At 39.6% G+C, this 144,179-nt stretch overlaps 1 protein-coding gene across 2 annotated transcripts; it reads left to right on the top strand.

Annotated features, from left to right (window-relative positions):
• Positions 1-38,425: 38,425 nt before the first annotated feature.
• On the top strand, positions 38,426-94,261 carry cdh11 (cadherin 11, type 2, OB-cadherin (osteoblast)). 2 transcript variants are annotated; one of them, XM_077229278.1, is made up of 12 exons: positions 38,426-39,136; positions 75,388-75,867; positions 76,587-76,881; positions 77,570-77,689; positions 78,920-79,087; positions 80,639-80,826; positions 82,986-83,239; positions 83,566-83,702; positions 84,321-84,442; positions 86,406-86,523; positions 89,150-89,401; positions 90,751-91,289. In XM_077229278.1, the coding sequence occupies exons 2-12, from the start codon at positions 75,616-75,618 to the stop codon at positions 90,825-90,827; spliced, it is 1,983 nt and encodes a 660-aa protein (XP_077085393.1). In that variant the 5' UTR covers positions 38,426-39,136; positions 75,388-75,615; the 3' UTR covers positions 90,828-91,289. The 2 variants fall into 2 exon arrangements, with proteins under 2 accessions (XP_077085393.1, XP_077085392.1); XM_077229277.1 differs by lacking the exon at positions 90,751-91,289 and adding an exon at positions 92,965-94,261 and having other exon boundaries at positions 38,428-39,136.
• Positions 94,262-144,179: the final 49,918 nt, after the last annotated feature.

Below are 144,179 nucleotides of genomic sequence, written 5' to 3'. Positions count from 1 at the left end.
CTACACTATACAGTAACCAACCGGATGTGCTACCATGCATTATGGTGCATGTGGAATCACTTGTGCTGAGAAACAAAAAAGTGAGGTCTCTCTCGAAAACACATAAAGGCTGTCAGAGCTAATTGTGCTGAGTCTTTGATCTGCTGCTGCTATCGAATCTCAACATTTCAAGCAGCGTGTGAAAGCTTGATATTCCTCCGAATGGATCACTTTTGCTCCAGGCTGTAGGCTTACACTGCATGCAAATGCCCCAACAGTCAATAATTCCATGTGGTACATCTCACGTGGCACAAGCAATATCCTAAATTACTCCCCACGGACCTCTTGACTTCTCAATGCGATGACAACCCCAGTCATGAGATCAAATGAAAATAGAGGGATTTATTCATAAAAAGCATGACTAGGACGATACAGGAAAGTGTGACAAATAAACACCCTTACAAATGGGTGAACAATGTTACTATTTTTTTCTCATACATTGACTTTTTGTTTTTGATGTTTTGTTATTTATTAATTTATTATTTTGTTATTGTTATTTATTTGTTCATTTATCATTCTTTTTATAGTTATTGATTTATTTATTTAAATTTTTTGGGGTGTGTTGAACAAGTCAACAAGCACAATATTCTAAATATTGTATGACAAGGCAATATTAATTTGGGGTTTAAAAAAAACGTGGCACCACTTCTTATAAAAATGAATTAATTAATGGATGAATGAATGAATGAATGAATGAATGAATGAATGAATGAATGAATGACAATTTCCCAAAACAATTATAATTTTTTAAAATATTATTTAAAAAAACATTATGAGACCAAATACAGTAGTCAACATTTGAAGTGGATCAAAACAATTTATCAAAGTTGTCCTAAGACAAGAATGGGTATTGTTCAAAATTAATTTATACTTTTGATGAAAGGTTTTGATCCAGTTCAAATGTTGACTACTGTAAATATAATTTCTAAGCACTTGGAACATGTGTCTCAATCTAGATTATTTTTTTTTATTTATCTTGTTTTTTCATCATGGAAAATCTTAAAATATGTAATTGACTCAAGTGCACACTACTTGGACTAATAAACACACCAAAGGATGTAGTATGTGTGGTAAGCACTTCATGCAAATTTCAGAACCCATCTTCCTACAGTGAGTGAGGGACAGTGAGGGTTTCATATACTCTTTTCCTCTGAAAGCTGTCTTTTATACTCTGATTTATTGATAGCTCTAATGTCCCAAGCTGGTTCTGTGTTTTATTTCAGGAGGCACCGCTTTCCTTGCTCTCCCCTTCTCTTTAATTTTTCATTTCAAGCTGAGAGGATGTTTCAAGTCCGTAATGTACATGTCTTATTAATGTGAAGTTTTCATAACAGGGGTTTAATCGTGAGAAATGCCCCTCTTCGCCCCATCCCTTGACTGTCCTCCCTCCATCCCGGGTCTGTCTGAGGGGCCAGTGCAGAACACCAGTTGGGCTTTCAGGTCCTTTGACCTCACTTTATATTAAATCAGAGTTTGCCCTGTATTTCCAAATGTGACTTGTAACATTGTTCATTCAATCCATCCATCCATCCATCCATCCATCCATCCAGGAAATGCACTTAAAGGAACATTTAAGAGAAAAAAATTTAATTGCGTAATCGTTTTATCACCCTCATGTTAGATTTTTGAAAGTTTCATAAATGATACCATAAAGTAGTTCATATATAACTTGGGTAGCATATTCCAAGCTGTACGATAGCTTTGTGTGAGAAACAGACCAAAGTTTCAGTCGTTATTCACTGAAAGCGCTTAAATGAGAAAAGTAGTGATGTCTGATTTGTGAACACATTTTTATTTTAGAAATCTGGTTCGCAAATCTGCTCTGAATCATATCATTGATTAGAACCAAGTTCACGAGCTTGTCTGAGAATCATCCATTCATAGCTGTTAAGTGCTCACTTCAAAGGAAGATTATATCATATGAATTCATCATATCATGAACATCATTTCTGTTTTTTAAAAAGTCCCTTTTTAATGTCAATCAACAGCATTGGTGAGGGGGTAAATTATGACAGACTGTTTGGGGTGTTTAATTTTCATCTCTATCCTTATTAAGGGCAAAGGTTCTCTCTATCTTGGTCCATTTTGGATGTACAGATTTAGAATGAAATGTACAGTACCTCAAAAGAGTTCTTTGCTATTTTGTCTGTGTTTTTTTTCTACACCTAGTCAGACCCGTCGCTATGGGCGGGCCATAGGGGGCCGGGCCCGCCCCAAAAAATGCTTGTGCACCCCCCCACTTGAGGCACAGATAATTTAATTTTAATTTAATTTTAATATTATCATAGTTGCTAATTATGTGTTGCATTAATGTTGCATTCTTTATCATTAAAATATTTAAAAAATAAAGAAACAATGGTGTGATTTAGTTTGATTGATGGGAATCTACACTGCAACAGCCTATCACGGCCTTACAAAAGTAACGTACGTGACATACAACTAAGCCGCTCAACAGTTACCGCGCATTTTTGAAAGCTGTTTCAAAACGATTTTTCGCCAGCTTACTCGCTTCAGTTCCTTCCGAGTGGAATGATACTTTGATGAGGAGGTTCTGCTCAGAGAAACGCTTCCTCCTGCTGTACTAGGACTGGAGAGAGGACAGCGCTGCGTGTATTTGCGTGCGCGTGTGTGTGTGTGTGTGTGTGTGTGTGTGTGTGTGTGTGTGTGTGTGTGTGTGTGTCATGGCAATGCATATCCCTCTGTTGACTGCTTTAAAATGCAATGTTTGAGAGATGCTTATAGTGTTACATCTAATATGTTGTGTAGTCCAGTGTTTTTTGCTTCTGTGTAATGTGGTGTAGGCTAGGCTACCTGGTCATATTGCTGTTGGTTATTTGTTTAACGGGATGATTACGTGCTGCGCGACTAGAGTTATATATTATATACTAATATATATTATTACAAATATACATACTGTAGGCTAATAATAATTGTGCCCCCCCCATACTTTTCATATGCCCCCTTTAAGACTGAGGTCTGGCGACGGGTCTGCACTTAGTGCTGCAGGGGCGATTGTGTAATTAATGATTTTTTGCATCTGACTGAACCTGGCATTTGTGGGATGCCACCCATCTCCTTTGAGACTCTGTCAGCCTCGCATTAAAGTCCCAATTTAGATCCCCCAGTTTCCTTGATGACTTGGTAACAGCACACTATATCGGTCTTCAAAACACACAAACAAATCTGATTTTTCCATTTCTGTAGGTTCTAATTTAGGCTGCTCGATAAGCCCACCATACATGTTTATATAGATTGTTATGCAGAACAGTATACGAATGGCACTTTCATCCCAACTATAATTTAATCTTATTACAAACACACTAGAATAAGAGGAAGCAGCCATAAAGTCGGGATGGTCAATGACAGGAGTGTCTGTAGCTGCTCACAGGCAGTATCAGTCAGGCCTAATGTCACACTGATCTTTGTGATAAATGTTGCGGGTTTCACCTACTCCAAATGATGATGTGGCAGAGAAATCATTTCTCAGAGAGCGGACAGCTGTTTCTTCGGCCGTGATCTGAGAAGTGCAAGTGTTAATCCTCACTTGTCACAAAGCATGTGCATTGACACGCTTGTGTACTTGTCTAGTGTGTAAAACACAGATAATAGTAAGATAAAAGACACATTGGAGTTAATTGACTAAAAACTTATGGTTATATTAGTAATCAAATTTTGGTTTGGTGGACTATACATTTCTTCTCAAACATTCCTGGAAATCGGAAAATAAAAATAAAAAGTTTTTAGATGTCTTATTGGTGCCAACATGGATTTGTTTTGTTTTATGTAAGTAGAATATAGTAACACTATAAAAACATTGTTTAGTTAGTTTAAATTACAGAATTGGTGTTTTTTGGCATCAGTGTCTAAAAAAAAACATGTTCAGAAGGAGCTTAGTGTGAAAAAAATGCCTTTGTGTTTAGATTATGTCAAGATCACGTCGACTGAGTTTCTAAAATTAGCTTCTCTAAAATGTATTTGTGAAGCTGGCACATGATTCAGACACAGAAGCTAATGATTCACTGGGCCATGCCAATCGAGTAGCTTCTCAAATTGCCATCAAGCCTTGCCCAGACGACTGCTATCAGTGATTAGTACACACTTCTTGCTCATCACCCTAATGAACTGTTGGAACACACTTAGTCATCGTTCAGATTGAAATTTCACTGATGCTAAGTTGATGAATGTGGGGGAAAAAGGAAGCACTTCAAAATGTTATACACACTTTACTATGTATTGCATAATATGGTTTACTTTATGTTTCTGCCACACTTACACAGATGTCCACATACAGAAATAGAATCTGTATATAAGTTCAGACCTCCTATAGTGTCTGCCACAGAGGAACTAACAATCTAGCAGAGGTGCATCTCATTTTAAATGATATCACCTGCACATCATATACTTGTACACAGGTCAGAATTTGTGTTTGCAGGGGGAATTCAGGTAAATTAAGGTCACATTTGTACATCCGGGTATTTAGAGAAACAATACTCTGTTTTTGTGTAAATGAGAGGCCAAACCGCAGGGAAATATCTGCGTCTTCCCTTCGTGTAGGCCTAAACGGGGCATGAAACACTTTTTGCCATTGAGATGACTGGGAGAAAAATGTCCCCATTATCCTGAATTAGCCCTTTTCTTTAATTTTTGGATTTCATGCTGATTGAAGCAATCATTAGTGTTGTTAACATTTCAGGTAAATACTTGAAATCGGACTAGTCCAGTTTTTGTGAAGACAGCCTAACTGACATGGATAATGAGATTGTAGCTTATCTTCATCCAGCATGTAAGCACATTATTTAGACTACAATTAGCCTCGGTGTTGTGTGCCTGCGCCTACGAACGACTGAGATGACACAATTCATGGTTGAAACTTTGGATTAGTAGCTACAACCAATTAATCATCACTGATGAATAATCATTATCTATCACACAAGAGCCACAGTGTGAGCTTAATATTGTGTAAGAAGTAATTAATTATGCCAATTTGAATTCACTCCCACATCATCACCATAATTAAAATAATTCTAAACTAAATATCAAAATAATTAATTGACTTTGTCATAATTATAATCACATATATTTTACATTTGTATATTACTTCAAGCTATTATTTTTGCTAGAAAAAATAATAAAATATAACATTACACGTTTGAATATGTATCCTATCATTGCTCCACCTTGGTGAATTATTTATGTGACTGTGATTTATACCTTACAAACAACAAAACATTTCATCCATGACGCCTTCATGCCCGTGTCTCCATATATCTCTCTCTATGATTCCTAATTTAAAGGCTTAGAGTGTTGGTGCCTTTTCATATCATCTTCATCTATTTAATTTATCCTCTTCCATGACTTTCCTTTAAGTCTTTGCTGCTGCTGCTGCTGCTGCTATGTATTTTGATTCATTTCTATATCTCTCTATCTCTGCCTTCGAAGCACATCTTTCTCCCAGCTCTGTCTTAAAGGTAATCACATAATTCAATATTGATTATATTTCTTTTGACAAATGAGGTGCTCTATTTTTCTGAAGGTACTTCGATTGAATGCAGGCAGACTCTATTGCTTGAAGGTGGGAAAAACACTAAAAACATGCAAGTAATGAAAAAACATGAAAAAACAAAAACAAAGCAACAAATAAAAAGAAAAAAAAAATCTATAGTATATTGACCTAAATGCCAATGCACATCCACAACTGGGTAGATGTACAGTTTCTCAAAAAGTGGTCATCAAATGAATGATTAATTCACAGCTGTATGTATGACACATGCTTTGGATCAGATTTCTCCATGCATTTTTTATATTTATGAATAGTACTGCTGGGCAACCACTCGACAGAGCCGGACACATGGGAGCCTGTGTTCCATTAAATGTCTCTTTCTTTATGAGTGATTTCTTTACCTTTGAAATGGAACAGACGGAACAAATAATAAATAAGTAAAGAAATAAACCGAAACCAGTCTTTGTTTGTTTACTTCTCTGGAAGTGCTCAGAGACTTAAGAGCGCAGAGGAATAGGAAAGAAATCGTCAGGAAAATGTGTTCTCAGTAGAGACCTGCATATCAAATAGCTCTTGTTTTCTGATCTCTTAGAGTTTGGCAAAAACATCTGTCTCTGTCAAGCAGATCATGTCCGGTGGCAAACGTGCTATTAGCACATAAGATCTAACTCTTCGTGACCTAATATGTCTACTTCTGTACTATACTATGAGAAAAGCAGTACATCAAGTAGTTTAGTATTTGGCTATGTCTGAATGCTCTGTATTCATAACAGTAGGTGAAAAATACCTGAATGACCTACTTCCACTGAGATTCGGAAGTATATGTCAGATGGATTCCTTACTGATGAGGAAAAGACTGGTAAGAGGACGAACAGTGACAAGAATGTCATCATACAGTAGGTCAATACCAACATGGTGGATGGAGTATAGCTGCGTGATGTGTGCATTTATAAATACATACTTTATATAACATATCTCTTTATATGTATTACCTACTGTGACAGAATGCAAGTTCAGACACAGATATTGTAAACAGTGTACTGCCATTTTACATTTTGAAGTAAAGCTCTACATTTCATTATGGATTATACCATGAAGGAAATTCATTATGGATTATACTGGATTATTCATGAATATACATTGCTGTTTGAGGTTAGTAAGTGTTTTATTTGTTTAGTTATTTTATGTTTTTCAAAGTCTCTTATGCTCAGCAAGGCTATATTTAATAGGTCAGAAATACAGTAAAAACAGTAATAATGTTGTGTTATTACAATGTTATTACAAAACAGTTATTTGAGGAATAGATATTTCACAAGAACAGCATTTATTTGTTATAGAAATATTTTGTAACAATGCAAAGATCTTTATTGTAAATTTTGATCAATTTAATTGGTTCTCACTGAAGAGAAGTATTCAAAGAAAAAAAAAACTTAAAACTTCAGACCCAAACGTTTTAATATGCTTTGTTTTCATGCAATACATTTGGCAGATATTTTCACACTCACCAGCCAGTTTCCTGCTTCCCATAATGCAATGGTTCCAAAGTAAATATGAATAAATATGAGGAAAACAGCAGGTTGTAATAGGTCAAGTGACAATTATTTAGTATTCAACAGTTTGACAATTTGTTGCAAAATGTCCATTGGTTAGTAAAAGAGGAGAAGAGAAACTCAAGTAACTTCCTACTATCCAAAGTATAAATACAAATGTAATGCTGGCTCACATCCCCCCTTTTGTAGATTTGACTACAAAAACCAGAAGTGTAAATTCTGAAGGAACCACACAGACAAATAGAGTTGTCTTACCTGCTCTCATCCAATCAGGTGCCATAGATCAAATAGCATTTGATCTATGCACGATCGCTTCCGCGTTTTGTCTCAGCCCGCCCAGTTACATCCGGTGCTGCGTCAGAAGCCGGTTTTGCATTAGGTGGAGATAATGGCAAATTACACTGGCTGTTTACAAAAACTTCCTGCGGTTAACGTGAATGATGTTAACAACCCTGTGAGGCAGTTAGCTGTCACACATAAGAGAAAGAAAGAGAAGGGCTTTAAATTATATATTTCGACCTACATCGACAACTTTGAGGGTGAGTATTCTCTCATATCGTGCGAAATCCGACTAGCGAATCAGTTTCTAAAATCGTTGTCTCCGTTTCTGAGAAAATTAATTTTATTAAGGTTTTGCCGCTATACACTTCGCTATAGAACGCGCTATGCGGAAGTAAAGACGCTGGCTGAGATCCTACCGGAAATACGTCAGCAGCGTCCGTGCATAGAGGCTATTGTTACCAAGGAGAGATTGTATTTCGGGGCCTGATCAATGGTACTCAGCACATCTTCTGTAGATGTCTGATGCTGTTCATTTGCACAGATCTTGAGCACTTATGGTACAAAATCAATGATTCTGGCTGGAATATCTTCACAGAACATATCTGCAGAAGCCAACCAGTCGGCTTAGGACTATATGGCTTCACATCACACAGCTTGGTCGCTGCTAAACAAGAGCACTCTGAATCACAGGCCATCAAACTCTCCCTTTCCTCAGCTTCTATTTTTGCTCCTGGCATCAGATTATGTATATTCCATCCCGGTTAGAATTAAAGCAAAACGGTTATAATAACGGTGGCTAAAGCAGCGATATGTTCAAGGATCACATCTGTGTTGCTCTTGGGTGGAAAATGAGCTCCTATGTTTGGACTGACTTATTCAGCAGATTTTGCTTCGCATGGGATGAATGAATTTCCTTTTACTTCTTTCACGTCTTGATCACTCCCTACTTTAGAGCACATTTAGCTCTTCTCTACTTCATCTGTCTCATCTGTTTATTTGTTACAGCTGTATTCTAAGCATGGGAATAGGATATAACATTGCAATGCAACCGTGTATATCTACACAATTGTGCTTCACAGTGTTGTTTAGTGATTGTACTTGTTTATGTTTGGGTTTGTTTTAGCCATTATAATGTAATATTATTTAGTTTATTGAGTTACGTTGCATTTTTGCCCAGTTGCTGGGGGTTTGAGCATATTTCCAGCATATATTCAGTCAAGTCATACACACTGCATCACTAATGGAGAGTAGGGTAAGATGTGTCAGTGATTAAGCTATAACAAACTGTACAATGACCAGGTTTGTATTACATGTTAAAAAAAAATCTCTCATTAAAATGTCTTGCTGTAAAATTAATTTGTGTAAGGATGAGCCAAGCCAGATATAAACAATCAAAGAGTCGTTTATTGAAAAGGATGTATGGCAGAGTTCAGGTGAGTAAATGGCACATATTAAAAGAGAATGGTGGTGGATAACTTGGATTGCTTTTCGTTGCAGGTAGTGAATGGCGATGGTGGTAGAGGATCTTGATGAAGCACACACCTCTTGATGAACATGGAGAGTATACAGGTAATCTTTAATCCACAGGTCTCAGGCGCAAAGACAAAGTAGCTCATTAGAGAGGTGAAGGAAACGCAGGGGATTCGACACAGGCGATAAACATGGCTAACTAGCTGAACCACCAAGGTAAGCAGAGCAGGTAAGGAGTCTGTTTCCACATTCAAGATCTGGTATGCACTGACTCGAGCATATGAATTGCCCTATGCTATTGTGTATCTAGACCGAAGCAGACTGTGTGCGCACTGCGGCTGTTCGCGTGACACTAACGTAAAACCAGACTTTATTTGTCCCAATGGAAAGCATATTTACAGTTTGAATTGTTCCCCATCCCCTATTTAGTACACTATGTGCCATTCACCATGTAGAAAATAGTAAAGTGACCAATTTTACTCGCAGCTTCAGCGTCTATTTATAATGTAGGGGCGGGATGCTTTAGATTAGAGAGCATTTGATTGGACAGAAAATCTGATGAGAACGCGAAATGCAGAGTGATGTCATCAAAACCACTGACCTACGCCGAAGTGAGAGACTATAGGTTGTGAATGCTTATATCTTATATCTCTAACATATACATACTAAAAGCCAAAAAACTTAAACTTTGATTTCATGGGGACTTTTAAGTAAAAAGTGCCTCAGCTTACATCTCTCTCACCTTTATCGAATTGTTAATGAGTTAGCAGGAATATATGGTCTGTAGGAATCTGTAGAGCTTAGATATTGATCAGCATTGTGGCTCTGCATGGGCACTTCTTGTTTGTTGACCGTTAACCCTTTGCTTATCAGTCTCAGCAATTGTGAGGTGTCAACTGTAGCCTTTCTATCCACAAGTTTTATGTTTTTTTGCAAGCATCATCTTCTTAGACGCAACCATTTGTCATTCAACCTACCTAAAAAGACACAGATAACGGGCAGCAGTGCAGTTTATGTGCACCTTGTCCCTGCTTGCTCTTGAAAGAGCAGCACCTCGAGGAAGATTAATTCTCCTTGCTGCCCAGCTTTCAATGCAAGGATACTAAACAACGTGATAAATACCATGAGTTATCATACTCTGAGGAATAGAAACATCACATCTGATCCTGTAGTGGTGATTCACTGGTGGACGTGGATTCCTCTCAGTGGACAGTAATTGTGTGAGAGAGAATGTTCCTGCCCAACCTGCCCGTCAGGAAAGAGGTGCTTTGATTAATGCAGGAAAAGTGAAAAATCAATATATAAAGCAAACATTTAAAGGGAATGTCTAATGCTATTTCATGCATTCTTGCTTACACGGTTAAAGAGTTGTATTCTCATGCTAAACATGGACAAAGTTTCAAAAAACAAATTGGACTTATGACGGAGTACACTATTTCTGTGCCAAATACACTCCTTCATGATTCGTTTAAGTTTCAGAAAGTTTTTTTTCTTTATTTTTTTTTTCTCGAGTATGGTCCTGTATGACGTCATAAAGGACGGAAATCCTTCTATGGGCACTTCTCCTGGAAGTGCTCCTGCACACATCATCCAGAGCGAGAGCAAGAGCAATGCCCATCAACATGCTTCGTTCGGGTGATCGGCGCGTAAGTGGATATAATGTTAACAACACAAATGTATAGTGAATCAAAGATTATCCAGGGATAATGCGATGATGTATTGTGCGTGACTCTTTAGCTCCGTCCATGGCATACCCCCAGCAGCTCGGCTGTTTTCGGAAAGAATTAGTACAGCTGTTTCTGTATTTTATAAATCTGATAAAACTAAAGACTCTTGCCTTACGAAACAAAACTATATGGGAATATGAATGCGAAATATAATGGTATATATTACATAATAATTTCCATATTATGGTAAACTAGTGATTATATTTTTCAATGGACTGCAATATATGCATCAACCATGTATGGCTATATATTAATACATTTAAAATATTTATTAAGACAAAAAAATGCATTACATGTACTATTCACAAAGTTTTATAATTTATTGTGTATATATATATTGCACATACATGTTCCCATGTACATGTGAATTTATGTTCACACATATATATGCACACACATTCACGGAATGAGTTACAACATATTTCAAGTTCCCAGCATGCTTTGCTTCTGACTGTTAAAGGAGAGCAAATGTTAAAATGAAGTGTCATTTAGTGTGTTTTGCTCAATATTAATAAAGGGTGGAGATCTGTTAGTGTTTAATGTTCTATTATTGTGTAATTTAAAAAGTGTTCTAGTATGTGTGAGTTTTTGGGGTTACCATTGTTCTGAAGATTAGGGCCTGTGGTTTGACAATTGGCCAAATTACATTAAAGTCGACATAGTATGCCTCTTTTCATAAGATATAATATAAATCTATGGGGTCCTCACAATATGTGAAATGTATTATAGTTGCACCTTTTTGGGTGTGAGCAAAAAAAATGTGTGTGTCTCTTATCTGTGTGTCAAAGGCAAATGAGCTGCTGCTCCGCCTCCATTCAGAAGGCAGACGATCCTTTACACGAGCTTCGGAATCAATAACAAAACACGTGAATAATCACACTCATCCAAAAACTCAGAAATAACCAGTAGCGAGGTGCAGCCCTACAGAGACACTCAGGAAGAGGTTGCAACTGTAATTATTACCGAGGTTGCAACGGTAATAATAATATTACCGCCCCTTAAATAATTAAGGGGCGGTACTATTATAATAAGATCCCCTTCCTATTTCAGAAGGGGAGTGAAATCTGATAGGCTTATTTTTTTACATGCTCGCAGAGAAAGCTTTTTTGGGTTGGTAGATGGACCGGGGCTCATGATTATACTTATACATGGAAAATGTCAGATTTTCATGATATTTCTCCTTTAAGAATATAATTAGGCTACTACATTTTAAAAGGGCTGTGGACTCCTCAGCACAGTGGTAGTCTCTTGGTTAAATACTTTAGTACATGCAGGTGTGATTGTGCTACCTTAAACTTCTCAATTGGCAACTTGCATTGGTCTGATTCAGTGTTCAGTCTAAGCATGGTTTTCAGTCAGCTAGGCTGCTCGAGAGGTATTTGAAAGTGCAGAAAACTGAGCTTTGACAAACCCTTGACTAGAATTACCTTGAGAGCTTGAATAATCAGTTCTGGATAAGAAATATAAAGACAAGGCTGTTTTCATTTACTAGCTGGGATTGTATGTGGGCGAAAATGATGACATCTCCTGTGAGATGTGAAAGAGCAATTTACTGTAAAATGTTTCAAATAATCAAAAACAATTGGAACTTTCTAGAATGTTGATATGGCAGAAGCAAATATAAAAGGTCCTCTTTTATATAACAACATTAGAGTAGTGGAGACCAGGAGCTTAATCCCATGTTTAATCCCATGCTTAAACTATGTGAATTAGTGATCATTTTAAATGTGCCCCATGATCTCACAATCAATAATGAATAATATTATAGCACTGCATAAATATGTAACCTCAAACTCCTGCACAAACCTTAATACCATCAAATTGTTTCCTTTCCATTCACACTCAGTTAACCCTTTCACACGTAAGTTTCAAATATCCTAACTGACCCCCCAGAGTGAGTTTTTCAAGGCGACCGTTATTTAGAACTTGTCACTTTAATGTTTCCATGGTGATGCGTCATTGCTTGTCATGTGACACTGCGCAACCACAACACAGCGCTGAATGAATGATTATCTGCTTTAAGTCATTTTTCCTTTTTCATTAAAAATATTCACAAATTGATTAGCTATATTATGAAACACTGATATTCCGATTGTCAAATATGTGCAAGTGGATGTGTTTTGTTGTTTAAACACCTTTATAACGATCGCGTTAGTTGAGCTGTATGCTCGATGGGCGGCGCCATGTTAGTTTGTTTCACAGTTCAGAGGATCGGATCTGTTGGATTTACAACACGTCAATTCCTCCACTTCTCACAAAATACATGAAAGTAAGTGGATGGTGAACTGGGAGAAGAATAGGGTAAAATGTAAAGCTACTTACACAATATATATCTGATATGAATAAAACGTGTCGTCTTATTATAATGGAAAGGATTATTATTGCCGCTTGCATAGAGATCAGTGTGTATTTTACAAACTCAAAATCATTGTTTTGCTAGTACTTATGTGTTTTTATACATAAATAATCATTATGTGGTTGAAAACACTCAATAGTTGTGATGTATGACAGCACTGAGTGCGTCCGTCTCTGGCTCAGAGCCAGCCAACGCGCGAAAGCAAGTTTGAATTTAGCAGTTGATCACGTGATGCACTGACCGTTCTAATCACACCGGTGTGATCGTACGTGCTAAAGGGTTAAGGACTGAGGATCTCCTTCACTTTACCCCACTGTTTGCCTGGAACAGTGCCCTCTCACTAAACGGTTGGGCAAGAGTTGTGTGTCAAGCAGAATAATCATGTGGTCTACTGGGATTCCTGCTCTTGGATGTTTTGTGTGTTCCAAAACCTCTTTCAATGTAAGCGAGCAATTCCTCATTGTCTTATATGATGGAGGAGATCCACCTTTATCTGCCAATCACACAGGGGACCAAGGGCTTCATCTTGACAGAATCAGACATGGCTTTTTCAAGTCACTTTCTGGATATGCCAGACTGTCACTGTTTATTTTGCTCAAGCTGATGACGAGCTGGAACAGTTTTTCCACAAGTATGCTCAGCCTCTCAGTTGCATGACAAATAGTCACATGTGAGTGGCAAGAGTCTTGTTGTTGGATTGCCAGGCATCTGTAGGAGAGGCCCTCTACTCTTTTCCTTAATTTACTGGCAGTGAGATCCTTGCTGGTTCCTTCTCGAAATACTCTTGAGACAAGTTTATATAATTATTATTTTCTTCTATTCTTTTCTTGAAGTTTAATTATGTTATTGGCATGGGTAGCTGTGTCGAATGAAGCTTACGACGACAGGGATATGATAACAACAGTCTTTTAATATAACACTTTGGGAAACTCAGGAGAATCAGAATACACAGCCACTTGTAAACGAGAACAGACAAAGGAACAGACAGAAACTCAGGGTATAAATGCATGAGGCAAACAAAGGGAAGGAATCAGGACACAGCTGAACAGAATAACTAATCAATCAGTAACAAATGGAACTAATGAGAACTCAAAGGCAGACAAATGGGGAAATAACCAACAGAAACAAAACATGAATGAACGTAAGATCAACTGAGGAAGGAGGGAGGGAGGAGGACGAGTAGCTGGTGAAAAGCTGGCCAATTAGATACAGGCAGAAACAGTCACGGTGGCACAGGTGGCGAGGGGAGCCATGGAGGAACTAGGAGCAGACGCAGGCTGACGTGAACCGAGAGCTCAGCCTGGATGAAATCCCATGGTGGAGTCGGAGGAGGATTGAGCCATGGAGCTGAACTCGACGGCTTGGGGATGATGGACGACGACAGAGCCAATGGTGGAAGCCCAATGCACAGACGAAGAGCAGATGGTCCAGATCGAGATCGCAGGCTTTGGAGGCCGCTACGGAGCAGCAGAGACGATCCCCTGAGGTAAAGCCAGAGTACCAGAGACCCTGAGGGCCGAGGCACAACCGGTGGGAGGGTCGAGCCACATGGGTGGAGAGACAGAGCATAGCAGATGGCTTGTAAGTCCATGGCATAGAAGCAGTGTCGTCTGACCTGGATGGAGCCAGAAGATCGAGGGAGCTTGGTGGAGCCAAAAGTTCCATGCTCCCTGGTGGAGCCGAGTGGATTACATTCAATTGTCTGCTGTTTCCTACATTGTCATTACGCTTATGCCATTATGATTATGTCATATTGATCAAAATATTATATTATACTAATTTTCTGTTGAATAGTCATACTCCCAAAGCATCTAGGCATTAGTTCATTGCATATGTCATTAAATGCAAAATGGTTGAACCAGTTGTCAAAATCTGTCAAGCATATTTACACTTTTTTGCAAATGTGTCCTGAATTGATAAATTGTTCTCAGGTGAATCTTGACTTTCATTAATGAAGGGGGAAAGACTGCACCGTAATTTCCGAAACAGTGCTGCACGTAAGCATAAATTTAAATCCTATCCAATCCCTTGTGGTCAATTTCACACGTACGGTAAAGTGTGAAAGTGATAATCTTTTTCATTGTTTGCTTAAGGGTAAAAATAAGTTTGAAATACTTTTTACATTACTTTTACTTTTTTAAAATACCTTTTACAGCTGGGAGTGGCGTTTAGATGAATATTTAAATATGTTCTATAAACTTTCCTCGCAATAACAAAAATGATAGTAGTAAGAAAACAACAGTCAAGAAATCATCTGATCATGTTTGCACCAGCTATGCAATTCGGCACTCCAGGACAGGTCAAATCACATTTATATTGCTCTTTATACAATAGATTGCATTGAAGCAAATAGCTTTACAGTATTAAACATGAAAAAAAAAAAAAAAAAAAAAAAAAAACGTGTCAGTGTTGCTTTTAATTAGAACTTTTTTGCCTGATTTTGATCGAAATGACCTCATACTAGTTCATTCTCTGATTTCGCTTGACGTATATTGGGTACTTGATTTGTACTGTTGAAATTAATATGTGCCATACAGAAAAAAGTTTTTTAATTTTTTTAAAAACAATTGACTTTTCAATCATTGTCATCACAACTGTAGCCTTTGTTTACATCAGGAAATACTAAGCAAGTTCAGTATTATATGAACAACATTTTGTCGATCTTGTTTTTGAACAGACAATTCAGCTTCCTGTTGTGAGCAATTTGATTTAAATTCACAGTCATGAATTTAAAGGGAGGCACTTCTTAATTTATGAATTTCCAATTTTCTCCTTTAGAAAGTCTAGTTCTGCTTCAGAGTATAGAGAGAGCTGAATTGATGGCACTGATATTTTCATTAACATAAACTTTTACTTTTGATCAGGAGGTTTCCTCCGAGGAGGCAATGCCACATAAAAAAAATAATGAGAAAATAATGGAGATTTTTTTTTTGGAAAATGTAACAATAAAAAGTGTATAAATCACCAATGAGCAATCTATTGAGTGAATAATGTTCCAAAAATAAGTTGACTATTAAAAAGAACAGCTGAAAATCAGTTCGCAAATAAAATATATAGTTTAAATTGTTACTACCTTCAGTTATTATTTTGGAATAAGTGTACAAATGCTTTAAAACCCCAACTTGAGATTTATCCTCAGTTTTAATAAATGTAATTAATAGAGTATCAGTTTAATTGTATTAATTTGATTCATTTAATTGTAATTAATAGAATATTAATTGCATAGTTAATGTCAAATTTCAAAATATATTATGTATTTTGTGATGTAATGCAAATTAATGTTTATTTAACCAGGAAAATGTGACAACATTAAGTGTAACTGCATGGACATGAATTTACATTTGATTTATGAAAACAAAGTGAGGATGGATGGATGGATGGATGGATGGATGGACCGCCGGCAGGACAGACTGACAATTTATTTAATTAAATTCAATCAAATTTCAATTCAGCTTCCTGTTGTGGCTAATTTGATTTAGATTCACATTCATGAATTTAAAAAAAATTTGAAAGCCAGTAATTATACTGCAAAATAGAGACAGCTGATCCCATAGCCTCTGTGTGTCAAGATGAAAAGCAAAAGAGATTAAAAGAAAAAAAAATGAATGGGACAGAATGAAGCTGTGAAAGAACTCCCAGTGGATGGGACACACTGGTGCCTGGTAGTGGGAGAAATTTTTCTTTTAACAACAAATAAAAAAATATAAAACAAGGAAACTGTGAGATATACGGTGACAGGTCGCAAAAAGCTTCCTGTTTTGCTTGACGAAGGGGACCGGGAGCTCTACATCCAAACGGCGAGCCTGCAGTCTCAGATGAGAGGGTACCACTCTTGGGCCCTTTACACTCTGTTGCCTGCAAAAACTGAGAAAATGTTCTGGGTGGAGCTGCGAAATTCAGTGCCCGTCACCACATCCTTCTACCACAGGCTTCAGGCTGCTCTGAGTCACTGACAATACTAAGCAGGGACACAAAGGTGAGGTCATGTGAACCAAAGTGACCTTCAGTCATGATTCCACACAGGCGTTTCAAATGCTTGATATGTTTTTATGAAATTTGCTTCTTAAACAAAAATGAGTTATTCTTTTTCATTTGTCTTTTTAGTCCCATGTTTACACAAATGCCCCATTAATGCCAACTGTTGCTCTGAGCCTTGTTACGCACTTACTGTACGAGCTTCGCTAATGCCATAGGAGGATTCAGCCGAACGATTGGAGAACAGAAGAAGTCTTGCAACAAATTTGACTAACATAGACCCATCCTCTTAAATTTATCATGTCTGAATTAACACATATTCCCTTCTTACATTGATAATAGGACATGGGATGAAATGTTTCACTTTTTCCCTGGCTGCACTCATATAGCCTGCATGGAAGAAATATCCATGAATTATGAATGCACTCATACATACATAAGTATGCGCAAAAGTTTGTGTCTCTTCCTCTGAATTCCATGTTGTTTGAAATGGCTTTGAATTCACAATATAAATTTAAAGTTTGGCTTTGTGCTAATACTGTCTAAAAAGTGATTTGCAAATCTGTAATCCAAGAAGTGTTTATTTTAATCAGTTCAGAAAGGGAGATACTGTGAAGAGTGTTGTGAATGGCACTGGAGGGTCACAGGGTGAAATCTAACACTTTAAAGTATATACTTTAGATTCATTGTGGAAGGAAGGAAGGAAGGAAGGAAGGAAGAGTTGAATGCAAGCACATTTGTTTGAAATATTTGAACAAATGAACAGATGGATATTTGAACGAATGCACATTTGAACAAACTGACATTTGAACAAACAAACAAATGCACATTTGAGCAAACACATTTAGGATGACACATTTGAACAACTTAGACATTTGAACAAACAAATCAAATGCTTATTTGAACAAACACATGCATATTTGAACAAGCGCACATTTGAAATAACACATTTAAAATAGCACATTTGAAGGAATCAAAGACACTAATTGACATTTTAATGAACAAACAAACACATTTGAACAATCTCACATTTAAACAGACTAAAAAAAAGCATATTTGAAAAATCATACATTTGAATGAACGCACATTTGAACAAAAACTTTTGAAATAACAAAAATTTGAACAAAAAACAAACAAACAAAGATTTAAATGAACAAATTAACATTTAAATGAACGAACACACGCATACCTGTTTTTGACCCTTTAAAATCACTGAGCTATACGTACTTTGGCTTTCCATTGCCTCGACTCACCCAGCCCGGCTGAACGTGAAGGATGGGCCATTCAGTTTTTTTCTCCACTGCTCTAATCTTGGTGGCGTGGAGAGCAGAGAGCAGGCAGTAAGTGTGAACGAGGGGCTGGACCGCGTAAGCTCTCCCCTACAGCTGCACGCCCAGCGTGCTGCACCCTCTTTGGCTTCAGATGCAATTGAATAATTTAAGGCAATTAACGCTGGCAGAGGTTAGGGCCTGCGGCGTCCATCTTTTTCTGAATCTGCTGCTGTGTAGGTCACAGGGGAATCTTTGTTGCCTCTGCTCTTGCAGCTGGCAGTGAGTGAGAGAACACTCTTACTATATCGCATCACACTGGCAGGAAGCCCACAGTCCACAGTGTCAGCCCCGCTGCCTGCAGGTCTCCAGTTTTAAGCCATTGATTTTAACTATTTTCTATTTTATCCCTCAGCCATGGCAACTGTTTAAAAAACCGAAGAGGGCAAATTAGGGTCAACAGTGCTTTCATGGAAATTATACTTAAAGCATCTTGATCATCATTATCTTTTTTTTTTTTTTTTCATCATAGCGTAAGTATCTTTTGAGCCAGAATTTAGTGCTGAGTTATATCTGTTGACACATCATCTGTTTTCAATCCAAAGGTGGCTGTAACTTGGTGCTTTTGACAGTGTCATTTCTCTTAATGTCTCATGTTGTCTTCAAACGAGGATGAGTTTCAACTCAGGGAGTAAAGAAAACAAAAGAGTGTGAAGTGAATTGACGTTTGAGGCGCACACAGACTGACGGGTTTTTAACAACCTCCATTTTACATCTGGTCCCCCTCTCAAGTTGACTTGGGTTTAGAATGATGGCAGTCCTGAAAGGTCAAACCTTACCAGATTGTAGAACAACACTAATCATCCTGGCCAGCCCATTTCCCACACTGACATCCCCTAATTTGTTACCAGCCGTCCAGCTGATTCAAAGCACTGCCAGCCACAAGCAGTGTTTGGCTGCTCTTTTCTGCTAAATAAGAATTAGGGAGGGTAGTGAAGAGGGTTAAAAGTGTTTCATCAACACTGTTGTCTCTGCTGCTTAAGAGAAGGGCACACTTTATGCAAAATTTAAATGTGTCTCTTGTAAATGTCCTTTGGATGTGACATGTAAGCTCGCCGCTTGATACCAATCTGTAAGACTAGTGTCCTGCTGTCTAAAACAGGCCTCTCTTGTCTGTTTTTGAGTACGGACGAGACGTGCCCGCTTCTTACCCCTCACTTCCTCTCAGAAATGGCAGACCTAGCCCATGTTTTGGGGAATTTCATCTTCCTTGATAGACAGCTGGCTTTGACTATGTTATGCTGTGAATAATTGCATTATGACAGTGATAAATAGGAACAGGATATTAAACTTGCTACATGAGGCCTGGACACAGAACAGGAAAACAGACAAGGTGTGTTTACCAAGCATTGATACTAGAAGGGCTGCTTTCCCAGACACAGATTAAACCTAATAGAGAGCTAAATGGGACATTTGATGGAGAATCCACATTGACAATATAATTTTCTCCAGGACAAAGTTTAATCTGTCCCCATTAAAAGCAGAACAAAGATCTATTGACCATGACAGAGGTAGCTAAATCAAGCTAAACAGCAGAGTACAGTAAGGGAATAATACTATACTAAATAATGTCATAGAGCTTTTTTCATTATATAAATATTCCTTTTTACTACCAATTGCAAATCAATTTAATTTTCTCAATAGTATCTGCGGTGACCCATACTCCAATTCAATTTCCTTAAATAGTAAGCTGCCTTCTGTCCGGACCTTGCTAACAAGATCCTTATGACGTCAATCTCAAAGCAGAGATAAAACACTCTTGAAAAGACAGTTGAGATTATTATAGAAAATCTGTCATTTAACAAAGCTTGCAGGAAAAATAGGAAAGAAATTAAAGATAATTGGACTTTGAAACCAAACAGAGGCAGGGATATAGATAATGGAGCTCCATGAATGAGCTCTCTTTGAGTGTCCTCACTGAAACATCTCCAAGAAGTTGGAATCACATTTAGATTATCTTCTTTTGGCGAGACCTTGAGGCAATGTCCTGCTTTCCTATTTAAACAAATCAGAAATGCTTTTCCTCCGACCCAATTTGTTGGAATCATCAATGTGTATGGATGATATCTGCAGACTTTCAACAGAACAAGGCCATGATTCATTCATATTCTTGTGTGTTGACAGGAAGTTACATCAGCACATTTGGATAACAGTCAGATGTTTCAGATGTACACTCTATTAGAATAGTATCAGCACATGTACATGTGGAAAGCATTAGTTGTCAGGGTTCTGCCCTGACAGCCTTGTCTGTGTTGTCTTTGTTTCATGTATCTATGCTTGAATATATGTTTGAATATAAATGTCCCATGTCTCTACGTTTGTTTTGTGTGTCAGCACATGGCTTTGTCTTTGTTTATATTTGCCATGTCCTGCTCTTGTTCCGCCTCCTTGTTTGCCGTTGCCACGCCCCCTTGTTTAGGCCTTGTCTAGTCCTCATTTGCTTGATTGTTTTAACCTGATCCTCATGTGCTGTTCCCTTTTTATGCTGCCTCTTTCCCTCATGTCTTTGTTTGTGTGTGCGCTCAGCTTGTCAGTCAGTGTTTCTGTCAGTTCTAGCTTTGTATTTATTTTGGGTTATTTTTTTCATTCTTTTCTTTGTTCCTGATTTTTAGTCAAATCCTAGTCTTTATTTTGCTCTAGTTCCTCCAAGCTTTATTTTTTTTTTTTTTTTTTGCTTCTGTTAACTAATCTTTTATTTATTTTTCTCTTTAGCTTGTCTTTAAGGTTGCAGTCTTGTTGTATTTATTTGTTTACTAGTTAAAGTTTATTTTAGTTTCTTAATGTTTTCTGGTGTTCTAGTTTTTGCCAGTTTTTATTTTGGTATTGTTTTAGTTTTTTCTCTTGTCTTGAGTTTTGTATTTTTTTCTGTTGTCTTGTGTTGGTTCCTGTCTGCTCCCTGAAGCCCCTTTCTCACAGCGCGTTGATCCCGGGAAATTGGCAGAACACCTTCTGTGTGAACGCAAACACGAACCGGGATTGATGCCGGGATCGATGCCGGGTTGGGGACTAAGTAACATTGCTGTGTTCAGTCCCGGAACGCGCGCTGTGCGAACAAAAGCCACAATCAATACCGTGTCGCAATGGTGGTGCTGAATCCGGGATCGTTCGCCAGCGTGAAACGGTACGTCATGCGCTAGTTTATGATCGAATCAGAAAAAAAATGCACAAGCGTGGTTGCAAACTATAGACGCTGCTGAGACATTACATGTCACATCACGTGTCTTTACGGGATTTTTTGGGGTTGTGTGTGAACGCACTCTCTGATTCCGGAAAATCCCTGGCAGTGTGAATGAACCAAAGTCAAACGAATCCGGGTCAAATCCCAGGTCACTTTATCTGTGTATTTTCCGGAATCTCTGTGTGAAAGGGGCTTATGATTCCCTGTCTGCTGGTTTCTTCTGCCTGGCAGTTAGACTGGTTTAGGGTCTGTGTGCAGCAAGTATCAGATCTCTGCTTCATGGTTCCTTGCCCTGTCTTCACCACAACCATCTTCCTGGCCTGGACACGTCCTCTGCAGTTCTTCAACCTGTTGTTGGTTCTAGCAGTCACCCACAGCTGGCCTGTTGATTCTTTTTGACCCTTATGTTTGGACTGTTCCTGCATCACCCTATCTTGTACGGTCTTCTGTTAATAAATATCACTCCCCTGCTCATTCTGCGTCTGGGTCTCCCTTATCTGAATCCTGACATTAGTAAATCTGATGTGCACACTCTTCAGTTTGAATTGTTCGCATGAGACTGTTAAATTTTATTTATAGTTTTCTTAAAATATTTGGTAACACTTTATTTTGATGGTCCCTTTTGAACATTCTGTTAACTATAAGTAACTTTGCAACTACATGTCAACTAACTCTCATTAGAGTATTAGTGGACTATCTGCTTCATAACTGCAAACTATTTATTGTGATGGTCCTCCAACAGACACTCAACTGACTATAAGTAACTTTGCAACTACATGTCAACTTATTCTAACCCTACCAGTCTACTAATAATCTAATGAGTGTTAGTAGACATGAAGGTGCAATGTTACTTATAGACAACAGAATGTGTTAAATGGACCATCAAAATAAAGTGAAACCAAATATTTAAATTCATATTTATCCCAATAACAAACTTATTTAATAAAGCCTGGTGGTGGTCATTAAACCATACGAAACTTTGTAGAAAGTGTCCTTTTGTCCTTAAAATGCTCTTGTGTGTAGGACTAATTTCGGTTTCACTTTTTTTTTGATTGTTTATATTAGTAGACTGGTAGGGTTAGGGATAGAATAAGTTGACATGTACTTACAAAGTAACTTATAGTCAGTATAATGTCTGGTGGGGGACCATTACGATATAGTTATGACAGACATGAGAGTTAGTTTACATGTAGTTGGTCACTTACAGTCAAGAGAATGTTTAAAAGGGACCATCAAACCATCAAAGGGAACACCGTTGCTAATTCCAAAACATAGTTTTAGAGCTAGTAGTGGAGGCTTGAGCCATTGACTAATGAGACCAATGATTGTGTGTGACCAGTTGGTGTGTGTGAATTGCACGTCTCTCAACCGTGTTCGGCAGCAGCATTTCTACTAATAGCGAAACTAAGTTTATCCGCTTCAATAACAGAGCTGTATTTACCCTGCTAGTAATAAATGACACATATTAGGGTGCTAAACTATTTTACTGATAAAATTGTCAGAGCAGCCAACACGTTTATGTGAGTGTGTGTCAGTACTGTATGTGTGCGCGTTTGATTGGGAGAGAGAGTAGTAAAAACAAGGTATGTGCCTTCCGTACATAATAAAACCTAATTTTGTGGCAATAAACATGTAAATAATTTGTAATTGTTACCCTATTGTTTACCATATTGATTTGATTGGTCATTGTGTTGGTTCTTTTGCTGAGGCTGAAAAGACCTTTGAAGTGATTTAGCTGTGCGTTTCAACTTAGAATGTTTATCAACCAATCAGATTTAAGCATTCAACATATATTCAACAATATTATTCTTAATGTAGTTAGTTATCCTGTAAATGTTGCCAGAAGGGTGTTTTTTCAAGATAGATGTCCTGACTTTCATGTGTTTTGGACTGCTATGTTTGTAGTGGAATATTATTAAACATAGACTGATGTAATAATATTGCTTTATTTTTAAATGTATTTTCTAAAGTGAGCTAGTGAAAGATTCACAGGGCTTTATTAAAGAAACTCATTGTGGTAAGGGGGGCGTGGTTCAGCGAAGTCTGTGACGGGAGAGAGGATCGGGAGACAGGTGCGGCGTAAGTGGGTTAAGTGTGAATGACAAACACCTGTGTCTTGTTTCAGTAATTGGCGTGGGGATATGGATAAAAGCCATGAGGAAACAAGAGACTTGGAGAGAGAGACCGGTAACGACTCGTGGGTGAACTGGACTGAGATGGAGAGAGGGAGAAAGGAGAACGCTGAGAGCGAGTGGCGTTGAAACTTGAGTAGCGTCTGTTTTGTCCAGCGCGTGGTGCGCATCTTTTGTTTTTGTTTGAGAATTTTGTTTTGAATAAAACACCCACAGTCACCTGAAGCCGACCCTGTCCTCTTCCTTCCCTTTATCTGAACATTTAATCCACTACACTGGTGCCGAAACCCGGGAAGGAAGACGGAAGCCGCCGCCAGCATGCAGTCACCGCCACCATTGCCACTTGCGGACGTGGTTGCTTCCCTCGCGGTCCTCCACCAAGACCAACATCGGGCCCTCTTGGAGATGAGGACCGATCTGGAAGGGCGGTTCCAGTTCCTGATCCAAGGCCAACAAGAGGATCGCGAGAGGTTCCGAAGCTGGATGGACCTGGAGGTTCGGCCGGGTTCAACGCCACCACCGGTCGAGTGCCCCCACCTGCCCCTGAATAAAATGGGTCCGCAGGACGACCCTGAGGCATTCCTGGACCTCTTCGAGAGATCAGCGGAGGCAGGTGGGTGGCCAAGAGAGCAATGGCCGGTGCGCCTCATCCCTTTGCTGACCGGAGAGGCGCAAGCGGCGGCCCAACAGCTACCCGTCCAGAATCTCCTGGTTTTCGACGACCTGAAAAGAGCCATCTTACAGCGGGTCGGCCGGAGCCCAGAGCAACATCGCCAGCGGTTCCGTTCCCTGGATCTGGGCGAGAGCGGCCGACCCTTCGTGTTGGCTCAACAGCTCCGGGACTCCTGCCGCAAGTGGCTGTTGGCTGAGGGAAGCGACGTCCGGGAGATCATCGACCGTGTGGTGCTGGAACAATTCATCAGCCGTTTGAGCGGCGTCGCTGGACTTGGCCATTCAGTTGGCGGAGGACCAGCTGGTGGCGTGCTCCAGGGTCGGCGAAAGCCTTCCAACTGTCTCTCTCTCATCCTCTTTTTCTTCTCCTTCCCCCTCTCATACCTCTTCCCCTCGACCTGTTCCCCTTCCCAGGTCCCGTCCTCCCGGACCGTTCCGTGGCCCTCCCCGGGGACGGGGGGGGACTTCGCTGGATCCGACAGGAGGCCTGAGACCCCAGCCCAGGGGCACGGGGTTCACTGCCGCTGGGGCGGACCCGGTTTCCTTTCCTCCCCTCTCCCCACGCCAGTCACTTACCCCACTTCTTGCCACTGGAGCGGTGGGGAGGCCTGGGCCGGCCTGCTGGCATTGCGGGGACCCGGACCATTTCATAGACAGGTGTCCGGTGATGCAAGTGGGGACAATGATCCGGGTCCTGGAAGCCCCGCAGGCTGCCCACGATCAGGCTGGCCGGTACCAAATACCTGTGAGTATAAAGGGGGGTACCTATCAGGCTCTGGTGGCTTCAGGATGTAACCAAACCTCGATCCACCAAAGCCTGATTCAATCTGAGGCATTGGATATGAGCCGCATGGTTCGGGTAAGGTGTGTGCACGGGGATGTGGTGAAGTATCCGCTGATGTCTGCTCTGATCAAATTTAGAGGGCAAAACCATAGTGTGGAGGTGGCAGTTAACCCGCACCTCAGGCATCCGCTGATTTTGGGAACTAATTGGCCGGCTTTTACGGAATTATTGGGGTTGTTGTGTGTGGATGTCTCTTGTGGAAAAGGGAAGCAGGAGAGGGGAGCGGTCGTGCGGTTGGAATAGGCTGAACTGGGACCTCCGGGACTGGGTCCAGGGGATCCGAGCGTAATTGGGAGACAGATTCTCCCAGAGCGTGATGATTTTCCCCTGGAACAGTCTCAGGATGAGTCGTTAAAACATGCTTTTGAACAGGTCCGTACTATCGACGGTCAGCCTCTCCAGCCCGCCCGACCGCTCACTTATCCATATTTTGCAATTCTGAAAGACCGGTTGTATAGAGTGATACAAGACACTCAAACAAAAGAAACTACAACCCAGTTGTTGGTACCAAAGAGCCGTCGGGAAATGCTTTTCAAGGCGGCTCATTCAAATCCCATGGCTGGACACTTAGGACAAATAACAACACTTAACCGTCTCATGGCCCGATTCTTTTGGCTGGGCATTCACGAGAACGTGCGTAGGTGGTGCGTGGCTTGTCGTGAATGTCAGCTGGTAAATCCGCCGGCCGCCCCAAAAGCGCCATTGCGCCCCCTTCCGTTGATCGAGGTCCCCTTCCAACGAATTGCGATGGACCTCATTGGGCCATTAGAACGGTCAGCACGGGGACATCGCTTTGCATTAGTCATAGTGGACTATGCAACGCGATATCCTGAGGCAGTGGCACTCCGCAAAATCTCCGCTAAAAGTGTAGCGGATGCCCTGTTTCGTCTAATCTCCCGAGTGGGGATCGCGAAAGAGATCCTCACTGATCAGGGCATGGTGTTTATGTCACGTACGTTGCACGAACTTTACGAGTTATTGGGAACTAAATCGATTCGCACCAGCGTCTTTCACCCACAAACGGACGGCTTGGTGGAACGATTTAATCGCACATTAAAGACAATGATTCGTAAATTCGTTCACGAAGACGCCAAAAATTGAGATAAATGGTTAGAACCCCTATCGTTCGCTGTGCGCAAGGTCCCACAAGCCTCCACGGGGTTTTCCCCCTTCGAGCTCCTTTATGGTCGTCAGCCCCGCGGGGTGCTAGCCGTGCTGAAGGAGACTTGGGAGGAGGGACCCTCGGAGAGTCGAAATGAAATTCAGTATGTCCTGGACCTGAGAACAAAACTCCACACTTTGGGACGGCTCTCAATGGAGAATTTGTTACAGGCTCAGGACAGACAGACCCAGTTATACAATAGGGGAACGAAACTAAGAGAATTTTCACCGGGAGATAAAGTCCTTCTATTGCTTCCCACGTCGAGTTCCAAATTACTCGCGAAGTGGCAAGGACCCTTTGAGGTCACACAGCGAGTCGGGGATCTCAATTATGAGGTGCTTCGAACGGATAGGAACGGGGCACGTCAAATTGACCACCTCAACCTCCTAAAAAAATGGAGTGCTGGCGACGGTGATTAGTGAAGAGGATCTCGGACCAGAAGCGAATATCAAATCTCCATCTCTCGCACTGGCTCCAGGTTGAGATCATCTTTCGCCGTCCCAGCTTACTGACGTTGCCAGGTTGCATGCAGAATTTACCGACGTGTTCTCGTCCACCTTCCAGCGTCTCATGGACAGGATACTCCGGCCACATGCTGCATATGCCGCTGCCTATCTGGATGATATCATCATTCATAGTAATGACTGGCAGCGCCATGTGGAGCATGTGCGCGCGGTTCTGGGAGCGCTGAGACTGGCTGGACTGACGGCCAACCCAAATAAGTGTGCGGTTGGGCGGGTAGAGGTCAGATATCTGGGATTCCACTTGGGTCACGGGCAAGTGCATCCCCAAATTGATAAGACAGCAGCCGTTGCAACATGCCCGAGACCCAAGACCAAAAAGGAGGTGAGACAGTTCCTGGGGCTGGCGGGATATTATAGAAGGTTGTGCCTAATTATTCGGACCTTGCCAGCCTGCTGACTGATCTCACTAAAAAGGAGTCACCAGATCCGGTTCAGTGGACGGAGCAGAGCCAGCAGGCTTTCACCCAGGTAAAGGCTGCTCTATGTGGTGGGCCGCTACTACAAGCTTCTGACCGGCTCCCCGGCCTGAGTCGGGCGGTGGGGGTATGTGGCAAGGGGGGCGTGGTTCAGCGAAGTCTGTGACGGGAGGCTGCAGGCCGGACGGCTCCCCGGCCTGAGTCGGGCGGTGGGGGTATGTGGCAAGGGGGGCGTGGTTCAGGGAAGTCTGTGACGGGATAGAGGATCGGGAGACAGGTGCGGCGTAAGTGGGTTAAGTGTGAATGACAAACACCTGTGTCTTGTTTCAGTAATTGGCGTGGGGAGATGGATAAAAGCCATGAGGAAACAAGAGACTTGGAGAGAGAGACCGGTAACGACTCGTGGGTGAACTGGACTGAGACGGAGAGAGGGAGAAAGGAGAACGCTGAGAGCGAGTGACGTTGAAACTTGAGTAGCGTCTGTTTTGTGCAGCGCGTGGTGCGCATCTTTTGTTTTTGTTTGAGAATTTTGTTTTGAATAAAACACCCACAGTCACCTGAAGCCGACCCTGTCCTCTTCCTTCCCTTTATCTGAACATTTCATCCACTACACTCATCCTTTCCTAACCTTTCATTTTTATTAGAATAAGATACGTGTTGCAAAGTTTTTTTTTTTTTTTTAAAGCTATGAGTTCATCTTTTTCTGAAACTCCAAATGTCAGTCGCGTCCCATGTGTCTATCAAGCTTCAATGAAGTGAATGATTTCACATATTCACTGATGAACCAAAATGATTATTTGTTGTAATAGGGGTGAAGATCAATTGCTAAGTTAGCACAGCCATGTGTATTCCAAGTCACCTGGTGTTTTATCCAGACCAAATTAAACACAGAGGCCACAAACAAGGTCTTGAGACCTTGATAGATTGAACTCATTTGAGTGTCCCTGCAAGTAATTAAATGATCCAATTATTTTGTTTTGGTGCCTTAGAGAATGTGGGAGAATGTGAAAGAGAATGTGAAAAAAAGATTATGTTGGGTTGGCCAAAGCATTTGTGTCACATATGTGTCCATTTCAGTTACGATCAATCTCAGCATAACACAATGTGTACTTTTTTATTATTTTTTTAATTAAAAGAAGCTGTTAACTTGTTACTTAAAATGACCAGTTTCCATCTTTCACATGTAGTTAAAAAAGATGGACCTGTTCTGGAGGTGTTCCGGGATTAAAGGGGCGAAACATCAGTGAAGGGTGGCTCCCGGCTGACGACCCTGCAGCCGGACCGAAAGGCACTGGCGGAAGTGCGTCAGGCAGAAAGGCCTTGCAGGTGGTCTCACCTGTGCTTACAACTAACTAACAGTGTTGCTAGTGACTTTTCTTGTAACTTTAAATCCACATACTTTTCTGTGGTTGACTCCATCCCATTAATAATGATGCTGTAGTTAAGCAATAATGACGGTGTAGTTATGTCTGATTGGATAGTACATACTGATAGTCTTGCTTAATCTGTCAGATGTTAAACCTTATCATAAAAAAAAAAAACATGTGTATGTTTATCACAAAGACAAAGATTTCTGGAAGAAAGTAACATTTAATAGACTTAAGCACAGACATATGGCTACGTACACACACACCCACACCCACACACACACACACACACACACACACACACACACACAAAACATGCATGTACTTGCATACAATTACATAGTCTCTAACTTTGATCCACTGTTACAAATCCAAATCACTATGGTGAATTTCAAATATGATTTGAGCCATCTTGCTGTGCTCCTGTGAGGCATTTATTTAAAAATCTTGTTTAGGTTCAGCCTTATAAGCTTTCCTCTCAGACACTCAATGTATGTTCATTTGGTAGTTTCACTCTGCTGTGGAAACTGAGCACATGAAGCAGATGTTGACAAATGTTGCAATATGCTAAGGGGGCATTAATCACCATTGAGAGAAAGAGAACAAAGCTGAAACACTTAAAAACTTGTTTTTGCCCATTTCATTAAGGGAATGCATTTACATTTAAATCTTGACATCTATAAGCTTTCTAGACAGAAACTTACACGTAATGTAGCATGTGCTTATATGCATAGACAAATACATACACTGAAGGATATGCTTCACACTAACAGCAGAATCTTTTTTTTTTTCATAGAAAAGGTTACAACAGTGAGCAATCAGCTAACAGAGCCTATAAAGAGTTTTCACCTTTTCATCATCCGCCTGTTGAAATAACAATAGGATGAGAGGAATTATGAACAGCAGATTAACACCAGTATAGTTTGCATAGCAGCCCTGTGCTCCTATTATGAGAAGTACCGAGATGAAAGGACATAGCCACCTGAATGAATCTGAGCTAAAGTGACAAGGATCAGCCAAGGCTTTCCCTTTGTCCTTCCTCTTTGTTTTCTTTTTTTTTTTTTTATTCTGTTTTGACAAGTTAAAGCATAAAAGCCATGCAAATGTTATGTGTGTGTTTGGGGGGGACAAAAGAGGTTAAGAGAGGACATGCTAAAAAGTCATAGTTCGTACATTGCACTTACACTTAAAAGGATAGTTCGTCACAAGTAAAAGTCTGTCATCATTTACGTGTGTGTGTGTGTGTGTGTGTGTGAGTGTGTGTGTGTGTGTGCGTGCGTCCGTGCGTCTGTGTTTTCCATGGAAAAAAGAAAGTCATATAGATTTGTAACAATATGAGACTGAGTAAATGATTTTTTTTTTGGTGAACTATCCCTTTAAGGGATAGTTCACCCAAAAATGAAAATTCTTTCAGTATTTACTCACCCTCATGTTGTTCCAACCCCGTAAGACCTTCGTTCATCTTTGGAACACGGATTAAGATATTTTTGATGAAATCTGAGAGCTGGATCACTCCTCCATACTCCTCCATAGGCTTCAAAAGGATTGAAACTTGCCGGCCTCGAAAAGTTATTAAATACATCGTTAAAATAGTCCAAGTGACTACAGTGGCTCAATCTTAAGTTTATCAAGCGACGAGAATACTTTTTGTGCGCAAAAACAAACAAAAATACCGACTTTATTTCAACTATTCATTTCCATCTCTGTTGGCCTCTAGTCAGTTAACTTAGTGTAATAGGGTAGTATGTCACACGTAGGCTCACTATTGGCCGACCCTGGTCATGTGTGTGATGCGTGTGACGTACAACAACAGAAGCTCTACGCTTTTACACTAGTGAACTGACTCGAGGCCCACAGAGAAGGAAATGAATAGTTGAAATGAAATCGTTATTTTTGTTTTTTGCGCACAAAAAGTATTCTCGTCGTTTGGAAAAACTTAAGATTGAGCCACTGTAGTCACTTGGACTATTTTAACGATGTCTGTAATAACTTTTCGGGGCCTGCAAGTTCAATCCCTCAAGAAGCCTATGGAGTAGTATGGAGGAGTGATCCAGCTCTCAGATTTCATCAAAAATATCTTAATTCGTGTTCCGAAGATGAACGAAGGACTTACAGGGTTGAACAACATGAGGGTGAGTAAATACTGACAGAATTTTCATTTTTGGGTGAACTATCCCTTTATGTGAAATGAGGGAAATGTGTATCCATGTCACATACTGTATATTACACACAAACCTCATCCAACCATATATTTGCTCGACAAATTTTTAAATGAAATTAGAAGGAAGCACAAGTGAGGATGATTCGCAGCTCTCCAATCTGGGGTGTTGGGTTCTTCCTTCCCTGCAAATAACGCTCCAAATTTTATCCAAGCTGTCTAGTGATTAGCCACGGTGGTCCAGTCTTGTCACTAAGGAAATGCCCCATGCCACTTCTTGGCATTGCAGATGAGCGTTAGAGCACGCCAGCTGGCCCTGGATGGCTCGATCCCCTTCAGTATGAAACAGGGATTTCGGAATACTGAAACCTTGGCTTGTTGCATCTCTCTGGTTGTTATGGGATGGAAGAACAAAAAAAAAAACTGAATAATTCAGAAGCTCTTTGCATTGAAATCTGTACACTGAAAAAATGCAAGCTAAAACTGATAACATCTATATTAATTGGTTTTATTCATTCAAAAATAATATTGATACTAAATCAACCTGTACATTAATTTACCAGCAAAACTATTTTATGGAATGCATCGGGTAAAAAATAGTTTAAGGTAACAATTATGGGTAACCACTTTCTACAGTGTATCAAAAGTTAACAGTCCTTAAGATATTTCCTGAAGTTTGCTCATTTTAGTCTCAGTTAATAAATATGTACATGCTTATAGTCATAAGGCTCGGATTTGAGGACATTTAGCAATAGCAAAGGAAATCTAATTTTAGCAACACTAACTGGCAGATGAACTTCGGAAGAGATCTTATACGTCTTTGGCTCTGTGGTGCGTAGTGTCTCTGATCAGATTGATGGATGAGTTAGACTGAAGGGGCAATAGGTTGTGACAGCGTGGCTCGATTGTGTGTCACCCACTGGGCGAGGGGAAACTTTAGTGAAAAAAACAGGGCAACTGAGTGACAGGTATGGCCCAGACACTGTCTGAGGTGACTCTGGGATGGTGCTCGAAAGAAAGTGCAAATCTCATCCACGTTGTTTAAGACAGTGACAGCTGTTCCGTGCTCCGCTCAGCTCCCACAGCAAAGCAGGACATTGTTCAGTAAGCTGGATATATGATAGAGCAAAAACTTGATTTAACTTGATTCGTTTACTATGCATTGCAGATAGATAGATAGATAGATAGATAGATAGATAGATAGATAGATAGATAGATAGATAGATAGATAGATAGATAGATAGATAGATAGATAGATAGATAGATAGATAGATAGATAGATAGATAGATAGATAGATAGCTAGATAGATAGATAGATAGATAGATAGATAGATGTGAGATAGTGAGAAAGACAGAAAGATGCACTCGTGTTTCTTTTTAGTTTTGACTGTATCTGCCTGTAAAATAAAATCTCCTCATACATTTGCAAAAAAGAGAGACATCCCTAGTATTTCTCATTGCATTTTCCATTCTTTGTGTCTGGTTTCACTGACACAGAGGACATTTTTAAACACCAATGTTAGACAGTGAGAAAAGTATGTTTGATGGACCTACAAACAAATTTTAGATAGATGGGAACCTTCTCTAGAAATGTACTTCTTACAAGATTATGAATGACTGAATGAATGAATGAATGAATGAATTAATGAATTAATTAATGAATTAATTAATTAATTACTGAATGAATGAATGAATGAATGAATGAATGAATGAACAAACGAACAAATGAACAAATGAGCGAACGAAGTTGAAAAAGAGAGCCTTCATTTTGTGATGGATAGTGTTGGATAAACTAATTTTTACTAAATGCTTGCCTTAGGCCAAGACCTAGTTTTCATCAAAGTATAATCAACATCATAGAGCTTACAGGAACTAGTTTATTCATTATGTCATTTCAGGGCTATACTCACATGACTGAAGTATAACAACCAAATTGCTTGAAACTATAAAAGAAGACTACCCGGGGCTATAAGTCAGAGTATGTGTGCTGGTCTCTGATAAACTGTCTAAATAATAAATTCAATGCAATGCCATTTTGTTGATTAAAAAGAAGAAGAAGAAGATAATAACTGTGCTATGTCTTTTTATTTATATAACCCTAAAGCTCAAATCTGGAGAATGTCATAAAGCTGAGAATATGCTGAATTATGCAGTCACTAATTTAAGAAAAAGTTTTGCAAAATATTGAAATAAGTGCTAATGATGTTCTGCTAACACCATATTTATATTGCCTGGGTGATCCATTTGTTGCATGATATCATTCTCCTTGTATGCCCCCAGAAGTGGTCTCGGGGTATCATGCTTCTTGTGATCAGATTAGTGGGTGACACATGGCCGAGGGACTGGGGAGACTCCATGGCATCCAGTAAACGAAACCCCATTGGGTTCAATCCTATATACCGGATATCAACAAAGCAGCAGGAGCCCTCCGTATGGTGGCAAAGATTCCCATTTGAGCCCAGCAGCCTGTTTCATTTCCATTAGCTGCTGCAGAACAGCCCCATTCAATTATATCCGCTATACCTGCCAATGTCCGGCACTCATTGCCAACTGTCTACAGCAGACCTAACTTTTACCAATTTAAATTTATGGACTGTACGCAGCAAATAGAGAGTAGAGTGGCAATACTTAGCTTGACTTGCAAAAAAAGAAAATAGATTAAAGGGATTTAGCCATAAATGAAATCTCTGTCATTACTCATCCTCATGTCGTTCCAACGTGTGAATTTCTTTCTTCTGTGGAACACCAAGGAAGATATGTTGAGGGCTGTTTCAACTGTTTTTGCACGTACAATTAAAGTCAATGGGGTCCAAAACATCGGATTGACTTTCATTGTATTATTTTCTTTTTCTGTGGAGGGGTGTAACGGTACATGTCTTCATCCCGAACTGACACGGTACAGATGTCACAGTTTGCTGAATACAGTCACAGGCCATCCATAATCCAACCCAGAGGGGGCGCGCTCGATAATGAAATGCTGTTTGCCAATTGCCACAACAGAAAAAGAGCAGAAGAAGAAGAGATGATCTATGCACCACCCAAAACAAGAGTTCAGATGACAGGCAAGAGCTTGCTAGTAGCCTATACCCTGAGTTTTGATTACTTTTTGTGGCACACTCCACAAGCTTCACGGAAATGAAACTGGGACGAACCGTACATAACCGTGAATTCTGTGTACTGTTGCACCCTACAATTTGTTCATTCTATTTCACCATTATTTAACTGACAAATGTACAAAGAAAAAATTCCAATGTTTTCACTGGCCAAATTAAATTTTAATTTTGATGACTGCAACACAATCCAAAAAAGTTGGGACAGAGGCAAAATAAAGCTCGCTACTTTTTTAAATATCTCCACATGGGCTTGGGAGTTCTTTGGAAAGCTATTTTCAACTAACACAGTCTGCTGGTGCATCAAGTAATATCTGTTACGCAAGAAGAAAGCTATACATCTGTTCAATGCAGAGATGATGCCTGAGTTCTCAGATGGTCTAAAAGACAGTGGAAATGTGTGTTGTGGTCAGATGAGTCCACATTTCAGCTTGTTTTTGGGAAAAACTGACTTTGAGTTCTCAGTTCCAAAGATGGGAAGGGTCATCCAGAATTTCATCAGTGACAGGTGCAGAAGCAAACATCTGTAATGGCATGGTGGTGCACTAGTGGAAAAGGTATGGGTGACTTGCATTGTGTGAAGGTACCATTGATGTGGAGGCGTATATTAAGATTGTACAGAGACATAAACTGTCGTCAAGATAACATATTTCCTGGGAAGCAAGACAATGTCAGGCCTCATTCTGCTCATGCTAAAAAAGTGGTTTCTAGACAAGTTACACCGTAGAAGGGACGTCCCTGACTACCTGCCTGCAGTCCAGATCTGTCTATTATTGAAAATGTATGGCACACCATGAAGAGGAGAATCAGACAACAAAGACCACAGACTGTTGAGCAGGTGTCTTGTATCAGTCGAGAACATTCATATAACTCGTATGATTATAAGGAAAGGTGATGTGACACAGTGTTGCACATGCCTCTGTCCCAACTTTTATAGAGTGTATTAAAGCCATCAAAATCAAAATTTGTTCATATTTACAAAATACACTTGAAAATATTTTCTTTGTACTTTTGTCATATAAATAAAGGTCAATGTTTAATAAAGGTTAAATCATAGATTCTTGATTGTATTGCATTTTACAAAATGTCCCAACTTTTCTGGATATTGTGGTAGTACATTTAAGAAGTGTGTGTGTGTGTGTGTGTGTGTGTGTGTGTGTGTGTGTGTGTGTGTGTGTGTGTGTGTGTGTGTGTGTGTGTGTGTGTGTGTGTGTGTGTGTGTGTGTGTGTGTGTGTGTGTGTGTGTGTGTGTGTGTGTGTTTTGGTACTATGTTTGTGTGTGTTTGATATACAGTATATCGTATATATACATATAAGAAGCATTTGTCGGTGTACACTGTCATTTAGGAGAAAAAGGTTTCTGTAGAAGTGCTTTGTGTTCTTTTTAAAGAATTCTCCGTCGCTTAAATGACACCAAAAGCTTTCCTTATTAGCATATATGCCTGAGAGTGAAACTGTCATCCAGCTGCACCAGCAATTAGCCAGTTTCATCATAAAGACTCGTATCAGCAGAAAAAAGTAATCATTTGCAGTAATGTGAAAGACCTTCCTCGTGATTTCCTCATTAAATTATTCATAGAGCTTCCTCTTGCTTGTAAATTTTCCATTTAGAATGAAAAGGTTCATTATAAAGATGAAGCTCCTGACATATTTTTGTGTAACTCTTTTTATGGGGTCTTTTCTGATTTTCTGGAACAAAACCACACACTCAAGTTATGGACCACAAGCGAGAAAAGAGTGAGAATAAAGAATGGAAATACTTCAAACTTTACAAAGCAAGATAAAGAAGTAGAGTGAGAAAAGCATGACTGTTTGTTTGCTTTGTTCACTGTCTATCCGTGTCTCGTCTGATGTGACATGACCTGATAAAGAGCAAGGACCCCATGTTTCCAGAATCACCTAAAGTAGAAAGGAGGCACCCCACTTGCAAACATATCTGTGGAGAATCTCTTAAAGAAAATAAAGTGAGCTCTCTCTGATGAGCACCTCCAACTGATAAGGTGTCAGATGTACCACTCCATTACTGTGACTGAGGTTGTTCTGTTTTTCTTTCATTTGAACCCCCACAGCAATAGAGTGAGTAATCAGCTCCTCTCCGTGCTCTGTGCGAAGACCCCTGCCAGGTCTCTGATCCACCAACAGATATCGGTGTCTCTTAATGGATTAAAATAGGGTTAGGCAAAATGGATATTATATCAAAGAGTGCATGTGTCTGGCTGCTTCCTCTGTTTTTGCAGCGAATACGTGATCAAAACAACACAGAGAAATAATAGTTCTGAAGTGTGTCGGAATCCAAGCTGTGGTGGAACATGTTTGATTCAGCTGCTGGGATGCACATTGGCATGGGTGTCTGATTTTATTTACCCAACTGTGCCCCAGTAAGACCATGCAATTGATATTGGCAGTCATTTTTTTGAGTGAATGAATGATAAAACAATAATAAAAAAGGTGAATCTTTGGCTTTTTAGAGTATTAAATGGTGATTTAGCAGGTTTTTTTGTAATGTGTGACATGAAAACATTGTTGCCACTGTCATATAATCTCTGGTGGAAAGTTAAGACAAACTGTATTAAGCGTGCCATAGAATCCTCCCGAGGAGCCTTGACAGGCTCTACTCAGATGTAAAATTGTACGATGATACATGCAATTGTGATACAGAAAGGCAATGCAAGACGTTTTCCTTATGTGACGGCTAATTTGTGCCTCCAAGGAGCCTGATTAAAAACTGACATGGATCTGATTGCTCTGCCATCCTGAGGTAACACCGCCAACTTGTCGCTCTCCTTTTTTTGTGCTTTTTTTCTATTCCATCCACACCCCCGCCCTCCTCTTCTACTTCTCTCTCTCACACACTTCTTTAAACCAGCCTTGGCTGAAGCGACCGTGTGAGCAGTGAATCCATTACCCGAGCGACAGCTCAATTCAATTATTAGACGGGCTGATAATCTGACTGAATTGATTGTTCACTATATCCCCAGTCAAATGGCTGATGGAGAGAGGATCATGTTTGGGATTGCCTTAAAGACAGGAATAGAGCACATGCTGAATATGATCAGGAGCTGTTCTTAATGAACACTACTCTTCCTCAATCTGAGAGGGTGAAACCCCAAACCATAAATGCGCCTAAGATTTTTTTTTTTTTTAGCGAACGACCAGTATTGTCTTCCATTAATATGTTGTTGCAAAAACAACACCGAACAGAAGGAAGGAAATTATTTTTATCCCATTAAACTCAACATCTAAACTGAGTGTTTTGCATTTTTCTTGATAGACTTCAAATGGGATTCTGAATAGTGATATTAGATCAGTTTTATTTTCAGCATGATCCACATACACAGAAAAAGAAACGTTCCTGCTTCAACCTTAAGCCTCAAATGGAAAAGAACTGGGTCAAACTGCAGTTTCAGTAGACTACCAATTCCAATCAACAAAGCACAATAGTAGACATTCCAATTAGCAGGGCAGTAATGGATACCATAATTATAGACCTAACCTACAATTAAGCTCTGACATGATGACCAGAGTAATGGTCTTACAACAAAATGACCTATTTCCAAAATGAGTTTTTCTGAGCATAGTGCTATGATTGTATGTGCGCAACACTGTATTCATTGTTAAAAATGGTGTGAGATAGATAAAAGATAAAGTCAACTTTGAAATAGGGGGAACTGGGGAGTGTTGTAATATGAGGTAAGTTGTAACTCACGTACCTTCAAAACAGTGTGGCTTTTGAGTACCTTATAGGTTAAACGGTTAGGCCATATTAACGGTTAATGCAAATTAATGTACTGTTATGAGATAAATAACAGACATTGTGCAATGGTATTAACAGGTGTTTCTGTCAGAGCTGGTACATAGAACAGCTTTAAAGTTATATTGACCTATCAGAAGTCACAGCCATATCTACTTGTTCTATAATTTATTAACACCCAAAACATTATGTTAAAAACAAACCAACAAATAATTAAGATAAAATAGTTGATCTAAACTAAATATTTTTATTTAGGCAATTTTTTTTTATTATTAAAATGTTTGTTTATTTACATTTTAATTAAAGTGGCGAACATGACCGTCTTGTAACTACAAATTTAAAGTACTGACAATAAATCTATCCACAGCTTTGCTATATAGCATTATAAACAATGTGTGATAAGTAATTTGGGTCCCACTTTATATTAAGTGGCTTTAAGTACTATGTGCTTACACTGAAATTAATAATTTGATACAATGGACGTATTGTGTATATACACTTTTTTTTTACATTGAACGTATATTTTGAAAATGCCTGCATGCAATTACCGCTGTAATAAATTTATGTAATTACATTTGTAATTACACTGTTGACCTTAACCTTACCCATATCACACCTCAAAAGCTGCAGAAGTGTTTTGCAATACAAAATGAACACAATAAGTAAATCAATGTAAGTACATAGTAAAGCCACTTAATATAAAGTGGGACCACAATTTGTATCGCACAGATATGGAAATATTATATCAAAGAGATAGATAAAGAAGAAAAAAAGTAAACTACGTTACAGACGATTAAACAAAATATGTGCAGTCCCTGGTTTTCCATATAGCTGTTATGTCAACTAAATAAAACAAACTAAAGCGGATAGGAGATAGTGCGGGATTAATAGAGATATTATGCATTTCCAAACGATCTTTATTTGTTTTTTCAGCTGGATTTCTCAATGAGAATTTTGTCACTTTGCATATATTTTTATTTAATTTAATTTATTTTTTTGATTGAGACGAGAAGGTTTTTTCATTCCCCAGTGGTGGCTCAGCTTTCATCCGACCGTTTTGATTGGAGGAGGATTTTAGAGGCCGGTTTAACAGTTGCGTTGGCCGCTCGCTTCGGATGGGACCGCGCGACAGGACAGACGAGAAACTGCTTCCATCTGGAAACGCAGGGAGAGGAGGAGGGTTGACTCGACACAGTCACTGGCAGTAAGACATAGCCTACACATCCTACTTGCGTTACATCGCACCGGTCATCATCATTCCGGCTGTTGGAGGAGCAGAGCGAACGTGCGCGCAGAACAGCTGCACCTGACTGATCGTGGACATACCTCAGTTTTATTTCAACAGTCTTTATTTAACAGTTGCCTTCGATACTGACTTGAAGAAGGGACAAGAAAATAAAGAAATCAACCGGGCTTTTACGTTTTGCTTCAATTCTGGGAGAGGACTTTTCCGGAGGACCCTGCGTCTGGAGTGCTACAGACTGCTCTTGTTGGATGTTGATTGTTGGTCAAAGAGAAGAAGTGGCAGCGTTTAGCCGCTGTTGGGACCACAACTGGACGGACTGGACCGGTGTCGTGTCTGAAAGTGTCCAAAGGTAGGAAGTGATGATGGTGTTTACGACTGAAATGCGCATCACATAAAAGCTGGACTGCAAGAGCTGGCTTCAGAGAAATAGAGAGGACGGGTCAGCCGTTCTCACCTAAGCTTTTCTCCATCCCTCAGCAGACAGCTCTTTTGCAGTGACTAAAAGCACGCCTATTGTAAACTATGTCAGTTAGTTGCAAATGTGAGCGCTTCTGATGACAATCAGAGGAGCGTTTTGCTTTCGTAGACAGTTGGACCATGGAGCTCAGCGAGAAGATCAACTTTTAGTTTTTAGCTGCTCCTCACGATAATGAGCACGCCGTGGATGCATTGCGTTCCACGAGCCTGTGCAAAAAAAATAAAATAAAAATAAAAAATAAAAAAAGAAAGAAAGAAAGAAAGAAAAAAATCAATTCGCTTTATTCTATATATAGCCTATTAGCTAGTGCAGAAGAAAACCGGCAGTTTTATTATTTTTGTGGTTATACGACGTCGTCATTATCTTATAGTTTAGGCTATTTGATTTATTTCCGTGACTTTGGCAAGTTATTTGTGACTGTCGATCATCGAGAGTGTTGTGAACAACTTTCCATGCAGCTAGCCTAATATCCAGAATACCGATTCTATATGCAGTGCAGGCAGGTGCAGGTGTCCACTGTTTGTTTATTAATTTATTTATTCAAAAATAGTTTATTTATTTAGGCTATAGCTAGGCTACAAGTGATGAGGCTTTCCCCCCGTCACGAGCTTTTGGTTTGTTGAAAGGAATGCGCGTCTCCTGTCGCTGGAGTGAATCCACAACGCCTCAGCATTCACGGCGGGGAATGGAGGAGTCGTGAGGGTGATGAGAGAGCACAACCCCGGGCATAAAAACAGTCATATACCCCCCATTGTGAGAATCACACCATGCATCTTTACACAAACCCGTTATGAACAATATCAGCTCTGTATTTCCTCCGTAGGACAAGCAGAACTTGTCAAGATAGTGAGTGAATCAGTGTAGCGAATTAGTTAGTGTGTGTGTGTGTTTGGATCGAAGTGCTGAGGGTTTTACATTTGTAAATTAGGTTTAATGTTTTTTAAAATTATATAGGCTATATATGTTTTTTTTCTTCTTTTTTTTTTAATATGTTGTCAGACTTAATGCAATGTGATAGGTAGCCTATACGATTATAAGATGTCTGTGCGGCAGTTATAGGCCCAACAAGAGATATTAGAAAGTATACAAATATTAAACAAAAACTAAGTCCAATTTTCCTAATCTCAGCAATCCAATAATTAGAGATACATGTGTGGGTATTATTATTGTTATTTCAACAACAACAGTAATAATTTAAAAATGATGATGATGATGATGATGATCATGATAATGATTGAAGAACACCAAACATGCTCACATGCATTCAATAGAGGGTGCTGTTGTTCTTTTCAGTCCTGGCCCAGTTTGCTTACCACAGTTTTGTCTCAGAGGGCCACTCAAAAAGATTGAGCGCCACCGTCTGTGTTGCTCATGCTCCCCAGGGATGCAGAATTCAATCTAGCAGAGGCTCTGGCTAATGCTGTGGCACTTTGTCAGGATTAACATCTTTCTAGTCAGTGGCTTCTGTTACCTTTGGTGTCACATTACCACCTTGGAGTTGTGTGCAGGGAAAAAAAATGAAGCCCCGGTATCTTGCTCTTGCATTGTGCTGGGTGCGCTACTCCAGTCCCACATCACTGCGGGTCGATAGAGGAAGAGACTCAGTCATTTTCAACAAATAAAGGCATTTGTTATGGTGACTTGTGAAGCTTCTCAAAGAGCCCTTTTTTCCACTACCAGTCACATCCAAACAAGGCCGGGAGACCTTTTTTGCTGAGTTTAATTTTCAATTAAAAAATACCTCAGCTAGAACAGATTTTCGGAGCTCATCTGATCAGTCCATATTCTGTGAGGGAGCATTTAATTATAGGTTTCATTAAAGCAGATCTTTTGAAAAGCAAAAGCGAAGTTACGGTTAGACAAACAGTGCTTTTGCACATAAATTGGGCTTTGGGCTTTTTAATCTCCACACCTATAAATTCAGTTATGTTCATGCATGAAGAAAGTCTTTCTGATTCTGCTGGCAGCCTCCTCGGCAGTTTGGTTTCATTGTGGTGGTTTCTACTCACGCGCAGAATAATGATGATTATACCAGCACTTGGACAGGACCAAGTTGTTTGTGCCAACTGTCTCCAGTGCAGGAATCTCATGCCATCTGTTAGTGACCTTGGAACACATAAATACGATTTTCTGACTGGTGGGTTGGTGCTGTATGATAACTCTACACTTTCAATTGTATAAAGTTTGTTTTTTTCTTGGGGATTGCTTGGCATCCCTCATGCAGATCCCAAGCATGCCTAAAAGTACTTAATTATATATATATATATATATATATATATATATATATATATATATATATATATATATATATATATATATATATATATATAATATAATATATATCTTGTTTGGACGGGGGCCTTCATCTTCAAGTGCTTTTCACAAAGAGTCATGAAGAGAGTCTACAATTACCACTATGAAATACGGTGGATGAAATATGGCAACAGGAGGATAAATTGGATGCGGATGTTTTTATTTATTTATTTATTTTAATTCCCCATCAAATAATTATTAATAGAGTATTTGACACAGTGGAGAATTATAGCTTCATTTATACAAAGCAGCCTTCATGTTGAACGTGGTTGCACTAATCACTGCGTGGGTGCTGGAAAACATCCATTCACCCTTATGAGGAGCAATTAGCAAAGCAGAAAATCATACACCCTTTTATATGCTAACTTTTAGAGCAGGGGTGCTTTTCTTTTCTTTCTTTTATTATTTTAATGCCTTACTTTACAAGACGATGCAATGACAAACATAACTCGTCACTCATGATCTCACGACTAATGCAGTGGGAAGATGTTGAGATTGTGGAAGAAATGCCTAATGAACAACACCTGAGAGGATCTTAGTGATACAGATATTTGTGAGGATGAATTGATATGAACAGTGTGAGATGAGCTACCACATTGTGTCAGTTGCAGTTGGGTGTTTTTTGTTTTATGAGATTTGGTGTGATGTTATCTAAATGTTGGCAATCTGAAGCTTTAAAGGTGCTGCTCTGAAAAGGCTTTGGATTATGAATGAATACATCAAGAATGCATTGCATTGTGAATTTGCTGCCAACGGTATGGCTTGCTGGTTTTACTAGGCTTCACTGTTAATATTCTTCATTTACTCTGGATGGCCTGGAGTGTGACAAGCCAAGTAGATTTTGTCAAAGCAGTTTGGAAATCCTTTTTTTTTTTCTGATGTCAAGACCAGTCTTTGATCTAGCACTATATCATAATACTGTTTTTTTAACCTTTGCCTTTGAAGACCATGATGTAACTCAACCTTATTTGACTGTTGTATCCTCTATTCTTTTATGGATTACGTTCAGTACATATTTACAAATGATTCAATTTCATTGGTGTTCTCATGCTTGCATTTATTTTGAAATGCAGAAAAATAGAATGCAGTCATTAAATGACTTTATTACAAATACTTTTTATATATTTTATTTTGTTGAAGGACTATCAAGCACGTATTTTATTTGTATTTGTGGTATTACGTCTCACATGGAATAGTTAATGGTAAGGTAGTACATTTAGGATTGCCATTATCTGTGTGGTTTGACGTGTTTTGTGTTTGCTTTAATTGCACATATTTTTTTTCTTAATCGATTCAGTCATATCTTTGAAATTAAATCCAATTTTACATATTTAAATTCTGTTGACTATCATTTAAACATGGTAATTTTTGCCATTGACATTTTATCCTATAGACCTAGTCATTAAACAAATTTGTGAAATATTTTTCACTGAAATTAAACCAAAATACCAAATCATGCTGCGTTCTCATAGAGCTGACCTTTAGAAAGAAAGCACTGGTCATAAGTGATGTGACTTGGGGATATGGCCAGTAACAGGCCTGATTCTTTTCTCAGACTTGCTTGGCCGCAAAACAGCAGATAACATTATCCTGAACCCATTTCCACACAAACGCAATTAGACATGAGACGTGTAACCTTTTCTTCAGTAATGCATCCTAAGACAGAAGTGCTTTAACACCCCCTTCCTCTTTTTTTCCTCTCAGTTTGAATTCCAGTCGTAATACCAATAATAAAACACGCGATGGGTTAGATAAAGTAAGCACAGGATTTTTCTTTTTTTATTCCTCACATAACGCACTACACATAAAGGTGAAAACATGTGGTTGCATTAATATGGTTTTCTATGCATTAGTTCTTCCTGTCGTTCCAATAAATCCTGGAAGTAAACAAGTAGCTTATTCGTGAGTCCAGATACCAGCCATCTGGTTAGTGTTGCTAAGGGTTTGCACAGGTTTACAACTCTTCCTATTGGAGTGGGAAAGGGGTGGGAGGATGAACTGATCTGCAATGACATGCTCCATTACTCCTTCTTTGCATCTGCAATAAAGCTAATTGTTGGGTTTCACATGTTTAAGCCCAGAGTTGCCACAATGCACATTCACACTAATATTCAAGACACTGAAGACAATGAGCATGGGCTGCATTTCTCGCAAAACCAATCAGAAAGAGCACACTGGCACAAATGGATCACAAATACCACCCTCCTGTTCCTTCTGAAAGTGAACTAACATCTTTTAATTTATAGATGAACCATAGTCTGCAATCAGAGCGTTAAGTGCTCTAGGTTTATTATCGGATGGCATATGGTGATGCATTTGCAAAATACACTAATACTTACTCCAACTCTGTCCTATCTATCTCTGTGCTATTGGCAATGTATGATTTTGCGCAATTAAACTTTTCCCTGAGATACTCATTGTTCTTTTGTCTAATTAAGTCTTTGAATGTTATGAAACAATAGGGAAGATCACACCTTGACTCACAACCTGATCGTTGTAATTTCGCGCAACGTGAATTGGAGTGTCTCTAAATGTGTGGGGTGCGTAAATCACAGCGTATTTCTGTCTTTAAATGTTTATTTGTTGCCTCACCAGCCTAGAAATTACAAGAACAAAAAGGAAAAGACAGAGAATGGCATTCACGATGACAGCGGCTAATGTCTGGCATTTGTCTCCGTAGCTAGTTGTCTCTTAAGATTTGCAAGCCCCACGCCATCAAATGGGTTTTTGTAGCAACATTCAAGTGGCTTATTGTTTCCTACTTAATGGTAATAAATATTGCTGCATAATGTTGAAATGCAGAAACAAAATAGTAAAAGGAAATCTCTTAAAATTAGCTCACTTCAAGACATGAGGCATGAAATTGGATTTTAAGTTTGCTGTAGAGAGAGAGAGAGAGAGAGAGAGAGAGAGAGAGATAGAGAGAGAGAGAGAGAGAGAGAGAGAGAGAGAGAGAGAGAGAGAGAGAGAGAGAGAGAGAGAGAGAGAGAGAGAGACATAGAGTGCATTGCTGTTCTCACAGTTCAGTGCTTCTCTCATTGCTTGCTGTCCTTTTACTCTGTTGTATTTCCTCAGAGCTGCTGCCTCACCAGATCTCAATATTTAATGTGGTGGAGGGTCTTTTGGACTTGTAATGAAGTGGAGGTCAAGAGCTTCCTCCAGCTTCTTTCCTCCAAACTGGCCCTGTAAATGTCAGACGGGCTGTGAGAAAACAGTCTGAACTTTCCCCGTCTATCTCAGTCAGTCATCTCTTATTTCTCTTCATCACTGCCCACTCTTTTGCTCCCTCTATCTCCGCCGACCTTCGTCAGAATTCATCTCAGAGCCCTGGCCTCCACTCAGCCATAGTCCGAGCTTTTTCCATGTTATATTACCACCTCATCAGCCTTTTATTCTGTCACTCATCTTCCCTTTTTTTCTTATCTGATGAAAGACGGAGAAAATCCTCCAAAACAAAATTATTTTGACACGTGTGATGTGGTGATGGATGGCCGTACAGGATGTTTCTTTTTGAACAGAGCTTTTTGTTTGTTTTGTAATTATTATTATTTTTGGACCCCTGAGGACACAGTCATTTCTTTTGGCAAAAAGACGTAACTCATCAACTCCCGGACTTAGTGTTTCAGTTTTGTACGATCCTGGCCATTTTGGTGGCCTCGATAAAATATTCATCCCTTTAATCACTAAGCTGACACAATGGTGTGTGAAGAATCAGGCTATGTTCCATTCCATTGACCATCTGATGGGCAGCCTTTTCTAAAGACCTGGCCACAATACTAGCGTTTGGCTGCTTCACTCAGAGAAAAGAAGAGGTCCAAATCTAGCAGCACTGGGGCTTTGTCAGCAGTGAATAACAAGCAGGCCAATTACAACTCAGTTACCAAAAGAACAGTGGAGAAAGCTGCGAGTAACAGCAACTCCCAAACGGTGAGAGAAAACTAGGTTTATGGAACAGATGATGTGGAAGATAAAAGAATTTGTTGAATAACCTGGTGAGCCAATATTTCAGGCCAGGTATGCGGATAAAGGCTTCCAATTTTTGTGTTTATACATAATAAGTAGGATAAATTGAGCTTGGGAGTTTAACAAGTGCGGCACTGATAACCTTCTGCAGTCCTTGGCATTCATAGCTGTGTACCCTTGATCTCCAAGGTCTCATATTAACTTTTGGATGGAAATCTGTCTCGAATGAATTATGATGCAAAAATAATCCCAGGGGTTTGTAATCAGTAATTTTGTTTACTTTAGCCAATCGCAGGCCCCAGATCCAGGCTGTGATGTGGTCCTTTCTGTGCCAGGATCCGAAGACTTGAAAAGATATGTAAATTATATTAGTTTCTCTATTATACCTCTTAGCTTTTTTCTTTCTTCCGAGAATTATAATAGGACAAGATGCATGATTGATTACATGTATTTATCTAAATTTAACTATCTGAAGAGCTCATTTCCTCAGAGGGAAATTGCAACTAAATTAGCAAGGATGATTTTTTTAATGAAAGAAAGAAAGAAAGAAAGAAAGAAAGAAAGAAAGAAAGAAAGAAAGAAAGAAAAATATGTATGAACTCAATTGGGTTGGAACATCTGGTGTTCCAAAATGCCTTTGACTTGATATGCTAATCAAATTTTTTTGTCAAAAAAAGAAAAAAATGCTCAAAAGAGGAGTGGGACAGTCCCAGCACATATTCTCGGATCCTGCTTTTCCTTCCTATTGACGTTTTAAAGAGAGGGGTGCATTCAGTCAGCCCATCTCTCAAAACGTTTTTGTGTCATTTTCGTTTTTAACCTTGAGATCAACAAAAATAGCATGGAATGAGTGAATAATTTATTTAGGTCTGCTTCTAGTGGCTGGGTTAAGGGGAAGCGGTTTGGTCACAAAGGCATACATTTGTAAATGAGGCAGATAAACCTTTGGGTAGACAAGGAACGTTTTGTTTGACACAGGAATTCTGTTGTTGGCTGTTTTGGTTGTCAAGTACTCTGGGAAGGCAGGATGCGTACTGGGCCTACAATGGGCCTTTCAGCTAAGCATCTCAGATGCACGGCGATGCTGTCCCGCCTCCTTTCACAGTGCCCTAATCTCTTTATCAGGCAGCCACAATGGCGGATTCAGTCTTCAGCATTGCCGGCGAGATCAAGACCAGGAGGCAGACGTTTCAAACTGACCAGCGTCTAACCTCAACCATCCTCAGAGCACAACATTTTCACAAGTGCTCAAGAGTTATAGACACATTGAGAAAATTAAGAAGAACAGCCCATACTGCTAATGAGTAAAATATTTGAAATATCAGATACTTTAAATTATTTAAATTGTATATTTTCATCTTAAGCTGCATGCTTTTTTTCTAAAACATTTACATAATGTTACTAAATCAATAGTATTTTTTTTTTTTACACGATAACATGTACAGATATACTCAATAAATTAAGTGCATGATCTAAGTTTAGATACAAATAAACTGTAATGGCCATTAATTCTTGATATGCAAGAAAATGTATCCAGCTTATCTGTAAATCTGCAGATGAATTCCAACTTTTTCTACTTCACCTTTCAATTTTAAATGTGGCTCCAGAAAATGTTGCGTTTCTTATCTTTTGAAAAGTTAGTAATTGACGAATATAATAATACATTTCCTATGAACAAGATGACTTTAGTAGGGTATGGTTCTCTTTGTTTAACCTTATAAATTATGTCAATTTTTAGACATTTTCTTTCTAATAATGTTAAACCTGTAAAATAAATGAGATTTTTCAGAGATTGTTCAACTACATACTCACTCACTTTATTATATTTGATAAGATTTGATTGCCAGTTATTTGGAGTAGGCCTATTTGAATGATGTCTGTAAAACTAACCACAAAATAAATTAAAATTAGAAATATATAAAAAATAAAATAAAATAAAAAACAGTAAAACCGAATGCACCAGAAAGGTCCCTCCATCTAGTGGCCCATTTTTGTTTAGTGCCTGTCAATGTGTGTTTGCGTCAGTAAACTCATTCACACTCCTGGAGCCAGCAGCACCCTCAGGAATCTGTCAGCGTTGCAGTGCTACCTCTGTAGCGCAGACATTGTCATTCCATTTGTGGGGCTGTTTGTCTTTGATGCAACAGCATTTCTATTGCTTATATCCTTTCTGAATCATTATTCACTCTCGCAATAGGAAAACGCATTAAGGCATTTTAGGTTTGGCTGGATCACTGTAATGCCAAATTGCACTTAATTTCACACCTCTGTAAATTCTGTTGTGTCAGGAAAGCTCTTTTTAGACCTCTTTCTGTCACGGACAAGCTCTGCAGTAAATAGTTTGGGGCCTCAGGGACTCATCCAGGCTAAGGATTTAATTGTTATAATTTAATGCAGAGGTGTCCACATCCTGTTGACCCCTGTTTGCTGGGTTTTGTAGGTTACAGTGAAGGCAGAAATAATTTCCAGCTGCCTGACATTGTGGGTGGCCCATGGGTGGACATTATTTTAAGGAAAGCAGCCGCTTCCCTTTCTAATTAGGCTGTTGAACATTAGCACTACAACTGTTAGAGGAGAAGGGAAGTAATGGCCTTTTCAGTGAGAACGGTAAAGGGTTGTACACTGCTTGTCACTTCCACAAGGACACAGGGCTCGTGAAGGCCAGCAAGGCGTTCATTAACATGACAGTTAGCCTTGGGTCGTAAAACCAAACCTGTTTGTAATGGAGGAGCCCGGCCCCTGCTGAGCGACCAGGACAGTGTGGTGTACGGGGGTGGGTGGGGGTGTTAAACTTGAGACCACCCTCCATACAAATCCCACCACTCCCACATAGAGCAAACAAGCTGTACTTCCTTCTGCTGTCATGTAAAACACTGTCTTTCAGTTTATGCCAGAAAGACCTGTTCCCATCCGCGCAGTCCTTTTCTTCTTTTGCTATTCACCCATTCACCTTCTGTATGCACCTCTTACCCCAGAGCAAACCATCTTTTCTTTGATGCCCACTCGCGTGATTTTTGACCTGACAGCTGTCTGTATTTGAATGGCTCTCCATGGTAACAGTCGGGAATGTGTGTATTAGTGCTAAAGCACTGACTGTGCTGCGTAGAGAGTATAATATCAGTTCCTTATGAATTGCATCATACACTTCTTGATATTATGTTAGTTGTTATATATATATATATATATATATATATATATATATATATATACACACACATATATATATATATATATATACTAAAGTAATTCGACTCGCCATTTCTTTATTCTGCTTCTCTCATTCATGCTTTGATAAGAACTGTAGCTGCTGAAATGCTGAAATTTAAGAACCAAAGAATTTGCTATGCTTTTAGTGGCAAACTCTACTGCGTTTTATACAGGGACAGATCAGGATGAGCCACAGAGTGTGCATTGTTTCTCAGAAGTGTCTTAACACAGAATAGAGGCATGTGCGTCACCAAAGAGGGGATTTCAAAAGCACTGCTCTGAGCATCATTTGAAGCAGCGGAAATGGGAGATTTTGAGTGGCATGAAAGCTGACAATTAAAGTTCTTAACTTGGAGGTGTTTCTTTGCTTCTGAGGGTAATTTGGGGCACAGCGTATTGTCACTGGAAGTGGGGGATTGATAGAGAAGGCAGTAATTCTGGGTTGCAGAGTTGTTTTTTTTACCCGAATTTTAGTTTAATTGTAGGTCAATTCAAGGATTATGTGTGCAGTGTTTTAAACAATGTGTGTAGTTTCAAAGCAGCTTCAGAGAAAATGTTCAGACCTGGTATTAAGATCAGTGATAAATGAAAATCATGGTAACATTTTGCTATCTGGTCACTCCATAAACACTAATTTTTCCGGATGCGACCCACATGGTAAACCACTAAAAGAAGGGTTTAAAAGCTTCCATGTTTATAATTTATTAGGCTAGATTGTATTTGATTTTATTTTCTTATTATGCATATACATTTTTGTTTTAACTATTTTCTTGTTCTCTTGTGAACGAAAAGTGCTATATAAAAATAGAGATATTATTATTATTATATTCACAGCATTGTTTAAAAGTGTAAGAAGTTTGTTTTTGGAAGATTGTAATACTTTTACAAAAAAATACACTAAAGATTTTAGTGTTTCAAAAAATGTCTAAGTCAGATACACAATGTTCTTTTGAACTGTCTGATTTAAAAAAAAATCATAATAAAAAGTTTTTAATTGTAATAATATTACAATGTTTTTTTTTATCAAATAAATGAAGCCTTAGTGAGCCTAAGAAGCTTATTTCAAAAACAGCTCACTAGCTTACTGATATACGTACAATAAAAGTGTCTTCTAAGTGGATAATTGTAATTTGATAATTGTTACTTAATTGAAATACCTAAAATGTTTAGGAAATAAGGGAGAAAAATATTATTGCAGTTATGTATTCCAACACGGTGATGAAAGATGTTATGTAGAGTCTATATTGTTTTTCTTAAAATGTTGTTTTTTTTCTCCAATCTGCAGTTTGCACAGCAGTGCCAGCCTTTTCCCAGTGAGCACCCATAAGAAATGTCTAAATGCAGGTGGTGAAGAAGGCAGGCAGATGCTATCATTTATCACAACCCTTCTGTATGCAAGCGAAGCAAATCCTGAGGCTAAGAACAGAGAGAGAGGGACGAAAAAGAGAGCGATTTCCATGCCTGTTGAGGCCACGCTGACAGATATAGTCGCCTCTGAGATTAAATCAAATTCACAAAGAACACATCTGATACTAACACAAAGCTCGACGAGAGCTACATTATTAACATTGGTATTCATTCCGTCATCCAGTTATTCCACCTCCCATCCAGCCTGAACAGAAAACGTTATTGCTTGGATGGAGGGTGCCCGGTGGGTCATTATGGGTCAGTGCAGGTGTCCCTGGAAATCCTGTTGGGTTGCTACTCACACTGAGATGGTAAGACCCACTCGGACCATTTTCCCGCGGTCCCTGTCGTCTGTATGCTACAAACACAGTCGCTCAGTCCCTCCGTCGGAGGTGGCTTTTCAATTACTGAGCGAGGCTGCGGGGGAAAGGAGCTTGACAAAAGCCATGACATAAACCATTTATAGTGCGGCTTCATCATGGCCCCAATGCCAAAGCTGGCTGGACGGTTCATTTAAAAGAGAAATTAATCACACATGGTTTCAGGCACACAATAACAGATTATGACTGGCTAGTGGCACCTCACTGAGTCCAGGGATACAATTTTAAAAAGACACTTAAATCTGTGGAGAAATGCATAGGGTTTGTGCACCATTTGAAAAAAACGTAGGCCTATGAACTTACCTTAATTCAGAAATGCAGGTGAAGACTGTAAATCTTCTAAATACAACTGCACAAGGTAAATACAACTGCACAAATGCGTATTCAGTGTTTGTCAGTAATTGGCTATAAATTGTGATTTTACAAACTAAATTTTTCAGTAATATGACAGTTGCTCACTTCTTTTCAAAACATTAACAAGGAACTTTTTTTTTACCATTCGGTGTATTGTTAAAAAAAAAAAAAAAAAAACATCACTGTATTTTACTTCATATTTTATTATGCCCGCAATTGTGGAGGAGAATGATCTGAGGCAAAACTCAAACAATCACTGTTATCCATTGCATTTCATTGAGAAGTCTGCATTATAGTGAATCAGTTCTTTTAAAATAATCACTGTGCAATGAAATTATTCATTTTAACTCCTGTTATACATCGTTTTGAGGTAATATGCTTCGTTTGAATCTGTTATATTAGTATACAAGTAAACTTCCTTAGTGAAAAAAAAAACCTATACCAAAATGTATTTAAAATACATTTATTTCATACTAAGTATTCTACAAATCTATTAACATATTTACTGACATATCGGTTCAGACTTACTGATATGCATATTATAATTAAACTTTATTTGGAGTACTTCTTTACTGCACAATGCACATTTCTTAATATTAAGCCTAAAATATGTTTAGAACTTAGTGTTAATCACTATTGTTAAGGATAGCATGAAAGTGAACCTAAAGTATACTTGCAATAGTTCCACTTTAGCACAATCAAATATACTTAAATATATCTTTAGTTGGACCTCAGCACTACTTCCAAATAACTAAAATATATTTAGTTCCAATTAAGCAGACTTTAAGTATATCAGTTTAGTATACCAAAAGTACAATTACAGGGTATTTATATAATGTACATGCATATGTAAATGTATTTGTATAATACTCAGCATAAAATAACTGTGTTTAAAATACATTTTAGTATATTTATTTTTCACTAGGTTTATATTATATTATATTATATTATATTACTTTATTTATTTATTTTACTATTAGTACATATTAATAACTACTGTTCAAATGTTTGGGCACTGTTTTTTTTTAAGACAACTTTGATCAGCAAGGATGCATTAAATTGATCAAAATGACTGTAAATACATGCATAATGTTACAAAAGATTTATTTTGTAAATAAATGCTGTACATCAATGAATCCTGACATGTAACATATGTAACATGTATCACAGTTTACACAACCAGTAAGTTAAGCAGCTAATCTCCATTAGCTACTTTTTGTAAGAAATCAAAGCTTTTTAAAATAAAAAGAGTTTAGTATATCTACTAATTATATCTTTGCAATATACTGTTTCAAAGCGTCCTCAATAGTGTATTATATTTTAGGTTACACAAAATGTGTTCAGTGTAATATATTCTCTCATTATCAATGACTTCTTACCGTAACTATGGAAGATTACTGTGTCTATACAGTCAGAGTATGTGAGTCTAGGCTCGCTTTCATTAAACCACTAGAATAATTCATTTTCATGAATTATTCCATATTGTAGAATGCCTAATAATTGGGCAAATGATTGCGGGATGAAAAGAATGACAGCGAAGAGCCACTGAAAGACCGAACTGAAAATCAGAATAGGACTGAGAAAAAGAAAGATGGAGGGTTGCTGGGCAAAATGACCAGGAAGCCATTGAATACCACAACTAATCAAGCATGATGGAGATTGTACGCATAAAGAACAGAAACCTTACAGAAACAGATTTAGTCACTAGCCACAGCATGGAGCACACATTGGGAGATACATCTGCCTCTCCCCCAGGAGTGAGGGGTGTGAGAGCCACTGCCTTGATGAATGAGGCTCAACTGCTGCCGATTAGCGGAGCGTCCATAAGTGGGTGAGATGCAGAAGCCAGATCGTCCTCTAAAAATCTCTTTCTCAGCAGCCCGGCCAGCAAGCTTTCTCAGTGACTGTTTACACTTGTGTTGCCTTTTAAACCTGTGTTTATTGATAATTCAAGCTTATTGATTTCATTCTCGTTTTTTTTTTTTTTTTTATCGCACGCACATAAGGGTTTGGGGGGATTCCGTTCTCCTCAGGCTGTCCGAGCGAATGACTCAAATCCACATTAGGATTCCAGGATGCATTTAGTATTCACGAACGCAGGCCAGAGCCTCTTTTAATTTGGCGGGCGACAGTGGGTGTATGTAAGCGCCCCTACCTCACCTCTGGGTACTGCGCCCCGAGGTAATGGCTGTTTAAAAGGAGGCGGCGATTATAATGGAAGGTTTTTTTTTTATCCCCTCCGGAATGGCTGTAGACTGTGACGCACGTCACTTGATATTCATTGGAGGCTGTCACAATGCATGCAGCTCAGGGCCTACTCTTATCAAGATAACCATTCAGCTGCTCACAGCTTTTGAGTGCTGAAAGAAATAAAGAAATAGAGCAAAGAAAAATAAATAGCTGTAAATAAATAAAAAAGTGCATTCTATAGGTCACTTTCCAATGACAACGACCAAGGAAAGAAGAAAAATAGTATGTTCTTATCGTAAGGAAAGGGGTGATGTCTAATCTCTCTGAGATGATGTTTCTTTCGTTTAGCTCCCAGCACCCATAATGCACTGCTAGCATGAACGTTCAAGTGATAATTAATCACAAGGTTTATATTGACTGCTACATTATTATCCCAAAGAGTTCAGGAATTAAAAACGTAGCAGACTACCTTCAGGCTTATCTCATTACTAATGCTTTTTACGGATACTTTTTCAAGCGTCCTTTACTTATCTCCCAGCCTATCTAAATATTGGTTTATCTCCCATGTATCAATGGGCTCGTTGCATGGCCGTATTTTCTATTAATGATGATTTTATCAGAATGCACCTCGTCTACGCAAACAGTGCATCAATGACGTGCAGACACAAAGCCCCATTTAATAGCAATTTAAAATTTTCACAGCTTCTTCTCCTGCTCTCTTCATTTCTAAAGATTTCTGTAAATAGATTACTACAATCAAATATGCTGCTGCACAAATCCTATTAGAACGCACCAGAGTGAAGAAAATAATTTGCAGTTTGATGTGAAGAACTATAGACAAATAATAAAAACCTAATGATTTACAAAATTAGGGTCAGACAGGTGGAACTGCAATAATTCGATGAGCATACCGGGAGAAACATTGCTTTTTTTTATCAGATATACACAATAGCAAATCCGACACCAGTCCCGAAGAGGCTAAATGCATGTTGAAAGCATATTGAATTTCCCTCAATTGCGGGTTTTCGCACAGGTAATACAATGCACTAGGAGCCTCTTCTTCAAAATAAATGACAGTCAAGGAGGAAAAGTGGAGTGATTTAATTTGGCCTCGAGTCAGGTGATCGCCGGCAACGGAGGGTCAGTGACCTTTTTTGGGGGGAAATAAAGGACAGTCATTCTGAGGCACATCTCATAATCTGTGAAATACATATTCAAGAGCTTATCCATAAACATCACCCTCGAGAGAGAAGTGGTGCCAGGAATATCAGGGTACCATTGACCCATGCTTTGCTTAAGCTTTTGCGACTCTCCACTTTTACATATATTACCAATGCAATCACAGTCTCGTTTGTTGACTTCATGTTGTGGTACTCACACACACAGACATGCATAGACATATAGATATTAAATATATAGACTTGCATGCTTGGGCCAGGTATGCCTCTGTAATCACCTCCTCACCGAGAGGAAAAGTTTTTACGCTGTTTGTGGTGATGCTTTGGGTTGGAGGCATCAGGGTCAAAGTCATTACTTGGACTGAACCCTCACTTGAGGTTCCTCTTGAGGAGGAAAAATAGCCTGGAAAAGAAATGAAAAACCAGATTAGATGACTAGCTGTGAAAAGAGGATAGCCATACAAGATGCATAAAAGCTAGAATATGGCTCAACTTTGAAAATGTCTTATCAACAGGTCACTGAATATGTATTGTTAGATGAGAATAGAGGCGAGTGAGGCGGTTTGACAAGGTGACCTCTCTGTTTGACTTTTTTCCCTCTGCTGTTGAAACGCTGATGTTTTCGTCTCTGAGACAATGTCCTTAGATTACTAAATTAATTGTGTCCATATTTCCGAACAGAAAAGCAGAGTGAAGTAGTCTGCATATTTTATTACTCTCCTCTCTTACACAAATACACATAAACAGCCAATCAGAAGCGCCGGCCATGCTTGTGTTTAAGAGGCTTTTGATTGTTCCTCAAGTCTCTAGGAGATTGGGTGGCAGATATTGTTTTTTGCGCAGCCTGTATTGTGCACCATGCATGGTGTTTGAGGATGCTTATGTATGTAGTTTGTTCCCCCTGTCTGGTTTGAAGTGCTGGGAATCAAGCCCAGACGGTGTTGTTAGGATGCAGAGCTATAGATGAGTGTTCTGTCTCTCTGCAAATCCTTTAAGGTTGCTTTTTATTGTGCGTTTTGATCATATTTTTAATTTTTTTTTCATGATGTCAACTTGTTGTGTTTTGGTCCGAGGGACATTTCTGCTCATTGCTATTCAGAACAGTCAGTTTTGAATGGTTGTAATTGAACAGCGATAACGGAATATTTAAATTTCATGAAGACAGAAGGTGAATAATACTGGGTGCATCTCAAATCTATTCACTCTTTCCTCACAATTCCTGAAAACACAGAGCTTTGAGAATGAGTCATTTAGTTCTGTCTAACATTTCTGCCACAAATATTAGTAGTGTCTGGCAGGACTCCGTGCTCCATGTTCGCCCAAACCCAATTTCAACTTTTGTCCTGATTCGCTGAGGTTGGACTGTACCACACAAGATAAAAATGCAGTTAATCAATACAGAACATAACTGATGCACACACACTGTCTATGCTTAGTTAAAGAGACACCTCTATTTGAGATGTGTACCTCAGTTATTTTTGGCAGGTCTTCATGTTTATGTGAAGGAGAGCTAGAGGATTTTTTTTTTTCAAGCTGATGGCTGATCGGAGGTCCTATACGCTGTAATTATGAGGATAACTTGCTCTGCAAGGCTTCACGACTAGGCTGTTAATTACCCTTCTCACGCCTTAAGATTTGCAGTCTTGCAGCTGGGGAACAGCAAAACTCAATGGGCTGTGATTGAGTATATATATATATATATATATATATATATATATATATATATATATATATATATATATATATGTATATGCTGGCAGTTTTCTTTCTAGTTGCATTTGCAAATATAGACCAACATCTGCATCAAAGTTTTGGGGATATGAGTCCACATTTTACTTTTTTAAAATTGAGATCTGCAGTGACTAATAAAAAATATCATTTTCTTTTAACTATGCACGTTACAAATTAATTATTAATACAAATTAATATAATTTTTAATAGAAATGTATTGAAAATAAATGATTTCCCGATAATACTTTACACATTATTTATAATATTATTTTATTTTATTTTATAAACGGGTCCATAGACACATCTGACTGGCTTTTATATTTTAGTCCCACGAAAAGGTAACTTATTTGGGGGTCCGTGGCATCATCAAATTAGAAAATCCCTGATATATGCATTCATCTATCAATCTGTTTATTATGTTTTTTTAATGTATTTTATTGTTTTGTTTTAAGAACAAAGACACACATTACAAATAATAGGACAATTACAATATAACATGCACATAAAATAAACAGTGCATTAATATTTTCAGCTACAGTAGGTGTATTTACTGTAACAGTAGCATTCAAGTAAGGAATTTAATAAACACATGTGAAAATAAAGATACATAGACTTCACTGAATGAATTAAATATACACTGCTTCTTAAAGCTACAGAAGTTATTCAGTCAAGAGCAGTGAGTTATTTTCTCTACATATTTTGTTGTTTGATTAACATTAATGACATGACACAGACAGCAGCAGGTATATTAGGCTGATGTCACATCAAGACCTGTTGCACATACACTACTGACACGCATCCGTCAAACTGTTTACATTCATTTAAGATATATAATGACTTTGTTTATGTAAACCTGTGTGTATTTGACTGGTTAAGCGCAATAAGATGCGAAAGAGAATTTAGTTCAGTAATTGGGCTGTGTGACTGACATTTAGTGTGCATGCTCAGAAAAGCTTATGTCAACGCAAATAAAAAGTTGGTAATACCTGTACTTTATTTTGATCGTCCCTTTTGAACATTCTGTTGACTATAAGTAGCTTTGCAACTACATATACACTAACTCTCGTTAGAGTGGTCTGTCTGCTTAATGTCTGCCATCTCTATTGTGGTTGTCCCGCAACCGACATTCTACTGACTATAAGTAACTTTGCAACTACATGTCAACTTATTGTAACCCTAACCCTACAAGTCTACTAGTACTCTACTAACACTCTAATGAGAGTTAGTAGACCTGTAAGTGTCTTCTTATAGTCAACAGAATGTGTTAAAGGGTCCATCAAAATAAAGTGAAACCAAAAAGTTTAACTGGCAAGGCTTCAAATTCCATCCCACCACTATAGCCATACACATTCAGAAAGCAAGCATATTTAAAACAAAGTCCAACATCCAAAAACACATTCTGTTCCAAATCTCTGCACTCCACATAGTTTGTATTAAATGCATCTTATGTATAAAAATAAAATAGTGTTCTAATGTTGAATGTGAAACCAGCCTAATTATATTGTTGATTAATCTAGTCATTAAGGCAACCCACACCCCTAGTTTAAATTTGATTTTATAGAGCATCTGCTATATAATAGTTAGGCCAGTCATATTTCTTTACGATGATGATATGTCTGTTAATTCAAACTCAATTTTGCCTTTCCTTCAATACTATTTCTCATGTTCTCTCATTACTGTACAGAAAAGAAAAAAAAAAAAAATCTGTGACCATTATTGATATTCATTGAGTTCAGAGAAGTGACTGTGAGTCTGCCTCCTAGTTCCCCAAAGTTGATTTGATGCTAGCGTAGCACTAAATGAAATTCAATATGTCACCAGGAGTCATTTGTGGGCTCAGAGCATATAGCATTTAATGGTTTAAAGTTTCTCCACCTTCAAACACTGTTCTAGCATGTAGCGGTGTGTACGAATGAAGACTATAGTGAGTTTCTCTCTGTGCTTTCCCATTCTCTAATTGGCTGAAAGACTGAGGGTTTCTGCAGTTTGTCGTAACAAGCACTTACTGTGTGATGTATTTTTCAAAAAGGTTTTCCAGAACAAACTCACCTGCAAAAACTGTAAAAAGCACCTTAAAGTACAACTCTATATATTTTTTTTTTCATTTATTTAAATTATTTTTAAAATAATTATATACAAACTTAGTGTCACTGGCCCATCGAGGGGCCCATAGCCATTACATATTTAAAACAGTAATAACCTATACTTAACCTAAACTAATCTTGACAAACTATATATCATTTGAAATCTCAGAATCTCTAGTTTCCATATTTGGTGACTGAATATATATTTTATATTTTCAAAATATATTACAGAGGAGCCATAACTGATCAATTTGCCTCAAGAATATTTTCATATTCCTAAGGCGTGTTCAGACCTTTATTTTGAAATAGCGATGAGCATGAGAAAATCATGAAAGAATGGTAGAAAACTAAGTTTGTTTTCATGCCAAGAGTTCAAAAGATAGCATCCATTCAATTTAAAAAAAAGGTCTGAAAATGTTTTAAATAAAAAGAAAAAAATAATAGATTCATCATTTGTGATGTGGCAGCAAGCTATTACGCACAAACGTGTTATTTTTATGTGTTTATTAGAGGTTCAAATCATCTAAAAATCTGCCAAACATTCCATACTACTTCTGAACAGGATGTCTACTTCATAAATTGTATGAAAATTGTGGAAATAATGGTTCAGATCACTCATATCACATATGTAAATGGAGGTGGCCTTATATGGGCAGTAATGGAGTCTGGTTGTCACCAAGTGAAAAAGTTTGGAACTTTTATTTTATATAAAATATGAATAATTACATTTTTACATTGTACATTTTCATAAACTCAAACTTCTATAACTTTCTTAATTTATTTCACTTCTCCAAAAATCTGCCAAATGTCTTCTTTAAAACAAGACCAATCTTACATCTATATTCCAAAGGGGGGAGGTTAAAACTTAAACAATTAATTTTTTTATGAAATGTATGACTAATACATAACTATGAATATAATAATTATAATAAATAATAAAAAAATAATAATTAAAAAACACTGGAGCATTGGAAAAATTTTACGTTACTTCTTGCACATTTCGCAACATTTTGAAAGTGAAATGTAAGGGAGTGGCACTAAAGTGTGTCCTGTTTTATCAGAAACAGAATAATGTGAATCTGGCAATGTTGGCTGTTGTATGTATGGCAGAAGTTCAGAAATGACTATCACAAATGCAATACTGTACCAAGTTTACTATGTCAAAAAGCCATACATATGAAGCTTGTTATGTGATGCAAATATCAAAATATATTAGTTTACAAATCATGTATTATGGAAAGTTTGTTTTAGGTCATAACATTAATTGTACATTAACACATAAATTAATCTTGTGTGAAAAGGAAAAAAAGTTATTGTTTTTTTTACGATCACTAGTGCTTACTTCAGCTGTATAGTTAACTGTATAGGTAAAAAAGTGCAAAAAGGTAAAGAAAAACCTAAACAAAAATTATATGAACCTAAATTGCACATACTTAGCAACATTTCCCACACCAAAGTAATTCCTCTGGTCCTAATAGCCACAGCACGTGTGTATACACGACTTTCTTCTTTAAAAGCTTGCAGGCAAAACCGTCCATTTAACTAAATTATTTTTCCACTTGGGTTACCAGGATAGAATTGTGCTTTTTTTTCATAACATGACCTTTGTGAATCAAAACATAAAAAAAAAAAAAAAGTTTGCCAAAGGGATTCACAGACATGCAGAATGTGGAATTCATGGGAGACCCACTTCCATAACGTGACTGACATTTTCGTCAGTGTGCTCTCACTCCATATTGTTATTTTCAGAGACTGGATTTTTATAAATGCCATTTGTCAGCATAAACATGACTAATATAACTTGGAAATAATCAAAGAAGAATTTCTTGTTCTGGTTTGTTTTAGTCATGTTTTTGTCCATGACATTGCATTTGATTTCTTTTGTGTTTATGTATTTATTGAAGATAAGATATAAATGCTAGAATATGAATTTCAATTGGTCTGTGCCAAACACAAAAGCCATTGTATGTATAACAATGTATTGTCAGACATTTGATGTTAGCATTGCCTACATTTTGGTTCAGCTTTCCCCATGCATCTTGTAGTAGGGTGTAGTTTTGACTGATTGATGTGTGATGCATGTAAATGTCAGGTGGTTAAAGAATGCACATCCTCAAACCGGCATTCTGAAAATGACTCCTGTGGGTAAGCAAGCATTCCCCTCCCATTATTTCATTGCATCAAGATGTGACAGCTCACATCACAGTTGAGATATGCACTCTCACAAAGCAACATGCATTAATGTGCACTGACTTCTAGCTGTTTTAGAAACCGTGCGTTTTAATGAAAATCTGTTGCTAGAGCATGAACCAAGAATAATGCGTGGTGTGATTTTGATCGTGGCTCGTAGCCTAGCTTTGCCATATGTCATGATTGTCAGCAGCCACTAATCCTCTCCTGTCTACAATGTGAGAAAAAAAAGGAAAGAAGAGAGATGCCGATTTAAGTGAATGCCCTGGGAGTTGGATGCTAATGTCAACATTTTCAGCGGTTAGAACCCCTCTGAGCCTTAACCCCTGACCCTGACCCTGGCTTAAATAAGAGCGCTGGTGACATTTATAGAGGAGTGTGTCTCTTCATGTGCAGATGATAATGATTCTGTTGTTTTTAACCATTGACCGAAGGATCAGGCATTCGCTTGACACACATGCTAGGCATCGAAAACAAAACACTTTGCCTTCTGGATTTTAAACTGAGATTATAAGTTTAATTCTAGCCACGCAGGTTAAACGACTAGATTTATTGTCTCGTTGCCATGGTAGAATACAGATTTCCTCCCAACTAGTTTGTAGTTTATTGCTATAAATAGTTAAGCAGCCATCCATCCAGATCTTCCCCCTAGAAGGATTTTCCTTGATTCTTGATTTGTCAAGGGTGTTTTTCAAACCCGCTGAAACTATTGATTGTAAACAAGAGTTTTGATTAAACTGAGATACAAAGATTACAAATCAATAGTAGTGCTGTAGTTCAAAGCAATAGCTGATATTTGTGCCACTTTGATGAAATTTGTAAACTCAAATTTGAAATGTACCCTTTAGCTTACAAACACCAGATGCCCTAACCGAACGTAGTCTAAGCTGTTCACTACAGATTATTTTCAGATAAGTGGTTTAGGTATTGCATTGAAAATAATGACTCCTTATTATCCAGGTAATTCAAAAATAGTGATGTTTCTGAATATTAAAAGAAACAATTAAAAAAAGGGAAAGTTTATTTGTACTAAGTGCACATAACAATAGATACTATTTACACAAAGTACAAATAGCTATTTAGAAATAAGTTTAAATAGGAAAAGAATATATTTACACTAAGTGAAAATAGCGGCATTTTCTTAGTGATATGCTATTTACATTAAGTGAAAATAGAGATAGATTTTATTTACACTATGTAAAAATAGCATTATTTTCTTGGCAATAAATGTAAATAGTAGTTAGATGCTATTTATACTTATGAATTGTGACAGATACTATTTGCACATCAGCGTTATTGTACATTAAACGGTATGCAATAATAACAGAGTGTAAATTCTTATATTTATTAAAATTATTTAATGGATGCCGCCTTATTGGGACAATAAACCCCTCCCTACATCTACTCCTAACCCTAACCGATAAACTATTTATTATTAAACATATTAGACACTTTATTTCCACTTTTCATATATTTTCTTAATTTTTACTGAAAATAAATGCCTTTCCGATCTGATATGTGATGGGAAAAAGAAAGTAGAGTGAGTTCGGCAAAAGGTTACACCCCCTACACTATTGCTACCATTTGCAATCCAGAGTCTTACGTAATTTTGTCTGGCCCAACCAGATGTCAGTAGGTGGAGTTAGTGTAAAAAGCCTCTGCCAATAAGGTGGGCTATTTGCACTTAGTTTAATAGCCTGTAAATATTAAATGTACTAAATAAATACATTTAAGATTAGATTTGATTTAGCTTTTATTGTGCTGAATACAGGTACAAAGACAATGAAATGAAGGCCCAGATAAATAAATAGTATACATCTCCCTTATCATGAGATTACAATGGTTCATAAATCCCAGAGGAATCAAACTTAGAGACACAGAAAACAAATGCAACCCCAGAGGATTAACAATCTCATTTTCCAACTTGCTAGAATAAAAAGAGGATTGCCCTGCTTCCTTTGATACCTTCCAAATGACTATCTTCTTAATTTCTTCTGCTGCACAGTAGGCGTGACGGTGTGCACTGGGGCCTGGGAGCTCCGCTCAGAACCAACCAGGCAGATGAGCCGCCTTTTGTGCTGCTCTTGAAATGGTGGATTGTGTCAACTGCCATTGAAAGCCTCATGAGGCACATTCACGTGTGTCTGGATGTGTGTGCAAGTGTGTGAAAAGGTCATTATGTAAAGGTGAAAAAGCACTGGGTAAGATTTACAGGCAGTAATGCTCAACTCAGTGAAGGATTGGTTGAGGAAGATACTCCTCAACAGAAGAAACCTGATAAGACGATATCATCTGCCTTGCAGCAATTTAAAGGTTATTCTGCTTGGTACAACAGAAATGTGACATGAGTTGTCATTTGATGTGTATTTGATATTGTTGTGAATGTGTTGGGACTGCTTATGGTATTGGAGAATAGTACAAAACATATAATTCAACAGTCAATTTAAAGCTTTTCAATTAAAACAGAGTATATTTGTACCTATGGTTACTTCTCTGTAATTTCCATATAATAATAGCTTTAACATGCAAAGTGGAGCTGAAGGAGATCAAACTTTTCGTGGTTCACAACCAGTGGATATGACCCCTAAAAAAAATGTTGGAGAAAAGGTCCCATAATGCAATTTGCAAATGTAAATTTTGTGAATTACGTTCTAGCCTAGGTAAAATCTCTGGTAAAATACAGTCATTCAATTGTTAATACACAGATTTTTTTTTTTTTAGAGTGAGCATGCGTATGTGACTATTATGTACATAGGTGACTTCCAAAATTAAAGCATATGATATAACTTGGTTCCTATTATTTTAAAGAGATGGAGAGAGAGAAAGAGATGGAGAGAGAGACAGAGAGAGGGGAGGGGGGGGGGGGGGTAAGGGGAATTGAACAAATTCAATTTCAAAGAATTAGTTTGAAATTGATCATTTCAAAGGATCAATTTTAATAGTTTGCAAATTTTAAGGCTTGTTCCTTGTGCAGGCTTTTTCAGTTTAACTCGATAGTTCATTTTAGTTTGTATTTATGTATCCAATATATAAAATATAAATATATCATTGTCCCTAATATTGCTGTCATTACCTTTGAGATTTTCCCGAAATAATGAGAAGTGACGGGGAGGCACATCTCTGCCAGGGCAGCAGAGTCACAGTTTAAAGATCTAATTCATTTTTTAATTAACTTTAATATTTCTACATAATTATATGATAATAGGTTTATTAGTCATTACTAAGACGGTCAGATATTTGAGCATTCTAATTTAGAAGAAAAAAATCCTTCTTTTTACCTGTAGGTTTAAAGTTATTAGACTAAACATTGATTAAACATTCAAACTGTAATGTCATACTCAGTGAAGACAGTTATGGCAGTTCAATATGACTCAGTAAGATCACCTAAGATTACCAAAGTGCCTTGACATGTGTGATTTCCTTAATTGTAGCCTTGAGAGACAAGAGATTTTCCAAATTGACTCTGGAATTTGACTCATCAACCTGAAGCTGTGCAGTTTCAGGTTTACAAGGATATCGTTTAATAAAAGACATGCAGGTTGCAGATGGGAAAGTTATAACTTAACATCTGATTTCATCCATAAAGGTCCTGATAAGATTGATAACAAGTGTGATTGTGTTCCCCTGTCTACATTTCCCTTTGTTTCCTCCCTGCTGGTCTGCATGTCCAAGGTTTGTGTTATTATATCACTGCCTTTTCCCATTTTGAGTCATTTACACCTAATCTTTGGCTTGAATCTGTCTCAAAGGAGTCCTGCTGGTAGGTAGTTGTCACCAGATGTTTTAAGGAAGACAGAGTATCTTTGTTGAGTCAGCGGTGCATGACAGGGGTGGATTGGGTCAAAGGATTGAGGACAGGCATCTCCTTGTTTTAACCAGCTCTCAAGGTCTCTATGCCATAGTTAGAGGGAAGCTTGAGCTTCAAATTGCTTGTGTTGAGAGACAGATGCATTTTCTCTAATGTCCTAAGAAATGGTCCAAAAGCAGATTCATAATTTGTATTTATTTCAAGGATAAAATTCAGACTCTGTAGTTTACGACACTATTGTAGTTGTGTTTGTTTATTGGTTTATTTTATTTCTCTTGGTATTAGGACTTTAAGCTAATTTCAAATTTTGGCACATTTATTTATTGATACACATTTAAAAGTGCAAAATATTTGGTCTATCTAGAAACAGGCTGGGAAAATGTTATAATTATTTTTAGTGCCAGGCTCTCAATGTGCACATCTCTGTGGAGGGGTTAGGGATATAGGTTCAGTGTCACAGCCTTCTGTTCAAAAGAGTCTATGTCTTCATCAATGATAAGAGGAAATTGGACGCAGTGAAGTGCTCTCTGACAGTGCTTTATGTTCTCTGATTTTGATTTCCCTTTGCTCATGTTGTTTACCCTCAACCCCTGCTTCCTTTTCACATCTTCTTGCTCATCACCTTGACGTCTTCTGTGTTTGTTTAACAACCATAGAGACAGTTTCGGTTCTGCTGCCCGCACCCATGAGTGAAATCTGTTCAGTGGGTATGAAATCGTGTGTTTAACATGTTGCTTTGTATCTTTTCTATGTTTGATCCCAATACATTTTTCTCCTCAATTCTGCTGCAAAGCCATCCTGGCACAACAGTAAATAAATAAATAAATTACCTCTAAATTTTCCAATGGGCGATCTTTGCTGTGAGACAGTTTCAAATCATTAATTCCATGTATTCTGTCTATATTTATTTATCAGGTAGTAAACAGTGAGCATTAGGGCTGTGATGTTTGCTGATTGGACATGTCAGTTGTATTGGCTATTGTCCTGCTTAAGTTTGATTCAAATTCACAAGCTTTCCATTCAATTATATTTTGTTTTTTATGTGGGAATCTTTTAAACAGGTTGCCTATATAGCTGTATAGTGTTTTTATATTATGCATATCTATCCTGTACAGACTAAGCGATTAAGCAAAATAAGTAAATCAGGGACATTTTCACTCATTTATTAAAAAACTGGCATATATTTACGAAATCCATTGTGGTATTTTGGCTCATTTAAATAAATATGAATATATACTGTAAAAAAAAAAAATATATATATATATATATATATATATATATTTTTTTTTTTTTAACAGTTCTGGATTATTATATAGTTTTCAAATTAATGAGACACACATGCCTCCTTTTCATTCTTAGTTTTAAGCAGTTCTGTGCCAGAGCAGCTGGATAATCATTTTCAGTCGCTCTCCTTTTCAGTTGTGCACACTATTGAAGGTTTAATTTCTCTATTTACCAATTCAATGAATTAACCTCTCCTAAGAGATGCTTGGTGAAAACGTATTGCAAACCGAGGGATGTTTATCAATGCACCATTTGCTTTTCAATCATCTCTGAAAAAGTCGAAAAATAAAGCTGTCAGTCAAGTATAGCTTAAGCATGGGAGTAGCTTGTAGATGCTACGGGTAATGAAGAGTGGTTTTAAAAAAATAAACAACCTACACAGAAAAACAGAGGAGGGAGTTTTATTTAAATTTGCCTAGTGACTTCAAATATCGGAGGTGGCATGGTCTAACAAGTTGTCTGGGGTCTGGGACTTGAAATGGCTCCCTAAATTCACCCAAGTTTGTCACATAAGCCTGATTGTCTCATTTTGCGCTCACTCCAATGTCTCCCTGCATTGCATTGGTGAGATCCATGACTTTTTGCCTGCTGTCCCCCAAACCTCAGGAATCCCAAGTATTTTATTTTCCCTTTGCCTCAAATCAATTCCAGACACCGCAGTTTCCTGCTCCCCGGATCCTCCGAGACGAGGCTGTCTGAAAACCCTGACTAGTCCTCCATTTTCCAGGAAATGAAAAGGTTTGGGAATGAGAGGCTATGGCAGGGCCTCACCATTCACCTCTTTGTAATGTAGCTGCTAAAAGAAAATCATGCATGCACGTCTACCACAGTGACAAGAATATTCTGCGGCCTTGTGCGTGAGACAAAAAAGAAGACACAGGGCCTTTATTAGCCTTGTACATTTTAATAATAGATGAAGTGTCTTGCGGGTGATTGAAGCTCTAAGGAGATGCAGCTGTCTTTAGTCAGTGTATTTTATAACCTAGTCATTCGTATTCTTGGATATACAGTGAAGCTATGAAGTACTTATTGGAATAGCATAATAACTGAAGATATAATTAGGATGTTATTGATGTGTAAAGAGGGGAAACAAGAAGAAAGGAACAATTATCTTTAATAATTAGAAACTATGTTAAATAACATCCAAGAAGTCAAGTGAGAGGCTATAGAACTTAGGAATCATCATTCATGGCTGAATATTTTAAAGTCAGTCATGCACGCCAGTCATGCATAGACATCAATGACTCAATTTAATACTGTTATGTATGCATCCTTGAACTGATTATCTGTCATCTTTTTGTTTATTTGTTCTCCTTTTCCTTGATAATTTCTTGAATATTATTATTTTATTGCTTTCAGTTTCCATGCCATCATCTACAATATATGCAAGAGGAAATAAATAATATTTTACACAATTTAAGCATCTATTCATGAAAATTAACAGTCTGTATTGTAGTGCTGTATTCATTTTTTTATTATTATTATTTAATTTGGGCCAGGAAAAGCAAAGGCTGGCTGGGAGTATTTTACAAATTGATATTAATATGCCGGTATTTGTGCTTGCATGAATAAACAGAAGGATAATGTGTTAGCGGGGATGAATAATGAGAGGAATTATCATTGTCAGGCATGTGCAAAAGCTGATTCGTGTGGTTTATAATTATGGCTAAAGCCATAATGAGTTTTAATGATCTGGTTGAGTGACTCAAACACACGTCCACACCAAATGTAGGTCCACCTGTGTCCACACCAATGACCCTTACACTGTTTGTTAGAAATTGTTTGTTATCATGACATTCTGTTTTGTTTCTACTGTTTGACCAAAGTTGATGTTCTATTGGAAATAAATACGTCTCGTAGAGTGGATTATCAAGGTATGCGGGGAATACAAGGCACACACTGTTGCCTTTAAGCGTCTAACCTTCATGTTGTTCTAGGTAATATAAGTAGAGTGCTGAGCCTTGTTTGCCCTAGTAAGGCGATACTCCGTTCACTTCTCCAAGGGCACGTGCTGCAGAACAGACAGTGGCGGAGCCTTGGGCTCATCTGAAATAAAATCATGAGAAAGTGTAAGGGCGTTCAACTCTGTAGTCAGACTTGCAAGACTCCACCACCGTTGCTTCAAGAAGCTCACCGGTTGTTAGCAATTGCGGTTTTCCCAGTAACATGCCATGGTAGCAGCAGCAGCAGCATCAACATCACAAACAACAGCAAAAGCAAGGGCATAACGTGTTCCATCAGATTCCCTCACCTCAATAACTAAGAACCCTGGCCACAACTGTTAGCATATTCATAATCCAGACCTCTCAGAGGAAGTGCGGGAGGCAGGAAAGAAGAAAAAGGCATGAACATTAGTCACCTTTTTAGAATACAAATCAGCCCTTTAGCCATGCACTGCAGTGAGCCAGGCTGAGGGATTTTTGTTTGCGAAACACCTCCACCGATTAGTCTCTGTAATTGAACGGCAATTAAGAGTCAGGTTTCGCCCTGTGAGCACAATCACTGACCAGGGGAAGTACTGCTGGGTAATGAGAAACCAAAAAGCTCTTTTCTCCGTGACAGCATCGGGAAAGGCTTTGATGGCAGAACTTTGAAGTGAATAGATACGCATCTCAATTCCCAGGTCCATCACGAGCACATGTAGTGTTTAGAGGTTATGACTTCCTGTTACATTGACACTTTTTAAAAGCCTTCTATTTTCTATGACTCAACTAGAAATTAGCCATTTGAAAGAAAATCTTTTTATTTCTGACTTTTGTTCTCAGAATTATGGTAGAAAGTACTAAAAGTTTTGACCTTCATCACACTTTTTTTAGGGGGAGACCAGAACTGTTATATGAATGTTTGAATGTCACTCTGAGGTCCTTAAAATTGCACATTGCCGGTACTAAACACTTTACATGATTTGCTTATATGAGAGCTCTCTATGATGTAGCGGCATTCAGATCTTTTACAAAAGTCACACTGGTTTTGAAAATACAAAGCTAGAAGGAAGCTCTCACTGTCTGTGGTGAAACACTCCTACTTAAAGATGACGTGTAATTGTTTTAATATGTATACAATATATATATTTTTTTACATTCCCAGTGAAATATCCAGAGACAACCCCCACGCAAAGTTATATTGTGTGGATTCCCATTGAAATTACTGGATTTTGCCTGCATTAGTATGTCAAAAAAAAAAAAAAATTCAGACATTTGTTGGTTGACCAGTGGCATAAGTCAGGGTCTGGACAATCTGTTTGTGCTGTCATTATTTTGTGATGTTAATTACACATAGTGCTCTTGCTTGAACCATTAAGCATGCCTGTAAAATGTTCTATTATAAACGCTGTGATTCATTAGATTCAATGGAGGTGAAAAGTGCAATTATCTCTGTTTATGCAGGCTGAAATCTGAGGTGTAGCACTATTATACAGATTCCAGCCATGCAGTGGGGTCTGCTGTATATCCATTAGGGCGGTAGGATGATGGTAAAAAAAAAGAAGGGGAAAAAAGCAGGCTACTTTCTGTAAATGCAGTTGAAATTCCTCCTCTTAATATACACCAGGGTAACATGCACCCACGGCACATCTTCAAAGCCAGCCACCAAACAGGCAGGCAGTACTTGAGATATCGTTCAGGAAGCTCTTCAAGATATAGGTAGAATATACTGAAATGTACAGTCAAACATGGTTTTAAAAGACCAATCATAACATATCATCAAATCCTGTGACATCAGCAAAGGCACTATTGGATCATTTTATATGAAACACCATGTACTGTATACCTTTGAGCAACAGGTAACTGTAGGAGTGTTTGAGTGATACAGGATTGGTACAAATTCTGTTTACAGTAACAATGGCAGCTATGGTTGCTAGAAATTCACAGTAAACAATACAGTGACAATGTTTCAGGTATTATGGGATGCCTATAATTAGATACAAACTTGCAGATAAGTTTTTACTGTAGCATTTTTGACTGCCTTTTTTTTTGTTGTAAAAATTGCAAACAATGTTTACAGTGTATTGTTACTGTCTTGTAAAGCTTGATAAAAGTGCCTGAGAGTGTCTGTCTTAAAAAGAGAGATGTGTTAGATGGATAGGCTTACAGCAAAGCTGTTCATCCCATAATACATAAATGGATCCATGTATATTTCACCGTGATTAATGTGTTGGATGAAGTGCATAGCCAAATACATAAACAATCAAGATTAGTGTTTTAAAGAAACAGTAAAAAAAAATTAAAAAATAAAAAGATCAGCACAGTATACACATAGGCTACTTTAACAAGATCCTGGTCATCTTTATTTCACTTTGCCAGCAAAATAGCAATCTTGTAAGTAATGGTAAAAAAAATAAAATAAAATAAAAAACAAGGAAAAGGAAATCTCTGGATGTTTAGCACAAATAGCCACTTAAGTTTAATATCTAGTGTATATGTGTGTGTGTGAACATGCCACTTAAGTTTAATATCTAATGTATATGTGTGTGTGAACACATGATACATGACACAAATACAGTCTCAGAGACTTAGGTGAAAACATTGAGCGTCACTACTGATGATCCAAGCTGAAAATAGCATATATGATAAATACACAGGGATTAATCATTTGTATTGCTACACACCACGTCTATCCATGTGTGCTTCACTTACATCATGAGTGCTACTGAGAGTTAAAGTGAGTGAAAAATTGAGTAGATCTGACCACACCATTTTCACATTAGTGTTTACTCTCAAGCCACTTTTCATTAGATATTAAATTTGTGGTTGAAGATCCAGAGTAGCAGAGTGTGCTCGCTGCTGAATTGCTGTAATTTACCTACTAAAATTCAGAAACCAACAGGGTAAGTGGCTGTTATCTGAAAATACAGTGCAAAGAACAAAATAACTTTTTCTCAGGTCTCAGTTTTTTACTGAATTATAGCTTCACTTCTGTTTGATTTCAAGTGTCATTCCGTAACCCTTCCTCTTTTGCTCTCTGTTTCCCTTTCTTGATCCTTCCGTTGTGAGAAAATATGATAGGAAATTAGATTCTTCTCAGGCTTCTGAATGCTTGCAATAGGCCATGACAGAGCTTCTGGATCCAGTTTGACATTTCTTCTAAGAATTTGAAATCTACTCGTCCATCTATTAATCCGTTTATTTGTTTTATCTCTTTATAGTAGTTGGGCCACAGGATCACTTCCAGTGCCTTTCAGATTCTGCAGTTGCTTCATTTCATCCCAAGGCACTTGCAGTGGCAACTGAGGTCTTGGTATTTTATATTGCAGAATTTCATATTTAGTTTAAGGAATGTGTAACATATTCCCCTGAACATATCCCACTAAACTAGTAATTATAGGCTGTGAGGCAGAGCGATCATTTGTGGTTGCAAAATACGGAGGCAATTTCTTCCCTTGTCCTCCATTAGGTGTAACGGTACACGCTAGCAGTTCCCTTTCAGTCGCTCACATTTGACATAGTAGACGTGTCGACTGATTGGGATCACGCTTAGGGAGCCTGTCATCTTCGAGTATTGTAAAAACGAGCCCAATGCACATTGGCGTGTGAGAATTGCATCACACACTCCGTTTTTACAATACTCGAAGAGGACAGGCTCCATAAACGTGATCCCAATCAGTCGACACGTCGACTACGTCTTTGTTCCCTCCTACAGGGGACAAGGGTTACATACATAACCAAGACGTTTCTTAGTTTTTGTTCCAGTGTAAAACTAAAACTGCTCTTAAAATACAATATCTGCATTTTATTTCCTTCATCAAATATGTTTTAAGATGCTAGAGCTTGAATCACTTCAATAGAGATAGAATTCTGGCCGATAAGAGGGCTTGATAAATAACGGTATCACTTTAACAGATGGTACAGACATTGCAGGACTGGTGAATCACTTACCATCTTGGAATAACTCTACACTTCAATTCAATTCAATTCAAATCAACAAATGTATCGAAAAATGTATTTCGATCCTCACAGATAATTATCCATAATAAAGACAAAAATATACATAATTACCGAAGACGGTGTAGGCTGAACCTTCTTGGTTTGTTATACAAATGTTTTAGTCAGGGCAAGAAATAATTCACTGTAGGGGTTAGACCATTTACTGTAATTTCTCAATATTTTTTTTTATAAATCATCAAGTGGTTTGGTGCTTGAGAAAAAGAGCATGCACCCCTCATGAATAAGAAAAGGCTCAGAACTATTCTCAGAGAAATGTTGTAGGTATGACAGTGAAGTGAGAGACAGAGCAGGGAACTCCTGACATTTAATCAACTAGATAGCTTCATCACACGGGAAATCAATACCAAAAAATGTTGTATTGATTACAATTGTATCGATAAGAGTAAATAGAACACTACTTACCATTAATATGCCTTCTGGTAATGCATTGTTTTAGGGAGTTATTTGTCAAGTCAAGTCAAGTCACCTTAATTTATATAGTGCTTTTTACAATACAGATTGTTTCAAAGCAGCTTTACTTTGATAATAGAAAATGAATGCTACACAGATTGTTTTGGCTGTACACCAGCTCTAGAGGAAAATCATTGTCTAGCTTAAGTACGTTTTTGATTGATTAATTCCGTTGTAAAAATCATTAGTTATTAAAGGGTAACTAAACACTAAAACAACTTGTTTTAGTTAATGATCTGTAAGAATGGAGCTTCATAAATGCTGTTCATTGATTTGAGTACATTTTTTGACATTTGGGTTTAAAGGGTTTTAATTCTACAATATATGGTGTAAAAACGTCTGAGTGCTGCCCTCTTCAGGTTAAACAATAGCTATTGCAGTTGAATTTTCCTATTGGAAGTTGTGGTACCCTCTGACGTCAGAGGGTACCAGCTAACCACGCCCTTGCCTACAGAGAGATGCGTCTCAGGTGCACGCACCCCTCCGCTGGGCTCTGCCCACTTTTCCAGCATTTTTCAAATATTGCAAATGGAGTCAGGCTCTGACCAGGGGTTTAGTTACCCTTTTAACTTAGTGGCCCCTAACACGACACAGTTTTTAACCGAAAACAGAATACTTTTAATGCATTCTGGCCATTCTTTGTAATTTGTCTTCACATTAGATATTTTATGATATGCAATTCAGTTGCAAATGAGACAGACCACAGAATCAGAATGGAGACCGGCAGTGAAAAGTTTATTTGAGCAGAATTTCACGAAACTCCAACATGCATAATGTCAGGTCATCAGCATTTTTATTGTATTTTATTTTATTTTTTATTTTTTATTTTTTTTGCAGCAGCAGCAGCAGCGGCAGCACAGAGAGATTGCATGAGCAAGGTTGCCAGATTGATAAGATTAAGTAAATCACTGGGCAAAATAATGTGTTTTTTTTAGGAGAAATCCCGTTTGGGAAAAGGAAAGATATTGGAGGCTTGTGTTGTTACCAATGCAAAATGCAAAAAACCTGCTCTGGACAAATAATAAGCGGGCCAAATATTGCAACGATTATTTTTAATTAATTAAGAGAAGCAGAAATCGTGATCATGATTAAAATGTGATTAACCGTGCTTGCATTGCAAAACCAATCAATAATCTTTATCAAATTCATATACTTTTACATTTTAATTGTACTTAACACATTTTAATGAATGTAATAAATATTTCACACTATTTTTTTTTACTGTATTTTTGATCAAATAAATGCTGCCTTGGAGAGCATAAGAAATGCCTTTCTTCTACAGAAATGAAATGTCCTTAAATGGAGGTTTCTGAAATGTCCTCAGAAATGTCCTTAAAATATTACTGCCCCAAATGTCCTATAGCCTGTAAAACCACCCCAACTAAAAGAGCATTTTGACATTTTGGTGGCCTGACAATAATGAAAGGAAGGAATAGAATGTCTTCTTTCTCTATCACCGCTGCCAATTTACAGCCAAGACTGAGGAGAGCGTGAAGAAATATAATGTAATCATTATAGGGCCTGACAGTGCGGAGGTCTGCTTGAGTTAAGGCACTCACTTCCCAAGTTCTCTGCTGGATACACTTTATTTGGGACATATTTAGGGCTTTACTTTGTAGACTGATGATTGGTTGGGTTTAGTCTTCTGTCTCGCTTATCTGCCCCTCTGGTGCCTTTCGCACTCTCACAAAACCCTCCTCTGTACGTGTGTGAAGTGAGGATTTGACTTACTATGATTAAGGTAAGGATGGTGCAGTGTGTGTGTGTGTGTGTGTGTGTGTGCGTGTGGGGGGGGGTGGGAGCGGGGGGGGGGGGGGATAGGGGCTAGGGTTGTCAGAGTTGTTGTCAGAGCTGAAGGTTGTTAGCGGCTCAGTGAATGAGAAAATACCCAACGTGCCTCACTCCCATACCATGTCCGCCTACACCCAGACAGAGAGCGATGAACGGACTTTATGGGATTTCACCCAACACCTCAAGTTGTTAATTACGGGATGTGTAACATGACAAGTGTCTACACAGGATAAAGCTCTTGAAAGGGATGTTATTGACAGCTGTTGGAGAACAGGTCTTGTGTTATATTGATAAGAATTTTATGAATTGTATATTTATTTAAGTAATATTAAAGTTTATGTGTATGTATATATATATATATATATATAGAGAGAGAGAGAGAGAGAGAGAGAGAGAGAGAGAGAGAGAGAGAGAGAGAGAGAGAAACGGCATTTATTTAAAATAGAAATCTTATTATACATTATAAAATGTCTGTATGGCAACTTGTGAGTAATTTAACAATTTAGCATTTTTTTCTTTCTAAAAAAGTTGCCAGACACCGCCAGTATTTTTAATCGTTTTCACAATTTTCATGGCCCCCAGAATATTTTGCTGTATGAATATCTGTATATGCCATTGTATCAAAAGGAATAAACGACCCTCTGCTTTAAAAAAAAAAAAAAAAAAAAAAAAAGAATATATATATATATATATAATTATTCTAGCGCCATGCATTCCTTTTTTTATCAACACTTGAATCTGGATAAGTTTCATAAAAAAGCAAAATTTTGAGCAAAAAGCTTTTGGTAGCCTTCTTTCAGAAGGTGCTTAATAGCGCTCCCTGCCGTATAACAGTAAAATTTCAGAAAGCCGGTTTTCCAACAATATTTCCAACAATGCGGAGAAGTGTTTTCTCACAAATGATGGATATTGCCCTGTACCTGTAAAAAAAAGTTTTGTGTCCTTGCTAATACAAGTATTAATATACTTAAAAAAAACTTACTGACCCCAAACCTTTGATTTGTATAGGGAGGGAGTTTTATTTGATAAATAAAATGAAATAACCACTCACACACACTCACATTGTGTTCTTCATTTATTCAACAGAAAGTCTTTTTTTATTACATTTTCAAATAAACAGCCATGAGACCCTGCAGTGTCGTGTGGTTTATATTCTGAAACATAGAGAATAGCTTACCGCAACAATGGTTTGCTGGTAGACTGCTGGCTGCGTAATGTCTAATTGAAAAGGCACAAATGGGCTTACAACCTCTGATGCTTAATTAGTTCAGGGTACACTGTTACAAAATGAATTAATACATTTCAACACAGTCAATCTAACTTGATTCCAGTGTGGTCTGACAAAAGTAATCATGTTGTATATTCAGTGGGCTACAAAAGTCTGAGACAGTTTTTTTTTCTCATTTAATGAATTGTTTTCATTACAAATTATAATGTAAGCAAAACAATTTGAGCTAAGAGTTGAAATGAAATACTAACATGACTTTCAGATTGGCTTTGTATTTGATTTGTCCCCGTTTGCTTGTATGGAGCTCGAGTGCTGCTCCCATTAACTCCCGAGGTGTGTTTGTAAAACCTATAATGATCATGTTCGCCAGCATGATTCAAGCCAAAGAGCATCATGTGCTTCAATAGAAGCAAGGACATCTGACCTTTACAAAGAATGCCACATGATCAATGACACAAATTATGTTATTTGATAAGCAATCTGGAAATGGTATGTCTTTAATCGTTTTAATATCCTAAAATTTTCAGTTTATTTCCAGGTTTGAATTACAATTTAGATCTTTGTACCCTACTTATACTCCCTCATGTGACCAATCATGTCTTTTCTCCTTTTTTTGTTTCAGAATCATAGAGGGATAAATGAGAAGTAAGAAAAGAGAGGCGAACTATGACTTTGTGATGCATCGCAGCGTGGGACGTCAAATCCAGTGAGGTCTCCTTCTTTCCCCCTAAACCCCTTAAGAGACCACACCATCCAGGGGGACACCGTTTCAAGGATTCTCTCTGGACCCTGATACCCACAGGAGGGGTGTGAACAGGAAGGCCCAGAGGAAGTGGACAGTGTGGGCAGGATGTGGGAGGGACTGAGACTGCATGTGTTCTTCTTGTGTTTGGGGGCTGCACTATGGAGCGCTGCAGCGGCAGCGACATACAGGGGATCAGGTCTACGGGAGCGTGGCCACCGCCGCCATCTCTCTTTGCACAGACACAGGGAGAGAGGCAAAGAAGGCCAGGTGCTCCACCGCTCCAAACGAGGATGGGTCTGGAACCAGTTCTTTGTCATTGAGGAGTACACAGGACCAGATCCGGTCTTAGTAGGTCGGGTAAGTAGAAAGAAACAGCTTCTACATCCATTTCCTCTTGTCCTGTTCCCCGTTCTCCTTCTCCCTCCCTCTTTTTTTTCTCTTAAGGTTATGCTGTGAGTGAAAGTCATTGGGGTTTTCATTACAGACAGAGTCCTTGCAATATCCTCCATTTGTTCCACAAAAGCAATCAGTGGCCCACTTGATTAAAGGTTATAAATTGGATTTCCTTTTTAATAACGGTGCAGTCCCCTATGGTTCTTGCATAGGGGAAATGGACGATTTATGGGCCTGACGGATAGTTACATGGAGAACCCTCAGCACGTTGGCCTTTAAATTCCCACCTGAACCCAACTGGAGGTTTAGACTTATTGAGTTGGGATATTCTGTGTCAGGAGTTTAATTTCATTTTAACCAGCATAATCAACATCCCTTGATTCACATCAGCTATATATGATACTGTATGAGTGCAACTTATCAACATCACGAACACGAGGTTCATTCTTATTTTAATATGAAACAATGACGTTCGCTCAAGAGTAATGTAGACTTGCACTTAGGAGAGTGATGTTCCCCTATGGAATTCACTGTCAATGCAGCAGCCATCAGGTTGGATATTACAGTAAGATATGATGCTATCATAGGTCGCTGAAGACCAGCCAAAAAGCTTTCTACTTTGAGTCAGCATTCCTGTTTGACCTGCTTGTTGTTGTTGAAAACCTCTCTTTCTCTCCCTCCAGCTTCATTCGGATGTAGATTCAGGAATTGGAAACATTAAATACATCCTTTCAGGGGAGGGGGCAGGCACTATTTTTGTCATTGATGACAAAACGGGCAACATTCACGCCACAAAGACTCTGGACAGAGAAGAACAGGCCCAGTACACACTGACCGCCCAGGCTGTAGATCGAGACACCAACAAGCCCCTAGAGCCTCCCTCAGAGTTCATTGTCAAGGTGCAGGACATCAACGACAATCCTCCAGAGTTCCTTCACGGCCCTTACTATGCGCGAGTGGCTGAGATGTCCAATGTTGGTGAGTGCGAGCCTCTGGAAAAGCATATTTGTCAGCTTCTTCTCTTTCTCTATGAGCCCACGCCTGACAGCTTGTTCCTCATGCATTATTCAAAAGAGCTGAAATCTGACTCTCAGAAAGTGAGTCGCTAGCCTTGTTGCAACTGTTGTTTTGCGACTGCTGACTTGTCTGGGTGTGTGTGCGTGTGTGACTGCATTTGTTTGTGTGCATGTGTTTGTGTGTTTACTGCATTTTCACTATGCAATACATCATCAGTAATGCTCACCTGTCACGGGGTAACAATCTGTTACCCCAAACCCACCCACCCCCACACACATAATACTACTGGTAACCTCGAATGGCTAGTTTTGTCCAGGTCAATTCTTTATACTTTTAGACAAGTTGGTAAACATGCTGGGTAAATTAATTTTAGTGTGTAAGCAGAATCAGATTTCATGGAAATTAGCCAACTGGGACAAAACCCTAGGTGACGGGTTGAATCATCTAGCTTTAGATTCTGAAATACTCTTGCTGCCTTTAAAAAAGGTTATTCAAGCTCAACTTTACATCCTGAGAAATAGCAAAGTTGCAGAATCTCTGTTATCTTTGCTGCCTTAATGGGAGGTGTATCCCAGACTGCGAGATCTGTGCAACATACAAACGTGTTGGATCCTTCTCATGGCTGTTTGGTGATGTTCTTCTTCTACAGGTACTTCAGTGATAAAAGTCACAGCCACGGACGCAGATGACCCCACGTATGGCAACAGCGCCAGGCTGGTCTACAGCATCCTGCAGGGCCAACCTTATTTTTCCGTGGAGCCGCAGACAGGTACAGTCGTCAATAATGATATTTTCACTGGTCTAGTGTTAGTTCTGTGGAGCCAGCCATGCATCCAAAAATGCATCATGTGCAATTTCAAATCATGTTTAGCTTCAATTCAATTACCACGGTATGAGGATTGGGAATGAAGAGGGTAGTCCTTTCACGCTTCGCAAGAGCACCTTAGCTTTCTCTGAGCTAAATTAATTTGTGGTCACATTAGTCCTACAATGTCCCGGTGGCAGTGGAAACCCCGACAGCAGTCAAAGGAGATGGAACAGATGCTGCTAATAAACTAAAGCTGGATGTTTTTCTTGATCCTGTTCAGTGCGGCTCATCTGTGTTGTACTAACAAAGCCATCATACAACTATTTCACGTATATACCCTTTGGACTATGGGGGAATGCATTTGTTACATGCTATATGAGCCTCAATAATGAGCAAAATAGCCAAATATTTTTCTTATCAGAAAGATTAAAGTTTTTTTTTTTATTATTATACAGCAGTATTCTGAAGTGTAAGGCCAAGATCAGTTGCCCTACTGGATAAAAGCTGACTGTGTATGACGTGTACATGGTAGGGGAAGATGCCCCCATTAAGAACAGTATACATTTACTGCTAATTGTAATACATTTACAGATATAAAATTAGCATATACTGATATATTGATATTGATGATGATCATACAGTATATTAAGGAAAATACATTTCAAATAAATTTGACAATTTTTTTGCTACTGAATTAGAATATGATTTAAAAATGTTTTTTTTTTTAATAAGTTGTCATTACTATGAAATCAGTTATTCTATGCAAATGTATGCATTTTGACTGATAAGTTGAATAATTGAATAGTGGCAATAAAATCAAATAACATAAGACAATCATGCATCTGAATTTAACTTTTGCATACAATCAATAATCTATAAATTTAGACTAAATGATTCCTCTCAATTAGCCTATTGGTTATAACGAATAATGAAAATGTTTGAAATGTAATTCATTAATTTCTGAGGGGGGCATCTAACTTCAAGGGTTTTCTATTTACTGCCGCAACTGAAAAACTGTTTAGATGGAATCAATTGCATAAATGTTGATGAAAAGTCAAGTTAATTAATAAGAGCATAAGCGGTTCAGTAAATGAGATGAGATTATGTGACACCTGTGAACCAAGAGCACAAATGAATGGCCTGGAGGACATCTTACTCAATTTTGATCTATGATTGTACGTGTGTCTATAGGAATCATTCGAACAGCTCTTCCCAACATGGACAGGGAGGCCAGGCAGGAATACGATGTCGTCATCCAGGCCAAGGACATGGGTGGACACATGGGCGGTCTGTCAGGAACCACTCAGGTTAAAATCACCCTGACTGATGTCAATGACAACCCTCCAAAGTTCGCTCAGGGTGAGAGAATGTATTATTCCAGCTGTAAATGTTCTCTCATTCTTTGTCTTTCTCTCTTTCCCTATCTCTATCTCTCCTCCATCCATCATTTTTTGTCCCCCTCTATCCTTGTCAGGTTGTATTATAGTCACTGTGGCCATGCCTTGCTCTTTGGCTGGCTACACACAACATTACTCTGACCTCTGCTATGCATGCACCAAGGGAGGAGAGTTTGCTTTTAGCCAGTGTATAGCTCTTTCTTTTCCACACTTCAATCCTCAAACCACATATTAACATTGACAAGCCCTGAGGGACCAAGACAGAACTGCTAATATGAGCTGCAGATGTTAACATGGAAATATCACAACTTAATTATTCAAATGTTCTTTAAACGTTCAGCATGAGCACAATGACATCTCTCAAGTCTCTCAAGCGTAAAAGAGTTGTATGAAATATTTACCGTGTTTGCGTACACCGAAGAGAGTGGGAACGCGCTTGTGTGAGCTTGCACTTATGCATTGCCAATGTGACATTAAACTGCACACTAAGCACATAGATTGTATCTGTCTTTTTGTTCCAGAAATCGGCCCTATAAATCTCCTTCTAGCTTTCGCTTTTTTGTGAACTCTGAGCCTCAGGCTCAGTAGCAAAGGGCCTTCAAGCTTTTCCCTGACTTAAGCAGAATGCAGCATGGTCCCAGTGCTCCAGCTCCTACATAAGCCCTGTTTTTGGTGCTGGTAGAAACCGTTATTCATGGACCAAAATAAACTGTACATTGCAAGGTTATTTCCCACAATCAGTAGCTTAGGCCAGCATATCCTTAAATCTACCTCACCGATAGTTTGGAGCCAACTGCAAAATGGAACATTTCAGGAGCAAGATCGATTTTTTAATGTAGATTTTTTGGCTCAGAGTGCAGGTAAGAATCTGAGCTTCAGATATGTAATGTGGTTCTGGTTGCCCCGAAAATTAAGCTTGAGCAGTCGACTGTCTCTTTTTAGGCTCGATATTGATTTCCAGAGTTGTTTGCCCTATCCGAAACAGACTTTGACACATGATTTACTACAAACTTAGCTCCCGAAAAACGTGTAGATGAAAATGCTCCCTTTCTTTTTTTGTCTGTCGAGGGTCTGATTGAAAAAAACAGACCTTCTTGCACGCCCTGGCCTTTCTTCACGAGGACTTCCTCCCCATGTGGGAGTTATTTTTGTAAATGCAGCTGAAGCCTTTGGGTCTCAGCAGACAGGGAGTGGAGCCATATGGTCTTTCTGCGAGCTCCAGCCTCAGGCAGGTGTCTGTTATAGTCTTCATACACCCACCCACATACACGCACAGGCTCACTCGAGCACACAAATATAAATTTCACAAATGCACTTGTGTTCTCACCAGCTAAGAGCTCACAGGTGCCAGGCAGCTAGCTGAAGGTAGCACCGGTATCATGCAGCGAACTGACTCTCCATTCCCGGGTGGGCAGTGTGATCAGGATTTTTCTTGCCTGGGATATTATAAACCATATTACCTTCTACTCCTCCTTTCCTGAGAGCTCCCGGGACTCACTCTCCTACTTTACAGGTGTTTACTCAATGGCGGTCTCAGAAGACAAGGTTCCCGGGGAGGAGGTTGGCCGGCTGAAGGCCAGAGATCTTGATCTAGGGGAGAACGGACTGGTGGATTATCGCATCTTGGAGGGAGACGGCATGAACCTCTTCGAGATCACCAAGGACTCTGAGACCCAGGAGGCAGTCGTCAAACTAAAAAAGGTGAAGTGTGTAAGGGAGGAAAAGCGAGTGCCAAAGAAGTATGTTTGAATGTGACCTCTCGTTATGTAACTTAGCTTGTGAATGGAAGCACGTGTGCGCCTGAGAAAGGGAGGGGTGTTCTTTTCAGATATCATTACTGTGAATTTCTGGCCATGCCTTAGTCTGTGCTCTTTCTAAGGAATCATTTGCATTTAGCTTATTTGCTTATTCATTTGTGTTCCTATTTGCGTGGACACTCATATATGCAAGGTAGTGTGTTCAGATGTAGGACTACTGGGAAGCTAGAGTGATTTTTCACCATTTTCACTCTGTAATTGCAATGACATTGCCCATCCTTTCCCTATTATATCTGAGATGGACATTGACTTTCATGGCTGCTTCTCTCTGTCCATGTGAGGGGAACTCATCTGGGCTGGGCTTCCCGGGTTATTTCTCCCCTGCTGTGAGGCCCTGGATTATGCAGACAATTACACAGCCACTCGGGTTAGGCTGCCGCCCGTCCGTACCCCCACCTCCTGTGGATAAGGCAAATTCCCACATCGCCTTGAGGAGCCTGCTCACCACCAACCAGCTTTAGCCTGAGAGCCAAAGAGACCCAGTCTGCAGCCGTACCACTGCCACCTGCTGGTGATCTTTTACCCTTCACCCCACAGCTTGAGATCTGTAATGAGCATCCACAAAATGATCGTCAGAAAGGGATGCATATTGATGAACAATTATTGCTGTTTGAGCTGTGTTATCTGGCGAAGCATCAGCATATTGTGGATGTTGTTTGTGTAAAGGAGGTTTGTATGGTGAAGGATCGGGGCATTGTGTCATCCTCGCTTTTTTTTTTTTTAATTTTTTTAATTTTTTTAAGCGTCATTGCCACAGCAGTGCATTGTCAGATTGCAGAGAAGGGTATAAGGAGGGGATGAATGAGGAGTAAGGGTGAGAGAACAGACAATACGGCATGCCAACAACAATCAGCTTGATGCAATGCTGCTTCACTCAATAACACAATGCCTCGCTGATACACCTCTTGGGAAATCATCACCTTTTGCTCTTCAAAGCATGTTGAAAATTAAAGTCGAAATTACTGACGGAATTGCCAGGGTTTTAATCAAGTATTCTGTTTCAACTGCGGGCAGGCGACGCAGGCTGAATATTAAGCAGAGACATAGCATTATTGTGAATATTATCAGCTTCTGATTAGGTTCAGTCGGGAGTTATTAGGTGCCAAATAAAGGATTGTAGTAGGGGGAAAGAGAGAGAAGAGGGACCACTGTTGTCAGGATAAACAGAATAGTTTCCAACCTGTTGGAGGGAAGAACTGGGTCATAGTTGTTTGATCGTTGGCAGCTCCATTAAAGAGATCCAAAGAAAATAAAAAGAGAGAGAAGAGAATGAGGAAGCAAGAAAAAACATTTTTAACCAATCAACACACAGCTAGCTGGCATGTGTATGTGTGAGTGTGTGTTTGAGTTGATATCTACCCTTTATGTGTAATTCTCACTTGGTAATTTGTGACCAAAAGGTGTGACGGGTTAGACAGGCTGATCAGAACACAGGCAGACGTGTGAAAACTGGCGATGCAAGAGGACAAAGACATGCATTTGTGCACAGTTGTATTTGAGCACAGCATTTGAGCACAGTTGTTTGTTAAATGTTGTTTTATTTGCTTACACCTAAATTTTAATGAGAGTTGTGCCAGTGAAGAATTTTGGAAAAGTGCAATCTGTAACTGAAATACGTTTGCAAGAGCCTTGATATTTGTATTCTTTCTCAAATGAGCTTCTTTGTCGAAACAGTCTCCTTCCCAAATGTATAACAACAGTGCCCTCTAGTCTGTGTCTTTTAAAGTTTGCCCCTTTTTAAAATCTGGTTAGATGTATTCCAGTGTTTCTTTATTTTCTAATTAATTTCTGTTGATTTATTGGTAATCTATTCATGGTTATTTATTTGCTCAAACTTATTTATCTAGTAATTCCCCTTTGGTTCTCCGTGTAGTCCAGAATCTATTGACACAAAGGTCATTTTCATCTTCAAACATCTACAGTGATTCCTGAATATATATATATATATATATATATATATATATATATATATATATGTTTTTTTTCAATTGACAGCCTCTATCAAATTGAATAACCAAATTGTGTCCTGACCTCTTTTTTCAGCCAGTGGACTTTGAGACAAAGCGATCATACACACTGAAGGTAGAAGCTTCCAACCCACATATGGATCCTCGTTTCATTGCCTGGGGTCCATACAAAGATACTACCATTGTGAAAATATCAATAGAAGATGCAGACGAGCCCCCGACCTTCATGGCTCCCGGCTACAACTTTGAGGTGGAGGAGAACGCACCAGCAGGCACTCCGGTCGGCCGTGTGCATGCCAAAGACACCGACATCATGAACAACCCCATCAGGTAGCACCTCCTTCCTGCAAAAAAAAAAAAAAATATTACTTTTGCTTAGCGTATTTTTTGCCAGTACAGAAGTATGATCAGTGCTTTGTGTTTGATGACCATCAGAAAGGTTTTGTACTGTTCTGGGAATCTTGATTTATTAGACAAAATTCAAAGAGAGACTGAAAAAAAAAAAGAAAAGAAAAGAAAAAAAAATATATATATATAAAGAGAGAGAGAGAGAGAGAGAGAGAGAGAGAGAGAGAGAGAGAGAGAGAGAGAGAGAGAGAGAGAGAGACATCCCAAAATAAAGTTTTCACATTTTATTTTTTTCTCTTTCATCCCAGATATATGATCCCACGCTACACAGACTTGGAAGAGTTTTTCACCATTAATCCAGAGGACGGCATTATTAAGACCACAAGGCCCTTAGATCGGGAAGCACAAGCTTGGCACAATATCTCTGTCAGTGCTGCAGAGATTGGTAGGTCACTCATCTCCTTTCTGGGCTTTTAAATAACAGAGTAGCTGTGCATGTTTCTCATTTTTTCCCTAACCAAGCACTCCAGCTCTCCCTCCACCCTGCTCTTATGTGGTTGTAGTGTCGCCAGGCCTCCTGCATGATTTCAGAAGAGACAGCCACAGATTACCTCTTCAAACTTCAAATGATACCCTCAGTTCAGTGAACAGAGTGTATTTGGCCATAAATGTTATATATTTATTTTTGTGTGTATGTGATTTCCTTGAGGTGCAGTTAGTGTTTGTTTCTGGTTGAATTCAAGGTTTCTGCCTGATACATTTTCCTTTTCATTCCACTGTCTTTGATGATTTCAACCATCAAAAAATAAATAAAAATAAAATAAATACATAGAAAAGATTATTTTGTTATGTGGAAGACTCTTTGTCTGAAAGCATAATATCAAGGCATTCACTAAACCTGATCATTTCAGATAGGAGCTGTAACTGAAGCACACTTCAGTCTTTTTAAGTCTTGTCACTCAAGTACTTCCACTAAGGGCTAACTTAAATTTATACAGCACACTGATTATAGATATATCTCAAATAATGTGTCTTTTTTGTTTCATTTCTGTTGTTGTTCCAGGCGGCCATCACCAAGATGCAAAAGTACGAGTCAATATCAAAGTCAAAGATATGAATGACAATGCTCCTGAATTTGCCACTCAAAACGAAGTGCTTGTCTGTGAGAATGTCAGCCCTGGAAAGGTAAGTAAACTAACTGTTTATACTTGAGAACCAATTAAATATTGGCTAATTAAGTAAACAACTAATTAAATCATCTGCAACACTTTACAGTAAGTTTCATTGAGTGAGGAATAATTAACAATGGGCAATCTTAAAGGGATACTCCACTTTTTTTGGAAATAGGCTGATTTTACAACTCCCCCAGAGTTAAAGTGTTGAGCTTTACCGTTTTTGAATCCATTCAGCCGATCTCCGGTTCTGGCGGTACCACTTTTAGCATAGCTTAGCATACATCATTGAAGTGGACAAGACCATTAGCATTTCTCAAAAAAAAATGACCAAAGAGTTTCGATATTTTTCCTATTTAAAACTTGACTCTTCTGTAGTTACATCGTGCACTAAGACCGACGGAAAATGTAAAGTTTCGATTTTCTAGGCTGATATGGCTGGGAACTATACTCTCATTCGACTGCAGCAGGCGTAATGATATGGCGCAGCACCTGAAAAAAAGGCTACCTTCCGTCAACATAACCAACGTGACAACCTGCTTGCGCAGGGAGCGTTCCTTGTAGTATATGTCCTCTGAATCATCTGTCACAAATGTCTCCATGCTACAAGGAACGCTCCCTGCGCAAGCAGGTTGTCACGTTGGTTATGTTGATAGAAGGTAGCCTTATTTTCAGGTGCTGCGTCATATCATTACGCCAGCTGCACTCATGGTACGGCAGTAAAGTTTCTTGATTATTACGCAGGAATGAGAGTATAGTTCCCAGCCATATCAGCCTAGAAAATCGCAACTTTACATTTTCCGTCGGTCTTAGTGCACGATGTAACTCCAGAAGAGTCAAGTATTAAATAGGAAAAATATCGAAACTCTTTGGTCATTTTTTTTTTGAGAAATGCTAATGGTCTTGTCCACTTCAATGATGTATGCTAAGCTATGCTAAAAGTTGTACCGCCAGAACCGGAGATCGGCTGAATGGATTCAAAAACGGTAAAACTCAACACTTTAACTCTGGGGGAGTTGTAAAATGAGCCTATTTCCAAAAAAAGTGGAGTATCCCTTTAAATCCAGCTCCACCAAGCTGAGGATCCAGCTTGGGTGGTCTTACCATCTACCATGTTTATCAGCTACCATGAGCTGGTCATGCTGCTTTTTCCAGTAGGAGTAAAAAAGAGTATATGCTTTCCGTACGTAATAAAACATAATTTTGTGACAAAAATATGGAAATGGTCATTTTTATCCTATTGTTTACTATATTTATTTGCTTGGTCGGTGTCGTTGATGGTTTTGGTTCTTTTGCTGTTGTAGGCTGTAAAGACCTTTGAAATAACTGAAATAATTTGATGAAGTGATACTTTAGCCGTGCATTTCCCAAATTATATTAAAAAAGAAAACTTTATTTTAAAGTGCAATAATATTTCACAATATTACAGTTTGTTTGTTTTTGTTTGTTTTTTTTACTGTATTTTTGATTGAATAAATTCAGTTTTGTTGAGCATAAGTGACTTTTTCAAAAGAATTAAACAATCTTTCCGACAACAAACCTTTTAACAATAGTGTATAATCTTATTGTAAAGTGTTACCAGATAATATTTTAGACTAGTGGGTGAGTTTTAGCTTAAATGCTATTGCTTATTGTCATTTATTTGAATGTACCCTATTAATATGTACCTGCTAAATTTAAAACTGTCTTTAAATAAGTACAGAAAACTGTTAATGAATTAGCTAATTCCTAAAAGAGGTCACAACTTCCATCAAAACTTTTAAATGAACACACAAAAAAAGATTAAATTGATGTTGAGATTTAATCAATGCCGTGTTCACTTTCCCTTTGTCGGGCAGTTGAAAGTTTGAGTGACTGACAGAAAAAAAGAGAGAGAGAATGAAAGAGAGATAAAAGAGGCATACATTTATTTAAAGACATGCCCTGGTGATTTTAACCAATTTAACATGACCTGATATGAACTCTCTGCTCCACAGCTCATTGAGACAGTTAGTGCTACGGATAAGGACGAAATGGCCCACCGCCAGCACTTCCACTTCAGCCTGGCCCCTGAGGTCTCTAACAACCACAGTTTCTCCCTCAAGGACAACAGAGGTGAGTGACACACAAAACACCCCATTATAGAATAATTTCCACTGAAGAGCATTGCTTCTTTCAAGCCAAGTACAATGCCTCAGGAAATACGCCAATTGAAACAAAAAATATTTGAGTCTCTTTCCAAACCAAATGAATTTATCTATGCGTAGGAGTGAGTGTGTGCAGTGTCGACCAACCAACCTCATGTTCATAATTAGGTCACGATGAGGTGGGTCAACTTCCTCTCTTATTAATTATGGAGGCGTCACTCTCATTTGAGCTTCTCCATCTGTGGATTGGAAACGTGGGTGAGGCCCAGCTGGTAGGCAGCCGCATTTATATCTGCTTCTCAGGCATCCTGCTAGGTGCACAAAAAACATCATCACCATACTTTAGTCTAATAGTCTTTGCCCAAACAGGTAGATGCAGCTTTGAAGACCACATATAAGAGCCCTACCTACTGTAATGTGTGAGACTCAATTGCTGGGAAATGAGAAGTCTGAAGTTTAAGCTCACTTAAGAGCCTCTCTGAGGAGCACCATCGGGACTGGGTAGTGCTCAGTTTGATGGGAATTTGCTGCTTTTATATGAACTCATTATATTGTGGCTCTAGCTAGATTACAAGCTGAATTATGTATGTTTCAAAGAAACTGTAAATCGTGTTTACTTTGTTACAAGGAGCTTTAGTGTTATTTCAGAACGCTCGGTTCAACTGCCATGATATGATAATGAATTGTAGTCCATATGCTAACAAACTAAACTGTTTCCCACCTCTAGATCTGTTGAGTTTGTAGTCTTAAAACCTGGTAAAGAATTTGCATTTTCGAGCCATGGGTTCAGAAATTTCCAATCATTTTTCAGAATTACTTCAGATTTTCCTGTTGTGTTTACATAAATTAAACTTGTGAAATCTGCTAATTTTTCATTGCTAAATAAGGACTAAAATATCTTTGACTTTATCTGCTCAACAAATAAGACAACTGTAGCTCCATTTAATTTGTTTAACCTAGTTTAACCACAGACTTTATGTTACTCAAAAATCAAAACCTTATCTATCCTAAATACCCCAAGAGACCCATGTCAAAATAGCCAGCTTGACCTACAAATTGATGTCATGATTGGACTTCTCTGTTCCACTGGCTAATTTCTGATTGTGCTATATTTCTCTTTGACCACCAATAGATTGGACATTTCATGAAATACAATAAAACTGTCAGTAGCTGATGCTGGTATCTTCACATAATTGTAGCCTGACTGAGTGAAACGTGTTAATTGTATTTAAAGTGTAAATGTTTACACTCAGAGATCTGTTTAGCCTTTGTATTCTTAAATTAATAGAGTGAACCCATGTGAACAGAGAAGATGAGGGAGTGAAAGAGAAATGACTGTCTTTCCCGTTTGGTCTGCTCAATAGGAATGAGAAAGGAGATGAGCACTTTTTAGCAGGCCATTTCAAAAGCCAACAATATTAAGGAGACAGATTAGGCTACTCAAAACGACTGGCTTTATCAGGATCCAGAGCCTTTCAAATGGATACAGTTTTCAACAGCTTTGCCCACCCATTTATCTGAAGTTCCATTATGCTCCACTCTCTGCACAGAGGCTCTGACATGGCTCCTCTTATCAGATGGACGTAATGAAGGCCTGCTGATTATATATGTGCGTGAACTCTAAATATTAAGAGTATGGTATATTATCTTTTTAGTTGTAATAAAAAAAGTTATACAAAAACCATCAGATCTGGTAATAAATGTGTTCCTTTTACAGGCTGCAAGGTTTTAAAAGTGCCAACTGCATTTTAATGTGGGAATTAAATATTCAGCAATTACATATTTTTTTGCAAATTCTATTGTTGTGACCCATATTTTTTGAGGTCTGTATGGACTTCCTCTGCTGGTATATACAGTACATAGTATATTGCAGTATAATAATAATGCATATAAATAATATGTTTCAATATTTTTGCCATACATCAAGTGTACTGCATTCTCCAATAAAGGTGGCCCAAAAAAACAACATCGAAAACAAGGACCCAGAGGAGATGTCTCTGGTTCAAATGTGGCAAATTAATACTTCACACAGCCCATGGTAATCTCACTGACAGAATATGATAAAGATTTATAATGGATAGCATTAGATTGATCGAGCCTGTCCGCGGCATCGTGCTATATGAGCTTTGTAGCCATATCATTAGCGGCCTTCCCTGACAGAGCCACTGAAGGTTGAAGAAAGTGGTGCCAGAGGGAGTGAAAATGACTAAACCCCAGGCCCCTAAATGAACTCACTCCATCTACGCCTTCAGCGTGACCTTGCACTGAGTCAGGGAAATGCACTGGCACTGATCCATCCCTCCCAGTTGCAAATAAAACCAATACCGCTCCCTGCACTCTAACTTTGATTACACTTCCAAAAGGTGATAAATGATCACAATATTAAACATGAATTTAATATTGGAAGATTCACACCTCATTGACTCTCACCGTTGGCTGTGGGTAGTTCTCATGGCACGTAAACTCCAGGGAGGGGAAAACTTTGTAATTCTGTTCAACACATTAACAACTCTGTTGTGAATTTACTAAAATCGTATAATCTCCTCATCAGCTGAACTAAACATTCATTCAATGTCCCTCTGTTGCTTCCACAGACAGCACCGCCAGCATCTTTGTGATCCGGAAGGGCTTCAGCCGAATGACCCAGGATGTGTACCACCTTCCTATTGAGATTAATGACAATGGCGTACCCTCGATGAGCAGCACCAATACTCTTATAATCCGTGTGTGCAGCTGCGACAGCAAAGACACCATCCTCTCCTGCAATGTGGAACCTTTCATCCTGTCAGCAGGGCTGAGCACTGGAGCTCTGATTGCCATCTTGGCCTGTATTGTTATTCTACTAGGTGAGCCTATTTATATTTCTATTAGAATATACAAGCAACCATGTGTAAATAATTGGGGTCTTGCTTGGTTGGTTTAAACATTATTATAGGGACCTGATGCTTGTCAATATTTGCATTTTACCCCAAAAATTCATGTACACACATACAACTACAGAAGCATATTTATAGAACAGATACAGTACTTCACAAAGTACATAGTTTATTTACTTTGCATGTCTCTAAAAAAATAATCAGAGCTGTTTCCTAAAAGCAAAAATCAATTATTTTAAAATAACAATGCATAAAATAAAATATAAAAATATGTTATTATATCAAATTGTTTTGACTGTAAAATGTATAAAAAGAGTAGATGGTAACACTTTATTTTAAGTTGACGAAGCTACACATTACTACATGCACTTAGAAATGTAATATCAGTAAATTATTAAATAGTAAATCATAATTACAAGTAACTAACCCTAAACATAACCCAAACTATAACTCTATAATGAGTACATGTAAAGTATTTAATTAATATTACTCAGTACTTTTTTGAGTAAGTATAATGTTACTATGTCACTTTACAATAAAGTATAACCGATTATATTTATGTACCTTTTATGTTTGCATATACACACACAATCATGTTGAGTGTATTTTGAGAAATGCATGTAAAGTTATAAAATTTGCACATAGAAAACGTTTAGGGTTACGTCTGTAACCCTTGTTCCCTGAGAAGGGAACAAGACACTGCGTCGAAAATATGAACACTTTGGGGGCGCTCCCTAAGCGTATGCCTCTGAAGTATGAATGAAATTATTCCAATCCTGATTGGTGTTGCGTCATGATATAACATGTGATGGCATACCCAGAAGTAAAAAGTGACGCCGGCACACACACGCATTAGCTTTGCAATGAAGCAAGCCGCTCCCAGGGGCGTGGCAAGGAGACACAGTGTCTCGTTCTCAGGGAGCAAGGGTTATAGACGTAACCCGAGACGTTCCCTTTCGAGGGGTCTCGCACTGCGTCGTAAGAACGACACTTTGGGGAACGAATGCCCACTATGCCACGCGCAAAATGTGCCTGCCCTACTTTGAAAACCGTCTCAGGCACAAGCTAGGATGAGAGCACTTGTGCACCAGGCATGTGCGGGAGGTGCAGACTGTAAAACCTGATAAAGGTGTGTGGGGTAACCCAACCGGCTGCCTCACAGATCTCTTGGAGGGGCAATCCCGAGTAGAGGGCCCTAGAGGACGCCATGCCCTTAGTGGAATGAGACCTCACGGCCAAAGGTGAAGGCAAATTGTGCACCTGGTAGGCTGAGTCAATAGCATGTACAATCCAATTGCTAATTGTTTGTTTGGATACAGGGAGCCCATTCATAGGTGACCCAAAACACACCAACAGTTGGTCTGACCTCCTCCAAGAAGAGGACCTCTCAAGGTAAATACTCAGTGCTCTGACAGGACAGATCACATGGAGCCTCTCTTCTTCTGCCAACACATGTGGTGGAGGATGAAATGCCTGCAGGACCGTAGACCGTGCCATACTGGAGGGCACCTTGGGCACATAGCCAGGTCTCGGATGCAAGACATCGGGATGAAGTCTCCCGGGCCTCAGCCCCTGCCTCGACAGAATGTCTGCTCCCTGGTTCTGAACCTCTGGGACATGCATTGCTCTGAGAGACAACAGTTTCCCCTGGGACCAGATGAGGATCTGATGCACCAGTCTGGATAGAGGGCGCGATCTGTATCCCCCCGTCGATTCAGATAAGTGACCACTGACTTATTGTCTGATCATATCAGTACGTGGTAGCCTTTGATGTCTGGTAGGAAGCTCCTTAGAGCTCTGAACACAGCCGTCATATCTAGGCAATGTAAATGCCAAGAGCCCTGATGGTCCTGCCACAGACCCATGGCAAAGCGGCCGTCCATGACCGTGCCAGGGAGGGTTCTTGTCGCTTTTCTTAGTGTTGAGTCTCAACCCCAAGCTTTGAATGTAACCAAGGAGGGCATCTCAATGCCGAACTGCCATCTCTCGAGACTGAGCCATTATGAGCCAGTCGTCGATATAATTCACTACAAGGATGCCCTGGAGACTCAACGGGGCCAGAGCTGCATCCATGCACTTGGTGAATGTGTGAGGGGAGAGAACTAAGCCGAACGGAATAACCCGATATTGGAACGGTTCACCTCCGAAAGCGAAACCTCAGGAACCTCCTGTGACATGGAAGGATGGATATATGGAAGTATGCGTCTTTTAGATCAATCGTGACAAACAAGTCCTCGGACCTGATTTGGTTCACAATGATGGTAATAGTGAGCATCTCGAACCTGAACCTCCTCAGAGAACGATTCAAGTCTCAGATCAAGCCGCAATCCTCCGTCCTTCGTTGGAACTATAATGTACCGGCTGTAAAACCTAAACTCCCTGTCTGGAGAAGGAACACGTTATTTGGCCTCTTTGACCAGTAGAGGGTGTACTTCTTGTTTCATTATCCGAGCCTGCTCTGGAACCACTGCAGTCGGTGCTACCCCAGCGAACTTTCCAGGTTCCCGAGGGAGGGGAGATCTATCGCCAGAGCTGCCATGAAGCAGCCGATGGCACGGGCCGTCTCCTCAGTAGCCCGGAGAGACACATCTGTGGCTTTATGCAACTTCGCAATATCCTCCGGAGTTGGTCCCTCACTCTAATCCAAGTCTTTTAAAAGGTCGACCTGGCTCATCCAACTTGCTTTTATTAAGCGCTTCCTGTCTCTTATGTAACCAGCTGATGTTTAGTCTGGCCACAGCACGTGTTACAACCTCTACAAGGTCCTCATAGACGTGAATGTGAACTGGCGAGTTTTCTAATTCACATTCATCCGCCTAAGATATGCTGAGCACATCCACTTCCTCAGAAGCAGACAGCTCGAGCAACGGGCGCTAGTCACGGGCAGAAGAAGCCGCAGCGCAGGCTTCTGCACCACGAAGAAGCCGTTAAGAATCTAGGGCAGGGGGGCACACATCTTCTGAATTGATAACACGCCATAATATATTATTTTTTCTTTGAGACAAATAGCACCAAATAGAACAGACAACAACAGAGAGCAAATGCTGAAGAGCGAAAGCTAACACGTGTGTGTGCTTAGGTCACTTTATACTTTCAGGTATGCCGTCACATGTTACGTCATGACTCAACACCAATCAGGATTGGAATAGTTTCATTCATTCTTCAGAGGCGTACGCTTAGGTAGCGTCCCCAAAGTGTCGTTCTTACGACATAGTGCGTGTTCCCTCGAAGGGGAACACTCTCAAGAGGGATTCAAAATTTATTCTAATGTGTAAAGCCTGTCAAGCCATATTGAATAACTATAAAATTACCCTTCATCATTTCCCAAAATATATCAGCTGCCTCAAGTTATGTGGACTTACCAAAGCAGTATTTAAACATTGCATGTAACGGGAACACTTTATCTTTGTATTGAAACATTTCCAGCAAGTACATTTAAGAAAATAGTTTCTGATGTGATTACTTGTACACAAAAGCATCAATAGTGAGAGATGATTTTAGCATTGGCTTGACATTTGTCTGTATGTCTGCAGCAATCGTGGTTCTGTTTGTGGCCCTGCGGCGCCAGAAGAAGGAGCCTTTGATAATATTTGAGGAGGAAGACATTCGGGAGAACATCATCACCTATGATGATGAGGGAGGTGGAGAGGAGGACACAGAAGCGTTTGACATCGCCACCCTACAGAACCCAGATGGTGCCAACGGCTTCCTGCCCCGTAAGGACATCAAGCCCGAGCTGCAGTATCCTATGCGCCCCGGCCTGAGGCCCATCGGCAACAGCGTGGATGTGGATGATTTTATCAAATCTCGGATTTCTGACGCAGACAATGACCCCACAGCGCCCCCGTATGACTCCATTCAGATCTACGGTTATGAAGGTAGAGGTTCTATTGCCGGCTCTCTCAGTTCCTTAGAGTCGGTGACCACAGATTCAGACCTGGACTACGATTACCTCCAAAGCTGGGGGCCGCGCTTCAAGAAACTTGCCGATCTTTACGGCACCAAAGACTCCGCTGATGACAACTCTTAACGTTCGCTCAAATATGTCCTTTTTCATCTCCCTCCACCCGGCCCACCTTCACTAACTGTGTTTTGTGAAGTTTACTATAAGTATTTCATGAGTTTGTCACTTTATAGTAAACTTTAGCTTGTTTGTAAGTATACGCACAGTATACTAGATGCTGGGAGCCTCACAATGTGCTATGCGGGAGCCAGAAGGGTGGAAATAAAATTTTTACAAAAACAAAACAAAAAAAGATAAAAGAGACACATAGACACATCTGTGGTGGACGTGTCTCTGTGGTGTGTATGAAATGAAGAAATATGTGACAATATTGTTTAAGAACTGAAGAATGTTCTGTTACACTTTTGATGTTTGTAGGTTCCTACAGGTTTGAGGTTATGGATGTGGATCACAGAGAGACATGGATTTGTTGATACTGTGAATGAGCTCACAAAGAAATAAAAAAACAAAAACAGTTGCCTTAAGTAATCTGGAGCCAACGTCAACAAATTAAGGGGCCGTTTACACGACAACATTTTTGACTAAAAACGCAAAACTTTTTTTGTGTGCGCAAACATTTGAAAACAGGTTTCAAAGTACAAGTTTTTTTGAAAACAATAACGTTATGCCAATTTAAATAAAAAATAAAAACAGTGGCGTCCTGCGCATGCGTATTACGTGTTCAGTCTTTAGGCACATAGTTTTTCTTTACAAAGTGACCTCGCCACCTACTGGCCTGGCATGCATAGTACAGCATTGTTAATTGTTATCACAAATCAGTATGAACAGGGATCATTTTGACAACGTTGTCTTCAGTACACCAAAAATGCAAAGGAAAAGCTTTTTCAGTTTTTAGTACATCGATGTCGTGTAAACGTACTCTTAGACTTCTGTAGCTTCCGTAGCGCTGCCTCCATATTGTCCAGGGTCCAGATATTGTCCAGACAGGTCATCTTATATATATATATATATATATATATATATATATATATATATATATATATATATATATATATATATATATAAGGAAGCAGATGGATTCAGCAAAAATAGACTGTGTTTTTTCTGTTTTTGTCATCTAGAATAAAACAAAAACCCTTCAGCCCAGTTCCATCTACGAACAATCACAAAGACCTGTGAGCTCAAAAATCGCCTTAACTAATGGACACTCTTGCAACTTAGTGCATTTTTTGTAACTTGAAAGCTATATCCTAAAGCAAGCTAAAGTCCTTATAACGTATGTACAGTACAATGTGCAAAATATGTCTCTTGAGGATCGATCTTACACCTATCAGTTTATGTAAATCTTTCTCTTTTTTCAATTATGATGATATCATTATGACTATAATTTTTTAATGTTTTCTTCATTTCTCATTTTCTTTAATGGCTTATGTTATTCTCCTTGGTGAGAAAATAGCAGTCTGTCCTGTCGCAGTGAGAAATGGCTAATTTCTATGTCGATTTTATGGTAACTATTTGTACAATTTTAAAAGTTCTTATTTTAGTATACATACAAATATCAGTATTTCAACATGTAAGGAAAATATTACAGCATCACACTTATATTTTATGAACATTGTACCTTTCGCTTTATTATGTGCTTCAATCTCAGAAGCAAAAACTTTGAAATAAATGCTCTTTTTCTAAAAATGATTGATTGTGGTAATAAATTTGTGTGAAGAAAATCTATTGGCGCTAATCACTGTTGCACAAGCCATGATGGAAACACAAAGGTTGAACGCAAATACAGAGCTAGTGTGAATGCAAACATATTTTTGCATTCACACTAGCACAGACGTGCAGAGCTTTTCACCAGCGGCTTCGGTGCTTTCCAGTGGTAGGTCTCTCCATTGTCTCCAACTAGAGAGACTCACATTCTTCCTCTCCCAGGGTAGCCGCACACTGAAAGGTCAATGTGCACTTTGTTAAAAAAAAGGAAAAAAATAAGATTGAAAAGAAAAATAGCATTACATAAAACCGGACTTCAGCCCACCTGAATGAGATTGGACACCAATTTCCCTGAAGGGGCTTGGAAATAAACAGAAGAGCACTGCTGCAGGCTCTTCTCGCCCATGCAGGAAGACTACACATGCCGTAGCCCTGTACGGAAGACAGAAAATAGCCTCTGATTACAAACCTTACCATGTGGAACCATTGCCCTTAGCTATCCTCCATGCTAGGTGTCCTCTTAACAAGCAGCTAAAACACATGGCCTTTAAAAATACTGATTTTGATTTATTTTTACCTGAGGTTTTGTCAGAAAGGATATGGCTATCTGTGATTCTGAGCAGAAGGAAAAAAAAGGTCACATGACAGCAGCTGTGCAGTTTTCATGTCATGTCGCTAGACATGTTCTGTCAAAGAACTAGATTACGGGGGTGCACTAGCAGTGGGTGGCATCCGCTTGTTAGCTGATTAGTGATTTCAAACCAGTGCTCCACAGATATCAATCGGGAAATTTTTAGATTCCCACCAACATGGCTGATTGTTTTGAAATGCGGTTTACTGTTTCTGAAAAAATGCCCTGTACAAAATTTTGTTCGGTAAAGCAATACAGATAAAGAGTTATTTACAGATAAAGATAAATGTCGCATTTTCACACAAAGTACTGAGTCAGGTTTTTTTTGTTGTTTTTTTTTAATAACGTCACCTAATTCGACTGATGGTCGGTATAACAGGCCTCTATTTGTTTTTTGCTATTTTCTGGCTAACCGGTTCTCTCAACCAAACCCACTACCATTAGCTTTACTGTTCTGGTGATTATCCTGCCACCCTCTGTGCCCTTTAGGTCCTACTAACAGGGCCCGATGTCTAAGGAGTGCGTGGGGAGGGGCAGACTGCAGCTCTGACTCGTATCTCAAGGATCTATACAAAAAGTGTCAGATTCTTCCCTGGGTACTATGAATCAATAGTTCCTTCCTGACACTGGCGCTGCAAGCATTAAGTGTGGTTGGGTGCACTGCGATGTACCTGAGATAGAGAACAGGGTGGAGGAAAGACCTGCAGAAAATGCTCGAAAGCCCTAGAAACCTTGTATGACAGACAAGATCAAAATTAGAGGTGAAATTAAATGTCAGAAACACAACAACTAAAAACAACAATGCATACTTCCAGTGTCAATGAGGGTTCAAGTTCAAAATTATTTTGTAAGAGGGTCACATTGTCTTATAGCAGTGATGCATATGTATTACATTGCTGAGGGACAAACAGTTTCTCTGTTTGTGTATGTGGGTGTTTGGGTGTGAAACATATCACACATCCACTTTATCTTAGGAGTGCTTTATTATTATGAGAGTGAATAGTAGTAGTAGTAGCAGTACGTAGTAGTGGTAGTAGTAGTACGTAAATTAAAATCATATAATTTACATTTTATTTAAATTGTATTATATTATTATATGCCTGAAATTATATATATATGTTGTCAAATTAATTATAGAACATGGCACCTTTGTGTATATTACTAAAACAGTTATTTTATTATGTTAATTTACTCGGCTTTGTGTAACTGAATAAATCCTGCTTAATATATATATTTTTTTCTATCACTGGCAGAAGCCATTATTCCCTTTGTGTTGTCATTCAGCACTAAGCCCTCAATTAAGAATTGTAACTGCTCTGACTGATTTTGTCTTGTCTCGTTTATAGGATTGCTTTCAACAGGAAATTCAAGAAGATTTACTGTTGTTTGATTGTTACAAGCTGATTGTTAAGCTTGTAAGCCTGAAATACTGAGATACTGTTAAAGCAAAGGCAGTTGCTTCAGAAGTTTAGAGAGAGAGAGAGAGAGAGAGAGAGAGAGAGAGAGAGAGAGAGAGAGAGAGAGAGAGAGAGAGAGAGAGAGAGAGAGAGAGAGAGAGAAGGTGTGGGAGAGCATATTTAACCTAGGGTGGAGGTTGGAACAAAGGCTTGTGGAATTATGTCCATGATCACTTTTGCACAGATAACGCATCACATGCTTCCACAGGAGTTGCTCCTCATCGTTGTAGTTTTAGGATGGCAAAAAATGAAGGTGTAGAAAATAAATATAAAAGTTCAAACCTGTTCTATGATTAATGGTGTGTCGCAGGAAACTAGCAATAGCTTAGCTTCCATAACTCACAGCAGGATCCTTGCAAAGCTTCAGGGCCATATTGCTTTTCTGTTCTGTGTCCCTCACCCACAGGGATGCAGGGATAAATTTATTGTTGTGCCTCAACACTATTGCACACTTTTTGTTGTTCACAAAATACGTAAAGAACACCTGGGACAGTCACATGGGACCAACATTTTCCTCAAATGCACGGTAAGGATACAAGTCCAGCAGCAAGTCCCCCCCCTTTAAACTGTGAGTTAAACCCATCTGACCTCGCAGACTCATGTCTGGAATACATAATGGCACCAGCTTACAAGTTTGAAATTTCTTGAAATATTTTAAATATAATTATCTTTAAGTATATACCAATCTATAACAACATTATATATAATTGTGTAATTATAAATTTTAGCAACACTAACAAAAACATACAATTGTGTTTTTTGAACAGGTTTTATTTTATTTTTATTTATGTATTTATTTATTGTTGCTGCCATATGATGTGTGTTGGAGTACTGTCTGATTGTAATGTTACTGGAATATGGCAATCTTTTAGTACCATGGTATTACTATCTAATACCTTTACTGTACTGTGGTTCTATAAAACCATGTGAACGTCTCAGTGCTACCATTTTGGTTTGCCATGAAAATTATGTTTGTGGATATACATTAATCCTTTTAAACTTTTTTTATAGTGCCGTATAAACCCAATGATCTATCATAACTGCTTAACATTAACTTTTCTGTAGCTTTCCACTTTGTTCCAGTTCTTCAGTATGAAATGTCCTGACATTCTTTGTGTTCCCTTATCAGAACAGGTAGTGTTACGTGTGACAGCAGCCACTGTGACATGGGAGTTAGCATATTTAGGCCAGCGTATGCTGGATTGGGGAAAAGCTTCTGAGAATTATTTCTGGACTCACAGAGGACCAGCGGAGTGAAAACAATTAAGATTTTTTTTTTGTGACTTTAATTAACATTTTAGTTAATATAATTGTCTCCCAGGTCTTAATCGCTAGAGGTATGGCTAATTAAAACATATATCCTTCAAACTCTTAATAAGTTGGCACACTATGCATACTGATATGATTGATCTAAGCTGGTATGTCTTTCCACACTGTTCCACGTTCGGAAATGTTCTGACTGTAAATGTTCTACAATGGTTGTTAAGGTCCCTTGTCAACCCCTATACAAGACATGACCTAATATACGATATCAGGGACTAATATGATCAGTGAAAAGGCGTGATGATCAAGTATATAATATTAAGTAGCCAATACAAGCTGGAATCTCATTTGTATTTAATGATGCTAATTATTAACCTAATTCTAGTTTGGGCATTTCAAATGTATTATTATAAACTAGGTCAATTAAATCAGTTCTCAAAAGTGAAGTAATTTAAATCTGGACATGTTCACCAAATCACAAAATGAAATTGAATCAGACCTTTCAAGGATAGTTAAAATGAAATTGTATATCTTTTTTATTGTAAGCCTGACTTACAATATATTTTAACAATACTTCCTCATTTCATATCGCTATATCTAAATGCTATTTATATAAAATAAATATGAATTTATTTATTTAACCCTTGTTATTATTAAATATGGGTTATACACTGCTGCAGCAGCTTACACTCCAAAATGTATAATTGTAACATGCTTGGTCAGAAAATCAATTTTAGAGTTGTAGCCTCCCAGTAGCATGAACAAAAAATAGATTTATTTTTAAGAATAAATAATTCTCAGTGACTCATTTCGGTTTTTAAGAATATAACCCTAATACACATACAGTTCACCAAGTACACGCATCTTATTGTTTTATCTGGGATCTTTTCAGCTGACATTGTAGGAATGTCTTGATTAAGGTGTCTTTTCACATTTGTTTAATTTAAAAGGAAAGAGATTTAACCTCACATTAATGACTTGAATAGCCAAAGCTGCTAATTAGAAGTGGGCGTCCATGCACTTTTGGTATGCTTGTCAAAATTGTCAACATTATTACATGTTAGCAATACTGAATTTATGTTCAGATTTTATTTATTTAAATTTTTATTTATTTAAGAAAAAAAGTGATTTACAGTAAATAAGATTAACTATGCATTTTTTTTTTCATGTACAGTATAAAACCAGCAGTATTTTAAATCAAATGCATCTAATTGCATCACACATACGTAAGACAATTTTGACCCATGGGCATTTTAGGAGGGAATTTATCTGAGTTATAGGTAAAATAAGAACAGGAGGAAAATAAACAGAATTCAAACACATGCAAATGAACATATTCAGCAGCTCCCTCTGTAGTAGAAGTCACATCTCAGTCAAAGCGTGGATGAGGAGAAGGTGAGGAGAGAATTAAAACGAAAATCAGCAAGACAAAACCAGTGATGTCTTCTGTGAGTCACCATGGGGATATATCGCTGGTACGCAACAGTAGCAGATTCTTATTCTTCTTATGCACAATGGCATCAAATCACACCCCAAGGACATGATGAGGTTAAGGCCTGTGGTGCTATACTTTCATAGCAAATGACCACTTATGCTTTAATAATCATGCAATGGTGAGATGTCTGTTCATGTTATTTTATGTGATACTAACTTCTGAGTATCTCTGAGGTCTGATTATTTTACTTGACAACAGACATTATTGCAGTCAGATTCTAGTTAGTTCTCCAGCCAAATTTTTCATCACAATACAATAAAAAGTTCTGTGGCAAAGTGAGAAGATGCATGTGTGTAGTGAGCATAAACATTGATTTTAATTTGATTCACAAATTTGATTGTAATCTAAATCAGCTCAGTGTTCAGCCATACACATATTGCAATAACACCTTATATTTATACACTTATTAACTATTTGTTTAAGCAAAGTCTGCATGTGGGCTCAGGGGAGATAGTTGGTCTCAGCATGAGTGTGGGTTTGGGTCTGAGAATTGCTTCAAACCGCCAAGGTGGGGGACGAACTGTCTTTACTTGTGCCAGGCTGTCATGGCAATGAAACAAGTCATTACTAAACTGGCTTCACAATTGACTCCCTGGGCACCAACAACCGATCCACCTCAGATGTTTATCCAGCAAAGCCTAAATGTGTAACTGGATTACACTGCTCACCAAATTACAATCTTTTCATGTGATGACTGCAAACTTTGTCTTTCCAATAAGGCTTTTTTGCTCACTGTTTTAGAAAAATGTTTTAGAATCCTGAATTAGAGTACATGTGTCCATATACACATTCTTTATTTATAATTAACAAGCTTGTAAAATAATGAGCAGTGACATATTTGTTTTCCTTTTCAGATACATTATTTTGTGTAATATTATATCGTATTTTTTATAACCTTTTTTTTAGGATTCTTTGAGGAATAAAGTTCAAAGCATATATGTGAAAATTATTTTTTGCAACAATGTAAAGTCTTTACTTACTCCAAACCTTTTGAACAGTACTGTAAAAATATATAGTAAAAACGATAGCGCACACGTGTGTGTATTTGTGTTATATATATATATATATATATATATATATATATATATATATAGACAGACTGATAAATGCAAAATAATAATAATATACAATGACAGACAAATTTTATAATACTGTAAATAACATCCAGTATTTTTATGCTGCAGTGATATTAACATTTTTTTTTGGATGAAGGAACCATATGCTTGAAAGCAACATCAAACACTGAATGCATTTGAGGAATCTCTAGATAGATTCCGCCATTTAGAAGTGCAAATCCAGCAATTCCCTGTTTAATCAGATGTGTTTCCATGTACGTGCATGAGACGTCAGCCTTCATGAACATAGATAAGTAAATGGTCTTTATGTTATTTTTTTATTTTTTGATGAATCGTAAGCAGCTGGGTACCTATCTTAAAGCCAAGATGAGAAAAAAATATTTATCCTGGGTTTTTAATATTCTTTGTCCTTTATGCTGAGTTTCTTTCTGTCAAATGTTTCCTTTGTTCCAGTCTATTCAATCGTTTTGATAAGCTTTCCCTTAAAGATAAGACTAAAGCTTTTCGATATGGAGGGACTGGGACTTTGGAGATGTGGCAATCACTCTGGACATCTCTGTTGGGCTTTGCTGAATTCTCTACATCCCCCACTGTTTGCCCACATCAAGCATCAATGTAAGAGACACATGACACAAAAGCTCAAGGGATCTGGAGGACATTAGTTCTGTTTGCTACAGGTAAATCACAGTAAGTGTGTTTTTGGGAAGCTGACCAGCGAAATGTGCCCATAGTCTTTTTGGTCAAGGGTATTGATAGTCTTTGTTCCATCACTCTTAAATGTGGGCCACTTATTCCACTGCCAAGCTTTCTATAGTGTCACAGCTCATTGCAACTCTTCCCATTACTTCACTTCATCTTTCATCTGAAAAAAGAGACCAGATTAAATTACTCATATGCTGCTCTTTTATTCGCTATAAGATTATGTCTTAAACCTACAGCACCCGAGGTGAATACAGCATTTGCTAAGTGGGTTTTACAAACACCTTTAGATTGCACAGTTCTTATGGTTGATGTGGAAGGCATGATAGAGATGAAGCAATTTCTCTTCTGAAGAGCTGGAGGGTGAGTGTCACTGCCATTCGTCTTCCTGCAGCATTTAATGACTACTACAACAATAATGAGGATATTTTATGGACTTCTCTTCTCCACGGCTCATCTGCTACATGAGAATTAACTCAGAATATACATTACAAACAATCGCGGTGATGACGGATGAAGCCTATAAGCGTTCGCCATATATAATTGGTCGTCCAGTCATAACAATCCTTATGAGAGAAAATGTATGCTATTAGTTTTAGTATTTCTGCATATCCCACATCCGATCCATCATGACAACAGCGATTACAGAACAACAGGCTTATGTGCAGTATACTATATGTAGTTTGAGGATAACAAAGACAGCTCATCTTTATCATTTGTCACTTAGCTTGTTGAATAACCTCTGGAAATCTGCAGCATCATACTGATATTTTTCAAGAGTGGCATTTGACGACGTTCGTTTGATTTCTTATCAATATCCTAATTTCACAGTTGAAGGGAAAATTCTGTTGAGAACCGTTAATCCATGTCTAAATTAACACCACAATTTACTGAATTTGCATATTTTATTAGCAGTATCCTTTTGCCACGCTACCCTTAATGGTCATTCCGATTTTTTTCTCATTAATAAGCTTTATACATAAATAAATAAAGGTAACACTTTATAATTAGATTTTATTAGTTCATTATTGTATTAACTACCGTGAACCAACCATGTACAATACATTTTTTACAGTATGTGTTAATCTTTGTTAACGTTAGTTAATAAAATACAGCTGTACATTGTTTGTTCTTGTTAGTACACAGATGTTAACAAATATAAAGTTAACAAATAGAACTTTTGATTTTAATAATGTATAAGTACATGTTGAAATTAACATTTACTAAGATTAATAAATGCTGTAGAAGTGCAGTTCATTATTAGTTCATGTTAAGTGTAACCTTAAGTTAACCTTAAGTGTAAAGTGTTACGGAAATAAATAGTACTTCTGTCAGATATACTTAAATCATGTACACTCACATGAAGATTCCTGTGACAGTAGCAGATAGTTAAAAATGCAGTTCCCTTTCAAAAGCAACACTTAATGCTGCACTTGATTCAGCACTCTGGGGACACTTCTTGGCGTGACCGGCTGTGAATATATGTGTGCAACACGTCAGTGGAATTGACTTTGAACTTTTATAGCTTCGGAAAGTGACGTTATCGGAATGCGCGTGCGTCAGACTATAATTAGATGTGCCACAGGTGCATCGACAGGTATTTTTTCTTCAGACCATAGTGTGTGTGTGTGCTTTTAAATCTCTCAAGCTCCCTGTTTTTTCTGCTAGGAGTTATTTTTTGCTAGGCAGTGCAAGGGGAAAATGTTTCTCTTTTTCCTCTACACTCTGTCTGACAAGTGAAAGAAAAATAAACAAAAGAAATTAGCGATTTACCAAACAAACGATGTGTGCCTCCGTGTTCCCGTCCTATGGATGAATCGGACACACACCATTCTGTTTTGTTTGTTTGGGGGAAGAGCATGCTGCCGTTGAATTAGAACGAGGCGAATGCGTGCATTGTGAGTTATTCAGAGTAAAGATGCGAAGTGCTCGTCTTGCCTTCTTCCAAGGGCCAGCACCCACTATTCCATTTTGTGGCTCACAAATGGATCTGGCTGAGGGGCGAGAGACAGGTCCTATGGAGTTATTATTGTGCCATAATTAAACAAACAAATCCAGCATTTTGCAAACAAACACGATCTGCTTTGCAAAGGAAAACTCGACTCGCAAACAAACTCGATCTGATTTGCAAAGGAAAACTCGACACGCAAACAAACAGAAAGCAATGTTTTGAAAACAGTCTCGACCAGTCGAACCACGAACGCCGTGCTACATGAGCTGAACAGTGACTATCGACCAGGACATAGCACGACATTCGTGGTTCGACTGTCGAGACTGTTTTCCAAAGATGGCTCCTGCCTATATACATGAAGTGTACTGTCTTTATAAAGTATCTTCTTATTAAACTGTCTGTACACTTACAAAGTTCTCAATGTTTCGGTTTGCAGGTAGAGACCCTAATTATGCTACCGTGTTAGTGTGGGCCTATTTTGAGCCTTGTTAGTGGTATTAACTAGCGATTTTACTTATCCGATACCCCATGCACTAGCGTTATAAGCTAATATGTGGTTAAACTAAAACTAACGTTAAAACTGGGTACATTCGATTATCATGAAAATGCATCCCAGATAAAGGTCGACTCGGTACCCATGTGTTATTTAGCCCTAGGTTCATTTTTGGCCGGAATTGTCCTTTAACAATATAGCATTAAAAGATATTTTGAGCAACTGATCCTACTCCTACCCCTAAACCTACCCATAACCATTTCTTAAAACTACGTAAGCTACAGAACAAAAATGTTTATGAAGAAAAACATAACAGACAGACATACAAGTGTAATCACAATAATTTATTTATTGCGAAATGTTAAAACAGGTACCAAAAGTCGTTCACATGACGATGTGTTGCAGTCGCAGTACTCTCTGGCAGTATATTATAGTTTTGTATGATGTACAGAACAGAATTTAAATTATTAGCTAATCCACGAAAATGTGAAAATGTGAAATCCTTCTTGAGGACGCAATTTTTTAATTTGAATTCATCACAAGCGTGGGATTTGATGTTTACGGTCGCTGCTGAGAATGGAGATGAAGATCGCTGGATAAAGGGACGAATTTGGATCTGTTTCTTGCAAATGTATGGATTCTAAAGATTTGGATTACATCAAGCTAATACAATTGATGTCTTTTGTGAATTTATGTTGTGTTTTGGTGTATTATGGTTCTATAGGAGAAAGCGCATTTTGTGTCTCACGCTAAATAAACTATATTACAAAATAGTTAAACGATTAAAGAAGGTATTTTTAAGGTTTTAAAGTGTAGTCTTGTTTAACACCATGTCGATTAATCCTCCGAAACGAGTTTGCAGCAGAAAGCACGAACAGAGCGAAATGTTATTATTTCTTAACTTAAATGTGTAAACTGCATTTAATAAATGTGACTAAAAACGTAATCAATAGGACAATTAAATGCAATAGAGTCAAAACATTAATGCCACTATTTTAATATGCATAAATAGGAATATGTACAAATTTGTTCATACGTAAATAATTTACTTTTTTATGCTGTCAATACGTCAGTATTATACGTTTCAAACATAAGTATAAAACATAAGTAAATGTACATGTGGTAGAACTACACTTTACGTAAAAATACACACGTATTCTCATGAGATCACGACTGGCCACACGAACAAGAGACCCCCAAACACTCTAAATTAGAAGACAGATTTCTGTCTGGTGGTCAGTGGGAGGGACGATTTTTGGTGAGCATAATAGACTTTCAGGAACAATTAAAAAAATGTTACTGACCCCACAGATTTGAATGGTAGTTGTGCATACTAATGAGGCACAAGTGAATTCAACACGCATCTTTAAACCTGCAATCTTAATTCTGCTTCATCGTTCATCATTGGTCCAGCACTCCACAGATGAAAAGGATCACAGTTATAGACTGAATGGTCATGCTCCAAAAGTTCAATTAAGGAAAAAAACATTTCACTCAACCTTTATGTGATAGGATTACCAGATACATTCCAAAAGAGTGAGGAATTCTATCAAGTCCTCTCGTAAAATCCTCATAAAAAAAAAAATTCCATCATCTTTTAATCTCTGAAAAGAATTACAGCATGACAATGAAACTGCAATGCTTTCAGAACAATTTAAAAATAAAAAAAACATATCTGTTTTCCAATGCCATTTATTTGCTTAACTGACAATATAAAGAACTTCTGATAAGTCATTAAGATGTTTGCTGCAGAAATGTGAATATTCTATTAGCTGGAACAGCTGTGATATCAAGATTACTGCATTCATTTGTACCTTTAAACTATAAACAAGATGTATACCATCACGGCAAGCAGCCAGAACTGAAGTGAATAAGCTCGCTCCATCCAACCGTCCGTCCTTCCGTCTGTCTGTCTTTCCTTCTATCTATCTGGTACATCTATCTTGATTATTTTCACAGTACTCAAAATTATGCCATTTGCATTTTTCCCCCCCAATTTGGTTTTGAATTGCGAAAGGGGAAGGGAGCTCATGTGAGACACCCTCAATCATGGAGGCACAGACAGTGAGCCTGAAGCCTGCCTCAGGTACTCGTCCCATCATTCTTTCTCTAAACCCAACTGATGTAATTAGCACCATGGCACCACACTGAGCCTAGTGATGACCAAATTAGTGCAACATAAACAAGAGGCAGAAGGTTAACTACCCCGTGTTTCCAGCTTGTTTTGATCGGAAGTTCTTCTGCAGTGCTGAACTTACGTGGTGACTCTTGCTTGACAATGCTGTCAGATTCCTGGGGGCGAAACGAGATACTTTCTACCCCCACACAACCGTCTTAGCTGTTTCATCATTTGTAAATGACACATTATTATTCTGTCTCCCTACTGCCTGATTCCTTCTCATTAGGGATTTTATTTATTTATTTATTTTTAGAATTTTTTTCCCCAGCACTTTGAGCCCCTTGAGCTGTTTGACAAGTGCAAAGGATGTTGGTGGAAAAATGAGAACAACAAAAGAAAGGCACAGTTACATTGTTGATATTTTGTTTTCCCCCTGTTCACTTTAACTTCATAAATAAACCTGCCATTGGTTGAAATTATAACTAAAATAATAATGTAAGCATTACATTATTCTAGATTGCATATGTGACCCTGGATCACAAAACCAGTCTTAAGTTGCACGGGTATATTTGTGGGAATAGCCAACAATACATTGTATGGGTCAAAATTATAAATGTTTCTTTAATGCCGAAAATCATTAGGATATTAAGTAAAGATCATGTTCCATGAAGATATTTTGTAAATTTCCTACCGTAAATGTATAAAACATTTATTTTTGTGAGTGAATGCATTACAATCGCGAACATAAATGGACAACTGTAAAGGTAAATTTTCTAACAAACCATACATCAATGGAAAGCTTAGTTATTCAGCTTTCGTGTGATGTATAAATCTCATTTTCAAAAAAATTAGCCATATGACTGGTTTTGTCATCCAGGGTCACATATGTAAAACCAAATATTTATTTTGTTAATCAAGTCATTATGGAGCTTTCAAATTGCACACAGTGATTAACATACAGTACCAAAGACATATGCAAGAAATCAGCAGCAAATCAATACAATGCAAAATGCCTATATAATTTATCCACTTTTTTCTTATATCTTTTTTATCTTATTTAACAAATAATCAGCTTATTAGTCATTTAACTGATGTTTTTTAAATAATTTCTATGATTGTATGTGGTAATATTATTTCAATGGGGTCAAGACATTATATAGACATTACATTATACATTATATATATATATATATATATATATATATATATATATATATATAAAAAATCAAATTTACTGTACACTCATCTAGATATGTGATTCATGATTGATAGATTAAAGGGTTAGTTCACCCAAAAATGAAAATGATGTCATTAATGACTCACCCTCATGTCGTTCCTTGCCTGTAAGACCTCCGTTCATCTTCAGAACACAGTTTAAGATATTTTAGATTTAGTCCGAGAGCTTTCTGTCCCTCCATTGAAAATTTATGAACGGTATACTGTCCTTGTCCAGAAAGGAAATAAAGACATCATCAAAGTAGTCCATGTGACATCAGTGGGTTAGTTAGAATGTTTTGAAGCATCGGAAATACATTTTGGTCCAAAAATAACAAAAACTAGGACTTTATTAAGCATTGTATTGTCTTCCGGTTCTCTTGTGGATCCGCATTCAGTGACGCTGCTGACGTAAGACGAGCTGACGTGTGTCTGGTGCGCCCGAGCTTCGTTTACAGTCTGAGGGAGAAGCACGCTGGAAACAAAACAATCTTCACAAACATGTCAAAGGATTTCGACACAGAGGAAGACTTGCATTTTTTTGCCCAGCCATATTTATTTGAACCCGAATACACGGACGCACCAGATACACGTCAGCAGCGTCTTACGTCATCAGCGTCACTGCGGACTCGTGAACGCGGATCCCCAACAGAACCGCAAGACAATACAATGCTGAATAAAGTCGTAGTTTTTGTTATTTTTGGACCAAAATGTATTTCCGATGCTTCAAAACATTCTAAATAACCCCCTGATTTCACATGGACTACTTTGATGATGTCTTTATTTCCTTTCTGGACAAGGACAGTACCGTTCATACATTTTCAATGGAGGAAAAGAAAACTCTCGGACTAAATCTAAAATATCTTAAACTGTGTTCAGAAGTTGAACGGAGGTCTTACGGGCTTGGAGCGACATGAGGGTGAGTCATTAATGACATCATTTTCATTTTTGGGTGAACTAACCCTTTCATTTTTGCATCCAAGCCACATGCTTTCAGAACTGAGAGAGTAAGACACACCTCCCACAAAACAAAAATCATAATAAAGAATCATTATACTGAAGCTACTGTATGCCGTGCAAGTACTGTTTCAATTGTTCACATTTGGCATGCATTGGTTCAGTTGGAATCTGGTGTTCTGGTGGATTGAATCTCAGGTTTTCAAAAAATGCGTTTGAACAATCAAAATCAGAAATAAAGACAATGAAAGCAAAAAATATATAAATACGCAAGAGGATTAGGGCCAAGCAATAATAAAAAAATAAAACCATCTCGAGATTAAAGTCATTATGATGCGAAATTAAACTCGTCAAATTTCGAGAAAAAAAACTTGAAATACAATCTTGAGAATAAACTCATTAAATATATAGAATAAAGTCGTTGTTTTTTGAGAAAAAAATCGTTAAATTTCGAGAAAAAAGTCTAAATACAATCTTGAATAAAACTCATAACATTTCGAGAATAAAGTCGTTGTGTTTTGAGAAAAATACTTTATTATTGCTTGGCCCTAATCCTCTTCCGTATATAAAAGGCAATGAAGGTAAAAAATATATAAAAAAGTAGTTGCATGTGGGCCTCTGTCAGCAGACAAATAATGGTGTGGTGAAAGCTGAAAGACAGCAAACTTTGAACAACGAGACAGATTTGGGGGGAAAAGACGAAGATTGCATCTGCTTACAGACATGTACACAACAGAATAACTGTGGGTGAGCTTTGACACAAAGCAATGAGAAAAAATAAATAAAAATAATAATAGGAAACTTATTTATTGACTCCAGAACTGTTATAGCCTACTAGTTTTTACTCCTAATAATCATTTAAAGTGCCCCAATTAGGATATTTATGCTTATTTTAAAAGTCCCTAATTTTCTTTTTAAATGTCTTAAATAGAATTAAATGCATCAAAGGTCAAAAACATTTTAATTTCCATATTTGACAGTAATATGAGCAGTAATGATGGTGTTATAATGTTCCATATAAATTCCTCCTTTAAATGAAGTGCATGCAAAGTGGATTCACAGCGCTGAAAACTGCATCTTCTCGACATGTTGACAACACGAACCAAACGCTTACAGGCCTCAGATACAACTACAGTGTTTGAGGTGGGTCAAAGTAGATGTTGTTCGTGGGCAGCCAATGAAGCCCATGGGCTGGTGTTATGCAAATGTGCTGCATTGTTACGAAGGTATGTAAACAGAAGTGAGACTGGAATTGCTGAAGAATCGTTTCGGCAGTTCAGAATCAATTATTTCTTTTATGAGAAAAATACTTTATGTGTCATGCATTTTGATCTTTAAAACTTTGCAGATATTTCATATTCACAAACAAAAGTATAATAGGGGCGCTTTAAAATAAGAGTAAAGTACCATTACCACGCAACTATAAAAAACGATTTTTGTAGTTTTATCTGTTGCTCTTGTTTCATCCATGTACAAAACATTACAAAAAAAATCCTCCTTTTATATTAATGTTGAAACACACTTATCCATGTTTTAACAATGGTGTAGACACAAAGTCTCACACAAAGACACAAACAAATAAAAGACAGGCTGCTACAACCCTGCAAATGACCTGAAGTCCTCCTGATGAAATGTCCTTGTATGGATTTCCATCCATGTCTTATGAGTAAATACCTCATCCCTGCTCAGAAGCGGCAGGTTAATCCACTGTCATCCAAAGCCCCAGCGATTAATCAGCCACAGTCAATCCATTATTATTCTTGTTTACTCTTTAATGAAAAAAAAAAAAAAAATACTGAAGGTCCCACAATGAGCTTAGGTGGAATTACATGTGCAAACCAAAAAAAAAAAAAGATTTAGAAATTATTTACAGTGAGGGCCAAAAAACTGTACATGCATCTAATATTAAGAGAGATTAAATCTTATCAGTCAGGGTTATATGAAATTAAATATCAGGACAGATCAGTAAATGGCTTAGTACTTTAAAATTACCCTCACAAAGTACACCGGAGATGTAATATAATCCAGCTCACAAGGGCCCACAATAGGTTTAGGGTATAATGATTATGAGATAGTCACAAATTACTTCGTTTCGTTGAACAGCATCTAGAGTTCATTTCTCTTGGTTCTAAATGAAGTAGAACATAGCGGCTGCCCTTTTCACTCTGACTAATAACATATAGTAGAGGAAGCAAGAGTTTCTGGCTGATTAGAGCTAGTAATATATTTATTAGCATTTGCAGGACAAAGTCAATCCATCATAGATAAGGTATGCAGGATAAAAGAGAAGAGGGATTGATTTTGGCTTAACTCAGCTGATCCGAACAATGAATCAAAGATGCAGTGCGGCACGATAAAATGACTGAGACACAACCTCCCTTTTAAACTTCCGCTGCATCTAATGCACTTCATTCCACTGCCTCACATCAATAATGTTTTCAAAAAGCAAAGTCTGAAATATTTGAAACACTTTAAGGTATGTACAAATTTTCAAAATTTCGAATGAGGTGCATTCAATTCTCCCATCTTATAAAGGGCAGAGGTTGGAGTTGATCCTAAAGAAATTATGATATGTTGTTTCACAACTTGTTCTTTTAGATTTATCAACATCACATCAACTCAGTCACATATAGAGATAATTAAACTTAATCACATAGAATAATATCAGTTTCACTCAACTATCAGTGCAACCTTACATTGCTTATCTATACCACGGATGTTATTTCTCATGCCATTAATACGCCAAAAATAGTTTTTGCGTGCATATGATACGCACTTTATGGCATGTAATACGCATGCACTCCTCACCCCTAATCCTACCCAAGGTGTTTTCAGTGCGTAGCATATGGACGCAAAAAAACATTTTTGACGTATAAATGGTACGAGAAATAAAATGTATGGTATAGATACGCACTTTCATGAGATTGTGTTGGATATTGCACCTGAACTGCATGAATTGTTACTAGTTATAAACATAAGTACTTCCTCTGGCACTCTCTTTGTTTTCTGCTAGTCTTACAGTCTAAATGGTAATTCATACTCAACTACATACTATAATATAATCAAAATGCCCTGTACAGAAATTTGTCATTTGTTTTTGTCATTAGGTATGGTATTGTATTGACAACCCACACTACATGCATACTATCTTACAACAAGGATTTATTTTACTTTATTTCATGCTGTAATGACATCTCCACACTTAATTGGCTTGCTAGCCTACACTGTAAAATAATTTGCCAGGAATTTAGAGGATTAAAGAGTATTATTTACTAGAGTCAGAAATTTACTGTGAAATCAATGCATGCTGGGTCATTTTCTAACAAATTCCTGTGTCAACTGAATCAACAGCAGAACTTACAACAGTAAGTTCAGTAAGTAACTATTATGGTGACTTCAGAACAATTACAGTGGTAATATATATATATATATATATATATATATATATATATATATATAAATATATATATATTACCACTGTAATTGTTCTGAAGTCACCATAATAGTGATAGTATCATTAGGACATTCTTCCTCAACGTCCTCAAACAGAGGCAGAGGGACATCAGTTGTAGTCCGTTGTAACACTGTGTGTTTGCACTTTTTGTAAACATGACATCTAAAGGACTCGTACTTTGAAAGCCTTCTCTGACAGTCATTAAGACCACAAGTTATTGAAAAATTTGCCTCATGTGCATTATTGAGACCAATGTGCTGGATTAATTGGACAATTCTGAATGTTCTCCGAGAGCAATTAGGACAGCAGAACGGGCAAGGCACTTTTGCAGATGTTACTGTAAAAGGTTGATTACTCTGGTAACTGGGGTAGGCCGAGGCTAGTCACCATCCACAGTAAGTTTCAAAACATACCGCTGAAGAAACACCAGGGTGTTCTTTCAGTGAGATGGATATGCAAATTGAAGACAAAATAGACACAGAATGCAGCAATAGCCCCTTCATCCACACCACTAGCCCGGCAGATCTCTATCCCATCAACTATCAACTTTATCTCAATCAAATTTTATGATCATACAAGTTAACTGATGAGAAATAATCTACATGCATAAGGAGTAATGATGATTATTATTCACCCAATTTGTATATGTAAATATATTTCAAGTATTGTAAAATGCATTTATGATAGACACTCAAGTCATAGAGAAACATATAGGCACATCCCCAAGCACAATGAAGTGTTCAAGCTTCTCTCTGAACAAGGCTGGTAACATGAGAGTGCTGCTTTGAAATAAATTCCTGAAATAAAAGATATAACATGATATTGACATGATATTACTACCTCTCTGGGTCTTGAAATTGGTAGTTAAGTAGCGGTCAATGGAGGGACAGAAAGCTGTCAAATTTCATTAAAAATATCTTCATTTGTGTTACAAAGATGAACAAAAGTCGTACAGGTTTGGAACATCATGAGGGTGAATAATCAACGGCAGAAATTTTCATTTTAGGGTGAACTATCCCTTTATTAAAGAGGATAAAGTTTAAAAAAGTTAATTACCAAGATGGTCTTCAATCAGAGATTCGTCTCTAGCTTATTTGTGAGGCTTTGCTAAAACAGATTTCCCTTGAGCAAGTTGTAGCACACTGGATGCAACGTTTCCAAAATTTTCTTGAAAGTACCCGCAGAGATTGACTTATACAGGAAACCAATTTCGTGATAAAGCTGAAATTAGTTAAAAAGACACAAGCATAAGGAAAACGTCTCCGGTTACGTATGTAACCCTGGTTCCCTGAGAGGGAACGAGACGCTGCGTCGAGACCCGGTGGGAACGCCCTGCGTGACTGCGTCGTGAAGCACGTGTATAATCAGTCCAATGGAAAAGTGTGACGTCATAGGTGGGTGACGTCATCGACCAGGAAGCTATAAAGCACCCCTGAAAACAGAGCGCGACAGCTTCTGAAAAGCCGAAGCCATTCGATCTCAGGCATGCAGGGAGTATGGCAGGGCGACGCAGCGTCTCGTTCCCTCCCAGGGAACCAGGGTTACATACGTAACCTGAGACGTTCCCTTTCAAGTTTCCCTCAAATGAAAGGAAATTGGGACACGTTGACACAGCATATACAAACCCATGAGCGATCCATAGGTGAACTCGCTAAAGAACTGAAAACCATGTCTGTACATCACGAGAGTCTGATCTCTAACCTCGCTGATAAATTCAAGTACAACCAACAGGAAGTGCTCACTCACATTTTGGACTGCAAACAACATGTGAAGAAAGAGACTGATCAACTCACTAAGTCCTTTAAGGATGTGATTTCTGATGAACTTAACCAAGCTAAGACCACTTATGTGTCTGAAGTGAGGTTCATGATTGACCAACATCAAGTGGAGGTTCAGCAAGACATGAAATCCTATCTGGTAACCCATCAAAAAAATCATGACCATTTGTCTACAGAGCTCAACCAGTGCACCCAAACCACTAACACACTGTGTGCAGCTGTAAATAGCTTACAATCTGAACTCGAGAAAAGGTTTGAACGACAAGATAAACAGATGACTGAATTGAAGACAAGAGATTACTCACCCTTACCGCTGACCAGTTCAGTTTCACCCACTTTAGCAGTTACAGCCCCTATTCTTCTCACTGCTCCTGCTGTAAAAAGTGATCATCTTAAAATTACTTTTCCTACCTTTGGGAGACATTCAGATGACTTAGACCCCTTGCTCTATATAACTAGATGTCAGGATTTTTTGGCGTTACATCCTCTTGCTGATGCTGACATCCTGGCCACTTTCCGTACTGTCCTCTACAGTACTGCCCGGGACTGGTGGGAAGTTGAACGATCCTCTATAACCACGTGGGAGGAGTTTAGATCCATTTTTCTCTCTGCTTTCCTATCAGAGGATTATGAAGACGAGCTGGCTGAAAGAGTAAGGACAATAACACCTACAGAGCCCTCTGCAAGAGGTGGAAACCCACCTTGACGGACAGGGAATTGGTGAAAATGATATAAAAAAATATATAACCCATACCTCGCAAATCAGATACGCAGTCGAGTTAACACTGTCGATGAACTCGTGAAATTAGGGCAACAGCTGGAAAAAGTCTATGAACAACAATTGCAATATGAAAAACATGTGAGTTCTAAGCAACCCATATCTACTCAGTAAAGACTTCTTTCCAACCGACCAGCAGAGAAACCTGTAGTGCAATGTTGGCGATGTAAAGGACATCACTCACCCGGCAGTTGTCCTCATTTTGTCACCTCTCAGTCCCAGTCAACTCAGTCCACCAACCAACACCCTTCTTCCAGTAGCAAGCGGACAACATTTCCAGCCTCTAAAGGTACTTGTCCACCTGGAAATCGCTCTGTGTCTGCTACTACTTCTCGCAAGACACCAGCAACTGGTAAGAAACCACCACCTATTGCTGTTCCACAACAATTAGTTATACCACTTGGTATTGGCACCTGGAAAGGAAAGGCTATTGTTGATACTGGAGCTAGTTACACCCTTATACATGAGAACCTCTGGAAAGAGGACTTCACTTCACAAAGACTCCATCCATGGACCCAAGGTCCTCTCTACCTAGCCAATGGAGAAGCAGAAGCTCCATTAGGTTGGATAAATGTGCCAATCACGCTACATCAAAAGGTATTCAACATACCGGCTGTTGTTCTTTCAGCCAAAGCCTTGGCATATGTAGTTGTAGTAGGATTGGACTTTATCTTCTTCAGTGGGCTGCAAATCAATGTAGCAGACCAAAGATATTCATTTCAGTCTAATCCTAAGGAAGATTATCCTTTCCAGCCAACTAATGCCAGTGTACCAGTTATTAGTTCCCAACATCTAAAGGAAAAGACGGGAAACCCTAACAGCCTCTCCTTACTAACTCCTGTTCCTCCTCAATTTAACACCGCTCAACCACCAGCCTGCCTAGATGAAAATACATTAAATGACACTGCTGTACATGACGCCCACTTACCTCCGGAAGGCAAGCAACAGTTACGGCGGATCCTCGAGTCAAACCCTCAAGTTTGTACCATGCGTCCAGGACGTACTGAAGTTATGCAGCATCACATATATACTACCCACCAAGTTCCTATAAAACAAAGACCGTACCGCACAACTCCTACTAAACAAGCTGTCATAAAAGAGCAGCTGGAAGAGATGTTGACTGCTGGCATTGTAGAACCGTCACACTCTGGATGGGCCTCACCTGTCGTCTTAGTCCCTAAAAAAGACGGAAGTCTTAGGTTTTGTGTAGACTACAGGAAAGTTAATGCCATTACAGAGAATGATGCCTACCCTTTACCCAACATCACTGAAATATTGGAATCATTATCTGGAGCAGCCATCTTCTCCACCATCGACCTTAACAGTGGCTACTGGCAAGTAAACATGGATCAAGAAAGTAAATCAAAGACTGCTTTCACAACTCAATCAGGACTGTTCCAGTTTAATGTTATGCCGTTCGGGTTAAAAATACCCCAGCAACCTTCCAAAGGCTGATGGAGAGTGTTCTAGGCGAATTGCGTGGAGACATTTGTTTCGTTTACATCGATGACATAATTATTTACTCACCCTCTGTAGCTCAGCACTTCATCGACCTCCAGATTGTTCTTTACAAGTTGCAAATAGCGGGTCTAACCATTAACTTAAAGAAAAGCAAGTTCTGCCTTCAGGAAATAACCTTTCTAGGACATGTCGTCAAAGTCCAAGGCATCACTGCAGACCCAAGTATAGTGGAGGCTATACGAGAATACCCCGTGCCTACCAATGTCAAGGAGGTCCAGCGTTTCCTGGGGTTAGCCGGGTGGTACCACCGGTTTGTACCAAACTTCTCCAGTATCACTGAACCCATAATTGCACTGAAAAAGAAAGGACGTTCCTTTATCTGGTCACCACAATGTCAGCAAGCCTTTGAATATCTAAAATGCTGTCTTACCTCTCCTCCAATTCTTGGCCATCCGGACCTTCAACTTCCTTTTACTGTGTATACAGACGCCAGTGACACTGGTTTGGGAGCTGTGCTGACTCAGCGCAAGGAAAAAGGATTGGAACAAGTTATTGCCTATGCTAGCAGGACCCTGAACAAAGCAGAGACAAATTATTCAACCACTGAAAAAGAGTGTTTGGCTGTAATTTGGGCCTTGGAGAAATGGCAGCACTATCTAGAGCACAAACTGTTCACAGTCATCACGGACCACTCTGCACTACAATGGGTAATGTCTTCCACAAAAACCACGAGTCGCCTCATCCGATGGGCCTTGCGACTTCAGAGGTTTGACTTTATTATTGAATATCGAAAAGGGAAACTGAATATGGCACCTGATGCTCTGTCTCGGATTCACACCAGGTGTAACCTGTACACTAGCCAACAGGAGAATGCTGTATTTCCGATGTCCCCAGCCACGATCTGGGAAGAACAACACAAAGACTCTGTAATTACCAACACACTTCAAGCACTCGCAGAAAAGGATTCTCCTCTAAAAAATAAATATGAGGTACTGGAGGATAAACTCTATCACAAAACTCACTTACCGAACAATCAAGTTCAATATAGAGTCTACATTCCTACCAGCCTTGTGTCATCCTTTCTACATCACTACCACTCGGACCCCTGGAGCGGTCACGTAGGTATCTATAAGACCTACAAGCGGATCCATGATGTTGCAATGGCCTGGGATGTGGACTGACATAAAACATCATGTTAAGAAGTGTATTAAATGTCAGAAACTTAAGGGAGAGAATCGGAAACCTGTTGGAAAACTTCAACAAATCACCACCACCCATTGCAATGAAATGCTTGGAGTAGACCTTATGGGACCAATGCCACGTAGCACTAAGCAAAATGTGTACCTCCTAGTGTTTGTAGACTACTACTCCCGCTGGGTGGAATTTTTTCCCATGCCAAACGCCGACGCACAGACTGTTGCCTTACTTCTCCGGAAGGAAATTCTAACCCGTTGGGGGGTGCCGGACTACTTTCTGTCGGATAGAGGTACGCAATTTGTGTCATCATTGTTCAGAGAACTTTGTCAAAAGTGGAGTATCAAACCCAAACTAACAACAGCCTACCATCCACAAACAAACATGACAGAAAGAGTCAATCGTACGCTCAAATGTATGATTTCTGCCTATGTGGACAACAATCACACAAAATGGGACCAATATTTACCCGAACTTCGTTTTGCCATTAATTCAGCTGTCCAGGAAACGATTGGGATGACCCCTGCAGAGCTTCATTTGGGGAGAAAACTGCAAAGTCCCATGGACAAGTTGTTACATGGTAAGAATCTAACTCCAGACTGCACATCTTACGACACAGTCCACCACCTAGCTGAGCTTCAGTCCAAAGCCATGGAATGCTGTAAAAAAGCACAAAAGAGACAGTTGCGAAACTACAATAAAAACAGGCGAGATGTCACACACAAGGAAAAGGATCGTATATGGATGAGAACATTTCCCCAGTCTAGTGCCCAACGTCACTTTACGGCGAAACTGGCTCAAAAGTGGAAAGGGCCTTACCGTATCATCAAACAGCTCGGTCCTTTGAACTTCCGGGTAGCACTGGAGTCCACTGGCGAAGATGTTCGCATCGTGAATGTGTGCAACCTGAAGCCATGTTTTCCCACAGCTGAAGAGCTAGACTACCAAGAGACGAAAAAACTCAGTCAACTTTTCAATGAATCTTCTGATGAAGAGGAGTTCGTTGGATTTTAAATTATACACATTGCCACAACCATGGGTTGTTTTTTTCCAGGGAGGGAGAGTGTGGCCATATGGAGAAAAGCGATCCATATCGGCTTTTTCACATTTCCTTATGGGCGGAAACCAATGGGGAAATGGAAGATAAAAGAAAACGGAAGTGAGGGTGAAAGGGGGGTAAGGAAGTGAGAGAACAAAAAAAAAAGAGGAAACACATGTGTAGGTGTTGGAAGTGGGACACAAGTTACCTGAAGGACGTTGCTGCTATTGTCAGCTGGAAGTTCTGTGTATGCGCTGCTGGGTGCGATTGCCAAAGGGACAGAGAAATATAGCTCTTCTTGGTTCGTTGCGTTGCCTGGAGCCACACTATCCAGTTTGGTTCGCCTGTCTCAGGTTATTGAAGTGGGACTCACGTTACCAGAAGGACGTTGCTGCTATTATCTGCTGGAAATCCTGTGTATGCGTTGCTGGGTGTGACGGCCAAAGTGACGGAGAAACACCGCTCTTCCTTGTTCGTTGCATTGCTTGGAGCAACACTATCCAGTTTGGTACGCCTGGTTCAGGTACTGATCTTGCTGTCCATCACCTTTTAACCTCACGTCAAAGCCTTCGAACTCTCCTCCCCACTTTTTAACCTCACGTAAAAGTCAAAACTCATTTTCCCGGCCAGGGATTCCCCGCCATTGCACAGACTACTTCACATGGTCATTATACACCCGCACCCACACATACTGTTGAATTGTGGGTATCCATACACGCTCCGTACACGCACGCGCATACACCAAATACATATGTATTTGTTTATTATTTATTTTCTTTGTTTTGTTTATTGCGTTTTCTTTGTTGATGAAATGGAACATGAAAGACTGAGTTCAAACAAATAGCTTACTTACGGACACTTGTGATCCAATGACTCTCGTGATTTTTTTTTGTGTGAATATTTGACTGTGAACATAAAATTGTTTCTTTTGTTTTGACATGTGAACAAAAAATAATACAAATTCTGTGAAAATTGAATTGTGGGTATCAGTTTATTATTATTATTTTTTTTGTATGTAACAGTGGTTGGAGCTGTCCAGCATATATATATATATTTTGTTTTCTTGACAAGTTGAACTTGTCTGGCGCCCGAATAATTTTAAACCAAACCTAGCCTTATTGAAAACCCATACTGGTTTGGTTAAGCCACCGTTACAACACCATCTTCAACAGTCATCCCACCAGTCATCTCCTTCCTCCTCCTTTGCTTCCCCATATTCAATTACTGTAATTGTACTTGTGCTTAATTGATTTCTTGCATCTACTGTTTAACATTAAGTATTAGAGATGTTCTGAAATTTCTGCCTTTTTCTTTGTCAACAATATAAACAGAAAACACTACTTAAACAGATCAGATAACAGACTATTTGACATGGTGAAAAAGCAGGGTGCACAGTTTCAGCCCAGTGTGGCCAGAGTTTTTAGACCACGATGAACGGCAACAGAACATTCAAAACATATTTTAGAGGGTTTGCACCTACGTCACGATTTGGTCAGTTACCCGGATTCACGGCCATATTGGAGATACTCGGATGTAAACAACAGCATGGATTGCTGTTTATGTACTACTGAACACATTGTTACACTAATTTATGATGTCTAAACTACGGAAAAAAAACTCATGGAAGCTGCAAAATCATATAGAGAAGGACTTAGTAAGCAGGAAAGAGTGCGGAATTTTGACGAACTAAAGTTAATATGTGGTAAAGATCCGAATGAGGTAGCTTCTCTAGCCCTTACCGCTATTCTTCCTTCTATTTCTTATCCCGACATAGGCTACGTTCAGATTGTCAGTCCAAAAAAAGCACATGGAATCCGTTTCAAGCTACATCCATATGTGGTTTGAAATCCTATTCAAATCACATATCACGAAATCCGCTTCTGTCTGAACGCTCTGATCGGATTTAGCGTGGTATGTGACTTTCCCACCCCACGTAAAATGTAAACGTCAAACGTCAGGGAACATGCTGAAAATTGCTGCCGAAACAAGGCTGTGTTGTTGCAAAGTGCCAGACAAGCAGAAAATCAATATTTTTTAAACATATTTTGAAACCGGTGCAGATAAGAGCGCGAAAAAAAAGCTGTGCATACCAGCCTCCTACAGTTCAGCAGCTCAAGACGCAGTAGTCCAGCGCAGCGGCTACACATTTCCATGTTGTAAAATTTAAAGAAGACAACAACTCTATTGCAAATGCAATCCCCTCCATCAACGCAACGTCATTGCCATATTGCCAAAGAGCTGCATGAACACACAGATCGGATCTGAACAGTTGCGATACACTGTGTGGAGATCCCCATACAAAAATTTTATATTATGGCCATATATGAACTTATATTTTAAATAGCATGACATATATCTATACATATATTTGACTTATCTGAGAACACAATATATGCCTGCAACATATATGAACATTTATGTGTCCAAACATGTGAAGAAAATATTTGAGTTCATCCATATATGATACCATATATCTGCATATTACAGTTTAGTATTGGTTTCTCGCATATATAGACAACATTAAGTATAAATATGTGGCATACATATTTGTTTCCCACACATTTAATAAATGGATGTAAACATACATGCATGTGATACTGATGCATTGAAATAAGTGTATATATGCATATATACATATATGTGTCTTACATAAATTTAACATTTATGTGCATATACGGGAAAATATATGGCACTAACATGAAAAGGACATTTTTGTTATATTTTGAAATATATGTTTCATATATGTCTATGTGTTATATATATATATATATATATATATATATATATATATATATATATATATATATATATATATATATATACCTTTGTCGGCAGTATCCAGCTCTGTGTTTACAGGATGCTGGAGACACCCTCCCAATGCTTCTGAAAAATTAAAGAGGAAAATACCCCTAGAGTCTGCGAGAGCAGGGGCGGAAGATGACTCAATGGTGGACAACATGGTTAACGACTTTGGAATGGAAACGGATATGAGTATGGAGAGTACTTCACAAAAGACTAGTTCAGGTTCAGCAGTTAGCAAAGCCATTGAACTCCAAGCTTGTGTCTGTGGCTGGAGCAAGGCGACAACGGTCAGGGGTTTGAAGATTCATCAAGGGAAAATGAAATGCTTGAGGGAGAAGGGACAAGGGCCTCGCATTGATCAGTACTTCTTACGGAGTCAGTCAAGTCAGTCGAATGAAATCCAGCGACAGGAAGCAAACCACAGTTCGCAGGATATCAGCACCCCTGTCATAGAGGAGATGAGGGTTAGCACAGTTAGTGATGAACACATTGATTCTTGTGAACCCGGTCAGACTAACCAGCATAAGAGAGAAAAGAACCTCAACGGGCATAGGCCTGGAGTTAGATGGCCAAGAGCTAGTGAGAAAACTGCATGGGACACGGTAAACACAGATCTATGCTTTGCATTGGAAAGATTAACTGGTACAGTTGAAAAGAAGCTGGATAAATTTGGGGACATCATTTACGCATATGGAAGTGAGAGGTTTGGTGTGGAAAAAAGGAAGGAAAAAGTACAAACTACTCCTGGATTGTCTAGACGGCAGCAGAAAATTGAAGGGTTAGTTAGAGAAAGGAGACAGCTGAGGAAGCAATGGAAAAGAGCGGAACAAAGTCAGAAGGAGGGACTCAATCTCTTACAAAGGGCCATAAAAGATAAGCTTGCAACATTACACAGAGCTGAGCGCCTACGGAAACGCTACAAAAAGAAGGAACGTGCGAGGGCTAATTTCTATAAAGATCCATTCAAATTCATAAAGAAGTTATTCACCAGTGAGAAGAATGGCACTTTAAAAGCATCTAGGGTTGAGCTAGAGAGATATTTGGAGGAAACGCATACAGATGCAAAAAGGCATGAGCCTATGTCAATTCCGTCAGACATCCCACCTGTCAATCCACCAGAATACCAAATGGAGGTCTGTGCACCCAAGTGGAAAGAGATAGAGCAGGTTGTGAGAAAGGCAAGGGCTTCATCATCTCCAGGGCCTAATGGAGTTCCGTACAGAGTGTACAAGAGTGCTTCAGGAGTTCTAAGGATTCTGTGGAAATTGATAAAAGTGGCTTGGAGAAAGCAGGTTGTACCTAGATCATGGCGCCGAGCAGGGGGAGTCTTTATACCCAAAGAGAAAGATGCTACAAGCATCAGTCAGTTTCGCCCTATTTCACTATTAAACGTCGAAGGCAACATTTTCTTCAGCATTATTGCTCAGAGATTGTATTAAAGAATGGCTTCATTGACACTTTTCAGTTCAAACAGCGGGCATTCCAGGATTCTCAGGATGCTTAGAACATATCAGTGTTGTCTGGCAACGAATACAATCAGCTAAAAAGGAGAGGAAGGAGCTCCACGTGACATTCCTGGATTTGGCTAATGCATATGGTTCAGTGCCACATGAGCTTCTTTGGGCATCATTTGATTTTTTCAGGGTACCGATGTCGATAACAAATTTAGAGAAAGCCTATTTTGGAGATTTGCAATTTAGTTTCTCAACTCCAGAATTCAGCACTACATGACAATGCTTAGAGGTTGGAATAATGGCAGGATGCACCATTTCTCCACTGGCTTTTACCATGGCAATGGAAGTAATCATTAGGGCATCAAAATGGGTAGTAGGAGGAGAGCGCTTGGCTTCTGGAATGCGACTACCACCAATCAGAGCATACATGGATGACATGACAACCATGACTACAACGGTAGCCTGCACTAATCGGTTATTGGGGAAGTTAACAGATAATATTGAATGGGCACGAATGCAATTTAAGCCCTCTAAATCAAGGAGAATCTCAATAGTTAAAGGCAAGGTAGTAGATAAAATATTCTTCATTAATGGTGAGGCAATACCAACAGTTTCTCAGAAGCCAGTGAAGAGTCTAGGGAGATGGTACGATGGGGATCTAAAGGACACAGTTCGAGTGGGAGAAGTTAGACGACAAGCAGTGGAAGGGTTGAAGAGCATAAACAGCTGTGCTCTACCAGGCAAACTAAAACTCTGGTGCTTTCAGTTTGGTCTACTGCCAAGGTTGCTGTGGCCACTGACTGTGTACGAGGTTTCTTTGATAACAGTGGATAAGCTGGAAGCGTTAATAAGTTCATACATCAGGAAATGGTTGGGAGTTCCACGCTGCCTCAGCAGAGTGGGACTTTATAGTAAAGGAGTATTGCAGCTGCCAGTTTCTGCTTTAACCGAGGAGTTTAAGTGTGCCAAGGTCAGACTGGAAATGACTTTAGCAGAGTCACGCGACAAATGTGTAAGGGAGGCAGCCCCTGTGGTAAAAACTGGTAGAAAGTGGTCAGCAAAGAAATCTGTAGTAGAGGCAAAGGCTGACCTTCAAATTGGGGATATCTTGGGACAGGTACAGCATGGAAGAGGGAGTTTAGCTCCTCCTAAATGGCACAAGGCAGGCCCAGCTCAAAGGAGGAAGCTGGTAGTCAACGAGGTGTGAAAGCAGGAGGAGAGGATGAGATGTATAAAGGCCATTTCCCAGACCAAGCAGGGAGAGTGGATGAGATGGGAGAGTGTGGAACAATGAAAAATGGGCTGGCAAGACCTTTGGTCAATGGAAGAGAGTAGGATCAGTTTCCTTATTAGGTCAACATATGATGTTCTCCCATCACTGCAGAACCTAAACCTCTGGGTAGGAGAGGATCCCTCTTGTCCTTTGCGTTCATCACCTGCCACATTAAGGCACATTTTGACAGGATGTAAGGTGGCTCTTAGCCAAGGTCGGTTTACTTGGCGCCATGACCAAGTATTGCAATGTTTGGCTTTAGCATTGGAAGGCAAGCGTAGTATGACCAATAAGTTGCCGCCTGTTCTAGCAAAACATTACACGCAGAAGACAATATTCCTCCGCCCAGGCGAGCAACCACCAAGAAAAGGTGCTAACACCAATTCTCGCCCAGGACAACTGGAAGCTGCTAGGGACTGGAAGATGCTGGCTGATCTTGATCAACGGCTTATTTTTCCACCTGAGATTGCCACCACTAACCTACGACCAGATATTGTTTTGTGGTCTGGATCAGCACGCATTGTTCAACTGACAGAGTTAACAGTGCCATGGGAGGATGCGGTAGATGAGGCATATGAGAGGAAGAAATTGCGGTATGCTCATCTGGCCACTGAAGCAGAACAGTGAGGATGGAGAGTCCAGGTTTATCCAGTGGAAGTGGGTTGTCGAGGTTTTGTGGCACACTCTACAACCCGATTCCTCAGAGACGTCGGATTCAGTGGTCAAGAGTTGCGTCGCACAGTAAAGAACTTATCTGAAGCAGCAGAAAGGCGCAGCAACTGGCTGTGGTTGAGACGGAAAGATTCTAGCTAGCTGAGTACAGGCCGCCATGCTACGGTTTCGTAGAATTCTTGAAAACTTGAAGGGTGTTGGTTTATTTGTATAGGTTGTATAGTATTTACAGTCATTACGTTCCTGTGTATATTGCGTGAATAACGGGAAGTTGGGCAGATATTGTGTTTTGCGGTAGGTGGTATGCCATACGGAACCGTTGCCACTGAAACTGCATATTAACGCACCAGTGGGGCTGGAGAGCCTTAGTCAAACGGGTTGGCGCGTATGGTTGGGTTGCGGAGAGATTGTGAGATTGTGGTTAGGTCTCAGCAGCACTGTTGTTTTATTTGTAGAGGTTGTATAGTATTTACAGTCATTACGTTCCTCTGTATATTGCGTGAATGACGGGTGGTTGGGCAGATATTGTGATTTGTGGTAGGTGGTATGCCATACGGAACCGTTGCCACTGAAACTGCATATTAACGCACCAGTGGGGCTCGACAGCCTTAGTCAAACGGGTTGGCGCGTATGGTTGGGTTGCGGAAAGATTGTGAGATTGTGGTTAGGTCTCAGCAGCACTGTTGGTTTATTTGTAGAGGTTGTATAGTATTTACAGTCATTACGTTCCTGTGTATATTGCGTGAATGACGGGTGGTTGGGCAGATATTGTGTTTTGCGGTAGGTGGTATGCCATACGGAACCGTTGCCACTGAAACTGCATATTAACGCACCAGTGGGGCTCGACAGCCTTAGTCAAACGGGTTGGCGCGTATGGTTGGGTTGCGGAGAGATTGTGAGATTGTGGTTAGGTCTCAGCAGCAAGAGGGAAGTAGAGGTCAGTAAGCTGGGCTGAGTTGAGTGGGGGACGGAGGGGGGTGACTCTGGGACGCCAGAGTCACTGTCGAGCCCTCTTGAGGTGCCGTGGGCTAGTCGACGAAACACTGAGGACGGAAGGTGCCCACTTGAAGACCCTAGAGATGTTCCCTACTCCGCTCAATCCAGAGGGTTGTTATGGGGGGACCACACTGTGGTTGCAGCCGTTGTGTGTGCTGACGCGCAAATACACTATTAACACCAGACAGAAGGAGATTCACGTCACCAGATGGAAATGGATGGAGAAGCATAGGTTACTGTAAAGCTACGTCTTAGTTGGTGCTTATCTTGGCGAAAGCCGGGTACAAATCAGCATGAAGTTTTAACATCTACTCTCGTGTAATGGAAATCAATTATATATATATATATATATATATATATATATATATATATATATATATATATATATATATATATATATATATACAGGTCCTTCTCAAAAAAATTGCATATTATGATAAAGTTCATTATATTCCAAAATGTAATGATAAAAATTAAACTTTCATATATTTTAGATTCATTGCACACCAACTTAAATATTTCAGATATTTTATTGTTTTAATACTGATGATTTTGGCATACAGCCCATGAAAAACCAAAATTCCTATCTCAAAAAATTAGCATATCATGAAAAGGTTCTCTAAACAAGCTATTAACCTAATCATCTGAATCAACTAATTAACTCTAAACTCCTGCAAAAGATTCCTGAGGCTTTTAAAAAGTCCGGACGCTTTAAAAAGAAAGCGAACGGACGCGTCGAGTATAAACAAGGCTTTACGGAGCGAGAGCGCACAGAGATATGAGAGAGAAACAGAACAATTATAATATATATATATATATATATATATATATATATATATATATATATATATATATATATATATATATATACACATACAATTATAGCATTATTTATTGTTTTAGCACTTTTATGATGGCAAGCAGTAAACGATTTACGGTGGAACAAGCTCTGGAACAATTACTGGAGAGTGACGAGGAGAAAGCGTTGCTTAGAAAATTCTAAGCATTCCTAAGAAAAACGCCTGGGACTATTTGTAAATAAAGTTAAATTTTTCATTGTTCTTTACACATTTTATTTAACAATTACACATGTCTGTCAAGCAAAGGCTTTGACAAATATATGTTTTGTTCAAAAACTGTTCACTATTGTTGTGTGATGTGTGATTTACAGAAAAATAAATGCCAAAAATCAAATTTCCGTTTTTGAAATTCTCTAGTTTATGGTTTATTTTCACTCATACTTCCTTTATAAACATATTACATGTGTGCTTATGTTAGCTTAGGGTCTTCTGAGTCCATAGATACCAAACACATAGTGTTCCATCTCCACTTACATATAGTTTATAAGCCCAAATGTAAAAATAGAGAAAACGGACCAAAAAGAGCTTAGTCCCCAGAGGGTTAATAAACACCTAATGGATAAGATTATGTCAAAAACTCAATTTCGACCAAAAGTGGAGATAGAACCATATAATTCTAAGCTCACGATGTGGCTAATACTGTGCCTCTCTCAACCACAAACGCCTTCTTTCATCCGTTTTTTGCACTCTTCTCTTTAACTTTTGGCAGTCTGTAGAACTCGAAATGTTTTTTCCCGGTGCGACAGATTAGTACAGACCAAAACACGACCATTTTTCAGCAGCAATAATCAGCCAAATATGCAAGTGCCTCCAAAATGGCCGACTTCCGGATTGATGAATTGTAGTGAAAACTACCCATTGCGGTTGACATTTTCCCCAACTCTATTTTGAACTTCTGAGGGCTCTTCCCAATCGGTCAGTAACGTACCACAGCCAGAATACTACTTTACAACAAACATGAACAATTGTTTCATGTTTAATATGTTAAAATAAAAAATAACATAAAAACAGACAAGTTATTCTACTTTGAGCTCAACTGTAAAAAAAAAGAACAAAAAAGAAAAAAAGGTTGAGGTCGTTTTGGGAACGTAATTGTACCCTAAGGACCTATTGTGGACCTTTAAGGATACAGTTATATATTTTGTACCAATAGGAACAAATTGTACCTACGCTGTTCCTTTTTTCTAAGTATGTGGGTACATTCATATTACCTATGCACTGTAGAAATACAGTATGATGTTGTTTGTTTACAGTAAATTGTGTTCCCTTTCGTTGTCACTCCGAGTTACGTCGGATGGCCGACGAATAGGGTTTCGCTTAGAAATCGACTTCGAGTATTACAAAACGAGCCAATCGCAAAGAAATGCCATGGGTCAGCGGAATTTGCATAGCATATCTCTCCGCCTTACCTCGTGGGTATAAAAGGAGGACACCGGCAACATGCAGATATGTTTTCGTTTCGGAGCCAAGAGTACCTCTTCACTCCATAGCCATTCCTGACTTCACTCTACGAGATGAGCCATTCTCCGGTGTTGGTGTGACGGCGATCTGCAGCGAGTTCACATTGCCTGCTGATCTGTGCAGTGATCTGCCAGTGAGTGTGTTTCTCCCTGCTCGCTTCAACATCGTGGAGTTTGTTCCTCTCACAAAAGAGCTTGCACGTGGCACGTCTTTTTTAAGACGTCTCGCCCGTGCATTTCTGGTTGCAGTAGACTCATTTCCGATTTTGATGGGCACAGTTTCTGCTCTGCGTGCTTGGGCTTGATCACGCTGGAGCAGCGTTTGTGGATGACTCACGTTCTCCCAGCGGGAACGTGACCATCACGTCATTACGGTCGAGACTCAATGATCTCGTTAGAGAGAGAGTCCCCTCATCCACACCCCGATCTAACACTCTCCACGTGAGGTGCTACTTCGGCTGGAGGCCAGGGTGATCTGGGGGTGATGGTGTGGAACAAAGGCGCCGACTATCCGTCCATGCCCCACGCCCCCCTCTTTATTGACGCAACCCGTGAACGATCACGGGACGCCCGCGGGCCCGTCTTCGGACCCCCCGCGGGTTTCCTTTGACGTTCCAGAATCGGATCTTTTGTCCATCGCAGCATCACAGGGCGGGCTAGAATCTTCAGGAAGTGAAGATTTGACAGTGCTGCCACTTTCGGGTGTGCATATGGCATTTGTCGAGTCAGATCCTGAGATGACGGCCATGCTTTCCCGGGCCGCCGCGAGCGTCGGACTAGAGTTGAACCTTCCACCCTGTCCTGTGCGCTCGCTGCTGCATGATTGGTTTTTGGGTGTGGCCGCTGACACCTGTCGGCGTCCACTCCAATACCTTTCTTTCCGGATGTGCATCAGGAGATCTCGAAATCCTCGAAGACCCTGTCTTCCAGCGAGCCCTCGTTGATCTTCTCTACCCTTCCTCACCTCCACGGGGCCGCTGCCCATGGGTAATTTGGGGTCCCCTGGTTGAACGCTCTGTTGTGATACTAAAATAACTGTGTCCTCAGAGTGCTTCTTCTCGGCGCGATCCTAAGCACGCGTCCGAACCCTTTAGTTTTTCGTCTACACTTGTGGCGAAATCCTATAGCGTTGCATGCCATGGCCATTCTGCTGGTCTACCTGGCCCAGGTGCTCATGGAAATGCAGGAGGGTAGGACTGAACCAGGGCTCTTCATCGAGCTGCGCGCCAACACTGACCTTGCTCACCGAGCGACAAAAGTGGCTGCATGCTCCCTGGGTAAGGTGATGTCCACCATTCAAGCCTGTGGCTTAACCTGTCTGATGTGCAGGATGTCCGGCGGACCCGTCTGCTCGACACCCTCATATCCCAGGTCGGCCCTTCGGTGGTGCGGTTGAGGGCTGTACAACAGTCAACTGCCCATGAGCAGACTGAGGCATATTCTGTCCCGACGGCCCTGCCGTCCGCTCAGATCCTTCAGTCTGCCCACCACCGAAGCCGCCCTCCTGCGGCTCCCACCCTGTGCGTTCACCCGGGCTGGTTCTGGAGGCCGCAGGGGGACGCCACTGCCCTCTCCAGCCCCACCCCCCGCTATACGCCGGGTTAAGCGGGCACTCTTGAGACAGGCTGCTCAGAGATGGGACTCAGTTCTTTCCAGAAGCCGGTAGCAGGGCCACTCCTTTCCCCGGTGGAAGGCCGGGGAAAAATCCTTATTCTCAGAAAGAACTGACTCTCCCATCTCTGAGCACACAGAGTTCTCGGACGACACGGTGCGCCGCCCCCGAGCCGTGCACCCCTCTTCCCCCTCTGTCTCAGAGCCAGATGACAGTGCGTGCCGTCCCCTGACCGTACCACTCTCATCCCCCTCTGTCGCCAGACCCCTGGCAGAGCAGGCCCCCGCGGAACGCTGGTCCTTCCCTGGCCTCCTCTGTCAGGGTGCGGTTATGACCGTGCCCCCACACCGGGCCACTATGCCGTCCACGTCCGGGCCGGCCATTCCGCTTCGCTGCACCACCGTGGGGACGTCTGTGGTTTGCGTGACTCTGCTGGCACAGTTGTTGGGAGTCTGGCTAGAGCTTCCCAATCTGTTCCGCTGGGTCGCGCAGACCATCTGGGGAGTCCGCTCCAATATGGTTGGTGGCTATGCCCCTATCATGAGAGCGGAGGTTGCTACCCTACTGGCGAAGGGTACGATCGAGACTGTCGCTCCAGTCGAAATGAGGTCCGGGTTTTACAGCCCCTACCTCATTGTCCCGGAGAAATCCGGTGGGTTACGGCCAATCCTGGACCTGCGCATCTGAACCGCCCCTTCACAGGCTGCCGTTCAAGATGCTCCTGGCCAAACGCATTTCCGAATGTGTGCGGCCACAAGATTGGTTTGCAGCGATCGACCTGAAGGACGCCTACTTTTATGTCTCCATTCTCCTTCGACTCAGACCGTACCTACGGTTTGCTGTCAGGGGGCATATCAGTACGCTGTTCTCCCATTCGGGCTAGCTCTGTCTCCTCTCGCCTTCACAAAGGTTGTTGTGGCAGCCCTTGTTCCTCCATGGGAACACAGGGTTCGCATCCTGAACTATCTCGGTGACTGGCTATCCTAGCTCACTCTCGAGACCAGGGTTGCGAACACAGGGACCCAGTGCTCCGGCACCTAGCTCGTCTGGGCCTTCGGGTCAACTGGGAAAAGAGTAAACTTTGCCCCGTGCAGAGGATCTCTTTTCTCGGTATTGACTTGGTCGCCTTCTCCACTCAGCCACTGCTGGCTTGCCTGAGTCAGTCAAGTGCAAGAATGCGGTTCCACAGAAGTTTTTTTTCAGAGGCTCCTGGGGCATATGACATCCGTAGCCACAACATTGCCACTCGGATTGCTCATATGAGACCGCTTCAACTTTCGGTTTGCGACCGAGTCCCGAGGTGGCCATGGCAACACGCAAACTTCCGAGTACCAGTTACTCCGACTTGCAGTCAGACCTTCACCCCGTGGTCGAACCTCAATTTTCTACGAGCCGGAGTGCCCCTGGCACAAGCTCCTTGGCATGTTGTTATAACGACAGATGCCTCCACCACGGGCTGGGGCGCCATGTGCAATGGACGTGCTGCCGCGGGCTCCTAGACAGGACCCCAGCGTCTTTGGCATGTCAATTGCCTCGAGTTTCTGGCTGTATGTCTTGCTCTGTGCCGCTTCCGGCCCGTGCTCAAGGGTCAACATGTTCTAGTCCGATTAAGACAATACCGCTACTGTAGTGTACATCAACCGTCAAGGTGGTCTGTGCTCCCCCCGTATGTCGCAACTCGCCCACCACCTCCTCTTATGGAGTCAGAAGCATCAGCTTTGTGCCATCTATATCCCCGGAGCCCTGAACTGTGCAGCCGAAGAGCTCTCACAGCTTCAGCCCCTCCCGGGAGATTGGCGACTCCATCCCCAGTCGGTTCAGCTGATTTGGGACCAGTCCGGCGACGCACAGATGGATCTGTTTGCTTCTCAAGACTCGACCCATTGCGCCCAGTATTATTCCCTGACCGAGGGCATGCTCGGCATGGATGCTCTGGTGGACAGCTGGCCGCGGGGCCGCAAATATGCGTTTTCCCCAGTGAGCCTTCTTGCGCAGACCTTGCACAAGGTCAGGGAGGACGAGGAGCAGGTCATTCTGGTTAAGCCACACTGGCCCACCCGGACCTGGTTCTCCGAACTAGTACTCCTCGCGACAGCACCTCCTTGGCCGATCCCTCTGAGGAAGGACCTCCTTTCTCAGGGACGGGGCACCCTATGGCACCCTCGTCCCGATCTTTGGAACCTCCACGTGTGGCTCCTGGACGGGTCGAGGCAGGTTTTAGTACCCTACCACCACCGGTGGTGGCTCCCATCACTTCCACTAGAGCATTGTCCACGAGTCATGCCTATGTGTTGAAGTGGAACCTCTTTGTCAACTGGTGCTCTTCTCACCGAGAAGACCCCCGGAGATGTTCGATCAGTGTCGTGCTTTCCTTCCTACAAAATGGGTTGGAGCGAAGGCTGTCTCCCTTCACACTAAAAGTCAATGTCGGCGCCATTGCCGCACAGCACGACTTTGTTGAAGGTAAGTCCTTGGGAAAGCACGACTTGATCGTCAGGTTCCTGAGAGGAGCGAGGAGACTGAATCCTCCTCGCCCTCCTCTCGTTCCCTCTTGGGACCTCTCAGTGGTGTTAACTGCCCTCCAGAGTGCTCCATTTGAGCCTCTGCAATCAGTGGAGCTTAAGTTCCTGTCAATGAAGACAGCGCTCCTGGTTGCACTGGCCTCCATCAAGAGGGTAGGGGACCTGCACGCATTCTCCGTTTGATGAAGCGTGCCTGGAATTCGGGCCGGCTTACTCTCACGTGATCCTGAGACCCCGGCCTGGATATGTGCCCAAGGTTCCTACCACTCCTTTTCGGGATCAGGTGGTGAACCTGCAAGCGCTGCCCCTGGAGGAGGCAGACCCAGCCTTGGCACTGCTCTGTCCAGTATGTGCTCTCCGCACCTATGTAGACAGAACGCAGTGTTTCAGGACCTCAGACCAGCTCTTTGTCTGTTATGGTGGGAAGCTGAAGGGAAAGGCTCTCTCCAAGCATAGGTTGTCTCACTGGATAGTGGACGTCATTGCTTTGGCATACCAACAGCAAGGTCGAACGTGCCCCCTTGATTTGACTGCCCACTCCACCGGAGTATGGCATCCTCTTGGGTTCTAGCGCATGGCGCCTCACTAACAGACATCTGCAGAGCTGCAGGCTGGGCGACACCAAACACATTTGCCATATTCTACAATCTCAGAGTGGAGCCCGTGTCCTCTCATGTACTCGCTTCCACTAGCTAGTACTGGACCCGCTCAGGTGTCTTTGCTCGCTCGCCATTCCACTCCACAAACTGGATACGTGTGATATTCTCCTCAGGTGAGCTTCCTCGAAAGCCCTGAGTTCCTCCAGCACTCCTGACGTCGGCGCCAGTGTCTATTGCCTGTGCGTCGGCTAGGTGCCTCCCGTGTGCATGGTCCCTCCTCTGAGCGACCCCCACACGTGTATTTCCACTGTAAGCCTCTCTGAGCAAGTGTCTTTCCCTTGGCAAGCCACCTTGCCACCCCTGGGGTTGAAATATTCCACCTGCGGTGTCCCCCCAGTGTTCTCCATATGCACCCCTCCGGGTCATATGTGAAGTCCCCCCCCCCCCACTCTAGATTGGCAATAATTGCGTATTTCCTCTAAGTTATGGGATATGCTCCCCAGTGCACCTTGGTATTCCTGTGCTAAATAGGAGTCCTTCGTCCGTGCTAGTCTCACGACAGGGGTCTCAGATTTACGCAGGGCACTGGAAGACAGCTGTGAAGGGAACGTCTCGGTTACGTATGTAACCCTCGTTCCCTGAGTAGGGAACAGAGACGTTACATCTTCCTGCCACTTCCGCGGGGTTCACCTTAGTTCAGTCTCGGCTCCTCAGCGAAGAAACATATCTGCATGTTGCCGGCGTCCTCCTTTTATACCCACGAGGTAAGGCGGAGATACACTATGCAAATTCCTCAGACCCATGGCATGTCTTTGCCATTGGCTCGTTTTGTAATACTCGAAGTTGATAGGCTTTCTAAGCGAAACCCCATTTGCCGTCATCAGACGTAACGTCTCCGTTCCCTACTCAGGGAACGAGGGTTAAATACGTAACCGAGACATTTTCCAATACTGTAAACTCACAGTGAACTGTTTTTTTTGTTGTACTTTTTTAGTGCAGTCAGATACAAAACTTCTACAAAACAGAAGTCCTACTGTAAAATTAATGCAATTATTAACCTGGAATATACTGTAATTTCACACTAAGATGTTTAACAGTGTAGCGATATACCGCCGAGACAGAGAATTAAGATTAAAAGCAAATAAAAGGGTTTTTGTTACAAATGGCTCAAAGGGTTTTTGAATTCTGGGTTGGACTTAAAATTATCTGAGTAGAGATGCACATCAATCCAGAGCCTTCTCAACATTCCGGTCCCTTAGCGATTTTTCCCCCCCGTGAAACATCTAAAGTGTGAGCGCACTGAATTAGAGCTAGTTCGAAGTTTTAAAGATTAGTTTGCCGATGCAACACAGCTCAATCCATGCTCTAGTGTGCTGCACTAGCTATTGGATTTCAAGAACTTATTTTAAATAGAGGGCAGACTCCCAGCCGAAGGATGAAGTGGCAGCCAGTGTGCAATGGATATTAGGCATCTACTTTAGCCATTGTCGAAGCAAACAGTTCCTGCTCAGTTGCTTTCCAACAATTTGATATGCTTGTCAAATGTCTGAATACATTTCAAATGTCTAAATGGGATCTGGAAAAGTTGGAAACCATGTCCTCTTTGCTGAGATCATTCCACCAGATAAACAGCCAGTAGTGTGGATCACATACAGGATTAAGTAAGTGTACCTCTCTTGGAAGGGTGGGTTTCTCTCTGAATCTGTCACCTGCTAGAGTTCTGCATTAGTGGCAAATTGATTTCTTGGTGTAGTGAAGGCTCAGCCTGTGGAGATGTGGGCTCAAACCCAGAGGGGACTGCCATCTGTGGACACTCAATCGATGTGAGATGGGGAGTGGAGAGAAAGATTGACAGCATCAGAAATAACGAAATAGGGCAATAATATGAGCCATGTGATTTGGCTTAAACTGAAAAGTTACAGAGTAGATGGGTTCAATCTAGAGTCATTTGTTATGGGCTTTCCACAGTATGTCAAAATAATAAGTACTGTAAAACTCTACTCACCTGCCTGCTGAACATATTTGGATTCAAAACGTATAATATGTTACAGGATATCTGACAAGAGATTTCAACAGTTGGGACATACTGAAATAATTTTCTGCCTGAATGACCTTCACAAGGGTAGAGAATTTTGCTAATTACTATATACTGGTTCTAGTGACCTTCTTTTGTCAAAGAAAAGAATTAAAAGGAGAGATGTGGGTCCTTAAAACTCATTTTTAGCTCAGTGAAGGTCAGAACAAAGTGGCGGTGTCCCCTCCTAAGACTATCTATAATTTATACATTTGTAAAGTTACGTTTCAGTTTTAATACCCAAACCAATTTAGAGATGGATCTACTCACATGAGGCATGCAGATATATTCAGCCATGAGGAGTGCACATATTTAACCCTTGGATTGACAATAAATAAGACTTTACAATGGAAAAACATGTCACTGATATGTTTGGGATATACTAATGAGATCATGTTGAACACTCACAACACTGACAATTAATATGGCTGACAATATATTTGATCAAACTGTCAGTGTGTAATTTTCTTAAGTGATACTACTTTTAAATATTTCTTCAAAGACAACCTAAAAAATGTTTTCCCATCATCATTTTTGTAGAAGGGTATTAGATGAAAAACAGGATTTGTCGAATAACATTTGTATTTAGTTGAATTACATGGATTCACTTAAGATTGCTGTGAGTTCTGAGGTTCCATGATTTTGGTTCAACTAGCTAATTTATCACATACAAATACTCCTACTCAGTTTGGAACTCTTTTGTCAAATATTTATATTTACTTGTTTATAAGAACCACAGAGGAAAGGCGCTGAACAGCTGATGACTAAATAGCTGTAAATGGCTTTGTTCATCGTTTGAAAAATATTAAACCTCCAGTACAGGAATACATAATCATTAACTTAATTTCATTATATCATGTTTGTTCAAGGGTGAAAAAATGTCATAAAAAAGACAATGGACACAGGCAACATTTCTGTGGTTCTGAGATGTTAAATTGACACACTCAATTGAATGCATTTGAACTGTTTTTCAGTTCTTAAAAAAAACACTTAAAAAAGGTGAATTCATGCTAAACATAATTTTATCTCTTAAAATCCTGATTAAGCAATAATTATAAAATGACACAACCTATTGCAATTCTTCCATAATCAGATTTGTATGTATTTTTTATGAAATACATTTTTTTTTAATTATTCCCATAAAAATAAAGAAATTGGGCTCCTGATGTTTAGGACTATTAATAATACTTTACATTGCCGGATGTGTGTTTGTAGAATTAATAAAAAAATGTACATCTAGAGACATGACAAGAAGTCTCATTTAACTTCTATTTGACAGTCCAGGAAATGTCTGCATTGTCAATATGTGTAATCATACCCTCATTCTGCACTTTTTAATTAAAGTTGTTGGCTGTCATGCATCTACATTTTTCATGCATACACATTACATCTACAATTCATTATTGTTGTTTTCAAAGGGGTTATATATGAGGATAGGATTAGGATTGGGGGGTGGGGGAGTTGGGTTGGAATTGCCTCATTCTTTGTATTTTTTTCTTTTTCTTTTTTTTTAAACCCATGCTTGCAAATTGATATGCACTAAATTTCCACGCAAATACATTACAATTAGAAAAAATTAATAGTTACCTAATTGATGACAGAAGCAATATAAACTGAAACATCTCTTGTTGGGTTTGTATTTATATTTGCATGCATTTAACACTTTTTATGTCTATCCAGACTACTACTCTGACTAAAGCCCAATTTATACTTCTGCGTCGAACTTACACCGTAGCTACGCCGTAGGCTGTGCTTAGCGCGCGTACCCTTCGGCGTACCCTGACGTGCACCTCTCCAAAAATGTAACAACGCATCAATTCTACACGGACGCAAGCGCTGTGATTGGTCTGCTCAAACCGCTCCCTCGGGTTTCACATGCTCCCTCTGCGTGCGTCAACGCGGACAACGACGCAGAAGTATAAATTAAAACCAATGCGTAGTCTACGGCGTAGAGGCTCCGGCGTATATCCGACGCAGAAGTATAAATCAGCCTTTAGTCGTATTGGCTAGTGATGGTATTATGAAGTCCTATTGAAATATCTGATGAAACGACCACCCTTACTCAATGGAACTTCAGAGGTCTTTTGATAAAAATCCTCAGATTCTGACACAGGTCATTAGACTTCAGCTGGCTGGGATCAGACAAAGTGACCATAAGCCATCAGACTAATCTGCTGATAGTGATGTGAGAGGGTAGCCATTATGACATTCCCTTTCTCACTTCCATTCCACAGAAGATATATCACCAGTGTTTCCCATTAGCAGGGGCCATGAGCTCATTTCTGTATTCATGCTGTCATTCACCCTTCTTTCTCTCTGAGGTTAAAACAATTTGTACTTTCACTCAGAGCAGTTGAAGGCTTCTTATCCAGCATTTAATTGGAAATCAGTGGTATATTAGTGATGAGCCTGGCATGTATCTTTCTGTGCAAAAATTGTAGTATCATGATTTCAATACTGCTATAAATGTCATGTGTATATTATGTTTTGGATTTGTTACTGCCTTTGTTCCCCATGCTCTTGCTTTTCATTTTTTGTCAGTGATTCATTAGTTTCATTAGTTCCCTTTCAGTCGCTCACTGATTGGGATCACGCTTAGGGAGCCTGTCATCTTAGAGTATTGATAAACCGAGCCACTGCTCATTGCCGTGCAGGCTTTGCATCTAGCGCTCCACCCCGCAGCAGGGGTATAAATACGGAAGTAGATGCATGCACCAGTTGTCTTTCACTTCGGAGCCGATCGGTCTTCATGTCGATGTCTCTGAAGAGTGTTGTTATATTACAACAAGCGAGTGTGTAGGCGCTTCTTCAGGAAGTCTCTCCCGGTGCTGGTGGTTCTACAGCACGAGTGCAGCGGTGGTTGCAAGCCTTCCGAGCTTTCAACTGGTGTTTTAACAGCATCACAATTCTGTGTTTGTGTTTGTTTGTCTGACGGCCGGTTGAGGGTGAAGAAAGTGAGTGCTTCACTGGTGCAGGCTGCACCATCCCTGTCAGTGTTGCAGCGATCATTTCCCTGTGAGCTCCAGCACTGGTTAGAGTTTTCATTTCCTGAAAGAGCAACACGGGTGCGTTTGCATCTTTTTCAAGATGTCATTCCAACCGTGCGTTTCTGGATGTGGTCATTCCCTGTCCCCCTCTGACGGTCACAATTGTTGCATCATGTGTTTGGGCTTACAGCACAATGAAGCAGCTTTTGTGGATGGCTCATGTTCTCATTGCGGGAATATGACTGTCTCTGTGTTAAGATCGAGACTCGCCTTCGTCCGCGAAGGTGGAGTCCCCATTACCATGCCCCACACTAGGATGCCGTGTGGGATGGGTGATAGGAGGATAGTGATGGAATACCCACCCCTTAACCATTCCCTGTGGTCTCCTCACTCCTCCATCACACAGCAGCCGGTGGAGTCCCCTGTTGAGCGTGCTGGACCCTCTGTAATAGACCGACCAGCCGTTTCTTTTGAGGCCGTTCCAGAGGACAGGATGCCGACTGCAGCATCGGAGGGTGAGCTGGCCTCTGGAGACAATGACTCGGCTGCGTTATCTCCATCTGGGAGTGTAATGTTGCCCAGGCTAGACCCAGAAATGTCACCTCCGCTGAAAAGGGCCACCAATGCTGTTGTGCTCGAGTTTAATACTCCACTGTTTCCCGCTCAGTCTCGGTTGGATGATTGGTTTCTCGGGCGGGCCACGCTGGTTCTCAGCCCGCCGCCCCAGAGCCTTTCTTTCCCGAAGTGCATGGAGAGCTTACTAGGTCATGAATGGCTCATTTTACTGCCAAAAACAGCCTAGATAGGTCCTTCCCCCTCACCACACTTGACGGAGGAGCGGTGAATGGTTACGAGGCGATCCCTCCAGTAGAGGGGTCTGTCGCGGCACACCTGTGTCCGGTGGCTGCTGCCTCTTGGACGGGGGATCCTCATCTCCCCTCTCAAGTCAGTGAGTTCTCGTCCGTTCTTACGGGCAGAGCTTACAACACCTGTGGGCAAGCCGTTTCCTCTTTGCATGCCATGTCGTTGCTACAGGTCTATCAGGCCAAGACACTTATGGATATACACGAGGGTAGCCTAGACCGTGCGCTCATGAGTGAGCTCTGCACCGCAACCGACTTGCACACTTTCCTGCAAGAAGGGTTGGAGCGAGGGCTGTCTGCCTCCACCCTCAAAGTGTATGTTGCCTATGTTGCCACACATCATGATGCAGTGGATGGGAGATCCGTGGGAAAGCACGACCTGATCGTCAGGTTCCTGAGGGGACCGAGGAGACTGAATCCTCCTCGTGCCCCCTCGATACCCTCTTGGGACTTCTGGTTCTGGATCTCTGGTGCTGACCGCACTGCAGAAACCTACATTTGAGCCACTGCAGGCAGCTGTGTTAAAAATCCTGTTTTTAAAAACAGTTTTCCTGCTTGATTTGGCCTCCATCAAGAGAGTAGGGTACCTGCATGCATTTTTGGTCGACGAATCATGCCTGGAATTCGGGTCGGCTAACTCTAACATTATCCTGAGACCCTGGCCTGGATATGTGTCCAAGGTTCCTACTACTCCCTTTCAGGACCAGATGGTTAACCTGCAAGCGCTGCCACCGGAGGAGGCAGACCCAGCCCTGGCTTTTCTCTGTCCCGTCCGCTCTTTGCTCCTGTTGAGTTCCTCCACACCCCTTTGGCATTGGATGTGGTGGAGCGTCCGATGCTAGGCCTACCACTCGTATTCACTGGTGGAACTTGTGCTAGGCTTGGTCCATATGTTGTGATCCTTACGGCAATCCCATATGTGTATGCTTCCAAGGTACGGCTCCCTGCGGCGAGCCTGTGTCTTTCCCTTGGCAGAGCTTGCTCTGCCGTTGCTGGCTGGTTGAGTCTCCCCCCTGTTATAGGCTGGAGCCACCCCAGTGACATTCCATATGTTGTACTGCCCGGTAATCCACCCAGTCCATATGTGTATCTCAAAATGTTTCCTCCCTGCGGGCTGGATGTGGCTTCCGTAGCGTCCCAGTGTTATCCAAGTCTAAGTGGGTCTTGTGGAACAGCAGTGACTTCCCTGGCCTAAGCCCTATCTCAACTCCGCCTCAATAATGCAGGGGGATCAGGAGGCTTTTGTCTAGGCACTGGAAGGTGGCAGCACTAGTGGCGTTTCAATAGGGATCCCAATCAGTCATAACTTCGACTACGTAGAACGTTAGCGACTGAAAGGGAACTGTCGCCACTATTGCTGGACCAACGCTGACTCCGAGTTACACTCGGCTCCTCAGCGAAAAACAACTAGTGCGTGCATCCACTTCCGTATTTATACCCATGCCGAAGGGGTGGAGTGTGTGATGATTTCATGCACGTCAATGTGCATTGGCTCGTTTTAACAGTACTCGAAGATGACAGGCTCCCTGACGTGATCCCAATCAGTCGACATGTCGACTACATCTCTGGTCCCTCCTTCAGGGAACGAGGGTTACATACGTAACAGAGACATAAGGTTTCTCCTACTCCTGAGTTTTAAGGTCATATTTGTTTTGCCTTCTGTATTTTTGGTTTGTTAATAACAGTTGTAATTATATCCATCTCCTTCCTTCATCACCATCCTTTGACATGACAATACATACATATGTACATAAATACATCCAAATGATTATTAGGGAGAATGTTAATCCATTATTTGACTGTTAAAATTAGGCATATTGATTCTTAGATCGCACATAAAAATAGTAAGTCTTTATGGTTGTGTGCTAGGTTGGTAATAGCTAGAGAATGTGTTGAATGTTCACAGAAATTATCCATAATACATTGTCTTTTACTGGAAATGATTCTATTCAAAATATAATGGGATAATTGGAGAGAAAAGGCTCAAAAAAGGGAGAGTGGAATAGATGGGAAAGGAGAGAGAGGAATGAAACAAAAAGAAAAAAAAAATTATGGTCCTATTGCTTTGATTCAGAATTGACCTATGGTGGCAAAAAATTAATTCAGGCTTAATTTCTTGAATCTAAATTCTGCACCTGCTATGAAAACTCAATCTCATTCTGATTTCAAAGACTTAGGGGCCGTCCCAACAAGGGACATTCTTGTGTTCAAAAACATCTAGACACAGTGGAACAGAACAGAGTGAGAGATCTAAATGTGCATTACAAAATAAGGAAACAAATATATCTTTATTCAGTTTTCAGTATATGTATTATCTTAATTTCTATTGGCTTACAGGGATAATTTAGGATCAATTAATTTCTTAAATGTAATACAAATATTAGAATACAAATTAAACATTACATATCAATCATGTTTTTGATAAATTCCAATTTAAAAAAAAAAACTTATTTTTAAAACTACCACACATTTGATCCATAATTATCCCCCATATGCGCCATATACAACATTAAAGCTGATATTCTCCCCTTTTTAGTGATATATGAGACATGTATGGGAAAATTCTTAAAGTTTTGTAAAACAGGCCTATTTATTATGATTCGCTTGTCCAAAAAGCTAAAAGCATAAAAACATTGAAACGAATGGGGGTATCAGAAGAGCTTGATTGTAACAACAATTGTCATGTCAATTCAGTTGAATGATTTGTATAACTTTATTAGTAAAATGAAATATCAGTGAAAATATAATATCAGACTAATAGCTTGGGGTTCAATCACCAAAACGGGCTCCTCCTCATCATCATGTTGGTCACTGACTGAAAAAACAAGGAGAATTGTTTCAATTCAGAGCAAGAGACCTAAATGGAGACCTAAACTTGCAGGGGGAGGGGGGTTATCCATTTTAAATCCACATTTAAAATGGATAATGAAGCATTTTATATGAAGATATCAGACTGGATCTGATTAATTGAGGGGAGGGCATAGGGACAAGAAATAGGTATGGATATGGCCATGGGTTCAATTCAGAGTGTAATCAAACAAATACATCATGTCATAAACGTAATTAATTTAAACTGACTCAATCCCAATCAACAAATGTAATAAACATTTAAATCATCTATTTTTGCATCACAGGATGAATTCTGTGTCAGCATTACATTGGCTGAACACTGACAGTAGGCCTATGTTACATATTCAGCATAAAAAAAAGTGACAAAAACTTACCGTCAAATTCGTCAGTTTCTTCAAAGAATGTGTCCTGTTCATCATCACCATCATCCTCCAGAAAATAATCCGCTATAAAACCTGACCTGATTGCCGCTTGTGCGGATTGATATTAAGGTCTGTTCACTCTTTCTAATAGAAATAAGTAGAAAAGAAGTTCCTAAACTGAATGATATAAGAATCAGCAGGTGTTGTTGCGCCGAAAAATAACCCCAGAGACGATTGAAATGTATAGAAAGCCCACGTCCGGTATTTTTTTTTTTTTGTGCAAAAGTATAACGTAGTGTCAATAAAATCATTGATTTTAGTATTTATCATGTTATAATGTGAGTATTGCATCTCAAAACCCTTGGTATAATCTATCATTTACAGCAATAAACACACATGACCCATTTTTGTCATTTTTATGGCTATGACTACTTTGACGCTCTTTTACTCATAATTAGATTCTGCGACTTTAGCCGGGGGTTCACAGGCGGGGTCACATATATGACAAGCCATGGCATAAGCAGGACATTGAGTTCTTCAAAGATTTTACAATGTGAGCTCTGAGTAAGGTCAAGCAAAGACCCTCAGATTTGGACACTTTCAACCAAGTGCATGTGTAAAGCGGTCTGGAAATAATTTTTAACGGGCCATTTCCTTTCTAAATATTTAATTATGACTTATTGTGTCCTCTACTTTTCCTAAAATCAATAAAGGACATTTATCTTCTTGGAGGTTTGACAGCTTCTCAGACATGTGTGACACTGTAAGTAAGAGATGCTGTTGGTGCTGTGGTTTGTGGGGTGATTGGGGGTGGGGGTCTGTTTTTGTGTTCTTTGTCCTCTGCTTTGCTTTGATTTCAGATGGTTTAGTTTAAAGAACCCCTGCATGGGCACAAATGGTCACACTATTTAATATGCTGACATATAAGAGGAATGACTTTATTTTAGCACTTTACACAAACAACTGAAATGGTTTTCACTGTAAAGAATAAGGATGATCGATAGCAGGCGGCCCATCTTGAACCATTTGCTATGTGTTTGATCTGACTCCAGTGCTCATTATTTAATCCTTTCCAGGTGTCCAGTTTGCACACAGACTTTTGCAGAGTAGCGATCCACAGTGTCCCTAGGAAAAAAGAGAGTGAACTTTTTAACTGTTTTGCTTTGTGGCATTCCATTTGCTTCTAGCGCTGGCAGGGAATGGGTGGATGACACTCTTCACCTCCGGAAATGTCTTTGTTTTCTTACTTGGCAAGGATGGACTTACACGCAATTTTGACAAATTACACTAAAGCCGAAAATGGTAAATGGTAAAACCACAGAATTTCTTTTTAGTTAATTATTGGATGTGACCTATTATAGCTCAGGGGAATTCCTACTGAAATTAATATTATTCCATTTATTTATTTATTTGACAGACACTTTTATCCAGAGCGACTAACTTTGTATTGCGTCCAAGATACATATTTCTCAATTCTCGTTTTCCCTAGGAATCGAACCCATGCATGACCTGGCATTATTAGTGCCGTGCTCTACTGATTGAGCTACAGGAATGCTCCGATGTTATGCATTACCTGCAACTGCTTTCATTGAATAATATATCAATCCTAAAATTAGTCAAATTGAAAAATAAATTATAAAGAGAATCAGAATGAAAATTGCATTATGATACACCATTGACTGACATACATTGCTATAAAATATACTGTATCCACATCTGTTTCAGACCCACTATGTTAGAGCTGTAGCTTGATAAAGAGCATTAAAACACGTCTATGCCCTCAGGAAGTGACCTGTCAGAAGGAATAATGGCTGCTTATTTCAAGGAAGGAATATTTCAGCTTCTCCAGAAAAAAAATATTGTTATTTGTCACCTGTGCTCCTCCGTGGCTTCTCTACAACTCCTACATTAACTTAGCCAAGTCTCTTTACACTTGCAATGATTTGACTTCAAACAAAGAAAGAACTGGCTCCAGTTGTCCCTCGCTCTACACACTTTATGTACTGAAGCGCAGTTCAGCGTCTACGACAACTCGAGGCATCGCACACCGGACGTGCACTTTCTTAGTTTATGGCCAGCAATAATGTTATGTTTAAGGACATTATGCAATTAAGACAATGTCTTTACAATGTTATGATTGTACTGTACAATAAAATACAGTCGTTGCTGAGTCTGCAGTCTGAACACTTTACCTCAGGGCATCCGTTAACTGAATTAATTGAGAATCTCACATGAAAATCCGATAACATCAGCAATTTTCATCCACGCAGCTGATTTCTGTAAATTAATGTAAAACTAAATGTATCTTGCAGCACAGGGTAAAGTCAGTATATAAATTTACAACGATTTGAGACAAATATAATGTAAATTTAATATAAAGCTATGTAAATGGTGCTCTGTGGCGCGGCAGGATTTTGAACAAGGTTCTGAGCTGTAGCTTGGCGCCATGGACAGACGCTGAATGGCGCTGTACACTCTTAAAAAATGTGTTCGAATTTCAAAGACGTGGTGCTGCGCTTCTCATCCAGTGTGCGACCCCCTTAACAGTTTCATTTGTTTTTCCTTGTCCACTTCTGTGCATAAATCAAACCATCCCTGAACAAGTCATCAGATCTGTAATATGGCAAATCC

This window comes from Siphateles boraxobius, unplaced genomic scaffold (assembly GCF_051911475.1).
Source record: "Siphateles boraxobius isolate OS27281-9 unplaced genomic scaffold, OSU_SipBor_1 130, whole genome shotgun sequence".
NCBI classification, from domain to species: Eukaryota; Metazoa; Chordata; class Actinopteri; order Cypriniformes; family Leuciscidae; genus Siphateles; species Siphateles boraxobius.
This window is presented reverse-complemented; position numbering and strand designations above follow the sequence as displayed.

Excerpts from the sequence above, each read along its gene's own strand:
- cdh11 (XM_077229277.1), top strand. The coding sequence starts at position 75,616 with ATGTGGGAGGGACTGAGACTGCATGTGTTCTTCTTGTGTTTGGGGGCT. Across the intron at positions 76,882-77,569 it reads GGCTGAGATGTCCAATGTTG|GTACTTCAGTGATAAAAGTC; the intron begins GTGAGTGCGAGC and ends CTTCTTCTACAG. Across the intron at positions 86,524-89,149 it reads CTCCCTCAAGGACAACAGAG|ACAGCACCGCCAGCATCTTT; the intron begins GTGAGTGACACA and ends TTGCTTCCACAG.